This window comes from Oryza sativa, chromosome 12 (genome assembly GCF_034140825.1).
Source record: "Oryza sativa Japonica Group chromosome 12, ASM3414082v1".
NCBI classification, from domain to species: Eukaryota; Viridiplantae; Streptophyta; class Magnoliopsida; order Poales; family Poaceae; genus Oryza; species Oryza sativa.
The window spans coordinates 9,179,501-9,321,643 of NC_089046.1; the positions used below are offsets into that span (position 1 = coordinate 9,179,501).

At 42.1% G+C, this 142,143-nt stretch overlaps 4 protein-coding genes, 2 long non-coding RNA genes and 1 other non-coding gene across 9 annotated transcripts; 5 read left to right on the forward strand and 2 right to left on the reverse strand.

Moving 5' to 3' along the window:
• Positions 1 to 4,791: 4,791 nt before the first annotated feature.
• Positions 4,792 to 6,149, reverse strand: LOC4351918 ((+)-borneol dehydrogenase 1). Its single transcript, XM_015763245.3, has 3 exons — positions 6,017 to 6,149; positions 5,847 to 5,936; positions 4,792 to 5,751 (listed from the first exon to the last, which is right to left on the reverse strand). Exons 1-3 carry the CDS (start codon positions 6,040 to 6,042, stop codon positions 4,950 to 4,952), a joined length of 918 nt encoding a protein of 305 aa, XP_015618731.1. The 5' UTR covers positions 6,043 to 6,149; the 3' UTR covers positions 4,792 to 4,949.
• A 40,105-nt stretch (positions 6,150 to 46,254) lies between these two features.
• LOC107279722 (uncharacterized) lies at positions 46,255 to 48,265 on the forward strand. The gene is made up of 3 exons (XR_001542010.3): positions 46,255 to 46,863; positions 46,996 to 47,431; positions 47,843 to 48,265. It is a non-coding gene; the product is annotated as an uncharacterized lncRNA (long non-coding RNA).
• A 4,090-nt stretch (positions 48,266 to 52,355) lies between these two features.
• On the forward strand, positions 52,356 to 63,214 carry LOC4351919 (uncharacterized). The gene is made up of 3 exons (XM_015763149.3): positions 52,356 to 52,629; positions 60,353 to 61,988; positions 62,132 to 63,214. The coding sequence occupies exons 1-3, from the start codon at positions 52,418 to 52,420 to the stop codon at positions 62,819 to 62,821; spliced, it is 2,538 nt and encodes an 845-aa protein (XP_015618635.1). The 5' UTR covers positions 52,356 to 52,417; the 3' UTR covers positions 62,822 to 63,214.
• A 5,623-nt stretch (positions 63,215 to 68,837) lies between these two features.
• Positions 68,838 to 71,125, forward strand: LOC107279753 (uncharacterized). The gene is made up of 3 exons (XR_010738581.1): positions 68,838 to 68,959; positions 69,213 to 69,320; positions 70,638 to 71,125. It is a non-coding gene; the product is annotated as an uncharacterized lncRNA (long non-coding RNA).
• Positions 71,126 to 74,353: 3,228 nt separating this feature from the next.
• On the forward strand, positions 74,354 to 76,189 carry LOC136354523 (uncharacterized). Its single transcript, XM_066306030.1, has one exon. The coding sequence runs from the start codon at positions 74,354 to 74,356 to the stop codon at positions 76,187 to 76,189; it is 1,836 nt and encodes a 611-aa protein (XP_066162127.1).
• A 34,486-nt stretch (positions 76,190 to 110,675) lies between these two features.
• LOC107275598 (uncharacterized) lies at positions 110,676 to 111,997 on the reverse strand. The gene is made up of 2 exons (XR_010738631.1): positions 111,674 to 111,997; positions 110,676 to 111,148 (listed from the first exon to the last, which is right to left on the reverse strand). It is a non-coding gene; the product is annotated as an uncharacterized protein (transcript).
• A 15,204-nt stretch (positions 111,998 to 127,201) lies between these two features.
• Positions 127,202 to 134,860, forward strand: LOC4351922 (caffeoylshikimate esterase). 3 transcript variants are annotated; one of them, XM_066306008.1, is made up of 9 exons: positions 127,301 to 127,471; positions 127,637 to 127,730; positions 127,853 to 127,885; positions 128,058 to 128,204; positions 129,667 to 129,797; positions 129,954 to 130,091; positions 130,235 to 130,333; positions 130,685 to 130,826; positions 134,311 to 134,860. In XM_066306008.1, exons 1-9 carry the CDS (start codon positions 127,442 to 127,444, stop codon positions 134,373 to 134,375), a joined length of 879 nt encoding a protein of 292 aa, XP_066162105.1. In that variant the 5' UTR covers positions 127,301 to 127,441; the 3' UTR covers positions 134,376 to 134,860. The 3 variants fall into 3 exon arrangements, with proteins under 3 accessions (XP_015619542.1, XP_066162105.1, XP_066162106.1); XM_066306009.1 differs by lacking the exon at positions 134,311 to 134,860 and adding an exon at positions 131,515 to 131,814; XM_015764056.2 differs by lacking the exon at positions 134,311 to 134,860 and having other exon boundaries at positions 127,202 to 127,471; positions 130,685 to 131,047.
• Positions 134,861 to 142,143: the final 7,283 nt, after the last annotated feature.

Sequence of the window (142,143 nt, forward strand, 5' to 3'; positions counted from 1 at the left end):
CCCTGTCATTCCCTCTTAATTTCATGGAGACTTTTGTGGATTCATATGCACAGGGGGCACGCTTGGCTCCACGCCGATGGGACGGGGCATACCTGCCCCCACTTCGCTTGACATAGGGCGGGACGTGGGTGCGCTGCCACCCGTCCCATCCACCTGTGACCGGCCATAGGCCGGTCAAGGCCGATTGACACACGCCAATTGGTCGGCGCCACATGCCTGCCCACGCCGCATTAAACGCGGCGAGGGACGGTTGGGGCGCCGCTCATTAAAGCGCTTGGCAGCGTCCCATCCTCCGCCCACTCGACCGCCACGTGGCAGCCGAGTGAGGGCCTCGGCGCGGCGCGCTCCAAGGGCCCGAGGGGTGCGACGGGGCACCCCGAGGCCCCTTGGCCACTTGATGACTACCCGACCTCCCCCGAGGGGAGGGGGAAGCAGGCCGCACGGCCACGTGGCTAGATGAAAGGATTCTTTCCCTCTATTGTGCGTACCCCCGTGCCCAAATCACCGACAATGGCAATAAAGGACGCGTTGTAATATTTTCAGCATAAATAATTTTCTAACCAATGAATGATAAATAAAAGTACAAATAGATTAAATATGTATGTTGATCGGCTCGTAAAATTGATTATTATGAAAGTAGGTAAACTGTACATAATTGCATGTCAGCACCCGGTGACATGAATTTCTGCATAGCTAGGGCATATAATATGTCCCATGATCAGTGACTAGTACATGCATGCACAATATTATTATCACATCCATACAACATACAGGTCATACAAATAGGTAAGTGATTATCATGACATACATGATAGTTGGGCCAATCGGTCAAATAAAAGAGTATAAATGCAGCAAAAATAGATGTAAGATACATAAGTTTTTTGGTATGCTCATCTACCAAACAAAACAGGCAACCGACTAAAGTCACCCTAGAAAGAATCATCCCTGAAAGCTCCAACATTCACTGCAAAGTAAATGTCGCTAGGCACTTCACCTCCAGCGTCCATGTCTAAAAACAACAACAAGATGACCAAGAGTGAGAGTGTGTGGTCGGGGCTCCCTATACTGATACCGAATGCACACCGATTTATTCTGATCCCTTAATTGGTTGCATGAAATATAGCTACATTAGCACTTGATCGATCTATAGGATGATGATGGGAGAACAATTTGAACTCGGTTAGTAGTATGGCCACACCATATCTATCTAATATAACCTATATCTATTCCTACTTAAAAAATACCAATTTTTCCCATTGTCACAATCGTTTTTCGTCCGCTGTTGTGTCACTCTTGTCAACGTTGTGCGTCATCCGCCTCCACATCTTGCATACTCAGTTTGGTGGCATCCGGTCACATTTATGTGATTGCCTCTTCAACGACTCTAACACTAGATCCTACCTCAAATTAGAATGTAATGCCGTTGGGTCAATCACAAACGCATACACGCGATCACCTGAAAAGTCAATAGGAACAACTTGCTCGTATTTTTTTTCCTGTTCCAACGCAAGTGCATTATTTCTAGTACATCTCAACTTGCTCATATTTTTTTTCCTGTTGCAACGCAAGTGCATTATTTCTAGTACATCTCAATTTGTTAAAAAAAAACTTGATGTTCGTTTTGTTTATCATTTGTCTTTTTCCCTCTTTGTTCTTATCCTTTATTACCTCTCTATTTTTCATGGAAAAAAAGTGAGATTTTTCTTTTCCACGGGCTGAACGGCGCACGACGCTGTTCCCGTGTACACCATGTTTAGATTACGATTCCAATCCAATTAATTTGCTAATGGCTCTGATAATACTAGGGTGATGGGGAATTGGGGATGAAGAACATGTCTCATGTGAAAAACGTAAAAAAAAGCAAGAACATTGAGGGTCATTAATTATTCGGGTGATTAACTTGGGTAATTATCCTTCATTCACGCTGAGGCTTAAGAACAGCGCCGCACTTTTCAGTTCCAAAACGATAGTGGCCACTGAGATACATATGTCTATCAATGATCACCTTGGCTTGCACCATAAAGTCTATCATTTTAAATATATATATTGTCATTCAAGCTTATAGTTAAGTTTTAACAACAATAAGACCTACGTAGTAGAAACGCCTATAAATCCAGGAATAAGTACAAATCTATCATAGGATTTGCATGAATAACACTTGGTTAGTCACTCAGTCGCCAATCGGATTCTCTATGTGCAGATCTGTTATCCTTGTTATCTGATTGCCACATGCTGTTAAAATATACTAGCACTATTATCTCTCAAAGAACAGATGCTACATTGACTGTATTTAGCTTATTTTGGATTCTATGTACTACTTCAGTGATATTTAGAAGCAAGAAGTAAAACACTTGTTTCTCCTAGCTAGAAGAACATCTTTGATTTAATCTAAAACATTAGAATGATCTTCATTGAGAGAAAAAAATATTGCAAAATGCTAGAAAATTTATTAATAATGTTCCAAGAAACATGTCATTAGGTTTGACATAATTTTCTACATAAACATGGCCAGTTGTAATCCTTTACCCTTATCATTCTATGAAACAACAAATGAATACATTATTTCCCTTGCTCCACTGCCTATTGGAAAATATTCCATTTTTGACAAAGAAGTATTTGCATTTGTACTTATATTTGTATTTGTGTATTGTTATTGTTTCTAGTCATCTGATAAAACAAGTCTTATATTGTATTTGTATACTAATTTTTTATGACTTTGGCAATGAATCCTAACAAAGGAATAAACCATGTCCGTTCTGTGCCCCCACATAGTTATAAGCATCATCTTTACATCCTCTAGCTATCTTGAACAGTAAAATATTGAAATAAGATGGAAATATTTCCTGATAAGACAAAATAGTGAAATTATTATCACATGAAAACTACATGTGACATGAAGAGGGATAAAGACATTATCCAAATTATTATTTTAAATTTACGTGACAACCGCTTATACCAATGGCAACTGCAATCTATATTCTTAGATTTCTGTTGTTGGTAGGATTTGCCTCATGATTATCTATAGAATTATGGGGTTTGACTTATGTAGACAAAAACTACATATCATTATATCAAACAACATATACAGAAAAATCATGGACCTTTTATTGAGGACACTAACACTGAAATTGTCAGCAAGTGACACTTTGTTTGCCAAGGTTATGACCAACTCAACCAAGGACCAGGTGTATGCAATTGGGCCGTGCTTTGGCTTCACAAATATTAGTATCTGCATGAGGTGTATCACCAAGGCATTGCGGGAAATGTAACAAGCACGTGCTTAAAAGATGGATGCTATGACATTTTACAACTTATGTAACGTTAGAATTTTTGGTGATCTTAGGTTCAATATTAGACATGACACGACTACTATAGATGTATATGGTGACCCTTGTTATGTCGATCATAATAGGTTGTTTAGTAGGGGTTGACGGTTGTTAAGTACAAATTTTTACTGTCAACTACTGCATAAAAGAAATAAAATATATTATCAAAACATTATTGGATTTCAGGGTGTTCAAGCACGAGGATTTCGTGCTGCAGCAACGTGCTATAAACAACTATTCGGTGCGGTCACACAGCTTGTACATACAATTATATTAGTCGCATCATATCGTCGGTGATGCTGACTGAACTGATCATGGTTTTGACCCTAACTACTACCAGTACGCCAGCTGCAGGTTTGCCGATGGCCATATTGATTTTGTAATATATAGGTGTGACGTAAAAATTAATAAGTTTCCGAACAGTTATGTTGCCAAATACGTTGTCGACCATGCTCTGACATACAACAGTGTTGAACTGCCTCCGTTTAAAAAAAATAGTTTTACACTATTTATGTTCAACGCTTGACTATTCGTCTTATTTAAAAAAAATTATGATTAGTATTTTTACTGTTATTAGATGATAAAACATAAAAAATACTTCCTTCGTCCCAAAATATAGGGATTTTTGGATTTTGACAGTCTTCAAAATAGTACTTTGATTAATAATATTTATAAAAGTAAGATATTTTAAATAAAAAAGTTAGTAAATTTAGTAACACCAATTTTACATTATTGATCTTAAATTTAAATTTAGTAACACCAATTTTACATTATTGATCTTTTTTATTTTTTTTCTATTAATAGTCAATATTAAAAATGTTTGACCTGGCACTATTCTAAAATTGCTTATATTTTGTGATGGAGGGAGTATTTTATGTGTGACTATTTTTTTTTACTTTTTTATAAATTTTTCAAATAAAATATATGGTAAAACGTTCGACATGAAAATGCACACCTGCATTTAAATTGGGTCGGAGGGAGTATTCAATAGCACTGTCAGACATGCTAGTTGGTGCCCTTTCAGTCAACCTAACATAATTGAAGTGTGAATTGGATAGTAATCGTACTATTTATTTGCTGGATTTTTCTTTTCTATACCTCGATGTGGTACTTGAGTATAGACTTTTAATGTTTCATGAAGTGGTATATATATGCTGCTGAATGTTGTCAAATTTTTCGATAATTTTACATAACAGTTTGGATAGTATTTTAAAGCTCAACATACATGTGAGTATAGTATTTATAAGCACTCATAAAACCTAAATACAAGCATATCACATCAATCTATTAAGCACAAAACTCAACATGCAAACATATAGTAATTACATCTATAATTTATTTTTTTCTAAAAGTAAACATACACATGTTAAATTATTATTCTCAAATCATTTTTATAATATTTTAATCCAAATTATTTTATCATTTCTCTATTATGTGGCATATATCCGCTGGCAAGCACGGGGAGTACTACGAATAGTCGAGTTACAGCATTTTATTTCAACTGTTGTCGCGTCACTGCACAGCCACATCATCTTTATTTCAAGAACGTCAATAACAGAATTATTACGGCGCTGACAAAGGCACATGCATGCATACATGCATGGCACCAGCTACTAGCCATGTTCAACGCGCCGGCGAGTTCTCCGCTCCTTTGTGCACCGAGTAGCCGGCGTCGACGACGATGTTGTGCCCGTTCACGTACCTGGCCTCGTCGGAGGCCAGGTACACCGCCGCCCTCGCGATATCCTCCGGCTCGAGCACCTTGACGGCGTCGCTGGCGCCCTCCTCCACCATCCTCCTCAGCTCCCCGCTCAGGCCCGGGGACACCACGGCGAGGCGCGGGATCTCGTTCAGCATCATCGGCGTCCTCGTCGCCCCCGGCGAGATGGCGTTCACCCGCAGGCCGTGGCGCGCCAGCGGCTCCGCCATGGCGCGCACCACAGCGATGACGGTGGCCTTGGAGACGGAGTACATGGCGAGCGCCGGCATGGGGACGACGCCCGCGCCGCTCGCCGTGCAGATGACGCAGCCGGTGCGGCGAGGCGCCATTACGCGCGCGGCGTGCTTGATGGCCGCGAGCGCCGGGCGGGCGTTCACCGCCATCACGCGGTCGAAGCCGGCGAGGTCGACGGACAGCGCGTCGTCCTGCGGTATCCTCCCCGGGATGCCGGCGTTGCTGTGGAACACGTCGAGGCGGCCGTGCAGCCTCACGGCGAGGTCCACGGCCGCGGCGACCTGCGCCTCGTCGGCGACGTCGCAGCGCGTGTACGCGGCGTCCGGGCCGAGCTCGGAGGCCACCGAGCGGGCGAGGTCGTCCTGGATGTCGGCGAGGATGACCTTGGCGCCATTCTTGATGAACTCCGCTGCCGTCGCCTTGCCGATGCCGCTCGCCGCGCCGGTGATGACAGCCACCTTACCAGCCAACCTGTGCATACATCTCAATCTCATCACGAAACAACGTACATATGATTGAAACAGGAGATCATCCAAGAACTAAAATGGAAGGCAGATGAAATTAACCTCTGTAAATTGGACACCGTGGAGAAGCAACTTAGTGTTAAATCTGCACGGGAAGTTGTTTTTGTTCCAATAACTCTCTTGGTAGTCTCTCTGCAACACAACCGGATCACAACAAAATCTTTCCAGTTTCAGCTATAGTGTGTATAATTCGGCTATATTGTATACAATACCTGAGAAGTTGTGTTACTCTGAACATCCTGCTGGAAAAAAAAAATAAATGGCTACAACGAGATATTGCTACAACGAGCTAGAGCTGGTCGTCGTTGTTGGCTCAGGTGTGGTAACACAGGCAGTGGGAGCTTCCTTAAGAAGGCAAGCGCGCAGCCAGAAAAAAAAATTCTCAAAATAAAACTGGTCCACAAAATTATGAAAAACTATTCTGTTCTATCAATATTTGAGGCAATCTTCTTGCCTTCCTTTCAAAAGGAGAGAGAGAACTTTGAAAATTCGATGAAAGTACGATGCGAATTGTTCTAAATAAGGTAAATTATTGTACGTTCTTTAAATTGGCAACGTCACGGCGATGAAGTCAAAGTAAACCTTTAATATTCTATACCACAAAGTTGTACATCAAGGTTATTATAGCCAACTTGTTATTATTGTTTACTTAAGAGAGTATACGATGTGTACGTACCAACACACGCCACGAAGTAAACAATAATAACAATAATAACGAAGTTGTACATCAAGGAATTCACGAAGTCACAAGTGCATGCATCCTCTACACACGCTGGAAACTGTTAAAAAAATTTGGGATTGGCCCATAAAAGCCTGGCCCAAATATATTTATTGGGCCATCACAGAACTTTCTATATAGTGGATTGCACTATATAAAAAGAGAAATGAGCTACTCATTGTACAGTTGATTGGAGGATTGAATAGTAAAGAGAGTCTCACCCCAAAATCTTGTATACGTCATCAGACACGAAGCTCTACCGGAGACCAATGTAGGAGAAAGGTAAGAAACTCGATAATCCTCTTTGCATCTTGTAGATTGAATTGCAAAAATGAATTCCTTGCATCTTCCTCGTTCCGTTTTTTGACTCCCAACTAAAACCGCCATCACCGACTTGGAGTCGCCGGCATGTAAACGATTGGGGTTTTCTCGGCATCCTCCATCGTGGCAGAGACGAAACTCACCAATGCAAGCACGGATCGGAGACACGCCGCCGCACGGCATCGCACCACCGGTCACCGGCCACGCCACCGCACGGCGTCGCGCCGACGGCCACGCCACGGCATGGCGTCGCACCGCGCCGCCGGCAACACTCCGCACGGTGCCGCCGCCTGCAGTCGCGGCCGTCGTGTGCACTGCTGTGAGCCGCCGCCGGCAGTGCCCTGCACGGCACCACCGCCCGCCGCCGTGGCAGCCGCGTGCACTGCCGCAAGTCGCCGCCGCGCCGCCATCCCCACACCCAGCACCGCGAGTCACAGCCGGGCGAGCCCCGTACGGCGCCGTTGCGAGCCACCGCACCCCCGCCCTGTGCCGCCGCGAGCTGACCAACGGCCGCGCCCCGCACAGCGCCGCCGCCCGATTCCGCGACCACCGCACAGCGCCGCCGCGCACCGCCACGCAGCGATGTCATTCGCACCCCGCATGGCGCTGCTGCGCGCGCCACCACGCACCGCCACCGGACGCATCGACGCGCACTGTCGCCGGCCGCACCCCGCATGGCGCCGCCGCACGCCGCCGCGACAGCCGCGTGCCACCGCCGACAGCCACGCGAAATCTCCGGAGAGAAGAAAAAGAAAGAAGAAATAAGGAAAGAGATTAGCGATTTTGCGGAAAGCCTCCTAGATTTTCTGAAAATTAGACGCATATCTCCCAGCATGGAACTTTTTTGCGCATAGGACCCTAGAATTTCGGAAACGTTCATTTCTAACCATTCCCTGCATGGAAAACTTAGAAATAGGCCCTTGAATTTTGCAAATGTCGCTTATATTCCATATTTAAGCATTTTATGTCTTATAAAATTTCAATTTAAATTTATTAAGGCATTAATTACTGTTAATGAATATTTTGAATATTTTGTTTTTAGTATTTATATGAATATATGCAACTTTTGCACCTTTTTTCTACGAATATTTGTTTGCATTTCTACAAAGTATTTATTTATTGAATATTTTGCACTTCTTATTCGCATTCCCTATGAATATAAATATTGGAAAAATCATGAAATACTTGCATTCATATTTGCAACTATGTCACTGGCAGTAACATATGAATATTTTGTCAGTTTTGCAACAGAATGTCAGAATCACGAACAAGGAGTTCGCTGAACTGGCCCAGCATGGCCAGAGCTACCTGACCTAGGCATCTGACGTCCAGATCGTTCTTGGAGCCAAGAAGCTCTGCCAGAGGATCGGGATGGGCACCCCGCAGGAACGTGCGCCTACCCCTGATGAGAACGATTAGGCGCTGCACTTCCTGCGACACCACCTCTGTGCCACGCTCAAGAATGAGTATATGGGATTACGGAGCGCACTCACTCTTTGGACCGCACTCAAGAAGCGGTTCGAGAAGTTGAAGTACACCATCCTACCCCAAGCAGGACTGGGCTCGCCAGAGGTTCACGAACTTCAAGAGCGTCTCCGAGTACAGATCCGGTGCCATCTCCGCGCTGCACCGGATCTGTACTAACCTCTCCCTCTGCGGCAAGGTTGTCACGGATTACGGATACGACAACGCTCTCCATCTTCCACCCTAGCGCTGTGCAGAGTGCTCGTAACTACAGGCAGGCATCATACAAGGAGTATGACGAGATGATCGACATCATGCAGTTGTCTGAGTCCCATGACGAGGTTCTCCGCAAGAATTTTGTCTCCCAGCCGCCTGGCATGAGTGTTGGCCTTGATGTCAATGTTATCAGTTATAAGGTCTACAAGCCCGTCCAGAGGAAGAGGGGCAAGCGTGGTGGGAAGAAGGCAGTCGAGAAGTCAGAGAGAAAAGCTCCAGCTGCCCAGGGAGCACAGGGAGGCAAGGGCAAGAAGGAAGCCAAGCCACCCGCAATGACAAGCCGTATGGCCAGCAGGATCAGACATGCTACAAGTGTGGCATTTGGGGCCACTAGGGCCGTATTTGCGAGGAGCCCCAACACGTCATCGACGCATACCAGGCCAGTAGGAAGGCCAAGGCGTCCATAGAAGCACACATGGTTGAGGCTATCACTGTGGCTACTCTCTCCATCACCACTCCACCTGACGCCCCTACAGTTGCAGCAGACAAAGCAAATGAAGAGGCCGTCACACAGGAGCAGAGCTTGATACTCTAGCTGATTCCATTTGAGTATTTGATGCTCCTATTTTTTTTCGTGAACTAAGTTGCATTATGAACAATTTTGAATAATGGTTTTGTAAGCTCTATGAGAACATAATATTTATTTCGTGATTTGCCTTGCATGGCTAGACTTTATTTCCAATATTATGTTGCATTCTGCTATATGATAAAGTTTTACTTATTGCCTTGAAGTAGTGATATTTTACTTTATTCACATAGACAATATGCATAGCCTAAGGTAAAGAGGAACATTGTGGAAGAAAAGCACCACAAAGTGTAATCTTGAGAGAGATGAGACAAGTTCAGTTTATGCAAAGACGTGAACTACCTTCACAACTACACGTTATGATTGTAAAAGATATTGTTTTTCCCGTAGATAAGCTATTACACCTCAAATCTCTTGAGAATGGAAAACTCTCGCAGAAAAGTTCCCTTGTAGGAACTAGAAGATGAGAGAAGCATACACATCACCTAAGCATGCGAGATCAATGTCCTCACTAAGAAATGTAGGCTAAAGTAGACTATTTCATAGTCAGTTTTTCTTAGAATTTAGTATCTTGCAAATGAACATAGCACAAACAATGTCACATCATCTGTCGTATCGCAATGGTGAGATATTTGTCACGTGCACTGCCTGAGCGCCTCGCGCCAGGCTTGTGCCAGACATTGGCGTGCATCATACAACATTATACTAGTGCCGCGCACTAAATATTGTACAATGCACCAACTAGCAACCCCGCTGTACTGGGGGACTGAACGAATCAAGCCGCGTTAGCACGCGCCATGCAACTCCTACCATGCGCCATAGCTGCACCCGCTGCATACCCTGTGGTCACTCTGGATACGCATGACATCGAACATCGGATGCGTGCCAAACGTCGATCACCACATGAATTCTAGAACGAATTCGCGCATACCATGTGAATTCGCATACATATTTTGCCCTTTAATGGATCGTCTGATACATATTGGGCTTACGAAAAAGCTGCAATTGTGTCTAATTGATACTACGCTCTTGCCAAATCGATCCTACAAGATCACACATGTTGGCATCAGCACATTAAGAAAAGCACTAAGTACCGGACGTCCACAAGAATAAGACTAAAAAATTGTCCATTGCACCACTATTGAAATTCCCGCCACTTGAATGGACTCTTAGCTCCAAAGGCAGCGAATTATCAATAACCGGACTATTCGAAATGTGTTGTCAACTTAAAGGAACACTAGTGTTGACTCAACACATGTGCATAACCCAGAACCATAAGGGCTCCCTCCAAAAAACTGAAAATTTTTAACAGAGGTACGAACGTAGCCTAAATTCCTTGACAATAAGAAGGATTATTTCCAGTCATTTAGAGGGAGAGAAATAACCCTTAAAATGATAAATGTCAAGAAAAATGGTCAAGGAAAGGATGGATGCACCTTTAATCAAGCACCAGCGAATGAAAGTATGAAAGCACACATAAGAATTGGATAACTGCCTATCACTTTTGTGATTCGGAGAGCATGACTAAGTTGCATTATCCAAATGTAATGCACCGGAGGAGGGTGAAGTACCGAAGAATGCAAAGGTATACCTCATCTTGTCTAGAGGCCTCGAGAAAAATAATGGGACTAGAACTCCGGCCCCTTAAATCCCTAAAGTAACCAGAGACGTGTGGTGAAAACGGGACAAAAAGGAACTCTCAAGGTCATAGTCACTAAAAGTAACCCCAGAATTTGAGGAGGAGCCAGTTCAGAGCTGGCAAATGGTATGGAACCTTAGAACAGGCATACCACATCTTCCTATCAAGGAAGAAAACCAGCAGTTGGAGTGCACACCAACGCCGGTAAAATGAAAGGATCATGCCCATGTCAAAGAATAGAAGCATAAATTGCATATCCCCATATATCCATGGATACTCGCATAAGTGTCACATACAACCAATAGGAATTGGTAATGAGACCTGCTATGGGCAATATTCTCTTCGTACAGCAAATCATTTGGAGTCAACCTGGAGTTGAAAATCAACTAAAATATCAACCCGCAAAGCTGACCTATAGTTGACAATGAATGTTTAAAGAAATTTTGGATTGGGCACTCGCATACAAGCATTAAAAGTCCCAAACCAAGTTGATGATCCGAATATCATCGCATAAAGAAAGAAAGCTCACTCTTTCCGAACGAGTTTGAGATAAAAAAAGGTAGAAACCTATGTTGCTTAGGCCTGTAAACCTACAACACATGGTAAAAATACATAGGTTCCTTGGATATAGTTCACCATTTCTAGCAAGTAACATGGTTCGAGCTTTGTCCAAACCCCAAAATCATTATCAAGAAGATAATCATATGTGCGTCGCACCAGCACTAATAGACTATATGAACTCTATAAGTTATGGAAAAATCATGCAAGATTTGACCATTGAAGCATCACTTGAACTATCTTTTGAAAAGATATGAGCAACGAGTTTTGATGGTTCACACTTAAAAGAGATGCAAAATTCAGGGGGAGAATTCTGCCAGTCTATTAACAAAGGCTTGAACTGAAGAATCAAGTACCCAAAACTGATTAAGAAAATCGGTACAAGAATTTTGGTAGATTGTACTCCTTTTCCCTTCGATAAGTTTTCCTGTAGTTTCTTATCAAGGTTTTTAATGAGACAATCTATGTGATATACATGCGTATGCTATGTACTCTTTATGGAGTTTTAACGAGGCATGGACATCACGCGGTGAGTGCCTAAGGGGGAGTGTTAAGAAACTTTTGGGCTTGGCCCATGAAGGCCTGACCCAAATACACTTATTGGGCCCATCACCGAACATTCCATATATTGGATTGCACTATATAAAGAGAGGAGGGGGTTACTCATTGTACGGTTGATTGGAGGATTGAATAGTAAAGAGAGTCTCACCCCTAAACTTTGTGTCTCCACTTTCTGTAGAAATTACGAGACCCTCTTGGACTACTTCATGTAGCAGGAAGATTGTGTAATAGAAACATCGGGGCAGGCCATCAAACGCCTTCAGCTCATAGCATGAGAACACACATATCGATGGAAAAAAGCGCACATGCATGTTATAATTGTGCTCGCAAGTACTTAAAAAAATTGAAAGACATTAATTAACGTTAAATCAAGGATTTAAACTCAGTGCTCCCTTTATTTTTTTAGTTTTAATAGAGATAGTTGTTCGCAACTTTTTGTGACAAGTAGACAAGCACGATCGCAACACCCAAACGCCTTCGGTGATTGTAGAGTTGCCAACCATCCTAATCCAGCAAAAGCTAGATCAAGATGGGTTTTGATAGAACAAACCGGCTAGTCAAGCCGATTTAGATAGATTGATGGATAACTACCCGTCTCGTGGGCAAAACGGAAGGTTTCAGGACAAACCTACAAAAGATTTTGCACTCTCGCAGCGAAGGTGGACGATTTACGGTGCAAATCGACAAAGATGGACGAACTAAACTAGGGCGAATTGAAAAGTAGAAAGCAGTATTGAAAAAAACGATTTGATTGATTGATTGTTGGATGTTACCTTGTTTGAACCGGCCTTGTCCCTTATATAGGGGTTGGTCTTGCTATGTACAGGCCCTCCTCCACGTCCAACTTAGGGTAGAAACCAATGGAAACCCGAGCAAGGAAACTTGAGACCCAACAAAAACAGACTCGGGCTCGGACTCTGCCGGTCAGACGGGCCACACATCGGCCCCCAAGGAGGAAAACCGGCAGGAATTCTATATTTGGCAATTCTTCCTATTTCAACTCTAGGTGCCAAATTTGGGTGTAAACACATGCCCCCTGCCTTTTTTGTGAACATCGTGAATCTAAAGGCATAGAACATGTTGTCTTAGGGTGATAATCTAATTACCGGCCATAGGACTTCCTAAGCATCTTGCCAAACACTCGAGAAGTATTTCCCATTGATTGCTCTCTGAAAATGCTCTCCTTGAAGTGTCTCCAAAAAATACACATTTCCTCGAACTATCCCGCATACTCGATAAGGACCTTCCCAACTAGGAGACCACTTACCGAACTCCTTAGATCGAGAACCCAAAGGCAAAATTGTCTTCCAAACCAAGTCTCCCACTTGAAACAACTTTGCTTTTACCCTTTTGTTGTACGCCTTAGCCACCCTCTTCTTTTCTTTTTCTATTTCTTCCAAAGCCTTCAAACGCTTGTCGATGACGTCGTCAAGATTAACTCCCATCAAGGTCTTGTAGTCTTCAACCGACAAATCGCCTTGCTTGATATACCGAAGAGAGCCAAGATTTACCTCAACCGGCAAAATAGCTTCTTGTCCATAAACAAACATAAAAGGAGTGACTTTAGTAGCACCATGTTTAGATATCCTATGTGCCCATAATGCCTCAGAAAGCACCTCATGCCACTTCTTTGGGTGTTCCTCAATCTTCTTTTTGACTAATTTCAACAATGTCTTATTACTCGACTCGGCTTGTCCATTAATTAGCCTGAGCGTAGTAAGGAGAAGAACTCAACAATTTAATACCATAAGATTCGGTAAAATTCTTCACTTCCTTAGACATAAAAGAAGCTCCTTGATCCATAGTCAATGTTTGCGGAATACCGAATCTATGAACAATATGCTTCAAAATAAAATCAATTACATGTGTATGAGTCATATTCTTGAGCGGCACAGCTTCGGCCCACTTGGTGAAGTAATCTGTTGCAACTAGCACGGACCGATGCCCTTTTGATGACGAAGGATAAACTTGACCAATGAAATACAAAGCCCAACCTCGGAACGGCCACGATTTGATGATGGGATTCAACATGGCGGCGGCGCCAATTGAACATTGCCGAACCGTTGACAAGCTTCGCATCCCCTATAATACTTGAAGCAATCATCAATCATCTTCGGCCAATAGAACCCCGCTCTCCTAAGCAACCAATTCATCTTATGGGCCGATTGATGAGTTCCACAAATTCCCTCATGAAATTCTCCTGTAGCAACTTTAGATTGATATCGTCTAAGCACTTCAACAATACACCATCTATATTTTGGCGATATAGCTCTCCAGCAAGAAAATTGCTTGCCGCCGAATGTTCCGATCAACCTTAAGGATAGGATCTTTCAAATATCCAATCAAAGGAATTATCAAAACTTCTTCTATTTCCTGGGTACAAACGTCTGAATTTACAATTAATTCGGCCTCTAAATCCATCAAGATGTGCCCCCCAGCATCCTGCCCAGAGCCGGTCAGACCGCACATGCAAGGCCGCTCAGACCGCATAGGCAGGCTGGTCAGACCGGCGGTACTGAGTCGGTCAGACCGCAAGTTGTCACCGGTCAGACAGACCGCCCCTGGTCTGAAACTTTGCCAATTTCGTCCAATGATTTACAACCAAGCACCGGCTTTTCCAATATCAGAAACACTCCTTTCTTTACATTATAGCCAGACGCTTGTTGAGCTAGACCATTTCCTCTAAAATTCTCACCTCTAGCAATATGTCTGATAGCAAAATCATCAAAATTGGTAATAATATCCAAGCATTGATCAAGATACCTATTTAGTGACCCATCAAAGCACTTGTAAACTCCGGCACCTTGTTGCACCACCAATTCTGAGTCACAGTCACGCTCGGAATTTCTATCCAAAATTCCAAACGCTTACATGTGTGTAAACCCTCGTCCAGGAATCAGCCGAGGCACACAATAACAAATCGATAATAGAGTGCAATTATTACTCTAATTAATAAGCGAATATAAAGTCATTACAGAGGTAGATAGTTACTCTCAAACAATAAAGTTCTAAGCAGCGGAAAATAAGATAAACGGCGCAGGCGACTCCATTCCACAAGCAGCTTGACCAGGACTACACCTAATTCTCCACACCTTCAGCATCACTGTTGAACTCCTCCTCTGATGAATGATTGCAAGGTGAGTATATGACATACTCAGCAAGCCACGCAGCAAATATGCAAGTGCAAGGGATAACAAAGGATGGCATAATATAGTCTCATTTGCATAAATGGCATTTAATGAATACTTCAGAATTTAATCAAACAGTAAAGTATTTAATTAATCAATATTAATCCATCGCAATACAACATACCCGTTGCATAGGCCCAACCATCCTGAACAACCAATCCCGGCTGCACAGTTCTATCTCCAAACAAGGAATATACCATTCCAAACCAGGAGCTAAACAAGTTATTACCAATTACAGCATCATTTATTACGGTGAGATGTGTGAAACTAATGACGAAAGACATTGTTAGACCCGCCCATAACTGCTGGCATGACTATTCGAATAGTTTTACTCTGGCCAGAGGTGTAACACTGTACCCACAAGACACAACCTCAACATCATGTCAACCATGCGTCGCGATACTTAACAAGTACCCAAAAAGAGATTGTGACAATACCCTCTGTATAACACAATTCAAAGCAGTGCACCGTTCCTGGATCATAATCACCCCCTTAAAAATAAGGCATGGACTCCCCAGCGACCCCCGTGGGCTTATCTCCGCCACTTCATAGTCTGGCGCTCTACAATGAACCATACTATACAAAAAGTAAAGCCATTGCCCATGCTGGCTTGTGGTTGGCACAGTTAATGTTTCACAACCGAAAATCGTGAACCGGTCCTTAATTGTCATGAGCACGACCATTAAAACCATGTGCTCACAAACCACCATTATCAATTTTAGTTGACTAATTAATTAATTAACCAATCACGATGAACCATCGTGAGCTATCATTAAGCCATCATTAAATAATAGTGAATCATAAATTATCCCATGTATATGAGCTAGTGTCTCTAAGCATGTGTAACACCCTGAAAATTCGACCGACAAAATCAAAACTCTAAAAATACGGATTTTCAAAAAACTTTTTAAATTAATTGCATCATGCCGATCTTATTCGTCTATTTTATCTGGATTTGATCTCGAAGATTATTAATCGTGAGTAAAGAATAGTTAATTATGAATAAATCGTAAAAACAAAATTGGTAAAATACATACAAATTAAAATAAATATTAGGTGGGGATAGAAATAAATAAAATATTATCGCGACCATATTTGGATCAATTAAATTTAAATACGATGGAATAAGAATTAACCCTAATTAAAACTCAAATAAATTATATAAAAATAAAATATGAGTAATATTAATCTAGGGTGAATTCATTAGTTAAGATAACACAAATATTGAGTAAAATGCATATATGCAAAATTAGGAATTGTGGAATCAAATTTATATGGAAAATACACTAAAATCGGGTTAATTAGAAAATGGCACTGTTCATTGCACCTCAGGTGTTCAACGCGGTCCCCTAACCCAGCTCCTCCTCTTTCCCCTCTCTCTGTCGCCACCGTCACCGCGCCGTCGCCGTCGCGTCCTGCCCCGCGCCGCGCTTGCATCCCATCGCCGCCTCGCGCCGCGCGCCACCACTGCCGCGCCGTCGCCGTCTCCATCCCGTCGCCGCGTGCGCGTTCCATCGCCGCCTCGAGCCGTGCCGCTGCCGCTGCCACGCCGTGAGCCCGCGTCGCGCCGCGCCGTCCCATCGTTGCGGTCACGCCGTGCCGCCGTGTCGCCGCCCATCGCATCCCGCCCCGAGCCGCGCGCCATCGCTGTCGCCGTTGCCATCGACGTCCCGTCGCCGCGCGCGTCCCATCGCCACTGCCGCGCCGCGCGCCGTCTCGTCGCCTCGCGCCGCGAGCCCGCCGCCTCGCGCCCCGTGCCGCGCTGCTCCCCGGGCCCCGTGCCGCCGTTGCTACCGCGCCGCGCCGCCCGTTCCATCGCCTCGCCGCCTGTCACCGTCGCCATGCGCCCCGCGCCGCGCCGCGCGCCGCCGCTGCCGCTCACCCGTCGCGTCGCCTCGCTCCGCGCGCCCCCACCTCGCGCCCCGCGCCGCCGTCGCGTCTCCCCTCTCCCCTCTTCCCCTTATCTCTGCCCCTCTCCTATATAAACCCCACTATTCCCACTCTTTCCCTCCATCCTCACCTCCTCTCCTCTACCCACTCCACCACGCCGCCGCCTCCACGCCGCCGCGTCGTCGCATAGAGCCGCTGCGACGCCGCCACGACGCCGCCGCGCCGCGCCGCGCCTTGGCCGTGCCGCGTTTCCCGCCGCCGTCGCAGTCGCCGTGCGCCGCCGCCGTCGCCGCCACCGTGCGCCGCCGCCATTGCCGTTGCCGCCGGTAAGCCGTGCCACCGCCGTCTTTTTCCTTTCCTCAGCCGGTCGCGGTAGGCAGGACGAGAGAGAGGAGGAGAAGGAGCCGAAAGAGAATACAGGAAGAGAAGGGAAGAAAGAAAGGAGCCGGGAGGAGAGAAGAGAAGGAAAAAAAGGAAAGAAAAGAGAGGCCGGCAGAGAAGAGAAAGAGAGGGAGAGAAAAAGGAGAGAAAAAGAAAGAGAGGGAGAGAAAAAGGGGAGAAAAAGAAAGAGAGGGAGAGAAAAGAGAGAAAAAGAAAAAAGAGGAGAGAAAAAGAGGGAAAATAGAAAAGAAGAAAAGGAGAAAAAAAGAAGGGAAATTGGGGGAGAAATTAGGAGGAATTATGTCACACCCTGAAAATCATAAATATATAAATTGTTGTTTAAATGGAATTTTTTTTGAAATAATTTTAAAAGCCTTGAAGAGAAGATCTAATTTTAATTAATAAATTCCAATATAAAATAGGGCCAGATAAAATTTTATTAAATACTTTGCTTAATTCTATAATTCCTAGATTTTTCTGGGATTTATTTGAGCTAAGGAAGTATTTTTAATAAATGGAATTGCATTTAAGAAATAATTTAAATTGAAAAATGTTTTAAAAAGTCTTCTTTTGGCTTTGGGCCGAAAGTCGGCCCAAAACCTCTCTTCTCTCTCTCCACGGCCCAGTCCGGCCCAGTCCGCCGCCGCGCGCGCGCCCTTGCTCGCTGACAGGTGGGGTCCACCTGTCAGGTTCGTCATCCCCGAGCCGCCGTCGCCTGGCCGAAACCCTAGCGCGCCGCCGCCGCCGTTCCCTTCCAAATCCGGCCGTTCCTTTCCTTCTCCGGCCGAATCAAAAGAGGGGAAATGATCTCCGGGATCTCCTCTACCTTTTCTCCGTTGGAATCTTCGGCTAAAACGTTTTGGAAGTTCGTGGAATCGAGTTCGATTCGGATCGGCCTCTTTCCTTCAAGCCACGAAGTTTCCTTCTCGTCGCCGGCCGCCGTGGGCCTTCGCCGCCGCCTCCTAGCCCATTTAAAAGGCTCCCCGGTGTCTCCTCTACTCGCCGCCACCCTCGCCTTCGCCTCTCGTCGCCCGTAGAGCTCTAGCGCCGTGTGCCCTAACGCCGCCGTCGCCGCCGTCGCTCCAGCCGTGCGCCGCCGCCGTTCCAGACGTCGCCGTCACTCGGGAAGGTCGTCGTCATGGTCGCCAAGTCGTCGCCGTCCTCGTCCGCCGCTTCGTCACCGTCGGAAACCGCCGGAGCATCGTCGCCGTCGTCAAGCCGCAGTCCGCCGCCGTTCCTTCGTCGTCGCCGTCGCCGTCCGTTGGTCTTCCGCCGCTCCCTTGGTCGCCGGTGAGTTCGCCGTGCCGTCCGCTACCTGTTGGTGCCCTCCGTTCGTGCCGTAGTGCCGCCGTTTGCCGGCGAGCTTGCGCCGTCCGAGCTGTCGAGCCGCCGAGCCGCCGCCGCCGGTGGTGACGTCATCGCTGACGTCATCGTCCCCGTTTCCCGTGAGCCGCCATGGACCCGATCGATCTCGGCCGTCCGTTTTGGATCAAGTCGATCTCGGCCGTCCGTTCCCGTGAATCGCCGCCGTGCGCCCGGTCCACCGCGAAACCCTAGCCCGCTGACGCAATAAATCCCTTTTCCTTTTCAAAAATAATTCATTATTGCGTCATAATTCAATTAAAATCAATTTAAGTGTTTTAATCCGATTTAATCTTCAAAAATTCATAACTAATTCATCTTAGCTCCGATTTAGTTGGTTCAAGTCTCTAAATTTTTCTAAAATTGAGATCTACATGTTAAAAATATCCACATGTACTGTTCATGCTTGTTTATGTGCTGTTTTGGTGATTTTGCTCTTTTCTGCTTAGATTTCGTCGTTTCCGAAGAGTCCGTTTTCGCCGGAGAAGAGTTTGAAGAGTTCCAAGGCCAGCAAGGCAAGTCACACAGATCCCAAACAACCCTTTGAGCATGTTGATCCTATTTAAAGCTATTGTTTTTATTCAAATATTGCATTTATTTTCGAATGTCATTGGGTGGAATTAACCTATTGTTTGTTATAGCCCTTTTGTTCTTGATTACTTTATTCCTTGATACCTTGGGTTATTATAATTTGACTAGTTGAGCTTTGTTTATATTGGTTCAACTAGATGTATTAGATATAATTGCTTAGCCCTGCTTAGAAACATTAGCACACTATTGGGATAACTTATGACTCACTATTATTTAAAGATGGCTTAATGATAGTTCACGATGGTCAATCGTGATTGGTTAATTAATTAATGTGCCAACTAAAACCTGATAATGGTGGGTTGTGAGCACATGGTTTTGAGAGTCGTGCTCATGACAATTAAGGACCGGTTCACGAGTTTCGGTTGTGAAACATTAACCGTGCCAACCACAAGCCAGCGTGGGCAACGGCTTTATCTTTTGTATAGCATGGTTCATTGCGGGGCACCAGACTGAGAAGTGGCGGAGATAAGCCCACGGGGGTCGCTGGGGAGTCCATGCCTTGTTTATAAGGGGGTGATTATGATCCAGGAAAGGTGCGCTGTAATGGATTGTGTTGTGCGAGGGGTATTGTCACAGCTCCTTTCCGAGGTACCGTGGTGGTATTGAGGCACATGGTGACATGATGTGGGGCTGTTTCTTGTGGGTACAGTGGTACACCTCTGATCAGAGTAAAACTATTCGAATAGCCGTGCCCGCGGTTATGGGCGGGTCTAACAATGTCTTTCGTGATTAGTCTCACACTTCTCACCATAGTAAATGATGCTATAATTGGTAATAATTTGATTAGCTCCTGGTTTGGAATGGTATATTCCTGGTTTGGAGATAGAACTGTGCAGCCGGGGCGGTTGTTCAGAATGGTTGGGCCTATACAACAGGGTACGTTGTATAGTGTTGGATTAATATTGTTTAATTATTACTTAACAGTTTTATTAAATTCTCAAATGTTTGCTAAATGCTGCTTTTGCAAATGGAACCCTATTATGCCATCCTTTGTTATCCTGTGCACTTGCATATTTGCTGCGTGGCTTGCTGAGTATGTCATATACTCACCTTGCAATCATTCATCAGAGGAAGAGTTCTACAGTGAAGCTGATGGTGTGGAGGATTAGGTGTAGCCCTGGTCAAGCTGCTTGTGGAGTGGAGCCGTCTGCACCGTTTATCTTATTTTCCGCTGCTTAGATCTTTATTGATTGAGAGGAACTATCTACCTCTGTAATGACATTTTATTCGCTTATTAATTAGAGTAATAATTGTACTCTATTATCAATTTGTTATTGTGTGCCTCGGCTGATTCCTGGACGAGGGCTCACACACATGTAAGCGTTTGGAATTTTGGATAGAAATTCCATGCGTGACAAGTTGGTATCAGAGCCTCCTTGACCCTAGGTTATGCCAAATGGTTACCCATAGAAGCCCTCTAAAAATATTGGAAAAGTAGAACTGTTCTCTTCCCCTTCTCTTTTAATTAAACCAAACTAATGGCACATGCACTTCATAATCCCTTTTAATGGTTTTCATTCAAAAATTTATTCCAGTGTTATTAGTACTGTACATCTATTACTGTACTAATGGCTCATTTACCAGCAAAAGTTTTACAATATTGTTTTATTTAATCTTGCTACAATAAAATAAATTTAGCAAGTTGATTTTATAACTTTCTTTTATTTCTTTTGGAACCTGTTATTCAAAAGTATAAAATTTGTAACCTTGTTTCCAACTGTTTTCAATTTATGTTGCAAGCTTGGTTTACTTGATCTACTTACCTTTTTACTTTGATTTTCTAACTTTATTCAAATTAATCCAAAAACTTGTGCTATTAATTGGATAAATGTCTTAACTCCCTCCTTTCACTTGTCTTTAGATGCCGCGCTACAAGCCTGAGTACTTGTTTGGTGTTGAGGGATTTGTCCAGGAGTTGCGTACGATGTCCTTTGTCATTGGATTTGGGACTGCCCCTTTTTATGCTCAGATTCCTCATGATCGTCATGAAGAGAAGTGCCGAGTCAAAGTCACCTTGAACAGTAATAGTGAAGATATCCCCTCAGTGATGTTCGAAGCTGGAGGAAGAAACTACATCCATGCATGTCAGGAGGTGGCAAGGATCGCCATAGGAGAGCTTCGCGATCGCTACAGTGATCAGTTGGCCGACGCTGAGTATCGCTACCATCCTCGCCAACCCCAGGGAAGTGACCGTGGCAGTTACCTTGAGACTGAAGGAATTGAGAATGATGCTACCACAAGGCATTTGGTTGAGATGCTGTGGGCTATGGATAAAAGTCGTGCGGAGACTGTGTTAGCAGCTCAAGATCGTGAAGACCGGAATCGTGGTAAGATTTGCAAGCTAGAAGACAAGGTGGATCGTTTGGAGAAGGAACTAGCTGCATTAAAAGGAGAAGCACCGCCGCAGAAGGCCAGGATTCGTCTCACCGCAAGGAAGAGAGCTCTATTTGTCCCTCGCTACCAATTGGCGCCAAAGGTCCGTGTGGTGGAGAAAGAAGTTGCCCCAGCCCTAGCGGATCCTCCGGTCATTATCATAAGTGATGATGAAGGAGAAGAATCAAAGCGCACCCATTCCAAGATTGAGTGGGTAGCAACTCAAGATGATGAAGACGAGCCGAACGAGCCTTCAATCGACCTCCGATGCTCGGAAGAACTAGAGTGACTTGTTAAGTCGTTGTCTTAGATCGTTGTGTTAGTTTGCTTGCTTTAAGTTTGGTTGTGTGTGTCTCGCATGTGATTTACATCAGTGGTGGAATGTAAGTGCATGCGTTTGTTTGCTTTCGAGTGTTAGGGAGTTGGTGAGTTTAGTGGTGTGAGAGTCTTCAGTTCTGTAATAATGAAACTCAGTTAAGATCAATAAAAGTTAAAGTAATTCTCTGTCCTAAGTAGTTTCCCCCGGTTTCTCTTCTTGTGCCCTGTCCATGCCAGATGGTGATCACTCGCAGCAATGGGAATGGCCCCAACAACCCCAATAACAACAATGAAGGGAACCCAACACTTGCTCAAGTTCTTGCTCAACAGACTCAGTTAATGAACATGATGATGCAGCAACTTCAGAACCAGCAGAACCAGGGAAATAACCATGCACCTCCCCAGAACAAGTTAGCAGAATTTCTTCGTGTGAGGCCGCCTATTTTCTCTAGTACCACTAATCCTGTTGAAGCTGGTGATTGGCTGCATGCCATAGAGAAGAAGTTGGATTTGCTTCAATGCACTGATCAGGAAAAGGTCTCATTTGCATCACATCAGTTGCATGGCCCTGCCTCTGAATGGTGGGATCACTTCCGCCTTAATAGGACTACTGCTGAACCTATTACTTGGCTTGAATTCACCGCTGCTTTCCGGAAGACGCATATACCATCGGGAGTGGTGTCTCTCAAGAAGAAGGAATTCAGGTCGCTCACTCAGGGGTCTCGCTCTGTCACGGAGTATCTGCACGAGTTCAATCGTCTGGCTCGTTATGCTCCGGAAGATGTGCGCAATGATGAAGAGCGCCAGGAGAAGTTCTTGGAAGGACTTAATGATGAGCTTTCTTATCCACTCATGGCTGGAGATTATCCTGATTTCCAGAAGTTAGTGGATAAGGCTATTCGTCAGGAGGACAAATACAATCGCATGGAACAGAAGAAACGCCGGATTGCTCAATTCAAGACACAACCGGGAAATAATCAAAGGCCGCGTCTTACTTTAGGACCCCAGTCCATGCCACATGGAGGTTCTTCGTCTGTTGTTCGTCCGCGGCGTCAGTTCTTCAACAACAATGCTGGCAACAACATCCGCAATCAAGCTCCACGCCCTGTTGCAGTTTCGACACAGCAACAGCCTGCCAAGAGGGAGCAAGGCAGCAAGCCCGTAGTGTGCTTCAACTGTGGAGACCCAGGACATTATGCTGACAAGTGTCCGAAGCCCCGACGCGTGAAGGTTGTCCCTGCCCAGAGCAACTCTACCGCATCAGCATCAAAGGCCCGTGTCAATCATGTTGCTGCTGCAGAAGCTCAAGATGCTCCAGATGTGATTTTGGGTACGTTCCTTGTTAACTCAGTTCCTGCAACAGTGCTTTTCGATTCTGGTGCTACACATTAATTTTTATCTATGAGTTTTGCGGGAAATCATGGGATGGAAGTAGAAGATCTTAGACGTCCTTTGATGGTTAGTACCCCAAGTAATCAAGCACTCTCTTTGCAACGTAGCCCCTCTGTCAGAATAGAAATTAAAGGAGTACCATTTCTGGCCAATCTTATCTTGTTAGAATCCAAAGACCTTGATGTCATCCTAGGGATGGACTGGTTAGCCAGACATAAAGGTGTGATAGACTGTGCTAACAGAAAAGTAACTCTCACTAGCAATGATGGTCGAGTTGTAACTGTTCATGCATTGTCTTCTGAGTCTTTAAGGTCAAGACTGAACCAGATAACTTTGGAAGAGATTCCTATAGTCCGGGAGTATCCCGATGTGTTCCCAGATGATTTACCTGGTATGCCGCCTAAAAGGGATATAGAGTTCAGAATAGATTTGGTACCTGGAACAACTCCGATCCATAAGAGACCTTATAGAATGGCAGCCAACGAGTTGGCAGAAGTCAAAAGGCAAGTAGATGATTTGCTTCAGAAAGGATACATCAGACCGAGTTCATCACCATGGGGAGCTCCGGTTATTTTTGTGAAAAAGAAAGATCATACCCAGAGGATGTGTGTGGACTATCGTGCACTAAACGATGTGACTATCAAGAATAAGTATCCACTACCCAGAATTGATGATTTGTTTGATCAGCTTAAAGGTGCCACTGTTTTCTCCAAGATAGATCTTCGATCAGGGTATCACCAGTTAAGAATCAAAGAGGAAGATATACCTAAGACAGCTTTTACCACTAGGTATGGATTGTTTGAATGTACTGTTATGTCTTTTGGACTTACCAATGCCCCTGCTTTCTTCATGAACTTGATGAATAAGGTATTTATGGAATACCTAGACAAGTTCGTGGTGGTCTTTATTGATGACATTCTTATCTGCTCCCGAACCAAAGAAGAGCATGAAGAACATCTTCGCCTTGTACTAGAGAAGCTACGAGAACATCAACTGTATGCTAAGTTTAGCAAGTGTGAATTTTGGTTGTCTGAAGTGAAGTTCCTTGGTCACGTCATCTCAGCAGGAGGAGTTGCCGTTGATCCTAGCAATGTGGAATCCGTAACCAACTGGAAACAACCAAAGACAGTTTCAGAGATTCGCAGTTTCCTAGGCCTCGCAGGATATTACCGGAGGTTTATAGAGAATTTTTCCAAGATTGCTAAGCCCATGACACGACTGCTTCAGAAAGATGTGAAGTACAAGTGGTCGGAAGAATGTGAGCAGAGTTTTCAAGAGTTGAAGAATCGCTTGATATCAGCTCCTATTTTGATTTTACCTGATCCAAAGAAGGGTTTCCAAGTGTATTGCGATGCATCCAAACTTGGGTTAGGTTGCGTTCTGATGCAAGATGGGAAGGTGGTTGCCTATGCATCTCGTCAGTTACGTCCGCATGAGAAGAACTACCCTACTCATGATATTGAGTTAGCTGCAGTGGTTCATGCGTTGAAGATTTGGCGTCATTATCTTTTTGGTACTCGTACAGAGGTGTACACTGATCACAAGAGTTTAAAGTATATCTTTACTCAGCCAGATCTGAACATGAGACAAAGGAGATGGTTGGAATTAATTAAGGATTATGACATGTGAATTCATTATCACCCGGGAAAGGCTAATGTTGTAGCAGACGCTCTTAGCAGGAAAGGCTATTGCAATGCTACAGAAGGACGACAGTTGCCATTGGAATTATGCAAGGAATTTGAAAGATTAAATTTGGGAATTGTCAGTAGAGGTTTTGTTGCAGCCTTAGAAGCGAAGCCCACACTAATTGATCAAGTTAGAGAAGCCCAAATTAATGATCCTGATATTCAAGAGATCAAGAAGAATATGAGAAGAGGAAAAGCTATCGGTTTCTTGGAAGATGAGCAAGGAACTGTATGGTTAGGTGAGAGAATTTGCGTCCCCGACAACAAAGATTTAAAAGATGCAATTCTGAAAGAAGCTCATGATACTTTATACTCCATTCATCCTGGTAGTACCAAAATGTACCAGGATCTCAAGGAACGATTTTGGTGGGCAAGTATGAAGCGTGAAATCGCAGAATACGTAGCAGTATGTGATGTTTGTCAGCGCGTCAAGGCAGAACATCAGAAACCCGCCGGTTTATTGCAGCCTTTGAAGATTCCTGAATGGAAATGGGAAGAAATAGGTATGGATTTTATCACTAGTTTACCCAGAACGTCATCAGGCCATGACTCTATTTGGGTGATAGTCGACAGACTTACCAAAGTGGCTCATTTCATTCCGGTAAAGACAACTTATTCTGGAAGTCGGTTGGCGGAATTGTATATGGCCAGGATTGTGTGTTTGCATGGCGTCCCTAAGAAGATAGTGTCTGATCGAGGCAGTCAGTTTACTTCAAATTTTTGGAAGAAGCTTCAGGAAGAGATGGGTTCTAAGCTGAACTTTAGTACTGCTTATCATCCGCAGACAGACGGACAAACCGAAAGGGTGAATCAGATTTTGGAAGATATGTTGAGAGCTTGTGCTTTAGATTTCGGTGGAAGTTGGGATAAGAATCTACCTTATGCAGAATTTTCGTACAACAACAGTTATCAAGCTAGTCTTCAGATGGCCCCTTACGAAGCACTGTATGGTCAGAAGTGCCGCACTCCACTTTTGTGGGATCAAACGGGAGAACGTCAGGTTTTCGGGACTGATATCCTGAGGGAAGCAGAAGAAAAGGTAAAAATCATTCAAGAAAGATTGCGTGTGGCCCAGTCCCGACATAAGAGTTATGCCGACAATCGCCGCAGAGATTTGAGTTTTGAAGAAGGAGATTATGTGTATCTTCGTGTCACGCCTCTTCGAGGGGTTCATTGTTTTCACACCAAAGGAAAATTGTCACCGCGTTTTGTGGGACCTTATAAGATCGTCAGTAGAAGAGGAGAGGTTGCTTATCAGTTGGAGTTACCTCAATCTTTGGCAGGAGTCCATAATGTGTTCCATGTGTCGCAATTGAAAAAGTGTTTAAGGGTACCTACCGAAGAAGCTAATCTTGAACAGATAGAAGTCCAAGAGGATCTGACCTATGTTGAGAAACCAATCCGTATCTTGGAAACAGATGAGAGAAGAACCAGGAATCAAGTTATCCGTTTTTGTAAAGTTCAATGGAGTAATCACTCGGAAGAATAATCAACTTGGGAACGAGAAGATGAATTGAAGTCAGCTCATCCGCATCTGTTCGCCAGTTCTTCCGAATCTCGAGGACGAGATTCTGTTTAAGGGGGGTAGGTTTGTCACACCCTGAAAATCATAAATATATAAATTGTTGTTTAAATGGAATTTTTTTTGAAATAATTTTAAAAGCCTTGAAGAGAAGATCTAATTTTAATTAATAAATTCCAATATAAAATGGGGCCAGATAAAATTTTATTAAATACTTTGCTTAATTCTATAATTCCTAGATTTTTCTGGGATTTATTTGAGCTAAGGAAGTATTTTTAATAAATGGATTTGCATTTAAGAAATAATTTAAATTGAAAAATGTTTTAAAAAGTCTTCTTTTGGCTTTGGGCCGAAAGTCGGCCCAAAACCTCTCTTCTCTCTCTCCACGGCCCAGTCCGGCCCAGTCCGCCGCCGCGCGCGCGCTCCCTCGCTCACTGACAGGTAGGGTCCACCTGTCAGGTTCGTCTTCCCCGAGCCGCCGTCGCCCGGCCGAAACCCTAGCGCGCCGCCGCCGCCGTTCCCTTCCAAATCCGGCCGTTCCTTTCCTTCTCCGGCCGAATCAAAAGAGGGGAAATGATCTCCGGAATCTCCTCTACCTTTTCTCCGTTGGAATCATCGGCTAAAACGTTTTGGAAGTTCGTGGAATCGAGTTCGATTCGGATCGGCCTCTTTCCTTCAAGCCACGAAGTTTCCTTCTCGTCGCCGGCCGCCGTGGGCCTTCGCCGCCGCCTCCTAGCCCCTTTAAAAGGCTCCCCGGTGTCTCCTCTACCCGCAGCCACCCTCGCCTTCGCCTCTCGTCGCCCGTAGAGCTCTAGCGCCGTGTGCCCTAGCGCCGCCGTCGCCGCCGTCGCTCCAGCCGTGCGCCGCCGCCGTTCCAGACGTCGCCGTCACTCGGGAAGGTCGTCGTCGTGGTCGCCAAGTCGTCGCCGTCCTCGTCCGCCGCTTCATCACCGTCGGAAACCGCCGGAGCATCGTCGCCGTCGTCAAGCCGCAGTCTGCCGCCGTTCCTTCGTCATCTCCGTCGCCGTCCGTTGGTCTTCCGCCGCTCCCTTGGTCGCCGGTGAGTTCGCCGTGCCGTCCGCTACCTGTTGGTGCCCTCCGTTTGTGCCGTAGTGCCGCCGTTCGCCGGCGAGCTTGCGCCGTCCGAGCTGTCGAGCCGCCGAGCCACCGCCGCCGGTTGTGAACCGCCGCCGTGCGCCCGGTCCACCGCGAAACCCTAGCCCGCTGACGTAATAAATCCCTTTTCCTTTTCAAAAATAATTCATTATTGCGTCATAATTCAATTAAAATCAATTTAAGTGTTTTAATCCGATTTAATCTTCAAAAATTCATAACTAATTCATCTTAGCTCCGATTTAGTTGGTTCAAGTCTCTAAATTTTTCTAAAATTGAGATCTACATGTTAAAAATATCCACATGTACTGTTCATGCTTGTTTATGTGCTGTTTTGGTGATTTTGCTCTTTTCTGCTTAGATTCCGTCGTTTCCGAAGAGTCCGTTTTCGCCGGAGAAGAGTTTGAAGAGTTCCAAGGCCAGCAAGGCAAGTCACACAGATCCCAAACAACCCTTTGAGCATGTTGATCCTATTTAAAGCTATTGTTTTTATTCAAATATTGCATTTATTTTCGAATGTCATTGGGTGGAATTAACCTATTGTTTGTTATAGCCCTTTTGTTCTTGATTACTTTATTCCTTGATACCTTGGGTTATTATAATTTGACTAGTTGAGCTTTGTTTATATTGGTTCAACTAGATGTATTAGATATAATTGCTTAGCCCTGCTTAGAAACATTAGCACACTATTGGGATAACTTATGACTCACTATTATTTAAAGATGGCTTAATGATAGTTCACGATGGTCAATCGTGATTGGTTAATTAATTAATGTGCCAACTAAAACCTGATAATGGTGGGTTGTGAGCACATGGTTTTGAGAGTCGTGCTCATGACAATTAAGGACCGGTTCACGAGTTTCGGTTGTGAAACATTAACCGTGCCAACCACAAGCCAGCGTGGGCAACGGCTTTATCTTTTGTATAGCATGGTTCATTGCGGGGCACCAGACTGAGAAGTGGCGGAGATAAGCCCACGAGGGTCGCTGGGGAGTCCATGCCTTGTTTATAAGGGGGTGATTAAGATCCAGGAAAGGTGCGCTGTAATGGATTGTGTTGTGCGAGGGGTATTGTCACAGCTCCTTTCCGAGGTACCGTGGTGGTATTGAGGCACATGGTGACATGATGTGGGGCTGTGTCTTGTGGGTACAGTGGTACACCTCTGATCAGAGTAAAACTATTCGAATAGCCGTGCCCGCGGTTATGGGCGGGTCTAACAATGTCTTTCGTGATTAGTCTCACACTTCTCACCATAGTAAATGATGCTATAATTGGTAATAATTTGATTAGCTCCTGGTTTGGAATGGTATATTCCTGGTTTGGAGATAGAACTGTGCAGCCGGGGTGGTTGTTCAGAATGGTTGGGCCTATACAACAGGGTACGTTGTATAGTGTTGGATTAATATTGTTTAATTATTACTTAACAGTTTTATTAAATTCTCAAATGTTTGCTAAATGCTGCTTTTGCAAATGGAACCCTATTATGCCATCCTTTGTTATCCTGTGCACTTGCATATTTGCTGCGTGGCTTGCTGAGTATGTCATATACTCACCTTGCAATCATTCATCAGAGGAAGAGTTCTACAGTGAAGCTGATGGTGTGGAGGATTAGGTGTAGCCCTGGTCAAGCAGCTTGTGGAGTGGAGCCGTCTGCGCCGTTTATCTTATTTTCCGCTGCTTAGATCTTTATTGATTGAGAGGAACTATCTACCTCTGTAATGACATTTTATTCGCTTATTAATTAGAGTAATAATTGTACTCTATTATCAATTTGTTATTGTGTGCCTCGGCTGATTCCTGGACGAGGGCTCACACACATGTAAGCGTTTTGAATTTTGGATAGAAATTCCGGGCGTGACAAGTTAGGAAATAAAATGGTCAGGGTTAATCATAGATTATTTTTGGAAATTCCTCGAGCGTAATAGTATTTCGGTCGAAATTCCGAGTTAATTATAAAAATATGTTTCTTGAACAGATTAGATTAAAATTGGTAGTAATTTAGATATAATTAGTAGCTAAACAATTAGATGAATTCTTATAGATTATTATAGATTATTTTTGGTAATCTCTATAAGTCATCGGTTCACGGTAGAAATTCGGATTTAATTACTAGGAATCTTAGCCGTGTATCATATTTAATCGTTTAGTCATAGACTAAATTAAGTTGTATAATATTTCTAGGATTTCGTTCGATATTTAGCTCGTAATAGAAATTTCTAACCTATTATATGGATACAATGCTCGGGGAGAGTAAATTAAAAACTTATGACAACGAAATAATTATACCCGCAAAATAGTTTAAATCAAAATTGGGTTTGCCGTAGTTCGCAGATAGTAAAGTTAATAAAAAGGAATCGACTTTCGCATTCGACTTTCATTTGGATTTATTTGGATTTTTATTTGAATTCTAACCGAATTCAAATCAATTTTTGCACGTAACTATAGAGCCCGAGGGAGTTGCGGATCCAAGCGAAGGCCAAGACCCGCAAGACTTTGAGCAAGGCAAGTCATCACTATTCCTTGAACATGTTGATCCTAATTGCGAAATTGTTTTGTTTACAAACAAAGTTGCATGCAATGATGAACATCCTACTTGTGATTATGCCATGCCTTGATTATTGTTTACCCTTAAATCTTTGTAACCATGTTTACGTATGAGTCCCTAGTCAACTATGACAATTGCTTAGAAATGCTATTCTAGAATCATGCATACTCATATTTATCAAATGCTATATGCTTGGGTAATTACCTTTGGGAAGGTAATTGAGATGCGGCATGTGGAGACATGAGCGCCACATTGCCATGATGTTGATGACATGATTTGTGAAAGGAGAAATAAAATTAAACAATTGTTTTCGACTGGGGCGGACGGAGAATTTGGGTTGTATCTGGAAAAGGCTAGTACCGTCCCCAGTCAATTAAGGACCGAGCCATGAAGTTAAGCATGAAACGACCCCCGTACAACCGTACTTCTCGAATGGGTATAGACCTAGCGGATTAGATAGCCGAGCGGAGGCAGTATCCCTGCATAGATGGTTCACCCCTGAGTGAGGCAGGTGCGCTACGATGGGACAGCCGTTGAGGTAGGGCCGAGAAGCGTGCCCTACATCGGTGTCGCCATTGGTAGGACTGCCATGAGTGTGTGAGAGAGAGAACTTAACTTGAACCATAATTTAATATGCGTGTGAGACTTCTCTTTCCCCGGGAGCGCCAGAACTCCTCTCACTGCTAGAAACATGGACGCCTAGAGTGCATGAGGATTTAAGTTCATGGAGCGGGTACTGGCAATGCGAGGTTATCGAAAAGCTTTGCCGTGACGCGTCTCATGTGTTGGGACGAGGCTCATGTGTTGGGCAGTCGCGGAGTGCGGGTAAAATGTACATCCACTGTAGTGTGAGTAAACCAAATCTATTCGAACAGCCGTGCTCGCGGTTATTGAGCACCGGGACATGTATTACACTTGGCTAGACTCTAAATTCTTTAACTTGTGTGGGATGGGATATTACATGATGATTTTTATGCTGATGGAGCCACTTCCTGAGAGGCGGGAATGTGGATGTCCTCAGAAAACCATAACGACTCAATGGCGGGAAGCTATCCTTGGGATCACAATGGATGGTGGACAGAACCGTCATTGTTAAATATGAACACTGGTAATAAAACTTGATCAGTCTATGCTAGGTCTTAGGCTTGTGAAAATAATTACAAAACTTGCTTGCGCAAAAGAACCATAGCCATCCTTTGAATTCCTCTGTCATGTGCATCATTGCTGTGGTGGCTTGCTGAGTACGGTTGGTACTCACCCTTGCAAATATAAAATTAATCAGAAGCGGGAGATGAAGCCTCGGAGGATCCCTATACCTACTACCAGGAGGGAGATGAAGACGATGGCACTCAGTAGGTCTTAGTACGGTCGTTGCCTGTGGCAATGGCATGCCGCTGCCTGAATTCCGCTGCCTTATCTATTTCTGCTTTTGGATGTATTCCGGACCGCTCGGTCCGATGATTTAAGACTATGCCTGCGGGCTTATGATGTAATAATTCGAATTAGACACTCGTGTATGTGCACTTGGTATTCCAGCTATGAATTCGTGCGTACCAGATCTGATCCAGGGAAATGGTACTGTTTACACGATTGACTCCTGTTATAAAAACGGGGGTCCACAGCATGGCTAAGCATCCTAAGCACTTTAGCTAAAACCATATAATGTTCTAGCTAATCCAATTATTAACCAAGTGACAAAGTATAGGTAAGCAATAACAAAGGCAATAGGTTCCACCCAATGACATTCAAAAATAAATGCAATAGTTGAATAGAAACAATAGCTTTAAACAGGATCAACATGCTCAAAGGGTCTTTTGGGATCTGTGTGACTTGCCTTGCTGGCCTTGGAACTCTTCAAAGTCTTCTCCTGCAAATTCGGACTCTCCGGGAATGTCGGAATCTAAGCAAAAAAGAGCAAAATCACCAAAAAAGCACATAAACAATCATGAACAGTACATGTGGATATTTTTAACATGTAGATCTCAATTTTATAAAAATTTAGAGACTTGAACCAACTAAATCTGAGCTAAGATGACTTAGTTATGAATTTTTAAAGATTAAACCGGATTAAATCATTTATATAGATTTTAATTGAATTATGACGCAATAAAGAATTATTTTTGAAAAGGAAAAGATATTTATTGCATCAGCGGTCTTGGGTTTACAGTGGACCGGGTGCACGGGGATGGTCTACGGAACGAACGGCCGTGATCTAATCTTATCCAAAACAAACGGCCGAGATCGAATCGGTCTACCGCGGGTCTACGGCTGACGCGGTGCTGACGTTGGCGATGACGTCATCACCGGCGGTGGCTTGGCAACTCACGCTCGCCGGAGAACGACGGCGCGGCGACGCAAACGGAGGGCACCAACAGGTAGCGGGCGACGCGGCGAACTCACCGAGGGCTTAGACGATGGCGAACGACAACGGACGGCGACGGCGGTGAGGTTGAAGCTGCGGCGGCGTTCGGGTCAACGATGATGGCGGTGCTCCGGCGGTCTTCGGCGGAAACAGAGGGCGGGACGAGGACGGCGACGACTTGGCGATCCCGACGGCGGCCTTCCCGACCGACGACGACGACCGGAGTGGCGGCGGCGCACGGCTGGACTCCCTTCGGCGGCGGCGGAGCACGGGCTCTAGTGCCTAGGGCGCTACGAGCGACGGCGAGCTAAAGCGAGGGTGGCGGCGGATAGAGGAGGTCCCGGGAGTCCTTATATAGGGGCTAGGAGCGGTGACGGAGGCCCACGGCGACCGGCGACGGCGATGGAAAGTTTAGGGTTCGGGAGGAAAAACGAATCCGAATCGAGCTCGAATCCCACGATTTCCAAACGAAACTAGATGATGTTTCTATAGGAGAAAAGATAGAGGAGATCAACGGGATCATTTCCCCTCTACCAATTTGATCGGATCGGGAACGACGCGGCCGAATTTGGAAGGAGGCGGCGGTGGCTTGCGTGCGGCGGGCTAGGGTGCGGCTGGCCCGAGGAGGACGACGACCCTGACAGGTGGGACCCCCACCTGTCAGGGGGAGAGAGAGAGGGAGAGCGGCGGCTCGGCTCGGCGGGCTAACTACACCGGGGCGCTAGCAGGCCGAGGAGAGAGAGAGGGGTTTTGGGCCGACTTTCGGCCCAAAGCCAAAAGAGGACTTTTAAAACCTTTTTCATTTTAAATTATTCATGAAATGCAATTCCATTTATTAAAAATACTTTCTTGGCTCAAATAAATCCTAGAATTATCTAGGAACTATAGAATCAAATGAAGTATTTAATAAAATTTTATCTGGCCCACTTTTATATTGGAATTTATTATTTAATAATTAGATCTTTTCTTCTAGACTTTTAAAATCATTTCTAATAATTCCAATTAAACAACAATTTATACATTTGGGATTTTTAGGGTGTGAAAAACCTACCCCCTTCAACATAATCTCGTCCTCGAGATTCGGAAGAGCTGGCGAAAAGATGCGGATGGGCTGACTTTAATTCATCTTCTTGTTCCCAGGTAGCTTCTTCTTCCGAGTGATTACTCCATTGGACCTTACAGAAACGGATAACTCAGTTCCTGGTTCTTCTTTCATCTATCTCCAAGATACGGATTAGTTGATCGCACCAGCTCGACCTTCTCCTCCTCGTGCGTTCACCTCGCTGTACTCCCACGCCGATAAGCACCGCAAACTAGCGGCGCCTCTACCGGTATCCACACGTACAGGGACGGAACGCCACGCGCAGATGTGCTAGCACCCGCGCGCAGCTAGGGTTTTGCTTGGGGAGGGATGTGACGGCTAGGGTTTCTCACGTGATGCAATGCCTCTGCCGGTCACACCCCTCACGAATATAAAGGATTCATCACTCGGGCCTCCAAGGTCCGTAGGACTCCTATTCGGATCCCTATCCGAATTAAGCTCATTTTGGATCTCTATCCAATCCCCTTATTCCGACCCATTAAGCATGCGACCCTGTAGGTTCATATATACTCGGCTGTAACCCGAAAACTCCTTTTCGGTCCACGCATCAATAGCGGCCCCTAGCAGAATATATTGACCCACCGGGCATACATAAAAATCATATTTTCTGAACCTCTAGTGTATACTTGTATGAACCCCTTTGCATCACGATTATCGATTAAGCTCAAGGCTAGATATGTGCCATCCTCTAATAGCTCAATCATTCACTCGAATCTGTTGATGGATTATATAACTTGTGATTGACTCCTCATTCACCTTTGGCATGGCCATGCACTTCCATAATCTACAACATTGAGGGGCCCAGAGATATCTCTCCATAGGAGGGGCAAATCCCATCTTGATTATTCATATCCCACTACATGTTTCATAGCATACCCGAAAACTACTTTTATAACTACCCAATTATGGAGTAGCGTTTAGCAGTCCCTAAGTAAGCTACTACACATGTTGAGAACCATGATAATCTCAGGTCTAAGGATTCAACATCAACACTCAATGAGATCACTGATGACACAATACATATGGCTCTTGCAGTGTCTCATGTTGGGTCTATCCAACAACATATTCACCAACATGTGTCCACATTATTAATTTGGTATCTTTATACCATGATCCATGAGACATGATCATCAATTAATACATGTGCTGATCATATAAACACATTTGTTCCACATATGATATTTGATTTGGGATCCTTTAGAAATAGTAACAAACAACATAAAGAGTCTCATGAAAGAATCACATATTCATTAACCAATAAGGAGTTATCTATTTCAAGGAACAATGTCGGATAAATATGTAAACATAGTATGTGATACAATCATCTCTATGATTGCAACTAGGGCATATCACTAACAGTCTCCCACTTGCACTAGAGTCAATCATGAATGTATCTTACGCCCATTGCCCTAGTGTGTGCCTGATGCTTAGGTTGAGGGAGTGGCTTTGTCAACGGATCTGCAACATTGAAATCCGTATGTATTTTGCATATCTTCACAACTCCTCTTCCCACTATCTCGCGAATGAGGTGATACCGCCATAAAATGTTGGACTTTTGATGCGATCTAGGCTCCTTGGCTTGCGCAATAGCACCACTATTATCGCAATAGAGGTCCATAGGGCTAGAAGCACTAGTCATCACACCTAGTTGAGAAACGAATTTCTTTATCCAAACAGCCTCCTTTGCTGCTTCAGAAGCGGCAATGTATTCGGCTTCTGTTATAGAATCAACCACTGTATCTTGCTTGGAACTCTTCCAACTCACAGCGCCTCCATTCAGGCAGAACACAAATCCAGACTGCGATCTAAAATCATCTTTGTCGGTTTGGAAGCTTGCGTCAGTGTAACCTTTTACAACGAGCTCTTCCTGTCCTCCATAGACTAGGAACATATCCTTAGTTCTTCTCAAGTACTTCAGGATATTCTTTACAGCTATCCAGTGACTCTCACCTGGATCTGATTGGTATCGGCTTGTTGCACTAAGTGCATATGAAACATCTGGATGTGTACATAGCATAGCATACATAATGGATCCGATTGCCGAGGCATATGGAATCACACTCATCTTGTTTCGCTCATCAGTCGTTTGAGGACACTGATTCTTGCCAAGATTAATGCCATGTGACATCGGTAAGAAACCTTTCTTAGAATCTTGCATATTGAACCTCTTCAACACCTTGTCAATATATGTACTCTGGCTTAATCCAATTAGCCTCTTTGATCTATCTCTATAGATCCTTATGCCCAGAATATATGCTGCTTCCCCTAAGTCCTTCATTGAAAAACTATTTTTCAACGATGTCTTAACGGATTCAAGCATAGGAATATCATTCCCAATCAATAATATGTCATCTACATATAGGACAAGGCTTTTCTTCGTTTTTGACAAAGCCCACGCCTTGACTACTTCGTCAAAACGAATATTCCAACTCCGAGATGCTTGCTTTAACCCATAAATGGATTTTTGCAATTTGCATATCTTTTTAGCTGATTGTGGATCAACAAATCCCTTGAGTTGTGTCATGTACACATCCTCATCGATATTTCCATTGACGAAAGCTGTTTTGACATCCATTTGCCATATCTCATAATCGAAATAGGCAGTTATCGCTAAAACAATCTGAATAGATTTTAGCATGGCGACTAGCGAGAAAGTTTCATCATAATCAACACCTTGAATTTGTCTGAAACCTTTCGCCACCAATCGTGCCTTGTAGATGTGAACATTTCCATCTACATCTGTCTTTTTCTTAAAGACCCATTTCCACTCAATGGCTTTTACACCATCAGGTGGATCAACCAAGTTCCAAACTTGATTGACATGCATGGATTCTATTTCGGATTTCATGGCTCCAAGTCCCACCATTGCTTCCTCATAGGTAGTTGGTTCATCGTTTTCTAACAACAATATATCACGTTGTCCTGTAGTTAATAACGCATACCTCGCAGGTGTACACCGTATCCTTTCGGACCTTCGTGAAGCTGGTGCTTCCACAACTGGTTCAACAACAACTTGTTCAACCTGTTGAACAACATCTTGCTCAGCTTGTGGTTGTGTGGACGTTGAAGCGTTTTCCAGTGTTTCCTAAATTTCTTCAAGTCGCACCATGCTCCCACTATTCTTTCTTAAAATAAACTCTTTTTCCAAGAAAACACCATGTCGGGCGACAAACACTTTGCCCTCTTCCCGATTATAAAAATAATATCCTTTCGTTTCCTTAGGATACCCCACAAAGAAGCATTTATCTGATTTAGGTGTGAGTTTGTCCGATTGCAAACGTTTTACATAGACCTCACAGCCCCAAATCTTTAGGAAAGACAAACTGGGACGCTTCCCTGTCCATATCTCATATGGTGTCTTATTCACTGATTTTGATGGAACCTTGTTTAGTGTGAACGCAGCTTTCTCTAGAGCGTAAGCCCAAAAGCTTAGCGGCAGATCAGTTTGGCTCATCATTGATCGCACTATGTCTAACAATGTACGATTCCTCCGTTCAGACACCCCATTCCACTGAGGCGTTCCTGGTGGAGTGAGTTGTGGAACAATTCCACACTCCTTTAGATGATTGCCAAATTCAAGGCTCAAGTACTCTCCACCACGATCAGATCGTAGATACTTGATTGTCTTGCCCAAATGATTTTGTACTCAGACTTATGCTTCATTAAGTAGACATAACCATATCTACTAAAGTCATCGGTAAAGGTAATAAAGTACCCAAAACCACCTCTGGCAGTTGAGCTCATTGGTCCACATACATCAGTATGTACTAGTCCCAATAGTTCACTTGCCCTTTCACTTTGACCCGTGAAAGGTGCCTTTGTCATTTTGTCAAGTAAACAAGATTAACATGTCTCAAATGATTCAAAATCAAACGAGTGTAGAAGTCCATCTCTATGAAGCTTCTCCATGCGTTTCTCATTTATATGACCCAGGCGACAATGCCAAATAAAAGTGGGATTCAAATCATTAGGACGTCGCCGTTTTGCATTAATGTTATAGACCGAACATCCATCAAGATTCACAATGTATAAGCCATTCATCATGGGTGCATGGAAATAGAAAATGTCATTATAATAGACTGAACAACCATTGTCCACAGATCTAAAACCATAACCCTCTGCTTGCAAACAAGAAGCAGAGATAACGTTCTTACACAAAGCTGGAATGCAATAACAATTATTTAACTCCAAAACTAATCCTGACGGTAAAGATAATGGCATAGTGCCGACCGCAACAGCAGCAACTCTTGCTCCATTGCCCACGCGAATATCCACTTCGCCTCTTGCTAAGCTCCTACTTCTTTTTAGCCCCTGCAACGATTTGCATATGTGAGCAACTGATCCGGTATCAAATACCCAAGAATCAGTAGAGGAAGTAGCAAGATTAATTTCTATAACATTAATACCTGAGGTGAAACTCTTTCCATCCTGCTGCTTCTGCTTGAGCTACTCTAGGTATTTCTTACAGTTTCTCTTCCAATGACCTGTCTCCTTGCAAAAGAAGCACTCTGCATCCTTAGCGGGCCCTGTCTTTTGAACCTTGGTCTTAGAGTTGCTAGTACTCGTGATCTCATCAGAGTTTAGCTTTCTCTTTTGACCACTCTTCTTGTTGTTGGGCTTGCTCTTATGCATAACCATCACATGGTTGGAGTTTTTCTTAATGCTTTCCTTCGCAGTCTTTAGCATCCCATGCAATTCTGCCAAGGTCTTATTCAGGTTGTTCATGTTGAAATTCATTATGAACGGCTCAAAGCTGGGAGGGAGCGACTGGAGAATCAAATCAGTAGCCAACTCTTGGCTAAGGGGAAAGCCAAGCTTATCCAGACTCTCGGTATAACCAATCATTTTGATCATATGTGGGCTCACTGGATTACCTTCTGCAAGCCTGCACGCAAACAAGGACTTTTAGGTATTAAACCTCTCAGCTCTTGCTTGGTCCTCAAACATGTTACATAGTCCCGTGATTATCGTATGAGCATCCAATGCCTCATATTGCCTTTGAAGCTCAGGGGACATAGTAGCAAGCATGAGACAGCTTATATCAAAGTATTCATTGCATCGCATTTCATGCTCCCTACGTTGAGCAGCACGAGCATTGTTGGGCAAGTCAGCTAGAAAAGGTTGTGTAAGCACAAACTCTTTGTGCTCTTGCCTGAGAACAATTCTCAGGTTGCGATACCAATCCATGAAGTTTATTCCAGTCAACTTCTCTTTCTCAAGAATAGACCGCAAGTTAAAATTGGATGGTGCAGGAGCTGCCATGATCTACAATAGAAATATATGTATGCAAAGTCAGCACCATGTTTACATTTAACCTTTCATTAAACAATTTAACAAAAGATACTCCCACTATGTATTGTGAAACAAAATTCCCTCTAGTAACATAGTGAGTCAAGATCCTCATTTTATTAGTGTCTAGTGAGCTTTGGCATCACAGCTATACAACTATCAAAATAGGTAAGCAACACCTTACTAATCACATCATATGTGACTCTTGTGTTGTTGGGTGACATCTCCATGTCCAACCCAACCTATGCCCCAAGGTCCAAAACTGTTTTGATAACCTTGTCAAGTAAACTAATAATCTCCGCATATAGATGTCCGACATCTATCCTATTTTATCATGATAAAAAGTGACACTTTGCTATGGCAAACCCATCACTTATGATCACAACCGTAATAGGTGCAATTATTGGAAGAGCATAAACTACACTTAATTTTTCTGAGGGAATCTATCCTACCATGTCATATCAAATATACAAACAACAATAAAGTAAGATAGATATAAAAACCCCAAGCGAAATCTAAGGGGCAACGCACACGGCGGTCCCACGGGTTTCAGGGCAGCGCCCTGAAAAGGTCACGGGGTACATAGATCTCATCTACGATTCGCCATGTGAAAACCTTAACAGCGTAATCAAATTATGCCAAAACCGAGTCAATCTCACTGGCTCGTTTTTCTCATTGGCGTGCAGTTCCAGTGGACATCGGACTATCCGATGAACACAATTGCACTCGGCCTTGGTGAGTACTAGACATTCCAGTGAAGTCACCAACACACATACCGATTGATCTTATCAACCCATGCGGCTACCAGTTCATCTCATGTTCCGATCACCTAAGAACACATATACAACATAATAGATCTCATCTACTACATCCGCATATCAATTATATGCAATGATCTAGATCATAAACTATACAAGGCGGCTCTGATACCACTGTTGGGATACGCGTAGGCTATGATAGCATAGATCAAAATTTTCTATCGCGTAAACCAGGAACCATGAAGTGTTAGATCATAGATCGTTACCACTCGACGTGCTGCGCAGCGGAAGAAGACACTGAGAAGTTGAAGGAACTCTCGCGAAGTAGCGCGCGTCGATGTAGAGGAAGTAGTCGATCGCACCGGCTCGACCTTCTCCTCCTCGTGCGTTCTCCTCGCCGTACTCCCACGCCGATCAGCACCGCAAACCAGCGGCGCCTCTACCGGTATCCACACATACAGGGACGGAACGCCACGCGCAGATGTGCTAGCACCCGCGCGTGGCTAGGGTTTTTCTCGGGGAGGGAAGTGATGGCTAGGGTTTCTCACGTGATGCAATGTATCCGCCGGTCACACCCCTCACGAATATATAGGATCCATCACTCGGGCCTCCAAGGCCCGTAGGACTCCTATTCGGATCCCTATCCGAATTAAGCTCATATTGGATCTCTATCCAATCCCCTTATTCCGGCCCATTAAGCATGCGACCCTGTAGGTTCATATATACTCGGCTGTAACCCGAAAACTCCTTTTTGGTCCACGCGTCAACAGCAGCCCCTAGCATAACGTATTGACCCACCGGGCATACATAAAGATCATATCGGCTGAACCTCTAGTGTATACTTGTATGAACCCCTTTGCCTCACGATTATCGATTAAGCTCAAGGCCAGATATGTGCCATCCTCTAATAGCTCAATCATTCACTCGAACCTGTTGATGGATTATATAACTTGTGATTGACTCCTCAATCACCTTTGGCATGGCCATGCACTTCCATAATCGACAACATCGAGGGGCCCAGAGATATCTCTCCATAGGAGGGGCAAATCCCATATTGATTATTTATATTCCACTACATGTTTCATAGCATACCTGAAAACTACTTTTATAACTATCTAATTATGGAGTAGCGTTTAGCAGTCCCTAAGTAAGCTACTACACATGTTGAGAACCACGATAATCTCAGGTCTAAGGATTCAACACCAATACTCAATAAGATCACTGATGACACAACACATATGGCTCTTGCAGTGTCTCATATTGGGTCTATCCAACAACATGTTTACCAACATGTGTCCACATTATTAATTTGGTATCTTTATACCATGATCCATGAGACATGATCATCAATTAATACATGTGCTGATCATATAAACATATTTGTTCCACATATGATATTTGATCTGGGATCCTTTAGAAATAGTAACAAACAACATAAAGAGTCTCGTGAAAGAATCACATATTCATTAACCAATAAGGAGTTATCTATTTCAAGGAACAATGTCGGATAAATATGTAAACATAGTATGTGATACAATTATCTCTATGATTGCCTCTAGGGCATATCATTAACAGCCACCGCCAGCTTCTCATTCCATGAAGCTAGCTAGCAGACAATGGAAGCCACTGGGATGCAGCTGACGCACTCATCTTCCTTTTCTCCCCACCTCCGCCGCTCCCGGACTTGCATTAGAGCGTCGCCGTGCATGTCGCCTCGCTTTGACGCCAACCTCGCCAAATCTGCCCCGCTGCCGCGGCATCGCTTCCTTCCATGGCAGCCTCGATGAGCCATCGGGCTGTAATTTGCGGATGCCGAGGAACCCATCCGCCCACCCATTTTGGCCCACACGAAGAGCTGCTCCACCATTGCTGTGGGGAGGTCCACCCCGTCACATGCAGGCCATGGCAACTAGCCGACGCAGAGCGAGAGAGCACACCAGTGGCAAGCAGTTGGTGGTGACCATGGCACGCGGTGGCCGCCAGCGCACAGGATGAGGAGATCGAGCGTCGATGTCGACAGCATGGCTAGACCATGACATGGTGGCTGGCGCAAGGTTCTTCCGTCATCGAAGCTCTACAGTGGCATCCTAGGGAACCCCTGTTTAACCTTGGCAATTTATCGAATCCTATTTGAATGACGGCATGTTAGCGAAGCTAGTTTTTTTTTCAATTACATAGATGCAAATTTTTTTGACTATATGTTCATCAAGTAATGAGAAACCATAAAACACTAGTACAGATCCTCCCATCAATGAAGGCCTCTCACATAACTGGGTTTTGTGTTCCGTCACTCCAGATTTGCCCGAGACATGCACCTAAGGAGAAAATCGCAATCGGGCCGAAATAAACACCGACGTAGATCAACTCGTACAGATATAATTGAGTTGCATATATCAAGTGCCCATCACCGATGAGACTCATCTGTGACGGGCCTACGTTTAGGCCCGATTGAGATTATCTCTACAATCTTTGTCGGGCCCAACACTTAAGCCTGCAATGGATGAGTATCATCGGTGACGGGCGACAAACACATCCCGATTAACATAAATTTAAGGCCTATCACCAATGAGCAGTTATCGATGACGGGCTTATTGGTATGCCCGTTTGAGATAACTGAACGCCCGTGACCGATGTTCTTTCATTGGCCGTTACTGATATCTATTGTACACTACAAATACTCCACCCCATTGTTCTCTGAAGTTATCCCACTGTTCACTATTTTGGTGAGAGGTTGAAGGGGGTGAATTTTTGTGTATTTTTCCAAGAAAAACAGAAAATTCATAAAGTCAGTGAAGAATACTAATCAATTCTCATTAATTTAGTAATACTTATCCTATAAGATGTTTCTCTAATATTTTTTCATTTTTGCAATGATGAATCGAAGTTGGATATATGGGAAGACTGTGAAACGTCATAGCAAGGAGTATAGAAATGATGTATTAAATTTTATAAATGCAGCGGAGGAGGATAAGAAAAGAAGAAACAACGATTACATGTGTTGTCCATGTGTGGATTGCAAGAATGAGAATATGTTTGATAGCAGAGTGGACATACATGGTCATATGATACAACGAGGATTCATGGAGGGCTACGCATGTTGGGTGAAGCGTGGAGAGCAAGAAGTTACTTCTGCAGATAGAAGTGGTGCAAAAAATCAGGAAGAAGAAGATGAGCATGATATGTTTGTACCTTCTCCATTGGGCAGTGAAATGGTTGATGTGGATCACGATCTGCTGCAGGACATGTTACGTGACGTTGAGGACCCAGCTTACAACAAGAGAGATTCTATGAAGTTCAGAAGGTTGGTCAGTGACTCGGAGACACCTCTATACGCTGGATGCAGGGCAAAACACACCAAATTGTCAGCTACCTTGGACCTAATGAAGCTGAAGGCAAGTAGTGGATGGACAGACAAGAGTTTCACACAAATTTTGGGAATATTGAAGGCCATGCTTCCTGATGATATCCTAACCAACCGGACAAGGAATTGGGCAAGGGCAAGGGTGAAGAAGAATAGCGACGGAACACTTACGTTCCCAAATGCCGAAGATCAAGCAGTGTATCAGAAAATTGTAAGTTCAACACATCGCATATGTTCAATTTGTGTTTGTGTCTATCGTAGTGTCGATTTAACCTGGCCTTAATTGTGCGGCAAGTCGACCTTACTGCCTAGAGACAGTTCTCGCAAGAGGTCTCCTCACAAAGATGGGATGATGACATCCTCACGGTAGCGTTGGGAAACGAAGAACACCGTGGATGGATAAGCGGCATTGGCTCCGATATTCCATGGAAGCATGGGTTTCCCCAATACGCGTGGCAGTACAAGAAGAACAAACTGACAAAGGCGGAGAAAGATGCACGCCTCAAGGAACAACTTATGGAGGACATCAGAGCTGAGCTAAGCTCTGAATTCGATGAGAAGTTGTCACGGGTGGAGGCACGCATCAGGGGTGAGCACCAGCAAGGGAACGTCGACCCCGCCGACGCTCCCAGAGTAGAAGTGAGCCCCACGGAAAGGCGTAGCAGCTGCGCATCAACTGAAGCGGCGGAAGAACAACCACCAGTCCCTACCGCAGTGGACCACACAATGGTAAAACCAACAAATAAAGCATATGTTGTCTTAGCTCATCAATATGTTATGACATATTCTAAGAACATGTATGAATCTATCACAGGGTCCCATAGAGTGCACCCTAGTCGTTAGGGTGACACAAGCATTTACACTTCCTACCGCCAAGGGTCTTGCGTTCAAGCCTACACCGAAAACCCGAGTTCATCGGGCGTAGTTGATGGCCAGGCATGCTAAAGTACAAGTGGACTTAGTCAAGCCCGAATGGGTAGGCTCCACTCTGATGCATCCACCAAATGACGAGGTTTTGACCCTAGGAGTTGCACATGGGACCTTTATCCAATGGCCCAAGCATAACATTCAGATAAAATATAAGTCCTAGGCCAACACCAAGTACTAGACCCACTACAACTCTTATATCTGCCCCTCCTGCCATTGAAGAAGGAGATGAAGATCTCCAATTGTAATATGATACAGATTTTGGGGATGAGGGTTTGGAAGTCGACAGCATGGCGTACTTTCCCCCTCCTGCCAAAAAGAGCAAGAAGGCCCAATCTTCTCCACCACAGCATGAAACAAAAAAGAAAGCTGTTGGGAGGGGGAGAGGAAGAGGAAAGGTAGAAGCCTCGCTTCTAGTTCCCAATAAGCCAAATCTTGGCAAGGCACCATCAGCTCGTCCCACGGCTCCGACCGACTTCACATTAGGCATGCCACTGGTTGGAGACGACATGTTAGCGAAGATGGGCCCTGCTTGCAAGGAGTTGCACGGGTACTACATGGAGATGTCCAACACAAGGAGGAAGCATAGAGAGACCTGCATGACGGGCCATCACGATAGACAGCCATTCCTTGGGCCTCCAAGCTTTATTGCTGTTGGTATTTCTTAATGTCACAGATAAAATCCGCAAGCGCACGGAAGATACCGATGTAGCACTTCACCTGGGAGTATTCCAAGGTATAGATTTCCACAGGAACTTGTGTGTCATCTCTTCACTAGGTTCATCCAAGGACACAAAGCTAAGGTAGGCTAAGGGTAGAGAGGATTTACTAGTGAGAGACAGTGTCTATAGAAAGCTCAGTTTAATCCTAACGCGGTACTTCGGGCGCTGGCCAGTCCGCTGCTCCCAGATATGGCTCTTCAAAGTACCCAGATAGGGATGACTTTAGTGTTTTGAGGGCTATCACCACCTCTACACCTACCTCAAACATACTGTGGGATATGAAGCAAATACCGAAAATTAACTACCCAGATACCACGTCTACGAAGTTTAATAACTACTTTAATGTTAGCTAAACACTAAAGCAACCACTATATTTTATTGGATTATAGTGATCAGTGACCCCATAAGTTGATTAGGAACTAACCAAGAGGTAACTCTCACAGAATAAATATTAATTACTCCCAATGATATTTCGATTAAAGCAGAGTACTTAACAGAGTGAAAGAAATAAGAAAAGGATTACCGACAACTCCGGAATTCCTCCGACTTCCTCTACTCTACTCTCTCCCTAATTCTAGTATATAATATAGTACAATAGCGCCTCTTATAATTTAGCTCAAGCTTTAAGTTGTGTTGAAAGTGAAGTGAAAAACTCCTTTTATAGGGCAAGTATGATGATTATAACGATGCAAAATGTCTTAATTGCCCCGCGGTTGACGGTCGTTATCGACCAGTTTCGACCATCAAACCATGTGAAGAATGGTTGCACGTTGTTGCGAGAAATCGGTACAAGTAAGAGAGGACCTCGAGTTAAGTACCGTGAACTACAGGGTTTGAAATACAGGGTTAAACTCTATTGTTTCCTATGCAAGAGACTATAAAATGTAATCGCCTAGAACCAAAAGAGTTGGAATGGAATGCATCAAGAATACTAAGAGTACGGAAAAGCTGTTTCTGGCCCTCCTAGAAGATAGTACCCCATATGCATATGGTTTTCTTCTAGCATGACTTTCTCTTTATGGAGACAACTCTTCCCGTTAAGATATAACAGAAAAATAGTTTTGTTGCTGCTGACTTGCTAAAGTATATACATAGAGTTCTCTACATTGGTGTTTACCCTATCATGCAATAGGAAACGGCTGGTTAATTTCCATTATTTTTCCTAAATAAGAAAAGATCATGCCGCTATTTTTTTCATTCCAAGGTGTTTTGAGTATCGTAAATGGGCTATACATGTTAGACTGTTAGCAAAAATGTACTTTGTTTCAAATTAGTACTTAGAATTGTAATAGGTGTATGATAGACTTAGAGTCATAGTCTACTCTAGGTTATCCCTTCTTTCTATAAAGTTAAGACCCAAAGCTAATATTTAGTTAAGCCACGTCATCATTTAATTGTCAGCCGTTGGATTACATCTGAGCGGTCCTCATTGCGTTTTCGTAGCACGTCCTCGGTCCCTTCGCTCGCCCCCCACCGCATCGCCTTCCACACCGGACCCCACGGCTATTTGCCTCCCCCCAGCCTCATCGCCTATTCGCCTCCTCCCTGGCCCTGGCAACAATGACGACGGCGGCGACGGACTCTGTCGATGACGACAGTGACAGCGGCGGTCGCGGACGAGTGTGGCGACAAGGGCAGCAGCGGCGGCGGAGGTCACGGACGAGGACGACGGCGATCGAGGGCAGCGGCGGACACGGAAGAGGGAGGCAGCAGCATTTGAGGGCGGCAGTGGACGCGGACGAGGGCAGCAGCGTTGGTCACGGCGAACGAGGGCTACAGCGCCGGTCTTAGGCATATTTGGTACTAATATGTTCTGTGATTTATCTGTTTTGCAGCTCTGATGTGTAGATGAGTAGCATATGACTCTCCGTCGCAAATCGATAATGCCTATTGCCTGTGATTCTCCCGCATGTCTAGCCGAATAATTGCATCCTTCCTCACAAGCATGGTGCAGCGCCACCAAGTCTCTCTCTCCAAATCCAGGAAACTGCAAGGCATCAACTGTGGCAATTAAATCAATTATCAATTCCATCAGCACACTTGAGTTTTCTCAGAAATCGATTTCTTCAACCTGCATCCGGTTCCTGGCCACAGATGTCTTCTCACAGTGTTTGGGTATGACTTGAGGACTTTATCTTCATGTTTCCTTTTTCTCATGTTTTTTTCTTCTACTTTTATCTAAGCCCCTTTCAGCTTATTGCATCGAGGTTTGGTATTGCTTGAGCTAAATCATATTTATATGTGCAGAGCATCCGCAGATTTGGTTCATTGGTTTCGTTCAAGCTTCACTCTTTCATTGTACTGTTAGGTGATGTTTGATGTTCTCTTTCATGCTATATCTTGCATTCCTACTTTCCCGTGGATTTTATAGCACTTACCTCTAAATTTCGCCTTCAATTTTCAGTTTTATTTTTTTCTCGAAAACACTGGAGAGCTGCATTTCATTTCATTTCAGTTTTATTTTCTGTGATGAGGTTTTTTTTTTCTTTAATGCAAAGGTGATTTATCAAACTTTCAGAACTGCAATATGCTATTCTCTGTTTAATTCTTATTATCGGAATATACCATATTATGCCAGTGTCAATCATATCAAGCACTTTTAATATTATGCCAGGGGCAATCATATCAAGCACTTTTAATCAAAGAACAAATGAACGCAATTCTCAGCAGCGTACAGTACCAGGTATATTCTGCTATTCTATAATTGTATCCCATTAACCTGCATTTAATTTTTTTTCTATCTTGCAATAACAATTTGCATGGGCCTTTTACTAACCATACAAAACACTTCTACATTTTGCAAATGAAATTTCCTATTTCATCACACTTCTACATTTTGATGGTGTTTTGCCTATTTTCATCAAGTAGTGTTATTACCACCCTACAGGGTGACTTTCCTAGATCATGTCATCAATTATGATGTATTCTTTAGTTGTTGTTTACCCACAAACAAGCTCTGATGCCCAATATTCAGCTACATGTTCAGCTAATGAGAATGTGTCCAATCATAGGCTAAGTGACGTTTCAGTGTTTTAAGATAATTTCACATTCTTATGTTGGACACTCAATTAATTGTACATGTTTTTAATTTCAGGCTTGAATATGATCTGCTAATTACACAATATCCATTGCCTCCACGGTTTGAAACTATCTGCTCACACTTCTATGAACCCCGCAATGCTCCTTTACTAATCAAGTAATCACTCCAGTTGGTAGCTAGATTAGGGTTTGTACGATACTTAAAAGGAGTTCAGAAGCAGCACACCACTTAAACAGGTAAATATACAGCAGTTTTTTTATTAGAGATTCATTAATTGTTGGAAATTAAGATGTTCAGGAAATCACACATTCACACTTGACAAGTTGATAGCTACTTCTAGCTATACAAATGCACTATCGCTGAATTGAGATCTGCTATTTTCAATGAAGAACTCCCATTATTCGCACCAGACTACATGTATATATTTGTACAACATTCATATTGCCCTTCTTCAGAGTTATTTGCACTGTTCCTACCCTAGTTGATTACTTTGTTGTGTAATGCTTGGGCATTTGTCAGCACTTAAAATATCATGATCACTTCTTACAAATCCCGCAGCAACGCGCGGGGTATCACCTAGTTTGTTAAATAGAGAAGCACATATAACCGTATGGTAACTATAGCACATTTTTTTAATTAGATAATAGATTAAAAACCCAGTCACTACATCCAAAAGCTGTACACAACCAGGTGACTGTAGCACATGCGAGGGATGATTGGGCGGCAGCCTAGTCGGTTGATGGATACCTTGATGCGCTGTAACCATGCTATATCAGGGAGGAGCGTTCATAATCAGAACTTTCAGAGATGTGGGCTATGGCTAGACTCCATTTCTAAATATTGTGCATCCATATCGTTATTACTTTGGATCTTGTATGGTGTTGTTCCGCGCTTGACTACCTATGTTGATTTCGGTGCATGTTTTATAACAATGCATTTGCAACATTATACCCATATGAATATTAATGAGCTATGTTAGGACTATTAGAATACGCGTAGACTACGATAGCATAAATCAAAATTTTCTACCACGTAAACCAGGAACCGTGCAAGTAGTAGATCATAGATCGTTACCACACGACGCGCTGCGCAGCGCAAGAAAGCGCTAAGAAGGCGAAGGAACCCTCGCGATGTAGCGCATCGATGTAGAGGAAGTAATTGATCGCACCGGCTCGACCTTCTCCTCCTCGTGCGTTCTCCTCGCCGTACTCCCACACCGATCAGCACCGCAAGGCAACGACGACTCTACCGGTATCTACACATACAGGGACAGAACGCCACGCGCAGATGTGCTAGCACTCGCACGCGGCTAGGGTTTTTTGCTCGGGAAGGAGAGTGGCGGCTAGGGTTTCTCACGTGATGCAATGCCTCCACCGGTCACATCTCTCACGAATATATAGGATCCATCTCCAAGGCCCATAGGACTCCTATTCGGATCCCTACCCGAATTAAGCACATATTGGATCTCCATCCAATCCCCTTATTTCGGCCCATTAAGCGTGCGACTCTGTAGGTTCATGCACACTCGGCTGTAACCCGAAAACTCCTTTTCAGTCCACATGTCAACAGTGGCCCCTAGCAGAACGTATTGACTGACCGGGCATACACAAAGATCATAACGGTTGAACCTCTAGTGTATACTTGTATAAACCCCTTTGCCTCACGATATCGATTAAGCTCAAGGCTACATATGTGACATTCTTTAATAGCTCAATCATTCACTCAAACTTGTGATAGATTACATAACTTGTGATTGACTCCTCAACCACCTTTGGCATGGCTATGCACTTCTATAATCTATAACATCAAGGGGCCCAGAGATATCTCTCCATAGGAGGGGCAAATCTCATCTTGATTATTCATATCCCACTACATGTTTTATAGCATACTCGAAAACTACTTTTATAACTACCCAATTACGGAGTAGTGTTTAGCAGTCCCTATATAAGTTACTACACATGTTGGGAACCATGATAATCTTAGGTCTAAGGATTCAACACCAACACTAAATGAAATCACTGATGACACAACACATATGGCTCTTGCAGTATCTATCTAACAACATGTTCCCCAAGATGTGTCCATATTATTAATTTAGTATCTCTATACCATGATCCATAAGACATGATCATCAATTAATACATGTGCTTATCATTAAAATATATTTGTTCTACATATTATATTTGATCAGGGATCCTTTAAAAATAGCAACATACAACGCAAAGAGTCTCATGAAAGAATCACATATTCATTAACCAATAATGAGTTATCTATTTCAAACAACAATATTAGATAAATATATAAACATAGTATATAATACAACCGTCTTTATGATTTCCTTTAGGGCATATCACCAACAAGGACATGAAGTAACAAATGAGTAGAATTTTGCCTTTGCCAAGAAGATGTATGCACGTATTCATTATAAAATTTATAATGGCAGATCTTGTATGAACACGGCTAGAAGGCTAGAAATTGGAAACTAATTAAGGTTGAGGTGGAGGATTATGTTACTTCCATTAAGCACAAGCATATTAATTGTTTTGCTACTAGTCAGTACCACACATATGGCTAGAAGCTTTATCTAACGCAATTTTTTTTGTTAGGACGTGTGAAATCATATGACAACACATGGGAAACAAAATAGAATAAGGCCCTGTTTGATTCAGATTAGGATTATTATAATTTAGATTATTAGGAATAAAGTGAAACAAACAGATAGCCTATTATGATGGATTATTATAATCTATAAGCCAGATTACTTTAATCTAGTAATCTACTCTAAATGTTCTTTTTTTAGTTTATTGGGTTGCTAACAGCTAACAAACAGCTTATAATCCAGAGAAACAAACAGCTTATAGCTTATTCTATATATGTTGGCTTATTATAATTCAGCTTACAGTAATCTAACTCAACAATCTACGTTACAATAATATTAAGCCGAAACAAACAGGTCCTAATTCAGTGTAGAGTCATTTTTGTACGTGCACGAAACTGCTTTTCCAAATCTTGTTTCATCTTCAGGTCCATGGATCGTCACAGGTTGTGCATGTATGAAATCAATACTGTAACAATATCACCACAGGAGAGTAATACCTATGTTTTGCGCAGAAATTTCATCGTTGAACAGTGGTTTCATCCTATTTAACTGAGAATTCACTACATCTATTGTGTCACACATTTGGTCTGCAGTCTGCACCTAGTACATTTATATGAAATAGTGGGTCACCTTCTGCGATCTGCCAATTGCTCCGAGTCAAGATCTTGCCAATATACATTAAGAGCCTATTCGCTTTTGATGTCATTTTTAACCATATTATTTTTGGTAAAGTTGCTAAAAAAATGTCTACGTTTAGCTTGTTGCCAAAATTGGTAAATACATAAGAAATCCTACCAAAATTTTGATACTATTATCATCTTACCAAAATTTTGTTACTGCTAAAATTTGGTACTCCCTCCATCCCATAATATAAGAGATTTTGAGTTTTTGCTTGCAATATTTGACCATTCGTCTTATTAAAAAAAATTTAAAATTATTATTTATTTTATTTGTGACTTGCTTTATTATCTACAGTATTTTAAGCATAACTTTTCGTTTTTTATATTTGCAAAAAAAATTGAATAAGACGAGTGGTCAAAAACTCAAAATCTCTTATATTGTGGGACGGAGGGAGTAAGATTTATTTTAGATATAATCTAAATATGCCCTAAAACAGAAACTATAAATTAGAGATCAGTAGAATTGAAAACTTCACATGATGGACCAGATGTTTCTGGAGTCCATCAAAGATCTACCGACTTCTTCATCGTCGGCTAGCCAGTGGGCGGACTAGTACATTTCCTGTGCATCGACAATTAACGTCTACCTACTTTTGGATCATAGCGAAAAAAGTCGGATCGGGGATTAACCTTGTGCAGGGTTAGCGATCTCGAAATTATGTTTTTTCGGGGGAGGGTAGAACTGAAATTTCTGAAACATCGGAAAATTGATGGCCGAATTTATTTTAAAATATAACGAATTTAAATAAACTTTTATCAAATTCACAGGAAATTGGAAAAAGATGAAAATTTTGGATGAGATTTTTGCTTGCCGGTGGGGAAATTTCTGAAATTTCGAACCGAAATTTCAATCACTAACCTAGTGAGGTCGTCGGTTCACGGTCCACCAGTTCACCAGTTAGATGACATAATTATTCTTTCACTTTAATTAATTTTAACAGTGCGAAATATAATACTTTACCCTTTGATATCTAGTAAATTTCACTTGCACAGCTGGTTACGTGGAAACGCGCGGTACGCTTACCGTATGTCATCATGCCATGCACGAGGTCATGGGTTCAACTCCCCACTTTTGCAACATTTCGCTAGAGAACCATCCGGTTTGATGGTTTTCCACTGGTTCACATGCATGAACGGAATTTCCTACAAACCGTACTGCGCCAGGCTTTGGTTCTAGTTTAACTGTCGGTTCGGTCTGGTTTTTTCTACTATATTAGTTTAACCGCGTGCTCGGTCCGTTTTTTTCTACTATATTAGGACAGCAGTAGCTTATATATCAGCCGGCATACTGTTTGTGTTGCAAAAGGAGACCTCACTGATCTCCTGGGAAAGACAAAGAAGTGATACACAATGGCTGACAATGTCGATGATGACTCTCAATGGGTGGAAGTGGTGATGATCAATAGTTATGCCCTATTTATGGGGTACTTGTCCATGGCCATCAGAGGGATGGGCTTCCTGGTGGTTTTGTGGACTACCTTCATCCTCCTCGGTGGCTTCGTCTCCATGCTCGAGAAGGACTTCTGGAGTCTCACCGTCATCACCCTCGCACAAACAACTGGGTTAGTGATCTATATTTAACTTGCTCCTCAAGCTTCATTTGCTGCTTATTAATTCGTTGTCTCCTTTTTTTTTTTTGTTTCTGGTAATAAATTTGAGAAAGGAGAAAAGGCTTTTGGAGCTTGGAACTTCGAAAAAAAGCTCCTTGACTCACTCCTCCGCATCATTTCTGATGTTCATGTAGTTTTATCCGGAATATATAAGAATTTGTGATGCAAAGGAATTACATAGGAATTAACACTAGCAGTCCTATAGAAACACGTTGTCAGTAATTAGAAAGAGCACAGGTTAATTGCTTGACGGGAGTCAATAATAAAATCAGCGCGAAAATAGTGCTGATTGAGGAAAATGTACACCGTTGGCGAATGGCGATAGATGTTTTGCTCCTCCTTGTCCAGATAGCTGATCAATGATCTGCTCCAATAATTTCCATGATGACAGCACTGATGTCAGAGATTCCAGGACAGCTGTGACGTCAAAGAGCGACAGGGAGGGACAGAATAATAAAGATGAAGTAATGGGCGTGGTTGACTGGCTAACCACGACTGTGTTTAGGTCACACTGAAGTTTAAAAGCTTGGTTGAAATTAGTATGATGTGATAGAAAAGTTGTGTGTGTATAAAAGGTTTAATGTGATAGAAAGTTGGAAGTTTGGAAAAAAACTTTAGAACTAAACAGGGCCCAAAATTCTTTGGGATCTATTCTTTCTTCCTCTCTTCTAAATTTTACTCTCATGTTTTTCATGCGCACGCCTTCTAAATTATGTGTTTTTACGCATATTTTTAGAAAAGTTGCTTTAAAAATTATATTAATATATTTTCAAATAAAATGTAGGTAATACTTAATTAATCATCACTACTGGATAGCTTTACTCCCGGTTGGTAACCCCCTATAGTCCTGGTTATGCAACCGGGACTACGAATCCAGGATTAAAGATGCTCATCTTTAGTCCTGGGTAAAATAACTAGAGTAAAAATTCATTTTCTAGTCCCGGCACTAACCAGGACTAAAGATGGAGCCAGGCCAGGTCCATTTGCTCTCTTTTTCCTTTTTCATTGTTTTTAACATTAAATATTGATTTCACTCTGTCGGTGACATGGAACCGGGAGTATCATGACTAGAGGCTTGAGGCAGACACAATCGCCCACGTAGCCTGGCACCCTCGGGGGGCGTCGGGCCCGAGGGTGATGCGTTCGCCCTCCTCTTAGTCCCCCCGAGGGGGTCGGGCCACACCCCCCTCGGCCCCGAGGGCCGAGGCGCCCCGACCCCTCGTGGGTTTTTGCTCCGCGTGTATGGGTTAGGTGAGCACATTGGGGCTCACCTAACCACATTTATTGCGGTTTGGTTGAGCGTGTCACGCCGCATGTAACGCAGTGCAGTGCACTCGTTTATCCGGTCTGTGACCAGTCACAGACCGGTCAGATCGCGGGTTAGGTGGCGACAGGCGATCTGACACACGCCTCGCCCCATCCCGTCAGGACGAGGGCTTCTAGGCACTCGTCCCCAGCTGGAGCTAGCGTGTTACCTCCCAGAGATGGCACGTTAGTCCTGGTCAGATATATGCCAGGCTTCATCCTAACCATTACAGGCAAGATGTTGTGTGAAGAAGGGCGAGCATGTAGATTGCTAAGCTGACACGTGGTGGACAAGAATGACCGACGTGACTGGACTAATACCGGTCATGTCGTCAGCAGACAGCCACGATTCCACGTCGCGCCTGCTTCCGGCGGAAGTGGAGGTAGGTATGGGCCGTCCCATCAGAAGGTCATTCGGACGGCAACCATACAAGTCTCCGTCTGTTTATGAAAAGGTGGGGTAAGTCCCCACAAAAAAGAGAGAAATGGTGCATGTGGTATCCCCTTAAGATATAAAAGGAGGACCTTGCCCACGGAGAGACGAGACTGGACTTTTCCAGATTAGAAACCCAGAACAAGGGAGAGGCTGGCTGATACTTTGTAGCTCCTTCATACACAGATGTCCCAAAACACAGGAGTAGGGTATTACGCTTCTCAGCGGCCCGAACCTGTATACATCGCCCGTGTCTTGCGTGTTTCCTGTCTCGCGAGCCTTCCACATACAGAGAGCTTAGAATCTCTCCCTGAGTCCCCGGCCGAACCGGCAAAGGGGGGCCTGCGCGGTCTCCCGGTGAGGAGCCCCACGCTCCGTCACACTCCATCCTCGAATCATCCCTAAATCCTGAAATCCCAAATCCTCAAATCGATCATCTCCAAGTACATCCTAAGTCATCACAGATCACAGATCAAAAGGATCATCTCCAAATCCTCAAATCGATCATCTCCAAATACATCACAAATTCCTAAAAAAATTACATCATAAGTTCTAAAAAATTCATCATAAATACATCACATATTCACATCACACACAAATAAAATACATCGCAGGATCATGCAATGAATCACAAATTCTTTAAAAAAAATTGTTGCTGCAGCCTCCCGCCTCCTCTCCGGCAGAGGCGCCGGCCGGCCGCTACCGCCTCCCCTCCTCCCGTCCACGCCGGCCATTGCCACCTCCCGCCTCCCCTCCGCACTGCCCTCCATGTCGTCACGCAGGCTGCTGCCCGTCGCCCGGACGACCGGCCCTCTACCGCGCCCTGCGCCGCCCGGTCTTCCCGCTCCAGCACTCCTTCTCCAGCGCTCGTTCCTAGCCAATAAGGCTCAGCTCTCAGCGAAGGAAAGAGATAAGGAAAAAAGAAATAGAGAGAGGAGTTTGTGTGGACGGGAGAAGAGGATAAGTGCTATGGAGGATTATATACTGCATTTTGATTTTTATTCCTGGTTAGTAATTGGTGTTACTAACCGGGACTAAAGATCCCGATCGCCCTGACACGGCTTGACATGGAATCAACTGGGACTAAAGATCACATAGTCCCATTGTGCTTTTAAACCAAGACTAAAAATATTCTTTAGTCTTGGATTTTTAAGCAATCGGGACTATTGTGGTTTTTGGCAACCGACCAAGGATGGTTTCTCCAGTAGTGCATGCGTTAATCCATCGCTCTGTTTCGTGTGTCGGGGAGGATGAGTTCCCAACCCCTCCTCCTGAACAGAGATCACTGAACTACACACGACGTTGACCTTCCATCTTCACTTGTCACATCTACAACCCTAATGTAGTTTACCGCTTGCAACCCAAAAATGTTTTCCCGCTGCTCTCGCTGTTGTCAAGCCTTGCACAGCTCAAAACACTGGCACCATCACAAAAGAGCACATTAGTACCCTCTTATCAGTGCTGGTTTGACAAAACCCGATACTGATGATGGTTGATGGTTTTGAACCCCAAAAAATAAGTTCTTGCTACATACATGCTTCATCTGGCATTGATGAGGAGACATCACCATGGTCACCGGCACACCTCACTTTCCCTGTCCCAACCTTTGCCTCTCAAGTTTATCCAACTGCCACCTTGTCTTAGCGCATCTGTATCACCACAACTCTGTCACTCCTTGCTCTAGCACCATCTACAGTGACACCAAAGGAAGTATGCAGCAGAAAATGAACGTGAACCGATTCCTAGGAAACTGTGCGATGCTGGTACTAGTCCCAGGAAGAACATGCTAGTACCTGTGGTTAATTGAGGTACATCATATAATATAAATAGTTGATATCATATAGGAGGTCACACCTTCAGAATAACTTCGAAAAAGTAAACAGTAAGTAGAGAAGTAGCAACGGAACTTAGTGTAGCTAGAACCCAGTTACAAGCAACTGGTTGGGATTAGATATGAAACCCAACTCTTCAACTTCACTTCTTTCTAGGGAGAGGAAAAATAAGGTTGAGTTCGTATGTACTCAGCAAGTCATGAAAAATGTGAGTATGCAAGCTTCGAAGGAGGGCTGGGTTTATTTCATAAATCTTTCTTCAAAATACATTTTTTTAAAACACTAAGCGTGGGTTGTTTTTATAACATGACTGTAAAGAGGCTTTCGCTTCAACCCTATTCATGAATTGATTTGCAACAACTAAAGCAGACGAAGCAAGTTTTAGTTGATTGAAATTACTAGTGAAGTCTATTGCTCTGCCATTTGTCTAACCAAAGAAAATGGCTCATAGTCTACCATCAGGCAACTCTTATCTCTTCTCTCCTCTGGCTGATTCTAGTAAATGGTTCTCATTCCCACAATCCATTTTTACAAAGCATAGGCAAAGAAATCTACACAAGAGGAACCATTGCACATACACCCATGACCATGGGCGCAATTGTCCGAACAGTTTCATCCTGCAGAGGTGCACGCTTTACCCACATGACTCGAACTTACTTCCCACACCTGTAGATAGGGAAGGTTCATGTCAAGGCCTTCCCAAAACAATTCTAGTGATACCTCATGCACGATAGTCAATCCACTCTCAAACAAGTAGTATGCGAACCTTCTGCATCCTCACCCTTCTCCAGAATTCGGGGATGTCACCTCACTGCACATCCCGACATTTCTCACCTATTGGCAAATGAGGTATATTGTTCTGGCTAATTACATAGCCAGCCATGTCCTATACCACTCATGTGATCGTACTGTATTTATGATCAGTGTAATTCCACAAGGAATCGATCCTTATATGCAAATATAGAGGATTGCCTCCAATAAGGCCGCTTTGCATCGTGTGTTTTCGAAAATAACTTCTATTTTCACAAACATTGCAACACCACGTGTTGGGATTTTAAAGGTTTTGCAATCTAGTTTTACATGTCGACAAGCAATGCTTTTGTGAGTGGGACCATCGGCAATATGACCAAGAGCACAGTTACCGAGGTACCATGGGGTGGAGTGACAAGGCGTACTGGTATCAATCAACCTATAGGATTGATGCAACTATCAGGTAGGTCCATCGGTTTGTCACACAAACCAAGGCCAGTCAATTTAGTGTGCACACTAGTAATGTAATTTGCAAATAAAACATTTTGTAAAATGGGGACCATATATGGTCAAGGGTGACTTGCCTCTGTCTTCATCTTCAAAATCTCGAGAACCCGCTCCAAAAATAATTTCCATCATCGAAGACTGCATGCAAGATGGAGAAAATAACACAAAATCTTACAAAGAAAATACTATACTTAGCAACTAATAGTGCCATTGGTAGATCTCATTTTTTACAAAAATTTGGAGACTTGAACGGGGTCAAGCGGAGATATGGATAAAAAGATATTGATTTTCTGGAATTTTTGGAAAAGATTAATGAATTTTGGAAAAGAGTATTCTCAAGAATATTCTTTTTGTCAGACTGGCATGTGGGGTCCACATGTCAGTGATAGGGTGAGAGGGAGGGAGGTAATGTGGACTTACGTATACGGAAGGGGGTAATGGGCTCGGCCCAAAGAGGAGGGAGGCATAATGGACTTTGCAATGTGGATCGGGCTTAGTGGGTCGGCCTCACCAGCTCAAGCGGAGAGATGCTGCAGCATGGGGGAGGGAGGTTAAGGAGGTGGGGCCTAGTGTCATCAACACTTTATTTGAAATCACCTTTAAATGGTCTCTAGCCCACATGTCAATGAGGTACGAGGAGGGATTAGCATGGATGAGCGGTGTCAGTGGGATCTGACGATGGGGTGGCGGTCCAAATTTTGCCGACGAATGACGGCGGTCCGCGAGCAGTGGCGACCACCATGAGAATAAGTGGGAGTATGGGAGTCCTTATGCGGGCTCAGATGTGGATGGGGGTGGACAACGGTGACAAATGGCAGGTTCAGACATCAGTGACGGACTACTCCAGCCGTGCGACGTAATGTCACTGGTGGCAACCAAAGAGGTGGCAGAGGTGGGTGGGCTATGGTTCGGGTGGAGGCGGTGCACGGAGAGAGAGAGAGGAAAAGGAAGAAAAGAGGCTAAATGGGGCTCATCGAATGAGAGGGAGCATAAGAGAAGGCGGCACCACTCTTGTTGACTTAAGCTTGAGCTCTTCCAGCTAGCATGGGGAGGCCAGCTAGTGAGCACACTGGGGGAAGAGAAGAGGAGAGGGTCCACAGGTTCATAGCCATAAGGTGGTGCTAGGCGACAAGTAAGAATGGAGGGGTGCGCGGCGTGGATTAGTGCGGCTGGCTAGTGGGCCCGTGGGATTGGCTGTGCGGCGGACGTTCATGCTGACATGGGTGAGCGGGTGTGTGCGGGGGTACGATGTGCGCTCCTGGGCTGGCCTGTGGCCGTGGGGCGGTGGCGGTGCGAGGGATCAAGTTGGGCCGAAGAAGGAAAGGAGGGGACGTCTCTATAGGGAACATTAGCACTTCATAATTTCAAGAGAATATATATGAAGGGTAGTTGAAGGATTTGAATTGTGGTTTGAATCAAAATTTGATATTTGAGCTCACAAAAAGTTTTGGATTTCATTCAAGAGGCTTTTGACTGGGATTTAGAATATTTTTGAGAAAAGGTCTTGATCTTCAGTATAAATTGAAGAACAAAAGGATAGAAAAAAATGGAAAATTCAAGGAGGTTTGGATTTGAAAATTTGAAATTTGAATAGGAGATATTTGGTGGGGGGGGGCATTGATCAGGAAGAGGCTTCAGGGACAAACTTGATGAGACCTTGGCATTTGGGTTTTTATTAGAGTAAGTTTCATAATGGATCAGTTTTTATTACCTTCATTGCATGATGGACTAGGTGGTAGCATAACTTTTCACTTTGGGCTAGGTATTATTACCATAAATTCACTTAACACTAGTGGCCCATATGTCAGTCAATGTCCGTAACCCTTATCTCTCTCGAACACTGGTGGCCAACAATTAACAGATACTCAACCTAATCATAGCTACCCATCATCAACTTCTCTCCTGAAGCAGCTTGTTGGATGGAGGTTTAGCTTGAGAGATTGCAGGACTAGGAGGGTTGAGCTTGATGCAGTGACGGGTGTGGGCGAGATCGACCGAGTGGCCTGAGCTGACAAAGGTCGAGCTCAAACTTGAGCTCCAATGCACAAGCAGGGATTGGAGGAGGTCAAGCTAGATTGGTGGCACGATCTTGATGGTCTGCTCACCGCCGATGGTGAGCTCAAGTGCGGAGCAACGCTCAATGCAGCTCCAGTGCAAGGTCGAGCTTGATGCAGTGTAGGGCAGGGGCTTGATCACCGGCCAGCGGCAGCTCACTCAAGGTCCTGGTCTCCCAGAGCCTTGCTCATCTATGGTAGCGACCTTCAGCTAGATGGCAGGTACACCTTTACAGATTGGGTACAATACAACTCAATGGAGAAGAGAGTTGGAGAAGAACACCGGTTCAATGTGCAACTATTGTACAGTTAACAGGCCCAATGTGAAAATATAGGTTTACCTCTAGTTCACTGTGCAACCAATGTAAATATTAGTGGTCCAATATGTAATTCACTTCTTTTATTAAAATAGTTTTTAACAGACCATAAAATAGGGCATGCTTAATAGTTTACAAATAGTTTACAAAGGGTGATTTAATTGAGATCTTTGGCACGCAAACGTAGCTACGCTCAGAGAATCTAGATTTTTGACATAGCAGGGTTCGTGTTAAAATAGTTTTGTCAATTGCATGGAATTCGAGGTGTTATAGTCTGCGGGGGTCAGCGTCAAGGAGATTGGCATGGACCCGTATGACATCAGCACCAACAGGGCTGGTGCTAAGCTCGCGGTCCCTTTTTATTGAAGTTTTCTAACGCAGTGTTTCGAAATAAGTTTTCAAAGTGAAACAATTTGTCAAATTTTCGGCCTCCTTATTACATTCGTCTGCAATATACTACGGAGTATATGTCCACAGGGTGTTCGATGTTTTCCTGAACGAAAAGCTGACCTACTTTCGGAAATCCTTCTTCGGCCTGGTGGGTACCATATCAGCGATGCTAGTGAAGGTGGAGAAAGGCTCCTTCTGCAGGATGGAAGGGGTACGGCTAATGCTGGCGCGCGTTTTGCTGGTTCTCCAGCTGGTGGTGCTGGTGGTGATCCTCTCCCCTCTCGCGGTGTTCTACCTGTTCGGCCTCCTCATCACCGCCGGCCTCTCGCTGTGGCGCTTGCTGCAGCGCGACTACGGCGCCGGCGAGGAGGCGGCCAACCTCGCGCCGGCGCTCAACGTGCTCTACTCGCTGGCGCTCGTCCAGGGCGCCCTCTTCTTCTACTACTTCACCTCGCGCCTCCTCGGGAGGCGGCTGGCGAACTTGGTCGCCGGAGTTTACAGCTTCGGCGGCGAGGGGGAGGAGGAGGATGACGGCGGGCGCACGTCGGTGGTGGAGTACATGCGGCAGACGAGGAACGGATGCGAGAAGGACCCGTCGTCGGTGAGAGGGAGGAACCTCGTCACGTTCGCCGTGACGATGATGAAGGAGTCGTCGTCGTCGTCGCTGTCGTCCGGCGACTACTCCTCCGGGGCTAGGATCCTCGACAAGCTCCTGTCACAGGCCTGGCTGCGGGAGCAGCACGAGCTCATCAGGCAGCTCGTCGGGTCGTCCACCGACCTGATGGACAAGCTGCTGCAGACGCTCCGGTGCACGGGGACCCGCGACCGCGGCGTTCGGGAGCACGCCGCGAGGATCGTGGCGCACCTCGCCGGCGAGATCACGCTCGCCAGGTTCCCGCAAGGGATCCGGTGCATATACTCGCTGCTCACCACCCCGAGAAACCAGCAGCAAGACGACGACAACGACGACGACGACGACGACAGCGCCCAGTCCTCCGATCACTACAAGAAGCTCATGGTGCAGGGCCTCGTCATCCTCCACAAGCTAGCCGCCGCGGAGCACAACCGGCGGATCATCATCAACAGCACCCAGGGACGGCAGCTGCTCTCCATGGCCATGGCGCCCGTCAGCGCCGACCTGCTCCACCGCATCGACCACGAAGCGTGGAACGACATCGTCGCCTGCTCGCTGCAGCTCATGTGCCGGCTCGTCACCGCCCCCGGCGAGACCGGCGACAAGCTGCGTTCCCAGGTGCTGAACGACAAGGACGCCATCGGCACCATGGAGAGGATCCTCAACTGCGACGGATGCAACGAGAAGAGGCTCTATATTCTCGCCATTAACATCCTCACGCAGCTTCCCATGGCGGCGAAGAACAAGGTGGTGGACGAGGCTTCGAGCATGAGCGTCGAGAGCAGAAGGAAATTCACCAAGCTACTTCTACTCATCTATACCGACGAAGAGAAGGACGCCTTTATGAGACAAATGGCAGGTGAAGCATTGGCAATGCTGTCCGAACGAAGCAAGAGCGACGCCACAATCATCTTGAAAGCAAGTGACAGCACTCTCAAGGACCTCACCGCAATGCTCTTGGATGTAAATAGCAACAGAGGATACAGAATATGTGCAGCTGAAATCCTGGAGCATCTGTACATTCGATACACCAAGCAAGATGGCTATCTCAACAATCTGACGGAAGCCATGAAAGATGTGTTGCCAAAGGTGATCAATATCGAATAAATGAATATATTATTTAGTTTGTTTCATGTTGATTAACTAATAAGAGCAATGTCTGTAACAATATATATATATATATATATATATATATATATATATATATATATATATCTTGCTGTTCGTTTCAGGTGCTCGGAGAAATTTTTCTTGTGTCATGGACGCATAAAGAAAAGCAACCAGGAATGACAGAACAAGGAACAGAGGGAGTTAATTTCTCGGCACAAAAAGCTGACATTGAAAGTCAAGATCCCGTTGCTTGTCAACATGAAAAGGTTAAAGAGGAAAACGAAAAGGTTAAAGAGGAAAATGAAAAAGTTAAAGAGCAAGATGAAAAGGTTAAAGAGCAAACTGTGGATATGAAACTTTATGCAGCTTTACTGTCACTTAGTGAGGCAATATTTCAAAGATTGGTCAATGATGATAAAGATTTGGCTGAACTGACTGATAAAATTGCCCCAGGAGGAGGCACTGCATTTAGCTTCGCCGGAAAGCTCAAGGAGATGGTAGAAGGAAACAGTGAACAAGCAACAGCCAATTGCCTGAGAATGCTGAAGATTACTACCAGGATGATCATATCATTGATAAATCTCAATGGAGCCAAAGTCGGAGCAGACCTGGAGAGCTTGATGCATTCTCTGTTAAAAGCTTCAGAAAAGATGTTGGAACTGGAGGGCTTCATGATTTTCTCTAGCAGCGATCGTACCGAAAGCACGAATCCTGCCAACATTCTCGCTTCCCTCGTGAAAGAAGCACAGGAGCTTCTGGAGAAGAAGAGGCAGGCACAAACTACACCCGCTCCATCAATGGAGACCAGCTGATTGAGTAAACAGACTATCAACACGATCGTATGCTGATCTGCAGACTGTTGGCAGTAATACCTGGAAACTGACACCGTACAATCCCTGAAAACTGTCTCTGTAATCTGTATGTGTGCTGAAACTTATCTATCTTGTCAATTGTCCCATCTATTTCAAAAACTTTCAAGTTGAACTTTACAACAAACTGTTGAGCTTTATTGGCAGTTCGTATAATATCCTCTTGGAACAGTAGATAAAACCTATCTGAAGAGGTGAAGAGGCCAAGGATCTGCATCAACCTACTGCACATTCAGTACTTGCTCACCTATGTTAGGGGTGAAACAACTATTACATAATTCGGGTATTTTGTATGCATTTTAAAACAAGTTGGATAATCAGAGACACCAATTCTGATGTACTCGTCTAATAAATTTATCCAGGACTTCGGACGGAACTCAGCCCATCTGAAGTATTCAGTTAGTTTGTTAGGCTTTGTTAGATAGGGTTGTTAGTCAATTAGAATCAATCAATCAAGAAAGTTAAATCTATATCTAGTCCTCCCTTCTATGTCCATCCTCATTCAAGCTCTGGGACAGGGAGGCTGCAGGCCTCGCCCTTCGCCCTCCCGTCGAGCACCCCAATTCAATCTACGCACACAATATCTTGGTATCAGATTCAAGCGATCCTTTCCTAGCTTTCACCGTGGCTGCCATCATGACGACCTCCATGGCCTTCGTCATTCATCCATGGCCATGCAGAACGCCATCACAGAGATCAAGGATGGGCTCGACAAAGTGACAAAATCGGTATTGGCCCTCCGCGCGGGGTTTGAGGCAAAGAAGGTGCGGGGAGAAACAACGACGATGACGACGACGCCGTCTCTGTCGGCCACGTGGTCGGAGGTGGAATTGCTGCAAGCCACTCGCTGATGTGGCGCCACTTTCTCAGCCGTTGTCCTTATCCAAGGCTGTGGTAGTGGTGCCATGCCTCGTCATAGTCCAGTCTATTATTCAACCCCTGTGCTACATCCGTAGTCTAGAGAGGTTGTGTAATATCTATAAAAGTGAAGATACAAGATATAGGATGGGACTCTCTTCTCATTCTTCATTCTATCATCCTCAAGCACAAGTCCAACAATGAGCAGCCCCCCTCCTCTTTATGTAGCTATAATGCACATATGGACGGTTTAGATGTGGGCCCAATTAGTGTATATATAGAAGGTTTCCATGTTGCATATATGGAAGGTTTCTTGACACTCCTCCCTTGGGTACTCACCGTGTGATGTCTATGCCTCATCAAAACTCCAGAAAACCCAGTGGGAAAAAATTGAAGAAAGAGTACATAGCGTACGCTTGCAATGTCGCACGGATTGCCTCTTTAAAAACCTGGATAAGAAACTTTTGGGAAAACTTATCTAAGGAAAAAAGAGTACAATGCACCCAATTCTTTGTTCAATCATTCTAGATTGATTTTGGGTACTTGATTTCTATATCAAGATTCTGTAATGAGTCGGCGAAATTCTCCCCCTAAATTTTGCATTTCTCTAAGTCTCATTATTCCGATTTCTTGGACACACCTATTCAAAAGATGTCAATAATGAGTTAGTGGACAAATCTGCAGGACTTATGCATTACTTAGTTCGTTGCTTCTATGCAATTGATGCACATAGAAGAGCTTGGGGTTCATGTGCTTAGTGAGTTTGCTCCTCAAGTAACTCATTTGCATATATGCGACATATACTGCTTTAGTTTCATAAATGGTGGGGGGTTGAGATAGTTTTCAAACTGCGATTGCTGTTGCAGGTAACCATCTCTCAAAACCATACCTAGACTTTGAATAATTCAACGATGCTTAGTTCGGTTTAGTTCAACTGGCCAAGTATTCTTGTGCTGCTACGACACACTCGTGTTTGGGAATTTTGTCCCAATTTGGCGGTAATTAATTATTCTAAAGCCATGCACCATGAACATTTCTATATGTGGTTGGACTGATGTACTAGACTTCCATCTGTCGTATGCCTTTAGCTGCAAGCGTAAGTATGATTTGGATTTGGCCAAATATTTCAAATTAAACATAAATTCAAAACGAACGAGTTTGTTTCTTCAATTATTTTCTAGTTTATTCTATTCTTTATGTGTTGGTTCGGGACCTAGTACTTCTTCATGTACTATTATGCAAGTGTTCGATCCAAGCTCCTGAAATGCATTCATTAATTCTATCGTCAATGCTTACCAACATTCAGGTTGATTTCTTCTTTTCAACTTCTAGTTCATTAATTCCATTCAAATCCTGGTTGACTGCTAATGAGTTTTGTTGTCTAAAAGAGACATTACCCATAATAGGTCTCATTGCCAACTTCTACTGGTTGCATGAGGCTCTATGCGAGTATCCATGGACATACAAGGAGATGATTTTCATATGCTTCTTCTTCTTCTTCTTATTGCTTAATGCCTCTTGATGTGGGCATGTACCAATGTTAGTGTGCACTCCAGCAGTTGGTTTTCTTCCTTGATGGGAAGGTGCGGTACACCTATTTTGAGGTTTCGTGCCGTTTGCTAGATCTCAACTAGCCCCCCTTCTATTCGATGGGGTACTTTTTGTGACTTTGAGTATGATAGTCCCTCTTGCCCTGTTTTCACCAGACGTCTCCAGTTACTTTAGGGGCATGAGGAGCCGGAGTTTCTTGTCCAATTGTTTCTTTTGTTCGAGGCCTCTAGACATGATGAGGGATACCTTTGCTTTCTTCGGTATTTCACCCTCCTCCGGTGCATTAATTCATGCAACTTAGTCAAACTCTTCGAAATCATAAAAGTATTTACAAAGTGATTTTGGCAGTTTCAATTCTTTCTGCATACTACATTCACTACTAGTGCGGTGTAACATGTATTAGTCCCTTTCTACTATCATATTTGCTGACATATCCTATTTAGGGGTTCATTCTCTCCAAGCCTCGAACAAGGATACTTTGCTGACTGAATTTCAGTACATTGACTTCAAGCCTCTCGTGACATTGATGGTACAAGGTTTACCATATCATTGATTTCTTGCTTGCTCAACGGCCCTCATGTCACATTTTTGAAGGGGCATTTCTATTCAGCACTTATGTACCTGCTACTTCCCAACTACAGCAGCATATTTTGGTTCAAAAAACAGAACAAAAAGTTGAGCCCAGTGAGTACAGCTACACATAGAAGAACAAATTTTTGTGTAATAATACATTGGAAGATGGCCTATATCATGATAGTCAATAAAACATGCATGTATTTGTTCTGAATTCACAATTAAAACAAATTGGATTGGATGAATTTCTAATGTTCTGTTACCTTCTCAAGCATATAAGCTTACTACAGAAGCCTTAAAAGCCATGTTTTAGGTGGGGCTTTCCTTTGCTGTGGGAAAGAATGTGCAACCTCTTTGTACAAACTGTAGTTAATGCTGGCCAATAAAAATAGATGGGGGTAGAGTGCTGGCTTATGCTACTTGTAGCTTTTCATTTTTCTCATGCATGATTTTCATGGACGACTATCCATTTTGTATTGTTTTTCCGTTGTTGCATTCGACCTTAGGTATAGGAGGCATCCAGGAGTCCCTCATCTATACAGCAGTATATTAAAAAGTTCCATGGAAATTTAAAAGCAGGAACTTGCACTTCTTCAGTATGCAATCATGATTTCCACTAATTTAGTTGTCTATTCAGATTTCAGAAGATGACAGATGGATCTACTGCCTGGTTGGAGGATTAAACCATCTTTGCTATCCTAATCGATGTTAAAGAGAGCTTCTTCAATCCTATAAACTCATAATCTCTCGCTAAGGCATGTGAAGTTGTAACAAGACCAATGGACGACGATTAGCCCAAGCAGAAGTGTCCCACCCTTTTCTTCCGCCTTTCTCTACTGCAAAAATAGATTGAAAGATGCTAGAAAAGAAGCGTTCTTGGTAATACAGGAACATGAGGAAAATAAATAGACTATAAGCTGCTTTGACATGGGTGAGTACACCTGTTATTTTTATGCAGGTCCTATTTTTTTTATCAAATAAACTTTGCCTCATATTCATATCATTAACGGTTTGGACCATCATCAAAATGCATGTAATTGGACAGTTTTACTCTATGTGGTGCTAATATGAGCTATCACAGTTATTTTATGCCAAAGTATTGCACAATGAACAAGTTAATGGTTAAATACGATAAGGAAAAATAATTTCGGCTATGAGAACATGTTCCAGCAACAAAATAATTATGAAGAGTCTATGACCCAAGCTTGGGAATATGTTATTGCTGAAACAAATATGATATCTTGTTTGGTCAAATCATTACAAGGTTCCCTCCCTTCCTCTATTATCTTAACCTCCAGCCTAACCGGTCCCTCTCTTTCTATTCCACCGTTGGGCCCAGCAGTCATCCAGGTGAGCTGGTGTCTTGAGGCCCTCTCACCCATGCTGCTGCTTAGGTATGAGCCGAACCAGTTGTGCCACGTCCAACCATTTAATGCGTTGTGCCTGCCTATCTTCTCCCTCCAGCTACAAAACCATTACTTTTCAGTTCATTACATGAATAAGCAAAAAAAGAACATTATTAGAGTTGTCGAATTAGACTTATGACTGAATTGAAGGTTGATTAAGCCTGAAGACTAAAACAAACCATTTTAAGAGTAAACCTTCAACAACAACAACATTTATGTTAGCATACTTAGAACAGGATAAATATTATGTGCCTTCCATCACATTTCAAATATCTATATATAAACTAATAATATAAAGATACAATTCTATTATTGACAATGGTTTTGACTTTTGATAATGCCCTTCTGATAGGATATGTGTAATTTTTCCAAATTTACTAATTTAAACAAATAAAGAAATTGTATACAAAATAACCTCATGCCAGTAAAGAGACCCATGCTGGGCTCCCATATGGCAACCAAGCAATTAAGGCAAATCGATTACACTTTCAATATTTGAGCTTCTACACATGAGGCATCAGAATGTCTGGTATCATGCTTCAGATTCCTCGTGCTAGTTCTTTCCACCGAACTAGAGATTTCTCATGCCAATTCACAATTGAATTCCCATCTGGTTGTCTGTTCAGGCAGTTAACAAGACATTCCCCACTTTTATGCTACAACAAGGGCCTCATCCTATATACCTATACAAATCATCCTCACTAATATGAATTTGCTGCCATGAGGTGCAGCCACGTCACTTAAATTGTTTCAGCCGTTAGATGAGCATCTATCAACAATAGCAACCGTCAGATCAAAAGATCAAAAGCTCAGATAGCATACTGGTACATGTCCATTTATTTGGCCCATCCCAACCGCCGCTTCCATTACGGCCCATTGCATTTGCACCAGCCGCCTCTCCCAAAATTTTCTCCGATCACCACAGCCATCGCTTCGCCTCCGTCTTCCGCTCTGGCGCCCTCCCATCTCCTCCCAACCCTAGCGCGCGCGTTCAGAGTTCCACACCGCGCACACGCCGCCACCTGCATTTCTCTCGTGTCGTCTGCGCTCCGCTCGCACCACCTAGCAATCCCCGATCCCCTGCGGCGCATCCAAGGGAAACGCCCCGCGTCTCATCCCTTTCCCCTCCCCGGCGACAGGCAGGGGAATCGACGGCCACCGCCTCAGTCCGCTTCGTCTTTGGGTCTTCCCTGCCTACCGCCGACAACCACCAACGAGCAGCTTTTCATGTTTTCCATGAAAACAATTACTTCCTGTAGCTGTAGCGTAACAGCCAAATCACCGTTGCCCTTCATTGAAATATGAATATTAGTCGATGGTAACGCCCGTCTACAAAAGTTGATTGCCTTGCATTTTTCATAGTCACACGCCGGAATCAGCAGTCTCTTTTCCGTTGCATTGGCGACCTGCAGCAAGGTGCCATTTTTGTTCCACCCATCCTCCTTCCTTGCTATACACTTTCTTATTTGTTTGTCTCCTTCACCTGTCCTTCCTGCAGAATTGCCTCTTGCTTTCTCTAAACTTTCCTTCACAATGTGCTGTACGCCTTTACATGTGCAATTTTCTTAACATTTTCTCTCTTTTTTCTGTGTATGTACATTCTGATTCGGCTACCTATCGGGGTTGTGGGGGAGGTAAAGGTAAATCCTGATGCCCAATTTTACTGCAGGTGAGAGAATCATACCAATTAAAGGTATTTTGCTGTTCTGGAGCAATCGATCAAGTAATTCGTTACTTTTAGGGGTGTCAACCTTATGTATGTATGATTTGCAAAGCTGTCCATCATTGTTTTATTATATATACTCATATAGCTAGAGATTTTGTAGGCGAATTTCTTATGTCTTTGATACTTGACATATTTTGTAACGTGAACCTTCCATCGCCACAAACTACTATGTGCACGGTTGTTTTTTCCTGGTAAAACACTAAAACATGAATGGTCTCAGCTCATCACCAGACAATTGGATGGAAGGAATAAACCGAATCCGGTCTCTTCCTCTTCAAGCTTACATTGGTGGAAATATTGAAGGGCTTCATCTTACATGATCTCACTGGTACGTAAACTTGAGTTCAGCATATAAATATAGTAGTATGTGTTTTCTCAATGTTTACAACCACTGCATAGCACAGCACCATTTGGTTTCATGAAGCTCACTCACTGTATCGATTAGCATCTGGTTATCCAAGAACAATTCAAGTTATTATGGCTTTACCTAGCCATGTGTTGTCTACACATTTTTTTGTTTAATCTATGATTACAATCAACTGCACAATTTTCCTTTTTTTCCCTTCCTGCACATGTCGTTTAGTCTGTAAACAATAGAAATCCCCTGTCAACTTATAGGTGAGTCTGTTAGATTGCTATGTCGCATATTATATCCCCATCAACATATATGATTATGTCAGTTCATTGGCTTCTCTTTTTTTCTTTAAAAAAAAGCTATTTCATAATCCTACAATATGCTATTCCACAATGTTCCGCAGCAACGCGCAGGGTACCATCTAGTTTACTAGGAAAATAGTCCCTATTTTGTTTCTTTGGATACACAGTGTGTACTTATCTTGCTATCGAACTACTTGCTCTCTCTAAACCTTAATTTGTAAACTAAGGCCTCTGAGTGTTTTCAGTCATATGCCTATGTTGAAAACAAATAGTTGGCTTAAGCGTGCACATTTGAAAATTGGTTTTCATAGGCGAGCCACGAGCAGCTTAAGCCACTTTCTTGTGAAAATAAAATTTTAATAAATAACACATATCTATACATAACTTTTCCATATAAAATTGGATGAAGATTAACTTTATAATAAAATTTTAGATCTTGACGAGACCTACAACTTTGTAGTTGATAACCTTTTCATTTGAGAATTTGTTAGAGGCCGAAACATTCATTACAAGATCTCATATATATTTTTATAAAATATCATATATATCTTTCAAACATCAAAGTTATAGGGCTCGATCAGATCTACAACTTTGGTACTAATGACCTTTTTATTTAAGATCATTTAGAGGACCAAATAAGCGTTTCAAGTCTTGTAGATGTAATGTTTTAGAAAATAGTGTGATGGTAAGAATAGATGTGTGTGGACTATGGGTCTTGAGTTCGAGTCCTTAACACCACACATGTGCGTACATAGAGAAATAAAGAAAATGATGTGGCTTGTGACTTGGTGTATAAATGTGTATAGACGCCTACTCAAATTCAAAATGTGTATAGAAATTATCATAGTTGGGCAGTCCAGCTATGATAATCTCTAGTTCCATAGACACCAAGAGGGGGGCGGGTCACTCAACCACTTATCAAAATGGGTTTTGACCATCTGCAAAGATCGATCATTTATGTAGCACTGGCTTTCACTCATTTTTTAAGCATGGGCAAGGGAGGCATCTGGAAATTGGTTTTCATGGCTGCTATGAAGGAGACTTGAGAGTTGAATCTCCTGTTCAGCAATTGCGCTCATCATCGATCACCTCCAACTGCGATGAAGTCATTCCCATTAAAGCGGAAGCGCCCAGCATGTGTCGCTCTCTTTGATCATGAAATCCACCAATACCAGTTAGGTGATCTTTCTCTTGCTTTATTCCTTCATCTTGCCTTCCATGTCATCCAAGGATTTTGTTTCAAGAGTTGTGCGTGAGAGGAGCACATACCACTATTACTATGTGGGAACTATATACAAATGTTAACTTAGACGAACTTTGGAAGGATACTAACACAGCACAAGAGCAATTAGCTGATTTTTGGAAAAGGTTAGCTATGGAGCTTTAAACTGGTATGGATGGAAAATTTCCATTTGGCATTGTGCAGCTTGAACACATTTCAATTATGTTATATAGGTTTGATGCATCTTAATTTTTTAGTCCCCTCCAGAAACTTTGCATTAAAATTGTGCATATTTTCATTTCAATATCAGAGACCAAGAGTTGATTCTTCCACTATGGTCTCACTTTTTATATGACAGAACCACCATAACTACTAGAACCGTCAAACCAAAACCATATATACCACGAATTTTAATTTGCACTTGGCTTCTTGATGTACTACACTACTGAAAAAGAATGTTTTCACAGGTGGCCAAAATGGCTCTATATATGCAGGTGGCCACAGGTTCTGCCTGCAACTAAAAGTCTGCGAAGATAGATTGATATAGTTGTGATATGGGCCTCGTTTCTAGTAGTGCAACATGCACATGGGCTCGTTTTTATTGTGCCTGTAATTATGTAAGGCAAGTGAAAAATTGAATTCACATAACAATAATGTTGGCAAAGAAGAGGTTCATCTTGCTTCGCTACAGATATAAAAAAGGAGTGTGTTGTAGACCCAATAAAACAATAGTACAATGCTAGCTGACATGAAGGTTTTTCCCCAAGCAACTTTTTTTACATGCCCTCGCTCCATTTTGAAATTATCAGAAAACCGATGTTTGAGTACTGGATTGGATGGCCTCGGGGACATCAGTTTCTATTTCAGATACAGGCATACAGCTACAGTTTTTGTGATAGCTGAGTGCACACAAACCTCACCGAGTCGACACCGCACACTGACATCAACCTGAGAAGAACAAACAATCGTTGATGCCACTGTGATCTTAAGTGTGGGTTGTGGTGGTGACTCTACGCGAGCATCATCTCTGAATCTCTGTACACACAAACATTTGCTTGTGAAATGCTTACCCTTGCACCTGATATTACAACGGCCACCAACGACAGGAAAATGTTTTACCGACAGACAACAACCTACTGCAAGATGTGATGGTGTAACAATATGGCCTAGCCGTATTGTTTTGCTCCATGGGAAAAAATGTACTACAGCCTTTCTTTGAACCAACACGACACAAGTGATCAAGCATTGGGCCGGGTTCACCTGATATCACTCACGGCGTAACATGAGTAATGTGTTAATCCAACTTGGCCTAGTGACAAATCGATCCTGGGCAGTAGTTTCTGGTGTGACTGTCACTACTACAAAAATCGTTTTTCTGTACAAGGGGGTCGGTAGGTTCCATGGCCGCTTGTGGCGGCGCCTGCAAAAACCGCCCCCCCGGGGGCGGGTTGATTAGCCACATGCGAAGATCCATTATCGCATGCGGCTGCTTAAGACAGCCGCATGCGATAATAGGTCTATTTTCGCATGCGGCTGGCTTAAGGGACCGCATGCGATGATCGGCCATATATGCTCCTCCAGGCCCGAGCTTGACCATTTGAAAACGAAGCTTTCTCTCTCCTAAAGCAAGCACCAATTAGGGGGGGAGGTTTTCAACTCGAAATTTTTACTTGAACTCTATACGAAAGGTGAAGAACTCTCTATCCTGCTTCATTTGGCTCCATTTTTGTTATATTTCGTTGGTGGAAAGTGGAGTTTTTTTAATATTTTGACAAGGTTTGTTCTAACTATTTTTTGCAAAATCTAGCTTCAAAATATATGTTTTGATGGGCAAATTTTGCATGTAATCAATTGTACATACTAGTTACATGTATTGTTGTATTTTTTTTGGGAGACAAATGCATTTAAACTTTTGTATGAAATACCTGCGGTCTATTTTTTTATCTGTAACTTTTTTGCCTTTATATAATTAGATGGATCGGTCGTCATGGATGTATGAGATGTGGAGAACGCAGCCGATATTTATTAAGGAAGTATCTAAATTTATTGATCAGGCTAAGGCGCATGCTTTGAGGGAGAATATGACAAAGATCTTTTGTCCGTGCCGTCATTGCAAGAATCAGAAATTGTTGGTAGATCCTGGTGAAATATTGGGTCACATAATGGAGTACGGATTCACCACCAACTACAAGGTTTGGACCTATCACGGGGAATTCGCCAATCCGGAAGATGACGATGAAGAGTTAAGTTTCGAGATGAATGAGGCAGAGAATTTTATAATCGAAGACATGTCGCGTGAAAGAATGGTTGTCGATGTTTCCACCGATAGTGATGATTTCGATGGTGGTTTTGATTTAGAGGATATGCTACGCCATGTTGAACCAGATGTGCTAGCGGGCAGGTCACGAGGATTGGAGAATTGGCAGGCATTAGAGAAGGCATCGAAGGATCGTCTTTTCGATGAAACGAAGGGATGTGATAAGGATTTCACAGTCTTGCGTTCAGTGCTTGAACTTCTGAGATTGAAGGCTAAACATGGATGGTCGGACACAAGTTTTAATGATCTGATGAGTTTGTTGCGTGTGTTGCTTCCTAAGCCTAACTTTGTACCATCGAACACGTATGAAGCGAAGAAACTCATATGTCCTTTATCTCTTGGTGTAGAAAAGATTCATGCTTGTAAGAATCACTGCATATTATACCGTAAAGAATATGCGGAATTGAAATGTTGCCCAACGTGTGGCACAAGTCGGTATAAAACGGGGAATGGGCCCGTAGATTCAGAGTGTACCGATCCAGATTCTGATAAGGGTAAGCGCGGGAAGATTCCTTCAATGGTGATGTGGTACCTACCAATTAAGGACCGCCTGAAGCGTCTGTACTCAAACCCGACTGATGCTGAGTTGATGAGATGGCATCAAGAGAGCCGGAAAATAGATGGTATGATTCGACATCCCGCCGACGCTCGCCAGTGGAAGACATTTGATGCAAAACACCCAGAATTTGCTAAGGATCCTAGGAATGTAAGGTTTGCGTTGAGCACTGATGGAATGAACCCGTTTGGTGACTTAAGCAGCTCGCACAGCACATGGCCAGTCCTTCTCACAATGTATAATCTTCCAACATGGATATGTCAGAAACGAAAGTACATTCTACTCACTATCCTCATACAAGGTCCAAACCAACCTGGAATCGACATAGATGTTTTCCTTGAGCCTTTGATGGAGGACATGGAGGAGCTTTGGAAAGAGGGGTTACGACTATGGGATGAGTTTAAGCGGGAGCACTTCAATCTACGTGCGATCATATTCGTTACCATCAATGACCTACCTGTAAACTTTTCATTATCTGGGCAGATTAAAGGGAAGACTGGATGTCTGATATGTCTGGAAAAAACTTCATACAAATACCTGACGTCGTCTTTGAAGACAGTGTACATGCGACATCGACGGTTCCTACCACAAAGACATAGGTACCGTAAGATGGCTAGATTGTTCGATAATACAGTGGAGAATGACAATGCCCCAGTAGCAAGAGGTGGTACATACATGTATGAGATAACAAAGAAGATTAAGGTTGTATATGGAAAAGGAAAGAAGAAGACAGTAAAGAGGAAGAAAGCTGATGGTGACAACGGTACTGCGTCGCCTTTCAAGAAGCACTCAATTTTCTTCAAATACTTAGATTACTGGAAGAACCTAGAGATTCGACATGCAATTGATGTTATGCACCTCGAGAAGAACGTGTTTGATAGCACCGTTGGCACATTGCTGGACATCCCGAGTAAAACGAAGGATGGATTGAAGTCACGTAACGACCTTGTAGATTTGTCCATACGGCATAACCTTCACCCAGTAGTGCTGCCAAATGGGAAGACCGAGATTCCTCCTGCTTGTTACTCGTTGACACTTGAAGAGAAAAAAGCCTTCTGTAAATGTTTACAAGGGGTTAGAGTGCCTACTGGTTTCGCATCGAACATCAGGAAGCTAGTATCAATGAAGGATTTGTCCATTTCGGGATACAATGCGCATGACTGTCATAGGTTGCTAACGGTGTTCCTACCAATTGCTATAAGGGCAGTCAAACCAGTCCATACAAAGGTGGTTATAACAAAGTTGTGCTACTTTTTCAATCGAATTTCGCAGAAGGTATTTGATCCTTTGGAATTAGGTCCGCTTCAGACATTTGCCGTCGAGACTGTATGCCAGCTTGAGATGTATTTCCCACCATCATTTTTAGATATGATGGAGCATTTGATCATTCACATCGTCCCTCAGATTATTGAACTTGGTCCATTATACTTACATCAGATGTGGGCCTATGAGCGTTACATGTCGATCCTCAAAGGCTATGTACGCAATCGCACTCACCCGGAAGGATCAATGATAGAGGGATACACAACTGAAGAGGCAGTCGAGTGTTGTATGGACTACATAAAGGATGCTAATGCCATTGGCATTCCTGTTCATCGACATGAAGGTAGATTGTCTGGAAGGGGTACTGTTGGTAGGAAGCAGTTCTTCAATAATGATTACAAAAAGGTGTCCGCGGCACACAACAGCGTTCTTCAACAGCTCGCTATCGTTGAGCCATTCATTGAGCGACACCTAGAAGAAATCAAAGCCTGCTTCCCAGGGCGGTCCAATGATTGGATATCAAGAGAGCACAAGCGTCGCTTTCCTCTATGGTTGAAAGATCTAAACCTGCCAGTTGGTGATTCTGTGGAGGAACTTACTTTACAAAGACTGGCATGTGGGCCTTCAAGTATTGTCAATTCATGGCAAGGTTACGACATCAATGGATTTACCTTGAGTACGACTACGAAGGACATGAAAAGCACCGCACAAAACAGTGGGATCCGTGTCGAAGCGATTGACACGAGTGGAGAAAAGAGGTCGTATTATGGGACCATTCAAGAAATATGGGAACTGGACTATGGCCTAAACATCCAGATCCCTGTGCTCTATTGTGAATGGGTTAAAGACACAATAGGGGTTTCCGTTGATGACTACGGGCTAACGATAGTCGATCACAGTAAAACAGGCCACAAGGATGATCCATGGGTTTTAGCAGAGCGTGTGGCTCAAGTGTTTTATGTGAAGGACCCTTCAGATGAAAGAAAAACTATTGTCATATCCGGAAAGCAACAGATCGTCGGCATCGACAACATCGAAGACCCCAATGATTACAACCAGTTCGACGATGTACCATTGTTTACTGATCTTCCTATGCGAATTAAGAAGGTTGAGAGAACAATCGATGAAGCAAATATATCGTACGTTCGAGCAGATGGTGTTGCCAAGGTTATTAAGTCATAGTTATTTCGTAACCTTTAGTTCTCATTGTATTCCAAATGTACGTGCATGAATTTAGGTCCCCCTTATGTAGTAATCATTAGCATGTAACATTTGATTACGAGTTTTGAGCAATTTTCATGAGTTTTCTTAGTGCCAAAAACATTTGGAATGTATAATTGTGGCGAAATATTGGGAAAAAAATATATATGGACAGTTTACTTAGAGAAAAAAAAATATGAGTTTTTTTGGTAAAAAGATCTTTCTATGCGGACGACTTAAGCCAGCCGGATGGAAAGATCTTTTTCCCATGCGGCCGGCTTTATGGCCCGCACGGAAAGATCTTTTTCGCATGCGGCTGGCTTAACAGCCCGCATGGAAATATCTTTTTCGCATGCGGCCGGCTTAACAGCCCGCATGGAAAGATCTTTTTCGCATGCGGCCGGCTTATGTCGACCGCATGGAAAGATATTTTTTTCATGCGGTCCCTTAAGCCGCCCGCATGCGATGATCTGCGCCTATATATAGGGAGAGCGGGGAGCCAAAATTTTCTAAGTCCCGGCTCCCGCGAAACCCTAGCCGCCAGGCTGCCAAAATTTCCCAAGTCGCCGTCGCCGTCGTCCCCGCCACCGCCGGCTCCTCCCCAAAGTCGCCCTGCCCCACGCCGTCGCCGCCGCCGCCGTCAGGACCTCTCCCCCTCGCCGTTGCCGTCGCCGCCGCCAGGACCTCTCCCCCCTCGCCGTCGCCGTCGCCGTCGCCGCCGCCAGGTCACCGTCGCCACCGCACGAAACGCTCCCCCCTCGCCGTTGCCATCGCCGCCGCCAGGTCGTCCCCGCCGCCAAGTCGTCCCCGCTACCGCCGGCTCCTCCCCGAAGTCGCCCCGCCCCTCGCCGTCGCCGAGGCCACTGCCAGGACCTCTCCCCCCTCGCCGTCGCCGTCGCCGCCGCTAGGTCGCCGTCGCCGCCGCACGGACCTCTCCCCCCTCGCCGTTGCCATCGCCGCCGCCAGGTCGTCCCCGCCGCCAGGTCGTCCCCGCTGTCGCTCGGTAACATTTACTTTTAAAAAAAGAAATGTGAAATGTGCAATTGTGGATTGTGGATTGTTTAATTGTGCATCGTGGATTGTGATATGTGCAATTGTGGATTGTTTAATTTTGAGAAGGTTTAATTGTGGATTGTTAAATGGAGATTTATGTTTAAATTGGGACTTATGTTTAAATTGGGACTTATGTTAAATTGGGATTTATGTATAATTGGGACTTTTGTTAAATTGAGATTTATGTATAATTGGGACTTTTGTTAAATTGGCACCTATGTTAAATTGTGACTTATGTTTAAATTGAGACTTATGTTATATTGGGATTTATGTATAATTGTGATTTTTGTTAAACTGAGATTTATGTATAATTGGGACTTTTGTTAAATTGGGACCTATGTCAAATGGAGATTTCTGTTTAATTGTGACTGATGCTAAATTGGGACCTATGTTAAATTGGGACTTATGTGAAATTAAGTTATTGGGACTTATGTGAAAATAAGTTAAATTGTGACCTATGTTAAATTGAGATTTATGTATAATTGGGACTTATGTTAAATTGAGATTTATGTATAATTGGGACTTATGTTAAATTAGGACTTATGTCAAATTGAGACTTATGTGAAATTGCGTTAAATTGGGACTTACGTAAAATTGGGACTTATGTCAAATTTTTTTACGTCAAGTTGGAAGATGTCGAACGAAAAGGTTCCATCGAACGCACCAATAGTGCCTCAAGAAGGTAACGCTCCTCAAAATTCCGGTAGCAATAAGCAGCCAGACGCTTCTAGTGAAGAAACGTGGCGCACACCAAGTGACCCGTTTCCAATGGAAATAACACAAGTCGCCCCCCGCGATGATGATCCGGACTACATACCTATCGAACAGGCCGTAAGTGCTGAAAATCGTTAGCCATGTATTATTCCCTAACTATGATGTGACATGAACCTAATGGTGTATAGAGTTACCTATTCTGTGCAGATGGTAGTCCGACGCCGCTCGAAACGTGGAAGTCCGATCTAAATCGGGATTATGTTCAGAAGAATCTCCCACCGTTTACGGATTATGGACATATATCGCAGGCTGACTGGGACACGTTTGTTGCGGATCATACAACAGCTGAAGCATTGGCTTTGAGGAAAAAAATGTCCGAGCTCGCGAAGAAGAACAAATATCCCCATAGATTGGGGTCGAGCGGATACGCTGGTCACGTCGATCAATGGCAGGAGATCGAGCAAAGATTTGCCGCGGCCGGTAAGCCCCTGCTGGTAGACCCCATGGTTGAACGTAGCAAGAACTGGGTTTGGGCGCGCAGCACAGGTCAAGTCTCGGATGAGGGAGACATACTATTCGAGACTCCAGACATAGAAGAAGTGACTACTAATTTGCAGCAGATAGTCGAGAAAGAAAGATCAGGACAGTTCGTCCCACGGAGGGAGCGAGATCAGCTTACTGCGGCGTTGGGGACGGCTGAACACTCTGGACGTGTAAGGGGTTTGTCCTCAAAGACAAGTTGGAAGGTCGGGTTTCCACAAGACGCACCAAGTTATAAGAAGAGAGACAAATACAAAGAACAACTATCGGACAAGATCTATGCGCAAGTGAAGGAACACTTCTACTCGTTGGCAGCTGAAAACCCGACAGCCTTTCCAAGGTTATTCCCTGATAGCCAGTAACCCACACAATCCGCACAGCAAACAACTAATGTACCCAGCAGTGTAGGCTCAGTGCAGACAACTACCTTCCCTGTGGATAGTATAACTGGACCAACTCCGTGCAGTCTCGTCGTACCAATCGGCCGTGCTGGAAAGACTAAGAAGGTTGCAACGGGTTTAGCGATACCCGGACGTCAATTCCACAACACGGCAATCCCTGAGGATTACGCAAGGGTACAGGTCGCCAAGGTCCATAGCGACCACGTTTCCTTGGAACTAGACATACCTGCACCTGAGGGGATTGAACTTCTCGGTGATGCAGTGAATCAGTTTATCTTGTGGCACCGCAGAGACATAATCCTGAGCGCGGCCGTTCCTGCAGCAGGATCTTCAACCCCATCTTCATCGCAGGCAATGACTGCTGCCGCTCCTGCACCACCGTCGCCTCCTGAACCACCGTCACCTCGACATCCGCCGTCACCACCACCGCTTAGGTCACCGCCTCGCCAACCTACACCACCACCCTCCCCTTCTCAACAACCGCCTCTCCCGGCCCCGCAACCAGTTCAAGCCTCTCCCACCTCCCTAGCTAAACAGCATGCTCCCCCGGCTCCGCCCTCAGTTCAAACCTCTCCACCTACGCCCCAATCTGCTCTGGTAGAACAAGTGCACATACCAGATGGTACTACATCCGAACCAAAGTCTAATACTTTGGAACTGAGTCGTATAATTCCAAAGTTGATATCGACATACGACCCAAAGGAGATTGACAAGGATAAGGAGAAGTTCATGTTTTCAGCTTTCAGGAATTCTGAGAAGAGAAAAGAACTTGCTCACGTCTTGTCAGACTCCCAGAAGTCAGTACTAGCGGCCCAAGATGAAGTGCAATCCTGGTTATCTGCCGATGTGCCTGAAACTTATGAGTATGGCAAGCCATTCTTGCCAACTTATCTTATGAACAAGCTACCATGGGAAATGAGGGTAATGCACGAATGGTATATGAAGGCATCTAGGAAAGGTCTCGGTTTCATAAGCGTCGCCGTCCCGGAAGGCGCTTTCATGAGTGGTCCTAATGGGATATTTTTTATCTCTTTCCAAGACCATTACGCCCTCTACAAGCTAGATAAAATGGACGTTAATCTCGTTGCGGCTTTCTGTCTGTAAGTCTGAACTCTTTATTACATGTTGCACGTTTCATTCGAAACAAATAAACCAAATCTCATTTCTTCTTTATTCATTGTACAGTATGCAATTCCACGAAGCTGATAGAACTGGAGCAAAGGTTGGATACGTCGATCCAACAAGAATATGCAAAACACAACACACCGTAGAGCTGAGAGAGGACTGCGAGCAATTGGTTGGCAAGACCCCGGAAGAAAAGGAAGAATATGTGAAGACATTGCACAAGAGGAAGAAGCTAGAAGTAGCAACATACTTGGCAATAGCAATGTTGGCGCACGCCGACAAAGATGTCTTAATGGTCCCCTACCAGTTCACGTAAGCTCTCTCTTCTTTTTGTTTAATTAATTTATCTTCTTCGGAATTTTCTGTCTCGAATAAGCCTATCTTATATGTAGAGACCACTACATATTATTCCTTGTATATCCGAAAGACCAATTGATCATATCATTGGACCCCGCACACTATGACAAGGAGACATTTATGGAATTTCTCACTATTTTGAATTTGTAAGTGATAAACATTTCATTACTATAAATTGTTTAGGTCGATCACCGGTCTTCTAACTACTAATAAAACAATTGTTTCCTTCAAACAGAGCACACAAGTACTACCGCAAAAGAGGTGGACCAGTACATATTCCATCCCAGAAGAAGTTATCTGTCAGGACTGGCTGGCCGGTACTATCAAATTTATACCAATACAACTAATTATCGAACAGTACATATATACTAAATATATCTACTGAGATCGGTCCCCATAATTATATCGCAGTGCTACAAACAACCACCAGGAACCAACTTGTGTGGTTATTACGTGTGCGAGATGCTCAGAGTAAATGGGAGGTACAAAACAACCAGTAACCGAGTAGGTCATCGAACTCTTCTCTACAAAGAAACCCATCTCGCACACACTTCTCACTGAGTACCATTTTATTTTCCTTTCTGTGTGCAGATCCCCGAAATCCCATATATTGCACAACGATTCAACGACACTACTATCTTGAACGTGGCCGCTGACCTCTGCCGATTCATCCGTCGCGATGTCTACAACGCAAGAGGTCTCTTCTACGACAACCAGAGTGAACTCGCAATGGACGACAAATTTAAACCTCTCAGAGAGTGGGAGAAAGAACATATGCAATAACATGTACACTACTTATACATATGCAATAACATGAAAAAACTGTGCCACTTGCTATTATATATTTGTATGTAAATTACGATTGAATTAATGGTTATGTATTACATGTTTGTTACTGCGGCACTTGTCTTATCTTATATGCTTACTACTCCGAAATACGATAATAAATCCCTCAATAATTTAATATTAATTACGAATCACCAAAATGCTAGAATAAATATTATTTTAGCTATTCGGAAATTGAATTTCGCATGCGGTCTACTTAAGACGCCCGCATGCGAAAATAGAACTTCGCATGCGGTCTTCTTAGGTCGACCGCATGGGAAAATATATCTTCGCATGCGGCTTCTTATATGGACCGCATGCGAAGATCTATTTTCGCATGCGGCCGTCTTAAGGGACCGCATGCGAAGATCGATCTTCGCATGCGGCTGCGACGGCCGCATGCGCAAATGGTGATCTTTGCAGACCATTTCGCGCATGCGGGCTGGCCAACCGCATGTGAAGATCGATTCCGCCCGTATGCAAAAACGCTTTCTGTAGTAGTGTGTTAATTTCACCACGAACAAGCAATAAGTCCAGTGCAATATCTTTGAGTGGAGTTCCCAGAATATTTGTCCCATGTGTCCCCGTGGTACGGTAGGGGTGGTTGATAATTTTGGAAGATTATTGGGAATAGAAAGTTCATTTTTTAGGCAAATAATTAAATGTGCAACACATATGGTTCTATGACAAATAATTAAATAGAATATTGTCACAGCTCTAACTCCAGCTCCACTTCTCCTGGATCTGAAGCTCAACCAAACAGTTTCAGCTCCACCTAAAATAAGAGTGAAGCTGGGTGGAGCTCTCTCACGAAATGATCTAGAGAGGTGGAGCTGGATTTAGGCAGCTCCACAATTCCACTCCAGACCCAACTCCTTTAGCTAAATTTAGGAGTTGGACCCTACTAAACAGGCCCTGCATAAGAAATCCTTATCTCTCCAATAGGTTTGAGTTTAACTATTCTACTAGCAGTTTCATCCTCATGGTCTATAAAAAACACTCGCTAGATTAAAACTTGGATAAATATTAATAAGAGAAGGGCAGGTCTATAGCTAGAAACAAGGGTTTTTATGGGTGGTGGAAGTAGTAAAAAGCATGGTGGACGTTTTCTGACGAGTTAAGATAGCGAGTTATTAACTACTCCCTCCATCTAAAAAAAAGTTAGCTTCTAACTATAAATTTGAATTTTGTTGAGGTTCATAACCATAAATTCTTTTTTTTAATGGAGAGAGTACTTAATTTGAAGCATCAAGTATAAAATACAAGTACATGAAGACGTCATGTCACACTTAAATCCGGTACCAAAATTTGTTTCAGAGAGGTATAAAGCATTGCATTTCTTGTTGAGTCATCCAATGAAGTTGAACGATTAGCAATGTAGTACTATAAATCGAGACATGCATGTCCAGATTGATATTCATATCATCAGAAAGTGTTCCCTCCGGTTCTATGTTGCTGTATTATGGGATGGAAAGAGTAATTTCGTTAGTTTGCACATACATAATATTATAGGAAGTAGAGGCATCATGAGTGAAATGTGTTCAAAACATGTACGTTTCTTCTCCCAATTTCGATCCAAGGGCACTTCATGTTCATGAAGTTTGATCCCCTCGAAAAAAAAATGTTCATGAAGTTTGTGGGAATTCTGCGGCATCCTGTCACACCGAGTTGGGTACAGAAATTATGTGGATTTCCAATGATTATCCTAAACTTGTACACGTGGATCATGCATAGGTTCCGACTTCCGAGCCGAGACGAGGAGATCAGTCATAATCAGGAATTAGGCAGAATTTATGCTCCAAAGGAAACAACAGCCAACTATTACATATTTTTGGCTTAAACCCTAAAAAAGTAGCTACCATAAAGTGAAACAGAATATAAGTAATCACTCCACAAGCAAAAGAAGTGATACATCTTATTCATACAAAAATGCTATTAGAAAATCTCCATTGAAAGTTGGCAAAAATTTGTTTGTATAACCGTAATCTCTACAGTACAACAAGCAAGATCAATGGATTCTTCCTCCTCATTACACCTTTGTAGGTTTGCTCAAAACCGAAGCCAATATGTTGCTATGAAGAGTATATGCATATAAGATTTAGTTATAGTTTTGATATTGAGTCTATGCCAACAAGCCAATTACCAAACATATGGGCAAAATTATGAGAAAATTTTAAACCAAAGGATACAAGAACTGTTCTCCAAAGAAATTTAGCAATATAACAATCAAAGAATACATGTTGGATATTCTCATCATGCATAAAAAACAATATTTTGTATTACCATTTCAATTCATTTTTGCTAAATTTTCCAGGGTTAAAACCACCCCTTTATGCAAGTAGTACATAAAGGTCTTAATTTTAATTTTACGAGACATCTTCAATCTTTATAAAACTTGTTTACTCTCTGCGTAACCATTAGCAATTAGAGCTACATAGAGTGAACATAAAACAATCCATTCTGGTGAAAATTCCATATAAACATATCCTTATCACCATTAAGTTGAATATGCACAATTTTCGCAACCACATTATTCCAATTTTCAAAATTTGTCCCACTAAATTCCTTCTAAAGTAAACATTAAGTGAAACTGTACTCATAACAGTTATAATTGATGCATTTTTTCTACAAACAATGTTGTATAGAGATGGAAGTGTTTCTTAAAGGAGGAATTCTCATTGCATCCATCTTCCCATAATCTAATTTGTTTTCCACTGTTTACTATGAAAAATCCAAGGCTCAAAATTTATCTTTATCTTTCATTAAGCCCGACAAAAAAGGGAGTCACCCGGTTATCTGACTACCTCAGTGATCGTTTGATTCTTAAATATTTTTTTCTCCTTAGTAAATCTTGCAAAACACCATCCTCATTAATCAACTTAAATAACCATTTACTTAGTAGATATTGATTTTGCACATCTATCTTAAGAATTCCTAGTCCACCCTGTCCTTTTATTTGACAAATAATATTCCATCTCATTGGTATATTCTTTTTCTTATATTCATCGCTTTGTCAAAATAATCTAATAAACAATTTTTTGAAGTACTCTTCTTGGAATCTAAAAAACGACATCGTAGATATATGTACCAATGAATGATTTTTTTTTGCTGGTACCGCAAGCAGCTAGCAGGTTGAAACTTCATACCGGTAAAGAATGTTGCTCAATAATGCTATGATCTGCATTGTTATTCATCAAGAAGCAGAGTAATTTATGAATGCTCAATTTCTACCGTTGGATTTTTCTTTTTTTTTAAAAAAAATGAATAGTTTATGGTGATCCGTTCTGTTTCGCATCGATCTTATTCTTCAAAAAGGAAAAATGAAATGCACAGATAATGCCTTTTTAACATAGACAAGTACACTCACACTCACTGGTGGAGAAACTATCTTTAGTCGGTCGACCAAATTCCACAATAGTCCCGGTTTCATTAAAAACCGGGATTAAAAACGACTTTTAGTTCCGGTTAAAAAAATTTTGATCTTTAGTCCCGGTTAAAAGATGTTTTTTAGTCCCGGTTCATCCTCTGTCAGAGGCATGTCAGGGGGCCGAGGATCTTTACTCCCGGTTGATACTACCAACCGAACTAAAGATCTAAATGATCTACCAACCGGGACTAAAGTGGTAATCTTTACTCCTGGTTGGTAGTATCAACCGGGACTAAAATTCAACATAGTATATAATCCCTATTCCTTATCCTCTCCTCCACAATCACAACCACTTCCTCACCTACGGATCGATCCTCCTCTCTTCTCCCCCTTCCCCTCTCCTCCCCTTCCTCCTTCCTTCCCCCTCCCTTCCTCCTCCCTCCCCTGGAGACGGATGAGGCTGCTCCTCCTTCCTTCCCCTTCCTCCTCCCTCCCCTGGAGATGGATGAGGCCGCTGATGAGGCCACGCCGCGCGGACACGGTGGACGAACGGACGTGCCGCGTCTGCGCAGGCGTGCGGCGCAGACGACCGTCTCTTTTTTTTTTTGATATTTTGTGATTCACTTAGATGTAATTTTGTGATTCATTGTATGGATTTGAGATGTATAATCTGTGATGTATTTGATTTGTGCGTAATTTTTTTAGGATTTGTGATGTTTTAGATTTGTGTGTATAAGTAACTTTAAGATTTGTGATGTGGATTTGGGATTTGTGATGTGGATTTGAGATGTTACTTTATTTGGGATTTGTGGTTTGATTTGGGATGTGCATGCCATCTGATTCGGAAAAAAATAAAAAAGTAACAAAAAAAAAGGACCATCCGGGATTGTCCCTATCCTCTCTTTAGTCCTGGTTGGTAACACCAACCGGGACTAAAGATCCCTCTCTTTAGTCCCGGTTGGTGTTATCAACTGGGACTAAAGATAGATCTTTACTCCCGGTTATTTCGCCCGGGACTAAAGATAGCTATCTTTAGTCCTAGATTCGTAGTCCCGGTTAGGAAACCGGGACTATAGGGGGGTTATAAACCGGGAGTAAAGATAGTTTCTCCACCAGTGACTCATTGTTTCCATCGTATGGTCAGGGTATAGTGCTCATTTTGGAAGATTATTTGGAATAGATTGCGTTTTAAGGCAAATAATTCAATGTGCAATGCATATGCTTATATGAGAAAGAAATAACTGGGATATTATTAGAAATTACTGCATATAAGAAATCCTTATCCCTTGAATAGGTTTGAGTTTAACTTAATTGTACTAGTAGTTTCATGCTCACGGTCTACACAAAATAAAAAGAACTCACTAACCGTCGGGGCCAGGGTTACACGCCCCGACGGTAAGCACGGTAACCATGGTAACCGTGGCAAACTGTACGAAACCATGTAAAATTTATCAAATTTTCAAATTATCTTTTAAATTTATTTGAATTTAAGGAGGTTGCCGTGGTTTTCCTTTTACCGTACCCCGTCGTAAGCACGGTAACCGCACGGTTGCTGACGGTTTTGCAAACCCTGCTCACTAGTGGTGAAACCTCAAATAGATATTACAAAGGGAGAGAACTCACTAGTGATAAAACCTCGAATAAATATTGAAATGGGAGGAGCAGGTGCATAGCTAGAATTAGAAATAAGGCATTTTAAGGGATGGAGAGAGTAGTAAATAAGCATGGTGACATCCCTTCTTTCTATAAAGTTACGACTCAAAGCTAAAACCTCAGCGTGCCACGTCATCACTAATTCTCAGTCGTTCAATCGGTGGATGAGATCGCGTATAAACCATTGGATGAGAAGGTCCCTAGTGAGATGTCGAGTTATCCTGATGAGCATAGCCAAATCATTGCAAAAAGCCCAACTGATGAGCAAGGCCCATCCCATTGCCCTGCCCCAACTGTTCGCTCTCCTTCCCCGCTTGCCGTCCTTCCTCACGCAGCAAGCCAGCACCATAATCTCACCCCCCCCCCCTATGCCTCTTCTGCTTCCGTCGCACCTGTTTTGCTCATCTTCCCTGGGTGCTTAGAAAAACGGAAACCCTGGGCGCCAAACTCTCACCCTTCACCTCCCTGGTGAGTAATGGCCACTTATTTGGTATTTCATTGCAATAATCTTTCTTTTTAAATAGTGTAACTGATGATAAGCCAAACTTCCTGGATTTATACGCCTATGACCATGTAATCACTACTCAGAAATAAGCAGTACCCTCCCTCTCCTCCATTGCGGCAGCAATTCTTTCCTCTTTTCCAGGTCCCATTTCCCCTTTCTCTCTCGCATGTGTTGCTTTGTTACCTTATACTGGAGACAACCAAGAAGTATTTCATTGATTTTAAGAGTACGTGAGTGGCGAGCTACATTTTTGCACATTGCATTCATTTTGGCAAGCAACAAAGCAAGCAAGCATGTGGTTGCTGTTCGTCTGTTGATTTATTTATTGAGTATTTTCCCTTTCTACCTCTGGCAATGTTTTATTTGTTGCTACCATGTCTTATAACAGAAGCCTTCTTACGGTGTTCAATGATGCTCATACAGCCATTATTTTATTCCCAATTCTTAATAACTGTACAATTTGGATATTTTTCTATGATATAAAATTTTGCTTTCTAGCAAAATGGATTGTTTATGTCACAGTTTATTTTGTCCATATTTCTGTATTGCGCATCAAAAGAATACAAGATACTGTGATGTGTGTATACCTATCTTCCCTTTTTTTTCTCTTCCATGGTTATAGTTCATTGAATTGCAAAACGTTTGAAGTTTTTTTGATTGAATCCTTTGAAATCCCACAGCAATGCACAGGGTATCATCTAGTTATCACACAAGTTAAAGACACAGAGATTTATTACACTACTCCTGCTTACTTTGGAGCATCAAGTACTCCCTCCGTCCCATTTTAAGCGTAGCCATCGAGTACTCCCTCGGTCTTATTTGAATTTTTTTTTAAAAAAAAAGCTAAAAAAAACAGAAGTTATACATAAATACTATTCATATTTTATAATCTAACAACAACAAAAATTTTAATCATAAAATTTAAAATAAGCTGAACAATCAAAGTTGGACACGAATACTTATGACTGCGTTTAAAATGGGACGGATGGAGTATCAAATACTAGTAGGTCAAGACGTCAAGTCACTTAAATCGGTAGAGGTACCAAAAGTTTCAGATAAGTATAAAACATTACACTACATGTTAAGTCGAGACCATGAAATGAAGTTGAATGGTACCACCATTACCACATAGAAATTCACATATCCAGTTGGTCCATATATATAATAGGATTGAGAGGCATCAGGATAACACATTACAATGAAATGTGTTCGATATGTGCGTTTCTTCCTCATGTTTGTTTGAATAAAATGCTGTGGCGAGCTGCTGCTTCCAGTATGGGTAGAAATGATGTACGGGTATGTAGAAATGATGTGAAGCCCATGAATTTGGAGCCAAGAATAGGATGAATAGTCACGTATTCCCTCCGTCCAAAAAAAGACAAACCCTGGGTTTCTGTGCCAACATTTGACTGTCCGTTTTATATGAAATTTTTTTATAATTAGTATTTTCATTATTGTTAGATGATAAAACATGATTAATACTTTATATGTGACTTATCTTTTTAATTTTTTTCATAATTTTTTCAAATAAGACAGACGGTCAAAACGTTGGACATGAAAACCAGGGTTTGTCTTTTTTTTTAGGACGGAGGGAGTAGGAATTAGGCACAATGCTCCAAAGGAATCAACCGTGAATTCAGTTGGCACTAGTATCTACTACTAATGAATGATTTTCTTTTCTCGCTGGGCCTGGAGTTATATGCTGGTAGTCAATATTGTTCAACAATTTACAATTCTGTGATCTTTTTTTATCAACAAGCTTAGTAATTTATTAATGCTCAATTCTCATTGCCATATTTTTTAAAATGAAGAATAGTTTATGACGCCCAGTTTTATATTTTTCATCTTTTTCTTCATAGAAGAAAATAAAATGTATGGATAATGGCTTGTTTTGATCCTACAATATAATACTCATTGATGACATCTCATCTAAGTTTTGTGCTTCTATACAATATAGTCTGATTGTACAAATTAAAATTGATTTTTATGAAGCAAAATGCAGCAAAATAATCAAGCGCCAGCCCATTAAACGATGCCCGTTTGCCGAGCTGATATATACTTGGACCATAACAAAACTTAAATACTCGCAATTGTACTTCTGATGGTACTCCAATGATACTTAATGATACTAGCCATGTAATAGGCTAAAACTTTTAGTAAACTTTTAACAAATTCTAAGAGTTTGGCTAAATTATAAAAGACTTTAAGTGGACGTGTTTGAGCAAAGTTAGGCAGAAAGGGCCAGCGGATTATGACTCATTACTTAGATGATAGCACAATATACTTATATGTAGAACAACAATCCTTGTGATACTCAGTTCAGTTTAATGGGGACGGGAGGGGATCCAGAAAAAATAATTTCATACCTATGGAATAAATTTCTTTCAATCCCTTTCACCTGGAGATTAGCTGAAAATATTATGGAACCCTGTACATCACTACAGGGTGTGTGGCGGTATGTAACTACAATTAGGCAGTATGTAGTTACTTGATGTCTTATATGGCTACTAAAACATTCTGTATTGCAAGATATATCACACCCCAAATGATATAGTAGGACATACTCCCTTCGTCCCACCAAAAATCGATTTCTAGTGGAGAGAGTTTATCCCTAAAAAATCGATCCCTGCACAAAACACTAGAAGCAATAAATGACATTGTCCTCTCTCTTCTATCACTCACGCTTTAACACCAGGAATCTTATCTCTATCTCATCTCTCTCCTCTGCCTTATCTCCTACTCTACCCATTTCTTTCCTCTACGAGCAGGCAAGCAGCTAGCCTTCAACCCTTCACCACTCTGCTTCTCCCTCTCCCGCTCCAACTTCTTGCACTCTTTTCCGCACCTCCCTCCCCCTCTCTCCTGCAGGCCCTGCTCCACATCCCTCTCCCTACCCACAACCTTCCGCATCCACCTTGATGTGGTGGCGAGGAAGAAGATCCCATGGAGTCTGATGGATGCAGCTCGATGCACCGGGGCGCGTTGTAGGCAGGGGTGGCGTTGCGATGCAGTCGGCGATGGAGCTTGTGTGTCTTCAATCTGCGGTAGATCTAATCTTGGCGCTTGATGCATGAGCCGCCATATTTCTTTTTTTTCTCTATATTCCTTTTCTATCTTTCTTTTTTCTCTATTCTGGGTTCTTCCTATTGCAGTAGTAGTCTGATATAGGTGAACGAACAATAATTCTTTCCTCATATTGTAGAGATCAGTGAATTTTTTTTGGCGTTGTTTATTCTATTCCAGATGCCTCTTGCGTGTAATTAATTACTGCAGAGAAACGACAGTGCTGATAACCGGATGTAGTTAATGGGGGGCATTTTCGCCTTTTCACCTTAGTACTAAACTTGTCTTGGAAACTCACGATGTCCCAAGCCCGTAAACGCCAATTCCCCTTGCTGATAGGCCCACCCAAGCCCAAACCGAGACCCAAACCCAAGCCCAAAGTGCCCAACGGTCATCACGCCCATCTCCAAACCCTCGCCGCCGCCACATCGCCATTCCCAGAAAAAAAAACAAGAAGAAGAAATTCCCCAACTCTCTCCTCCTCCCACGGATGGATCCCCACGCCGGCGCAGTTGCCAGCGGCGAATCCGCCGGCGACGAGGACGACGGCAGCGGCGAGCACGAGACCCACCCGACGTCTCCCGCGCCCTCCGCCAACAGCAGGCCCCGGAAGCGCTCGCGCCTGACCGCCGCCGCAGACGAATCCACGACCGTCGACGACTGCTCCGCCGGCGGCAGCGGCAGCGGCAGCGGCGACGGCGGCGGCGGCGGCGGCGAGTCGGTGGGCGCCTGGCCCTACGACGAGAGCGCAGCCAGGGACGAGCTCGTGACGCTCATCGTCTCCCAGGATCTGCCCGTCGGGATCGCGGGCAGTGCGTCCTTCGAGGCCATGGTGCTGCAAGCGTTCTGCCCCCAGTTCGAGCGAATCGACAATGCTGTCACCATCAGAGACATCTTGGTGTTCCACGAAGACCATGTGGCGGGATTGAAGGAGGAGTTCACCGGTGGTGATCTCTCCTTCGCGTTGTCATGTGAAATCTGGGGGACTTCGTATCATAGGATGAGCTATCTCTGCGTGGCCGCTCACTATGTCGATGGGGATCACATTCTGAACAAGAGGGTGATTAGCTTCAAGCTTATCGACGGCGCGCCGACCGCGGAGGCGATGGCGCGGCGCATTCTTGATGTTGCCATGGAATACGGCATTGAGAATCGGATTGTTTCTGTTACTCTTGGGGATGGTTTAGCAGATGCTGAAACCATGGATGCATTGGCTCCTCTTCTTGGGTGGTACACCGGCGGATTTGTGTTCCTGCAGAGGTGCATTTTCAGCATCCTCAATGACATCGTTCGAGCTGGTTTGACTGAGATGGCTGAGCCTTTGGATGCTATTCGTTCCGCGATTGCGTACGTTTCCAGTTCGGAGGCGAATTTCGCCGAGTTTGAGAAGTGCTGCGTCGAGCGAGGCCAGAAGGCTAGGAAGCTATGGCCTGATTCCAAAGTAAGGTGGGATTCCACATATGACATGCTCAAGGAAGTGCTTCCCTACAAAGAAGTTCTGACTGACTTTGTCAATGGCAGTATGCAGCAAGAGTTTCTTTCCGAGCACAATTGGTCGCTCCTCAGTATATTTCACAAGTTCCTCGCGAAGTTTTATAAGGCTGCTACCAAGTTGTCTGTTGTTTACAGTCAGACATCTTCCTTAACTTTGATTTACATCTGTGACATGGCAGTATTGTTTCGGTCTTATAGGACAGACCCTGTTTTCTCTGCCATTCTGAAACCAATGGAAGCAGTGTTTGTCAAATATTTTCAAAGAATTCCACGCCTCTATTGCTATGCTTTGATTTTAGATCCTCGGCTAAAATTACATGGCCTGGAAGTGGCCTTGAAGATGTTAGGTGAAGCCTTAAACATTGATTATTCAAGCACTTTCACACAAATTGCTGATGAATTTCTTGAAGTCCTTTCCATGTATGAAGAGAAGTTTGGCAGCACACTCCGTCCACCACCATCACCGCCCTCTTCACTGGTCTTTAGATTATTCGCTGCTAGACTGAAGGAGTTGGAGCTGAAGGAGTTGGAGCTTCAAAAGGATTCCTCGCCCTCTTCATCAGTACACCAACGAAAAGCCAAAAACGAGTTCAACAAGAAATACATCGAGACTCCATGCTCGTTGCGTCTTAATTCTCGTGGACCTGATCCCAATATTATCATGTGGTGGAAGGACAACAAACTGTTTCATGTTGTGTTAGCTCAACTAGCAAGGGATGTCCTTGCGTCTCCTGTGTCGACAGTCTCTTCTGCAGATGCATTCAACATCAACGGAAGAGTAGTTGAAGATCAAAGATCATGTCTAGCACCGGACATTTTAGAGGCAATCATGTGCCTGAAAGATTTTGGAAATGCTGCTACTCGAGAACAGGATAGAATGGTGAATGCTGAGTTTGCTAGTGTGGTATGCCTTGATATGTAATCAAGCAATCCAATGTGTTTTACCTCCTATGGTTCCAGTGTTCAGCTCATCTTTGTTTCTATCTATCTGATTAGTTAAATGAAGACATCGTTATGGGCTTTAGTTACTTGAGAACTGCATGGTAAATGCTGAGTCTTCTACTGATCTTCGAGGTGATAGTAAATGCATTCTCTGCATATAACTCAAGTTTTCTAGCTTCAGTGACTTCAGTTCCAATTTTAGGGGCAGTCCAAGTATCATTGAGGTTAATTTAGTCCCCACAAAATCGGAGCAGTTTATCACATTGAAAGCCATAGATTTCCATGGAAATCCATCTGGTTCCATCACTGGTGCTAGGTAATACGAGACTGTTAGTTGGTTTAACACAGTGGCATGCATTACAGAACAAGGGAGCATGCATTTCATGACAGAAAATTAGATGGCTTTTTGTGAAGTGCATGTACACCGTTGAAAAACGCATAGAACGTTTGGTAAGTGAATTGTTGTGAATGCATTGCTGCGAATCTACAGAGTACATACTGGTATGTATTTGACAAACTTGAATGAACCAAGTACGTTGATCAAAATCTTGCCACATTAATTAAAAGATTGCAATTATTCATGTCATGGAAGATTCTGGGAACCAAATAAATAGGAGACCGGGTTTCATGTTGGTAGAAGCTAGAAGCCTAGAACATGTACCATTTCCTTTTTGTTTTGCAATGCTGTTTCCCTTACTACTGACATCTTTCCATGTCCTACTTTAGGTTACGGAGACATTAGCAATTTAGACATACCACATAACCTGTGTCTGTCTTATCCTACAAGGCCAGATGGATAGTACCTTTTCCACCTCAGTTTCGAGGTTTAAGTTCTAGTTTTGCCACTGAACATTTGTTGAACGTTTGGTACAATATCAAGAATTACTCGTGGTGGACATAAAAAATCATGAAATAAATTTCGAAACTACTATCTATAACATCAGATCCATCACCACTGATTGGACACTTCTTAAGAATGAGGCAATTGATTTTTGCGATCTTACAATCTAGTGATCTCTAGACTCTAGTATAGAAATGCAAAAGCTTCTGAGTTTTCCATCGAGGAACGAACGATCCCTTATACGAATTGTCATCGAAGTTCTTCAAAATATCAGTACAAGTGTCCTTGTCCTTTTCTGCCACAAACCATATATTTTTCCTCCCTTTCTCAAATCATATAGATTTAATATTGTCAAGTTATAGATTTAATATTATCAAGTTTGTGGGAATGGTGTTGCATGCTGTCGCCTGAGTTTTTGTAGAAATTGTGTGAAGCTCCAATGATTATCTTACAGCCTTCAACATGTAGATCATGGGTTCCGAGATCAGATCAGGAGGCAAGAGAGTCATAACCAGGAATTAGGCATAATTCTCCAGAGGAATCAACAATTAACTCAGTAGGTACTTATCTACTAAATGAACGATGTTTTCGCTGGTAATGGCAGTAGATACTGGTAATGGATATTGCTCAAGAATGCATGATCTGTTTTTTTTGTCAAGAAGCAGAGAAATTTGTAATGATTATTTTCTACTGCTAAATTTTGTTAAAATGAATAATAGGTTATGGCACTTGATTTGTACCTAGAAAATGCCATCTTAAGTGTTTCCCCCTTTCTTTTGTCCATTGCCGTTTGGTTACTCACTAGCCCTTAATTTTCATTTAAAAATTTTCATTTAAATTGGTGGGTCTAATATTATACATAGTTAAATAAAATTGATCATAAAACAAACAAAATACTATGGGTCCCACCTCTCATCTTTCTCCCGTGGTCACGTACGTACATGTGGGTATGTAGTACGTACGGCTCCCTCCATTTTTTTTCTTTTTTTTTCTTTTTTCCATTTATACAATTGATATATATATATATATATATATATATATTAAATAATCATAATTTTACAAACAAAGAATATACCATCATATAACTCTTTATAAACATAGGTAACTAAATTAGCTCTACAATCTTTGAAAATAAAATTTACACCATTATATGTTTACCCATTAAATCAATAATATAAGATAGTTTTCACTTAAAACAGTGTACTCATTACTTTGTATTATTATTCTCAAATAATGCACTGTTTTAAAATAAAGTCTACACCATTATAGTGTGCACCCATTAAATTAACAATTTAAAATCTATATTAACTAATTTACATTTATACTAGAACTGGTGGACCCATTATTTAAATCATCGGATCTATTGTTAATAAATAAAGTGTCCAAAGTTTTCTTTTTTTTGGCATGCTGCACAATGCACGTTTGCACTTTTGCCTTTCGCACTTTGTGACAAAGCATCGTGTCTGAGGCATCTAAGGTGATCATGACTGCTGCAGCGCTACCGCTTTGCCACATATCAAATCGTATATGGAGATGATTAATTTTGTTAATAACATGAAAAGAAAATTAAAGGTGTGATGCAGTGAGAGAAGAATTAAGCACCGTGGGTTGAGTTTTTCTAGCACTTAACTCTATTTAACCTGAAACCAAGAGTTGATTACATAATTATTATAATGTATTGTGTTATATCGTATTTGGATTTTCTATTATTTGATCTTACAGTTGAAATAAATCATTATGTTATAAATATAAGCACAATATTAGTGAATATCAATAGAACTCTTACTAGGAAAAGAGTGTTATAAGGGAGTTTAAGGCCGTATTTTTTTCCTATTCCATCTTTTGGATTTTTGTTTGCACGCTCCACGCTCCACGCTTTCCAGTATAAGGGAGTTTAAGGGTTTTTTGTTTGCACGCTACACGCTTTCCAAGATCCTAAACTTTTTAACTTTTTAGAAGTTAATTGATTAGTTTATAATCTCAAATAGCTATCACATAAATCAGATAATTCATCAATTTTAGTTGTCCTAAATCCTAAGTAGTACATATTTCTTTCATGCAAGTCTTGGTGATCAGTAAATTGGTGATCAACACTTAATCAAGATCGTAAGATATCAAGATCGTAAGATGAATCTGTGAGAGCTACTATGAACAATTGTAAATAGGTGTCAAAATATGTACTACTTCTAATGGCTATCACATAAATCAGATAATTCATCAATGTCAGTTGTCCTAAACCCTAAGTTGTATTTTTTTTTTCATGTGAGTCTTGGTGATCAGTAAATTGGTGATCAACGCATAATCAAGAGCCTAAGATGAATCTGTAAGAGCTACTATGAATAATTGTAAATAGGTGTCAAAATATGTACTACTATTAATTAGACTTCTAATGGCTTGCTAGCATTGTATATAAACATGGACGAAGCTAGAACGAATATTAACATATATCCCATACATATATATTACATGGTTAATATTCTAATCACATGTGGTAAGTCCATTAAATTTTTTTAAAATGCCCCCAAGCTACCACGTGTTGCTATAATAAATTAGAGAAAATATTAGAAATTCTAATGAGAAAAAAAAGCAAAGTATCTATTACTTGATCTTCACTTAAATCGGTGGGTCCAATATTATAAACCTGTTGACAGAAAACACGAGGCCTGGTAGATCTGCTTAACTCCTGCAGGTCCAAAGCTCGCCTTCGGGTGTGTTAGCGTGCTAGTTGATTTGATCCTGCAATCAACAAGAAATAGAAACAAAGAGACCGCGGTTAAATCTATAAATGATAGCCGATCGGCTAGGTGCCGATGACATATCATTTATCTTTGAGCCGATGTCATATGTGAATCGATCGGCGGTTGTAAATAGACAATAAAGAACTAAATCTATTCGATCGGCTGTAGATATTAACAATGTATAGTTCTTATATCGATATATATTTAAATCAAGTGACTGGGATAGATCTGTCGCCATGCCGAGACAGTATAAATCACTTAGATCGAAATATATATTAATAACAACATTATATATGTTTATAGCATAGCCGATCAGATAGATCTAGCATGTATCGGCTAATACTCCGATACTACTCTATATCAAGATATCAAAACAAGTATAATATATCAAATAAAAGCCTAATATACTTAAATGCAATAAGATCTTGACGTAAAGGGCGGATTTAACATGTCAATGAAGCATATAGAACAAATATGGTTAAATCAGATAAGATCGGCTGAAACTCCGATACTACTCTAATCGGCAACCAGAAGGCAGGCTAGAGATTGAAATTCTAAGCACGACTTAATAGATCAAACTCAACTGATGCAGCATTAAGTATGAAAAGAAGAACAATATCTAGACAATCAAGCCGCTGGATGTTTCATAAAGTGGTAGATATCTTATATAATCTAGGTCAACATCGCTATTTAACCTAATCGGCTGCCTTCTGTCGACAGATGTTAGCCGATTGTAGGTTAGATGACGATATTGTCGAAGATATATGATAACTTGACGAATTACATAGACAAGATTAGAGTGTCGTAAAGATGAAAGCACTAATCCCGAGAACACAATCCATCATAACAAGTTTTACCTCTTGTTGAAGATCGAAACCGGTGCAGCTCAACCCGAAAGCAAGAACTCGTCGAAATAAAACTAAAGCAAAAAGGTGGCGATGCGCCGAGATTGTATTGAACGTGTGTAGATTCCAAATTACATAGGGCTCGGGTCTATTTATACTCGAGAATTACAAGATATGTCCATACCGGACACGACTATTATCTCTAACAAACTCTAAGATACCATAAGTCTTTGCGGCAGACTTTTGCCCAAGCATATCTCTAAGGAAATTACATAAAATATCATAATTAATAGATACAATTGCCTTCTCTGGACTCTATGCATGTGCGGCAATCATCTTGAAGCACCTCAATTCAACCCGATGTCATACACCAAGTTGTATTGTCGGAATCGGCCGCATCGGCTTACCTAGTCCGACTCAGACCCAGCCAATCCTAATCGTAGCCGATCTGGACTCCAGCCGATTCCTGCTCTATTCTTGAATTCGATCTCCGCCTTTGACTTCACTTCGATCTAATCTTCTTTCCCGATGCCGATATTACCAAATTTGGTTGTTAACACATGCCCCCCAAGTCCGGAATATTTTGTAATGTTTCGGATTTGCTGTAAATCGACTCCGAGCAAGTTTCGCACTTTGCCATTTTCTGACCGTTACTGTCGTGCTTTAAATACTAACCGTTACCCTCGAGAAGTCTCACACCGTCCTCCTCCGTTTTCACCGCTGAAACCAACTTTGTTCTCACTCTCTCCGGCGATCCCCCCGACGCACAAGGCTATCCCCAGGCGATTTTGTTTCTGATCAGATCTCCGCCTGCGGCGATGTCGTCTTCCACCAGCCCGTCTACTGCGCCATCGGCTGAGTACGCTGAGGTAAGTTCTCACCGGCTAGATCCCTTTTCCTCGCATGACATCGATTTCTCCTTTTCTTATCATGTTTTCTGCTTCCCGGTTCCTTTGGATTTGCAGCACCTTTCCAACCTAGTCGCGATTCCCAGCCTATCGCACAAAAACCACTATTTTCTTGGCCCAATCGGCAATCTTGACCCCACTGATTTCATCATCGGTGAAACCAACAGAATCCCCTTTAGACTAGCCAACCCTAACCTGGGTCACTGGAAGAATACCTTCAAGTCTTGGCCATCTCTCGAAAAACTTACCCCCTGATAAGAGCTGGACCACCTGGTACCTACGCGTATCGGCTAGTAAGAAAGTTCACTGGGATGAGATTGGGATCGGCCAAGCGCTTGCTCTCACCATAGCCAATTCTGCTAAGGATGAACCTCTGATGGCTGCCGCCACCTATTTCTGGTCCAACACCATCAATGCCTTCTTATTCAACCAAGGGCCGATGACTCCAACTTTGATCGACATCATCATGATTACTGGATTAGATGTAACTTCATCGGCTAACCCTATGAGTATGAACACCAAGAACCTATTTGACTTCAAGACCAAAAGCATAGGAGGGTGGTCTGGTTATGTAGCGGCATACATGGGCAAAGGGCCTGTCACTCCTCGGGAGCACGTAGCTTTCTTGCTAATGTGGCTAGAAAAGTTTCTCTTCTGTGGATCCAGCTGTGGTCCCACAACCAATTGGCAATTTGTAGCCGAAGCCTTAGAATCAAAGAAATAATTCCCCTTGGGAAAAATCCTTCTCGGCTATCTATACCAAATGTTGAACAATGCATCGGCTAAAATAGCCGTAGGCTCAATAGTTGGAGCAGGTGGATCATGGTGGCTGCTGCAGACTTGGTTAAACCTGATAGTCATGAAGGTTGTCAATCGACCCTCTGTGACAGAAGCTGAATTACCATTGCCAGAGCCGATTGTAGGAGACGATGGAGAAGAACGCACTCATCGCAGATGCACATCATACGGAGAATATGCATCCACACCAACCGATGCTGGAGCGAAGCTATCGGCTGAGCTGCTCAAGGACTGGTTCTGCAGCTTCTACGAAGGTTTTAAGAAAGATGCACGGATCTGGTTTCCTTATGAAGACTTAGTAAATCTTGAACTTCCATCAGACTTTAGATTTGAAGACATTAATCATGAAAAATTCCAAAAATCCAGAGAAGTTCTTATAGCTGCAATCAGCCCATGCATCCTTCCTATCGGTATTCACCAAGGGAGAAACATCCAAGTCTCCTACGAGTTTTATCACCCAATGAGCTCGGCCAGACAACTTGGATTGGGCCAACTCCCAATCGGCTTATTATTTGCCGACAAGATTCAGTGCCGAGGAAAAATCACATCCACTCTAATGATGGATCGGCTACTTAACCTACCAGGACCACCTCTGAGCAGCATTGATAATATTGAGTTGGCAGGATTTAGAAGCAAAAACTTTGACAGATGGTGGGGTGTATGGAAGCTGCATCTATTTCATCAATCGGCCTCAATGTACATGACAGATCTATTCCCTGATGTCATACCCTAGGTAAACTTTGTCATTACTAAATTGCATAATGGTTAACCGATTCATTCCTTGACTAATCTTTTGCTCCTATTCTGCAGACAACAGAGTCCTCCCCTCCACATCAAAGTAATAGTGGCAGGAACATTGAATATGCTACAGGTCTAATTCCGAATGGAGGTGGACTATCTCCCTGCGTTATCGGCTACCATGCCCCCAAGACTTCAACTCTCCTTCACGACCTAACCAGGGAACCAGCCGATGCAGGCAAGAAAAGGAAAACCAGATCATCGGCCGTGAGTACCTTGGCCTTAGCTCCAAACAAAAAGGCCAAATTCAAGAAAACTAAACCGACTGATAAGCCGACTAATGATCTGCCCGCCTTGGATCCATCTATTGAACAAGCTCTAGATGAAGAGGAAATTGGTGAAGATGTTGACCAGGCTGTAGCCGAAATGAGTGACACAGAAAGAACACCATCGGCTTCACCCAAGCAAACGCCTCCAACTCCTTCTGCCCCCGTTCATTTTACAAGAGTAAGTATCTCTCTTTGACTTCTTCTGAAATTACCTCCCTCTTCGGCTAAATACTCATAGACTTTGTGGTTGTAGAAGAAGAAAACTGCTGTGAAGAAAAAACCAGCAGCAACAATTGTCAACTCGGCTCCACCAGTAAGATGTCTTTAATTCTTTTGCTTAATCAATCTCAACTGGCTCTATATAACACTTGTCTATTCTACAGCCTCCTTATCCTGTACAACAACCGTCAAGTGACCAGACTCCATCGGTTGTGGGGAGTCATCACATCGAGGAAGAAGAACAACCAACTGCTCCTGCTATCCCAGTAAGTTTTCCTTTGTCTCAACAATTAGATCGGCTACATTTTACCCAGCTCTTACTCTTTCCGAAATTGTCTCTACAGGTTCTAGCCGATCTTTTCTCTTTTGACATCAGAAATTATCTCGATGAGGCAGAAGAAGACACTTCAAGCAAAGCTCTAGCTCCCCTATCTGACGATGTGAGAAGAACACTTGAAGATATCTCTCATCGGCTAGAAGCCTCTTCTTTAGATAGTTTGGTAGTTGACTGTGGATCAATTAGGACACGGCTGCATGAAGTTCAAGCTCTGATTCCCGAAGATTTGGCCGATGTCCTAACTCCAGCCGCTTATCTCGAGCAACATCAGTTCAAGCTGGAAAAAGCCAAGCTAAGACTAGTCGAACACCGTGAGCGCAAAGAGATTGAGGCCGCAATCCAAGCTAATCGGCAGCTTGTGCATGAAGAGAAGACCAAACTTGATCAGCTATCTGAAGGTCCGATCAAATCCAATATTGATCGGCTCGAAGCTCGCAAGATCGATCTCTTGGCACAGCTTGAAGAATGCAATGCTGAACTAGATATGGAGCACAAAAAGCTAGCCGATCTCTCAAAATCTATCGAAGAACAAAAGGTAAGGCTCAAATCGGCTATCAAGAATGTTGCTGACCTAAGCAAGTCCCTGAAGGTCATCTTTGGAACTGATGCTCAAGATGCCCAAGCTATTGAAGAAGTAGAACAAATTAGGCAAAGGGCTATTTTGGCTATCCAGCGATACTTGTCTCAATAACTTTTGTGTAATAGGACTTAGAAATCTTTGTAATCGGCTAAGATACTCTAGTACTTTACTGTCTTGACAATCCTTTGTGCCGATTAATATGACTTTGAAATTCGCTCAAAAATTTTTTGCATTTTGATATATATGTGCCCCCCTAATTTTACAATGTCAAAAGCATTGATAAAATTATAAAAACAACTAAGGGAGATATAACAATATCGGCCATTGTACATCGGCAAACCACAACCGATTACAACATGAAAAAACAACTAAGGGCGATATAACCATATTGGCCATCTCAAGGCGATGTAAACACATCGGCTGTCATGCATCGGCAACACTAGCCGATCATGCGTTAACCCAAACACTTGGGTAATATTTCTTCAAGTACTTGCCATTGAGCGCTCGTCCATAGACTTCACCATCAAGCCCTTGCAACATATATGCTCCCTTAGACACAACCTTATAAATTTGGAACGGTCCTTCCCAATTCGGCGACCACTTGCCGAATTTACTATCACGAGTCCCAATCGGCAAAATCAATTTCCATACAAGTTCACCTTCCGAAAAATCTTTGGGTACCACTTTCTTATTGTAATACCGAGCAACACGTTCCTTATCCTTGGTAACCTTTGCAAGGGCTCGCAATCGTGACTGAACCAGATCCTCCCTCTCATCGGCCATAAGGTTGTAATACTCATCAGCTGTTAAATCATTTTGTAATTCCGTTCTTCGAGAGCCGATTCTAACTTCCCATGGCAAAATAGCCTCATGCCCATAAACAAGTTTGTAAGGAGGGACTTGGATCGATCCATGACAAGCCATCCTATAAGACCACAACGCTTCAGCCAACCGAGTATGCCATTGCCGAGGATAATCAGAAATTTTCTGCTTAATCAATTTGGTCAAAGTTTTATTAGATGCCTCGGCTTGCCTATTAGCTTGTGCATAATAAGGTGAAGAATTCAATAATTTGATACCTATACTATCGGCAAACTAAACAAACTCGTCGGACACGAAAATTGAACCCCGATCAGTTGTAATAGTTTGAGGAATACCAAATCGGTAGATTATATGTTCTTGAACAAATTGAATTGCATCCCCAGAATCAACTTTCTTCAAAGGAATCGCCTATACCCACTTGGTGAAATAATCAGTCGCCACTAATATAAACTTGTGTCCTTTACTTGATGGTGGGTTTATCATACCGATCATATCAATTCCCCAACCTCTGAATGGCCATAGCTTAATAATAGGATTCATAGCCGACGCCGGCGCTCGCTGAATTGCCCCAAACTTCTGACAATCTTGACACCCCTTATAATATCTGAAACAATCCTCCAGCATTGTCGGCCAAAAATACCCTGCATGCCGAAGTAACCACTTCATCTTATGAGCTGATTGATGAGTGCCACAAATTCCTTCATGAACTTCGCCGATTGCAACTTTAGCCTGATCGGTACTCAAACACTTAAGTAACACTCCAACAATCGTCTAATAATAAAGCTCATCATCCCACAGTGTATACTTTAATGCCTTATATCTTAATTTCCTAGAAGCCGATTGAGATGGATTATGCAAATATTGATGCACATCATACCTCCAATCATCGGCTGTCATTGCTGCAATTTCAACCTTAACATCTTTGATCATCAACTTATACCCCGATGCCCCTTGGGCCAAATCATTAGCTTCAATATTTTGTTCTTGAGACACATGCTTCAAAGTAACCAGCCGAAATTCATTCATCAATTCTTAGCATTTCTCATTATAAACCATTAACGTATCATTCTTACATTCATATTCTCCTGCCAATTGATTGATTACCAGCAAAGAATCCCCCATGATTTCAATAGCATCGGCTTCAACTTCCTTGAGTAATTGCAACCCTTTGAGCACTGCCTCATACTCAGCTTGATTATTAGTTGCATACGGTTTAATAGTATAAGCCAACTCGAAACATGCCCCCCTAGGGGAAATTATAACTAGGCCGATACCACAACCATGAGTACACACCGATCCATCAAAGAATAAAGTCCATGGCACTATTTCAACCGAGCCGATTGAATCATCACGATGTTCCACAATAAAATCGGCTATAGCTTGTCCCTTAATCGCCTTCGGTGACTCATACCGAAGATCAAACTCGGTTAAGGAAAATATCCACTTTCCAACCCTTCCTTTCAATATTGGAGCCGATAACATGTATTTGACAACGTCGGCCTTGCATATAACAGTACACTCGTTGGATAGTAGATAATGCCTCAACCTTGTACACGAAAAATATAGACACAAGCATAACTTCTCCACAGGGGAATATCTAGTTTCAGCATCCAAGAGCCGACGACTGAGATAAAATACAACTCGTTCTTTTCCATCCAACTCCTGAATCAAGACTGAGCCAATTGACTTCTCACCGGCCGACAGATACAATCTAAAAGATATCCCTTTCTGTGGAGGAATCAAAATAGGAGGAGAGCTAAGATATTCTTTGATATTATCTAAAGCTTTTTGTTGCTCTGCCCCCCAAGTAAATTGCTGATCGGCCTTCAATCTCAACAATGGTGTAAAAGGTTCTAACTTTCTAGACAAATTAGAAATAAACCTTCGAACAAAATTAATCTTGTCGATCATCTCCTGCAATTCGGTCTTGTTTTCCGGGGGCTGAATCTTCTTGATCGCATTAACACTCCTTTGAGTCACCTCAATCCCCCTCTCATGAACAAGAAATCCCAAAAGCTAGCCAGCCGATACACCAAAAGCATATTTTGTCGGATTCATCTTCAGGCCATATTATCTGGTTCTCTCGAAAACCTTCCTCAAATCGGCTATATGGTCCTCTATTTCCTTAGACATAACAACCACATCATCGATGTAGACTTCAACCAACCAGCCGATTAGATCATGATATATGTAATTCATGGCTCTTTGATATGTAGCTCCAGCACTCTTCAAGCCGAAAGTCATGACAACCCATTCAAATAAGCCGATTGCACCAGGGCCTCTAAAAGCTGTCTTATGGATATCTTCTTTAGCCATAAAGATTTGATTATATCCTGCGTTTCCATCCATAAAACTCAAAATTTTGTTCCCTGACGCAGCATCAACCAGCTGATCGGCTACTGGCATTGGGTATTCATCCTTCGGTGTGGCTTTATTCAGATCTCGGAAATCAATACACACCCTGACCTTGCCATTCTTCTTGATAACTGGAACTATACTAGAAACCCATTCAGCGTATCGGCAAGGACGAATAAAACCAGCATCATACAATCGTTTAATTTTAGCTTTGACAGGTTCAAGCATATCGGCTTTACATCTCCTCGGAGGTTGCTGGTGTGGCCTAACCTCTGGTTTGATAGGTAGCCGATGTTCTACAATCGATCGGTTGAGTCCTGGTATCTCGTAATACTCCCAAGCGAATCAATCTCTAAACTCTTTCAAGAGCTCTATCAGCTTGGTTCTAAATTCTGGAGATAAGTTCTTACTAATAAATGTCGGCCTTGGCCGATCGCCTGGACCTATATCTATTTCTTCCAAATCATCAGCCGACATGAAACCTTGACCTTGCTTGTCATCGAGATCATATACCGTGTCCTAAGTGTAGACATTTGAACCCTCCACGACGCCCTCAAAATAATAGCTTGGGTTCTCCATCTTCAATTGGCTGTATATCAGAATCGAACAATTTTAGAAAATCTCCATCCCAAACTTTTCCAGATAAACAATCAAGGCCATCCATCTCCCAAAGAGCTAAATCGGCACTGACAACATTAACTGACCTGTCGGCTGGCACGATCTCTATCTTGTCGCCTTGCCACTGAATCAAACATTGATGCATAGTTGAAGGAATGCAACAATTGGCGTGAATCCAATCCCTTCCAAGCAACAAGCTGTAAGAACCCTTCCCATCGATGACAAAAAAACGTGGTAGGAATAGTCTTACTGCCGACTGTCAGCTCCACATTTAGAACACCTTTGGTTTCCGATGGATTACCACCAAAGTCTATGAGCACCATATTTGTCTTGATGAGATCCTCGGCATTTCTACCCAACTTCTTGAACGTAGCAAAAGGCATCAAATTTACCGCGGCCCCACTATCAACCATCATTTTAGACATCGGCTTCCCATTGACATAGCCGTTTATATACAATGGTTTAAGATGCCGATTCTCTGTCCCCTCAGGTTTCTCGAACACTGCCTGTTCTGGTGATAGAACCAACTTAGCTGATTCCTCTTCCACCTCGTCGATATCGGCTTGATCGATCCCGAATTCGGCTGGCAAGGTAAAGACCATGTTAACCGGTGCCGTCACAACACTCTTCCCCTTTGCCAACCTCTTTGCCTCATCGGCTGCAACATCATCGGCTATAGGAACCTGATTCTTAACACGCCACTCCTGCCTCGGCTTTGCTTTCTTCAGCCGATGATTAATTTCTTGTTCGACCTCCTGAAGGCGCTCCCTGTTCCTCAATCTTTGAACCCTTCTCTTCTGATTCTTCGTGAAAATACCAGAAGGACACCATTGATTCTTTCTGATTACATTGTCCTCTTGGCCATGATCTTGATTCACTGGACCCAATCTTTGATGAACAAAAACTCTTGTCTGCCATAGCCGATTGCCCTTATTATATGATCAGCTTGAGCTCTCGATGATGTCACTGCACCCAGGGCAGTTTTTAATAGATGGCAGCCTCATACCTTCATTCCAGCAGAATCTAAAGAACTCACAACCCCAATGAGGATCAAAACCACCATCGTATTCTTCATGATGCTTCTCCTGCTGCTTGTCATACTTCCTCTGATATTTGTTAATAACCTTAGCTGAATTCACCTGAAAACCTCTTGCACGGACCCTATCGGCTGTTTGGCCAGCTGTATGCACCATATTAACAGGAAAATGGTTACCATTGACCTTCATTGGCTTTTTGGAATCATCAAACCTAATCTTGCCTCCCTCAATGGCCACCTGAATCTGCTGTCTAAAAACCTTGCAATCGTTAGTAGAGTGGGATCCAGAATTATGCCATTTGCAATACCTCTTTTTGCCTAATTCCTCAGCCGATGGAATTGTATGACCAGCAGGGAGTTGAATTTGCTTCTCTCGGAGTAGTAGATCAAAGATCTTGTCAACTTTAGTAATATCAAAATTATACTTCTCTTCTTTTCTAGAACTCTTTACCCATTAGCACGGTATGACCTTTTTACTCCTCACCCATTCGGCTGCAGCTATTTCAGAATTGTCCTCATCGTCATCCAACCCATACATGTAACGACAAACATGATTAACCTTCTTAGAGTTTTTCCTAACTTCCGCAGACCTATGCTCATGCAAGGTTACCTTCTGTATCAGATATGACAAGCTATCAAAGTCTTCAGACGAGAATTTCTCCCTAATCGGAGCAATCATACCCTGAAAGGCCAGATCGGCTAACTGGGCATCAGTTAAACTCAAGCTGAAGCATTTGTTCCTCATCTTCCTGAATCTCTGAATATACTCGTGCACAGGTTCATCATGCCACTGCTTAATCGCCGTCAAGTCAGATAATTTCATCTCATGAACCCCACTGTAGAAATAGCTGTGGAATTGCTTCTCCAAATCGGCCCAACTATTGATTGACCCATACGGCAAAGAGGAAAACCAAGTAAAAGCCGATCCAGACAAAGATAACCGGAATAACCAAACCTTCAAAGTGTCTACAGCCGATGCTTCACCACACTGAGCTAAAAATCGGCTAATGTGCTCATAAGTTGACACACCATCTTGTCCCGAAAATTTGGAGAAGTCTGGAACTTTGAATTGATTGGGAAGAGGAACTCTCTCAAACCACTCAGGGTAAGGCTGCCGATACAAGCTTCCAGTCTCTTTTGGTTTAAGCCCAAACTGTTCCCTTATTACGTCAGCAATCACATCGGCCCACGGTCGTTGCTGAGCTGCTCCCTGTGCCTGTTGTTGCATGGGCTCGAACTGACCATATTGAGACGCAAACTGGGGTTGAGCCAGTCCCCCTAGTTGATATTGGGCTTGCGGGGAAGGAGGCTGATATTGATAATTCAAGTTGCCCTCTTAGTAATTATGAAGGTTCGGCTAGATATTACGTGCTAAGTGCTCAGGAACAACTTGAGGCATTACTGTGCCATCCGGCTGTATGTGGTGAACCAAGTGTTCTGGGACAACTTGATTTAAAAATTGTTGTACAGGCTGACCACCAGGCGTTGCAAACCCGGCCAATGCGCTTATTGAACCTTGGTGCTGAATCGGCTGAACGATTTGCTGTCTTAACGGCGTCTACTGAATCGGCTCCATAGGCTGCTGCCTTGGTGGTGTTTGCTGAACTGGTTGCACAACCTGTTGCTGGATTGGTTGTACAACCTGTTGAACTGGGAGTGTCTGTTGAATCGGTTGCTGCTGTATTGGATCGACAGCAGGTTGAGGTTGCAGAAACGTGGCAACAACCTGATATTGGGTCAGCCGATTCGCAACCTGCCCACTATGCTATGGCTGCTCTCTCATTAACAACCGAGGGTTCACCAGCTGGCCTGGTGCCATCGCTGACGGAGCAGGCAAGGGAGTCGATGCCGGCGCCATCGGCTGAGCTGATGGTGCAATGGAGGGAACCGCCTGAATAGATGGCTGAACATCGGTGATCAAAGACCAATAATTTGGAAAGACACCTCCTTGCAAATAAACTGGGCCTGCAGCCTGATGCTCAGCTATTGAACCATCGGCTATTGACTTCATCATGTTTGATAAGGTATTGACTAACTCCCCAAACTGATTGATCAAAGCATGATGCACAGCGTTGTCAACCCAGTCTTGGAAATTATTGAAAAATCTTGTGCCACATCACTATTCTGATTAAGATTTCCTCCTTGCTACCCCTGAGCACTATCACCTTGAACTCCATGCACTCCGTCACCTTGAACTCCATGGACTCCTTGAGAATTGTCACCTTGATTTCCTATAGAACCATCGGTAGCACCTTTGTCACTCGGTTGAGCCGAGCCGTCTGGAGCTTGTTTCCCATCTCCATCCTTAGAAGAACTGGTCCCAGGATCATCAGCAACCACTTTTATTTTGTACTTCTAAACAAGTGTCCCCTTGCGGGTCTACATGAATGAGTTCAAGAACTGATCCCGTGCTTGCTGCAACATTGCTTCAAAATCTTTCTTCTGCTCAGGTGTGAATTTTTCCTGATCAATGGGCACGACGTTTCCTTCATTGACGTCAGTCAATCCCAACTTCTGGATCATTTCCTTAATAGTGCCTGGACTAGCCGAGGATGGCGACAGCGGTGGTTTCTCGGCCATGAGGAAGAATTGCTTGCTGACTTCTTATCGGTCCTACTGGACGTGCCAAAAGCGTGTTGACAGAAAACACGAGGCCTGGGAGATCTGCTAAACTCCAGTGCAGGTCCAAAGCTCGCCTTCGAGTGTGTTAGCGTGCCAGTTGATTTGATCCTGCAATCAACAAGAAATAGAAACAAAGAGACCGCGATTAAATCTATAAATGATAACCGATCGGCTAGGTGCCGATGACATATCATTTATCTTTGAGCCGATGTCATATGTGAATCGATCGGTGGTTGTAAATAGACAATAAAGAACTAAATCTATTCGATCGGCTGTAGATATTAACAATGTATAGTTCTTATATCGATATATATTTAAATCAAGTGACTGGGATAGATCGGTCGCCATGCCGAGACAGTATAAATCACTTAGATCGAAATATATATTAATAACAGCATTATATATGTTTATAGCATAGCCGATCAGATAGATCTAGCATGTATCGGCTAATACTCCGATACTACTCTATATCAAGATATCAAAACAAGTATAATGTATCAAACAAAAGACTAATATACTTAAATGCAATAAGATCTTGACGTAAAGGGCGGATTTAACATGTCAATGAAGCATATAGAACGAATATGGTTAAATCAGATAAGATCGGCTAAAACTCTGATACTACTCTAATCGGCAACCAGAAGGCAGGCTAGAGATTGAAATTCTAAGGACGACTTAATAGATCAAACTCAACTGATGCAGCATTAAGTATGAAAAGAAGAACAATATCTAGACAATCAAGCCGCTGGATGTTTCATAAAGTGGTAGATATCTTATATAATCTAGGTCAACATCGCTATTTAACCTAATCGGCTGCCTTCTGTCGACATATGTTAGCCGATTGTAGGTTAGATGACGATATTGTCGAAGATTATGTAAGATATATGATAACTTGACGAATTACATAGACAAGATTAGAGTGTCGTAAAGATGGAAGCACTAATCCCGAGAACACAATCCATCATAACAAGTTTTACCTCTTGTTGAAGATCGAAACCGATGCAGCTCAACCCGAAAGCAAGAACTCGTCGAAATAAAACTAAAGCAAAAAGGTGGCGATGCGCTGAGATTGTATTGAACGTGTGTAGATTCCAAATTACATAGGGCTCGGGTCTATTTTTACCTAAGAATTACAAGATATATCCATACCGGACACGACTACTATCTCTAACAAACTCTAAGATACCATAAGTCTTTGCGGCAGACTTTTGCCCAAGCATATCTCTAAGGAAATTACATAAAATATCCTAATTAATAGATACAATTGCCTTCTCAGGACTCTATCCATGTGCGGCAATCATCTTAAAGCACCTCAATTCAACCCGATGTCATACACCAAGTTGTATTGTCGGAATCGGCTGCATCGGCTTACCTAGTCCGACTCAGACCCAGCCAATCCTAATCGTAGCCGATCTGGACTCCAGCCGATTCCTGCTCTGTTCTCGAATTCGATCTCCGCCTTTGACTTCACTTCGATCTAATCTTCTTTCCCGATGTCGATATTACCAAATTTGGTTGTTAACAAAACCATTAGATTAAATTGATCTTAGAACAAACTAAATACTACGAGGTCCCACCTCTCACCTTCAGTACGCACCTACGTACGTGGGTACCTACTCTTCCCCTCCTCATTTTCATTTTTCCCTTTATTTTTTTCTCCATGTATATGCTTCCCTCCCTTTCTTATTATGTCATGCGTCTTCATGAGATGATTTAATCACAAGAATTTTGAGTATCTTGCTCCCGTATTTTTCATTTGTAACCATACTACAAGCAATAATTTATTATTTACTCGAGAAAGAAAACATGATTCAAAAGTCGTAAGTACTTAATCCATCTTCTATTCAAAAGTTTGTGAATGGATTTTTAAGATACCTTAAAAAAATAGAACCCTTAAATTATTAAAAAAATATTGCAAAATAACAGTATCCGAACTTTAGTTTAATATTGCAAAATAACAGTATCTGAACTTTAGTTTTCCCTTAATTTATGAGACAAAATTTTTGAACAAACAATAAAAATCTTACCTTTTAATAATATAAGTGCGCGCATGCGCGGACCACCTTCCTAGTTTTAGAAAAAATCCATATCTACTTCCTCCTCTCTAGTGGCCAGTCATTGTTGGGCTTGGCACTAGGCGCTGTTCATTGCCACCAACGGCCTGCAGTCCATTGCCATCGTGCCATGCTGCCATTGAGGAAAGTCAAGTTTGACCGATGAAAGGCCGCCACTGTCATGGATGATATAGGGGAGAGAGAGGAGATAATGACCGGGGAAAGAGAAAGCAAGGTAAGCTCTACAGAATAAGGCAGGAGGTAGTGTGGTGAAGAAATGTGTGGGATGATGCTTTTGATATTTTACCTTACTTTGAATGCTTGATTTGAAGCATCTCCGTCCTGAAATATTTTGGAGTAGTTATTCCCTTCATCCCATAATATAGGGAATTTTAGAGGGATGTGACAGATCCTAGCACGTACTACGAATCTATACAGAAAACCTATCCAGAGTCATAATACTAGGACATATGTTATATCCCTCTAAAATCTCTTATATTTTGAGACGGATGAAGTATTTATTATTCTGAATTTTAATTGTTTTTCGATCGCAATGCTAGACAAAAATGGTTTGGACAGACCATGTTAAATAGGCTAATCAAACTTTCACCTTGTTGAAATTAGGCAAAACATAATCTAAGTAACTTGTCGTAAAAGCCATAGAGTGAAACAAGAAAGCTGTAGTAAGTATAACACCCATGTATGTAATGAGTGTGTCGGGCTTGCGATGACGCAATTAATAATCTCATCTCATGATGAATGACCGCGCGGAGAGTAGAGGTTGATGGAGGAGACACCGAGGTAGGCGGCGAGTAGGTCCTCGTCATCGTCCTCCTGCCTCGCCAGCGCCTCCTTCATTGCTGGCCACCACTCGGGTAAGTCACCGCTGCCACCGTCGTCGTCGTCATTGCACATTGCATTGGTCGTTGCCAGCGGTGAGGACACTACTTCTGCTAATCCCGTCGATTGACTGCCGTCGGCAGCATCGCCGGTGGTGGAGTTGCGGGCGAAACGGCCCTTCACCCTAGGCCGGCTGTCGGCGAGCGTCTTCCGGCAAGCATACTGCATGCATATGCAATCCAATAATATCCAATATTAGTATATGTGTGTAGTAGTTAGATAGAGAGGTACTTAAAAAAAAGAAAATAGCAATGCAGACAATATGGGCTTGTGGGTTTTGAGACCCTCTTAGGGTTTTCATTATCGGTAGCAAAAAGTATTGGAGGGTAGTGGTAAACAAGATAATTGGAATTATCGGAATTCTACCGTGGATAGATAATTTTTTTTTGCAAAATTTGTTAAGAAAATCACACAGACTCTATCCAACCAATTTGGCATAAAAAATAACAAAAATATATATACTCCACACACCCAATACATGATTCAAAAAATTACATTTTTTTTACCGATACACAATACAAACTCTAAATCACGATTGTTGTTATATACTTTTGTATCTAACTTTTGTTGCGAAACACAATACAAACATAAATAAGTGTGTAAAAGATAAATTAATTAGCAAGTGGGCTTTTATGCGAGATTGTGTATTATATTCTTATAAGGAAACTGAATATGTAATCCACGTACGGTGATCTTCCTTTCGAAGTTGCGGTGGTTTCGCTTGCTCCGGTACTTCTCAATGCGCTCCTGCCGCTCCTCCGCACTGTACCTTCCCACCGCCGCCGTCGCCCTCGGAAGCTCCTCCTTCGTCGGTGAGTGGTCGCTGGACGGCGGCGGTTGACGAGACGAGACTGGTAAGACGGCACCATCCATCCTGACACTATTGAATGGACGAGATGAGGAAGACGAGGAGGTGCTACTGCCACTGCCACTGCTACTGCCATTGCTACCCCAGCTGTGATACATATTTTCTAGGTTCAAGCTACCGGCCTCCTTGTAAATGTATACCCTACATATGACTCTTGAGGATCTCTCCATAGCTGCCATTATATACGATATTGGATTTCATGTATGGACGTTCGTGTAGCTAGAGCCTCCACTTGAATTGTACATGGAGCATGCAAGGAGGAATTGCTGTTTGCTGATCTTGCTCCTGCAGGGAGTCAACTCTTGGCTCTACAATGATTTGACACGACTTACTAGCTTAGTGATTGTGTTGTGCCATCGTGGATCAATTGCCAATCATGATATATGCCACCAAATCTTGAGATTCTTCTCGTGCATGCTATGTCTTTCATGTCCCATGACATCCCCCTCTCTCTCTGTTTTCTTTTTCTTGTTGAGATCGTCTCATGACATGGTGGTGGATCTCAGACTCTCAGAGCCACATACATATGGCATTATTGTTATTTGTTAACCATGCGTATGTCATGCAGAAATCAAATGTGTTTGGCACATTTCTTAAATAAGGCCCTGCTTAGTTCCCATACAAAAATTTTACGCCCTCTCACATCGAATGTTTGAACACCCACAAGAAGTATTAAATATAGGCTACAAAAATAACTAATTACATAGATTGTGACTAATTTGCGAGATTAATATTTTAAGCCTAATTGCTCCATGATTTGACAATGTGGTGTTACAGTAATATGCTAATGACAGATTAATTAGGCTTAATAAATTCATCTCGCGGTTTACTGGCTGATTCTGTAATTAGTTTTTTTATTAGTGCTCGAACACCATATACGACACCCTATATAATACCCGATGTCGATGTGACACGCCAAAACTTTACACCCCTGGATCTAAATACCCCCTAAGAAACAAGGAAAAGGGTTCGTTTTCACTGACACAATCAAGTTTAGTCACGCGTTCAAGGATTATTTTCTTTTTCCCCGAAAGATGCATATCCATCATATATACTCCTTCCATTTCAGATTATAAGTTGTTTTGGCTTTGTCAAAGTCAAACTACTTGAAGTTTGACTACGTTTGTAGATAAATATAGTATTATTTACAACACGAAGTTAGCTTCATTAAATTGATAATTGAATATATTTTCCTAATATATTTATCTTGAATTTAAAATATTACTCTTTTTTTTTATAAACTTGGTTAATTTTAAAGTAATTTAACTTTGACCAAAGTCAAAACAACTTATAATCTGAAACAGAGGGATTATCAAACAATGCATGTATTGATGTGTATAAAACTCAGACACAGAGTGAGAGCTGCCACAGACACACATAGCACAAAGCATGTGGTAGACCAACGAAGGAGGCACCAATAGCAGTATATACAAGGCTGTTTAAGATAGCAAGTATCTCATTCGACTATGTAATAAACAGCACAAGTAGAAAAAGATGTGTAGCAACACGGGCTAATAGCAACGATAGTGCAGTGAGACGATTCAGGGAGGCATAAGCAAGTTGACCACAAAAGCATACGCACCGTAGGCTGGCTGTACCCTGCTATGCCTTTATTCTGCACCTCTACATCGCATTACGCCCACCTTGCAGTTGACCACAAAAGCAACAACAGGCTCTACCACTTTGCTCCATCATGTGTACACAGGATTCTAGGTCGGATTGAGATCCTCTAATATACTGTCCTCTATGTGGGTCATTGACATATGGGTTCAACGGGCCTATATAATGGTGACTCAAAGTTAGAGGAAAACAAGTCAGAGAATCTTCTTCCATGGGTCTAATAAACCAAGTGTTTGGCTGACTCCAAGGTATTCAATATTCCTAAGTTAAGCATTAATAACAGGATACTCGGTTGCAGCGATAAATGAAAAAGAAGGAGCTCCTGCAGTTCTTTTATTTATATCTAAAATGGGAAAACAAAAACAAAAAATGCACAAGAAACCCACCAAGTATGATGAATTGATGATCATGACCCATGATGAGACAGTCCCTCCAGAGTCCACCATGACCCTATGATTAGCTTCAAAAAATTGACATCTCCCAAGATTTTAGTGGGGAAGAATGTTGTCCCCTTTTAACACTTGCAGCCGAAAATGTATAGCTCCCAACAGGTATATCCATGTTGTTTCGAGCATCTATTGGACAGAGGTTAGAATTTTGTTCTAGCCGTAGATCCAAGGTGCTGCTTTTAGTTGGAAATTGGTTGTTGGCAAAATAACTTGAAGTGACCTAGCTAGACCAACCGCATTATTCCATTCTCCTGTTATGATAATTCAGCGTTTTCTGATAAATCCTTACCGTAGCCCACTTAAGAATGCGGTATATCATGAACTCACCGACCTTCAAGTGGGCTTAGCCAACCAACAGGATGAAATCAAAGGGCACCAAGCATTAACATTGTAGAAAATGCTTGGATTGCTTGCTCTAACAGTTGTTACAGTTTTCTTTTGGAAGCAACCTGCATAGATTTTAAGATGCCCCAGGCATGCCTATTTGTAAACTAGCACTGTCAGACAGTGAAAATAGGTGGGACTATTAGGATAGTGGTGTAGTTCTCTTAGATTTTCTTTTCCTTCTAGTAAGTCAACTATAAAAACAGTTCGACCACTATAGCACGATCGGAATGCAATAATTGCTAACAGAGTAACAGTTGAAGTATGCAAAGAATTTACAGAAATGAGGAACATATAAACTAGTCATGCGCGGTTGTACAAGAATTGGAAACGAAGAGACAAAAGTTGGCTATCTGTCTAATTTACAGCAAGAAGTCTATTATGGCAGGTCACAGTTTTATGTAGGGTGAAGTTTGATTAAGATTGGGACACATGTTAGTGTAGAATAAAGTGTGTTTGATTTTTAGGCCCCCTTTGAATAACAGGAATGAAAAAACGGAAGAATAGGAAAAACATAGGATTCTCATAGGAATACAAGTGTAAAACAGAGGATTACAAAACACAGGAAAAATATAGGAATGACCGTTTGATTGAGCTGTAGGAAAAACACAGGAATTTGAGGAGAGATAAAGACTCAAACGATTCTTAACATGAGGTTCTACCTCATGCTAAATTTCCTCCAAAACTTGCATGGGAAGAGGCATTCCATAGAAATTTTTGTGATGAACAATTGACATATAAGAGTATTGGTTTTGATATTTGGAGATTATTGGTGAAGTGGTTTTGGAGATAATTGGATTTGCAGGTGATGAACAGAGACTGCTGTATTATAGGAACCGGTTAGACCTGGCAAGTGCTGCTGGTCAAACCGAAGGTGTGCGAGCGGTCAGACAGGCTAGCCCGCGGTCTGACCGGTTCACTTTTTGTCGGTTTTGGTTTCGGGTTGTTTCGTTGGATATCCGTAGGTAATTTGTGTTTATGACTTCTAGATGGATACTATGCGTATGTAATACTGTTCTTTTTTTTTGCTAACAATGAGTCAAGTTGGAGATAGCTTGTCCTTGGAATATAGTTTCTTGGTTAATTCATGTGTAGGTAATCTTGACGTCGCGGGAGAGTATTGCCGGTGATAGATCGGGAGTCAACTTGGAGATAAGGTGACGTCCAAACGGTCAGATATCATGCGGGACACTTAGGCTAAAGATTGATGTGCGTGGTTGGAAAAGATTCCATATGGCATATGATGGAGATATTGTGTACGTATGGGATGCAGAGTTGAATTTGTAAGAAGTCCAAATTTGGTACAATTGGAGTTTGTAAAGTTGGTTTCTTGTACGGGAAGGTTTCCTAGAGAGATTTGGACTTCGTGTATGAGTTTGGTTCGTAGCTTTAGGATGCCTATCTCATGTATAAATAGAGAGGGAGGGTGTGGCCTCCCGGTATCGCTTTATAGAGCACTGAGTCGAGAGAATAGTTAGGGTTTCGAGTTTAGTCGAGATTTTTGTGAGGAGTGCTTTTGTTGCACTTTGTAACACACATAGAGAAGTAATAAAGTTATCGTCTACTTTGAGAGTTTTTCGATTTGTGTTTGCTCAGGTTCGGCGGTTCAACCGGTGGGACACCGGCGGTCAGACTGACGGCGTCGCACCGATCAGACCGGCGGCAACTACAGGCGACGACAGCAGATTTCGGCTGTCAGACCGGCGGCTTCCAGGCGCAACTTCTCCGATCATACCACGTTTCATCGATTCGAGGGTAACTTTTAATTCTGCTAAAAGTTTTGGTTTTTGGATATTACAACCATTCACCCCGCCTCTGGTTGACTTAGTTATTGTTGTTCGATCCTACAGTTAGCTTTGGTAAAATGACAACATAGTAACGACGAATGATAAGACTATACAATATCTAGTGACATGCATGAAATTTTGAAAACCAATTTCCATTAGCTCCCCACATCTTTCTTTTGTCTACGCTACTGGAGAACTGATCTTTCGTCGTGGTACCCAAAATCACAAATATCTCGGTTAGATTAAAAACCGATACTAAAGATGCTTTAGTATATTACTAGTTCTAAAAGTCCAAGTCACTGAAAACATTTTTAGTCAGTACTAAACCGATTGAAATAACCATTACTAAAGGAGGGTTTTCAACTGGTGTTAAAGATCGTTACTTCACTAGAGGTATGCCAAATCGTATGGATCACCTTTTCCACATCAAATCCATTGTAACTTGCACAGTAAATCTTGCTTCTATTTATTTGTGGCTCTCATTACAATTTATATTTCCTAAGCAAATCCTGATAAGAATTGTAGTGGCTTAAAATGTAGTAATGTTCTCTTACATGAGGTACTGATACGTGCATTTAATTTGACAATTTAACCCTTTCCGAAAACTAATCTCGCAAATGAATCATGGCCAAAACTTTTTTTAAAAATGACCCTTTTGTTCAGCGCCAAAATTGTATAGCGCTGAACTTAGACACCTCAGCGCCACGTCAACTGGTGCTGAATGCTGTGCCACCGCGAATGGGAGGCTAAGTCGGCGTGCCAATGTGCATTCAACGCCGTGCTATTTGATGCTGATATATCTAAGTTCAATACCATACTTGACATTGAACAAAAGGGTCATTTTTAAATAAGTTTTGGCTGCGGTTCATTTGCGAAATTAGTTTTCGGAAAGCGTCAAATTGTCAAATTAAATGCTGATATGTGGGCTGGCTGATTCTAGGGCCCACATGTCAGATCCGTCTCCGGTGGCTTGGTGGGTAAGAACCAGGTCGCTCGCAATGATTCAGGAGCACCACGGTCTCACTTGTTGGTAGGTAGGATAGGAAAGGAGGTGCAGAGAGTGGGATCACACTGGAAGAGAGAAAAGGAGGAACTTGTAGGAACCACACACGATATGGTATTTATTTAAACTCTCCACATAATATGTAAAAACTCTGATATGTCCAACTGTGTCACAATATATAGCTGATGATTTATTCCTTCTTGGTATATAGGGCTGTAAAAGAAAACGTAGGACTTGACAGGGATAGGAGCTGTTGGCTTAAGGTCATAAATATGAGCTCAACACTAAACGAGGGATCAGATCCTTATGAGCGAAGCTCATCCATGCTTTGATTAGGCCCTAAATCCCCAACACATCTATATCTATCTATCTATTTATCTATACCTAGCTAATTAAGATAACATGATGACCATGTTTTACTCTATATATATACATAATACATGGATCTAGTCTACCTCCTAATGAAATATATAGGTTGTATGGGTACTCGGTATCTATATCATCCACACAAGTGCACCCTACCGTCCATCCCAATCTCATCCACAGCAGCGCCATGGCAAGCTTCACTACCTCCACATCAATCTCCAGGGCTACCTGCCTCGCTGTGCAAGAGTTCCACTTCCAGGAAGCATGTTCTGGTGGTCTGACAACTAAGCAGGGGGAACGAGGGCAGCACGATGACAGAGGTGGTCGTCATGGGACGAAGATGGCTGATGAGGAGTTAGGTCCCGATCTTCCGATAGGTATTGATAAACAGTTGAGTTGGGCGGAGTCGTGACACAACTCGATCCGGCTTCTGAACAAACACGCTACTGAACCCCGCAATCACAGCACCACGTCTCCTCTGGTTATCAACCGTGCCGAAACCCGGTTGACCTCACCGAGAAGGCTAATCCCTGCATGCGAATCGAAGAACACAAGCGAGAATAAGATAGATTGCAACCAAATTGCATATGAATGATTAAGCACTCGAATTTGGGGTTCCACAAACCGATCTAGCGGCGAAACTGTTCTTGACAGAATAATCTAAGCAAAACCCGACTCTAAATGGTGACGGCTACTGAATAAATATGATTAAGGATGTCCTAGGGTTGCCCTAGGGCGCACACCCCCTTGAGCTAAGCCCACGACACAATTACAAGGCCCAAAACACAAATCAGATTCGGACTGGATGAGATACGTGGCTTGTTTTGCAGTTTCCCGGCAACTTAGTAGGAATTTTGATGTGGAACCAAATCCATCAGAAAGTAGACTCCATAAGCTTTCCAACAAGTACTCATGGGCCCTGAAATTCCTTCTAGAACAGCGGCTAGGTCCGTTTGAAGTTGATGCTATCAGGAGGCCTGAATCCGAATCCAAAACGTGTATAACTTGATCTCTTGTCTTCTATGGGCCAAAAGTGACATGGTGAGGTAGAAGTAGACTTGTAGAAGGTCTTGATTTGGTACCCAATCAACTTCTTTAATCATCTATGCATTAGTTATGCTCGGTCTCTTTTCCTTCGCCCAAGCAAGTACCTCTGTAAACAAAAACACACAAAACTCATTGTTTAGCAACGTTTGTTCAAATATATAACAAGTAAATCTAATGTAGAACACATACACCTTTATTTGATTAATATATAAGGTAGTCATGGTTATATCCGAGCTAGTTGTGTCCTCATCGATGGCTGTGTCGATGGTCGATGAGATGAGCATGGCGATTGAGAGGCCAGCTAAGCAGATCGAGATGCGATGGCACCGGGTAAGATCGATCTACCCGCTATGCACCTTCGTCACTTGATCCATTTGTGCTCTGTGCCATTCTCTTGGCGGAGTCATTACGCAACGCTTCCTTTTCTCTGACTCATCTGCAACTCCACCTTGACCACAAGTTACCTGGATGCTGCCTTGAGGTGGTCATCCCTGATGGCACCAAACAAAACTGCAGCCGCCACCAAGGACGACTGCTACTTCCCACATGTGAGGTTGATGAGAGATACACCAGATGAGACCACTGCCTCGCGCCAATGGCGGTGGTTGGAAACAAAGCTGAGGGTGAGATGGGGGAGAGAGCAGGGGTAGAGGAGGAAGAAGAGAGGTTGATGTCACTAACATGTTGGTCCTAGTTATTTTTATTTAACTAGGAAGGTAGCCCGCGCATTGCACGGGAATGTATTTTAGATTGTGTTTAAAAAACTTATATAGGCGGAATATCAACCGGATGACACCTGCCATGTTTCAAAAGTATTGTTACTCCGTAATTTTTCTTCATCGGTATTGCTTAGATAATTTTTCCAAGCTATTTGTTAGCTTCAAAATATATAATATTTAATTCATCGGTATAAACAATTATGTATGATACGCATGAACACATGCCATGTTTCAAAAGTATTTATTTAGTTTGTTTGGAAAATGTGCCTAACAAATTAAGCGTAAATTAAAAGTAAAATGGTTTGTCTTGTTTAATTGAATGTTTAGTGGCCTTTTTTAAGAAAATCCTAAAGAACTACTATTATTAGTAAATGTGGTTTATTTGTGTCATCAAGTTAGTCCTCTTTTTAGTTGGTTCAATATGCAAGTTGTTACATGCTTACATATAAATTAATGAAAACATATCATAGATCATCACTTCCTTTTAATTTGTGTAATCTATAGTGTGGTTTCTAAAAGAAAATATAGTCGACATGAGTCTATAAATTTAAATATAATAGTAACAAATATAACCAACTGTATAGTCTGGCTTAATATGCAAACAAACTCATAATACTATGGTATTGGATAGATGCAAGATGTGACATCCCGGCCTAGCGCTTAATAGGATTAATAGAATACTCATATCAACAAGTTGCAACTTCTTTTCTAGAAGCCGATCTCGAAAGAACTCTGAGGTTAAGCGTGCTTTGCCTGGAGCAATTTTGAGATGGGTGTCATAATTTCTATGGCCTATAAAAGCTGCCAAATATAAGCGGGCCTGGCCTGGGAGAGGCGGGATGTTACAAAATGGTATCAGAGTCGACTCTCGCGGTTTCACAGGCGCGTGTGTCGCAGTTGCGCAGTGTCACGCCCGAAAATTCACTAGTAATTTCTGAACTAATTTGTGCATAAAAATCCTCGTCCAGGAATCAGCCGAGATACACAAAATGACAATTTAATATACAAATCCATCATAAAAATAACGGTACATACTTACAAAAGAAAAGAAAACAGCAGCGGAAATAACGGTTTAGCGATGGCTTCAGCTCTACTCCCACAGGCAGCTCAACTGGGGTATAAGCCAAACGTCTTCTCCTTCTGGATCCTTTTACTTCAACTAAGGTTGATTGATTATTGCAAGAATGAGCATATGACATACTTAACAAGCCACACAGCAAATATGCAAGTGCACAAGGATACCAAAGGATGGCATAATATAGGCTCATTTGCAAAAGCAGCATTTAGCAAACATTTAAGAGTAATAAAACAGTAGAGTACTTTAATCATTAATTTTAATAAACACTGAACAACACGCCCATGCTGCTCAGGCCCAACCATACCTAAACAACCAACCCTGGCTATACAGATCTAACTCCAAACCAGGAGCTAAGCAAATTATTACCAATTATAGCATCAATAATTATTGTGAGAGGTGTGACTAATCACGAAAAATATTGCTTAACTCGCCCATAACCGCGGGCACGGCTATTCGAATAGTTTTACTCTGGCTAGAGGTGTACCACTGTACCCACAAGACACAGCCTCAACATCATGTCTACCATGCGTCGCGATACTGGAAAGTACCCGAATAGAGGCTGTGACAATACCCCCTGCACAACACAACTCACCACAGTGCACCATTCCTGGATCATAATCACCCCCTCTATAAATATAACCAGAGGCATGGACTACCCAGCGACCCCCACGGACTTCTCGCCGCTTCTCAGTCTGGCACCCCGTAATGAACCATGCTATACAAAAGGTAAAGCCGTTGCCCACGCTGGCTTGTGGTTGGCACGGTTAATGTTTCACAACAGTAGCTCGTGAACCGGTCCTTAATTGTCATGAGCACGACCTTCAAAACCATGTGCTCACAACCCACCATTGTCAAGTTTTAGTTATCAATTAATTATCATAACACGATTAACCATCGTGAGCTACCATTAAATATAACCATAATTAATAATATAGTATGATTCATCCCTTTAATGAGCTATTGTTTCTAAGCATGGCTAAGCAACTATAAATAACATCTAGCTGAACCAATCCAATATATAAGGTCCATGCTAGTCAAATTATAACCCATAGGAAAATAAAGTCATATTCGGCCATTAATTAATCGGGAAAGGCTCACCTCCCGATGACATTCGAAAATAATGCATAAGTTGAAATAAAACATTAGCTTTAAACGGGTTCAACATGCTCAAAGGGTTGTTTGAGATCTGTGTGACTTGCCTTGATCTTCCGCAAACACTTCTGAACCTTCCTCAACGAAAACGCTCTCCTCGGAACATCGGAAACTAAAGCGAAAGAACAAAATCAACAAAATAGTACAAAAACAAGCAAAAACAGTACATGTGGATATTTTTAACATGTAGATCTTGATTTTAGATGAATTTAGCAACTTGAACCACTCGAATCCGAGTTACGATGATTTAGTTATGAATTTCGGAAGTTTAATCGATTTTCATCTAATAGAGAAAACTAAGGAAAAGGGATTAATGACGTCATCGCTGACGTCATCGCCGGCAACGGCGGCGGCTAGAGCAAGGCGGCGGCGGCCCTACGGGCGATGGGGGAGCTCGGGAGTTGGAGCAAACGAAAGAGGACGACTAGGGGATGCTATTTATAGGCTTGGATTGAAGAGACCGGACTCGAACCGAGAGGAATTGAGCCGGAAAAACCGAGGGTTAGTTGGAGAGATAAACTTGAAAACGAATTCGATTCCGCGTTGATTTCTTCGGGATAAAGTCCGACTCTTGGGGGAAAGGATAGAGGAGGATAAGAGGAATATTTCCCCTCAACTAATTTTTCAAACGGAGCACGGGATGCGGCCGATTTGGTGGAGGAAGCGGCGTCGGCTAGAGCACAGGACGGCAGCTCGGGCTTCTGTCCAAGCTTGAAGATGAACAGTACACGGGGAGGCAAACTAGACTTTCGTCTTGAGCTGGCTGAAAAACAAAGGAAAGAAAGAAAGAAAAGAGGGAGCTCGGCTGGGCCGACTTGGGCTGCACAGCACTCGCGCGAGGGAGAGAGATGTTGGGCTGAAATCAGCCCAACGGCTTAGGAGAGGATTTAAAAACTTTTTCTAATTAAAATAATCACTGAAATGATCTTTGAATTGTTAAAAATACTTCCAATGCTCAAATAGTTTCAAGAAAAATCTTGAAAATACTTGGACACTCAAAGTAATTAAAAAAATTATAATCAGACCATTCAATGAATAATTTAATATGTGGATAATTACTGAAATGTTCTTTGTATGATTAAAATTAGGAATTGAGCTCCGAAAAATCTGAGAAAATTCCAGAGAGTATAATTAACCATGGAGAATTTAATAAAAATTAAATCCATCCATGCTTTATATTTAGGAAATTTTATTTCCCACATTTAACTTCACTTGTAAATTAATGAACATTTAATATAAATTCTAATAATAATTTATTAAATAATTTATAAATCCTGAAACGAAAATCAGGATGTGACACGCAGGCATGGTGTGCATGGCTGGTGTGGACCCGGAGTGGTCACACAGCATGGCACATGCGCTGGCACTAGACACATGGACGTGGCCAAGAGGGGACGTTCCTGGCCTGGGGTTGATCGACGGGGGCGTCGATCTCTCTTAATGGGGTGAGGATATGACATCCCGGCCTAAGGCTTAATAGGATTAATAGAATACTCATATCAATAAGTTGCAACTTCTTTTCCGGAAGCCGATCTCGAAAGAACTATGAGGTTAAGTGTGCTTGGCCTGGAGCAATTTCGAGATGGGTTACCGACAAGGAAATTCTTCCCGAGTGCACAAGAATGAGGATAAAGTGTGCAAAAAAGACTTGTGTTGGTCTGTGAGGGCAGTCTATGGCCTATAAAAGCATTCTTCCCGAGTGCACAAGAGTGAGGACAAAGTGTGCAAAAAAGACTTGTGTTGGTCTGTGAGGGCAGTCTATGGCCTATAAAAGCTACCAGGTGTAAGCGGGTCCGGCCTCTCCTCTTCCCGAGTGCACAAGAGTGAGGACAAAGTGTGCAAAAAAGACTTCGCGAGTGCACAATAGTGAGGACAAAGTGTGCAAAAAAGACTTGTGTTGGTCTGTGAGGGCAGTCTATGGCCTATAAAAGCTACCAGGTGTAAGCGGGTCCGGCCTGGGAGAGGCGAGACGTTACACAAGAACACCATTATTTGATTTTCTCCAAATAGTTCAATGCAGCTTAAAAAATATGCATGTTTTAATATTATTGATTATTTTTCGGTAAAAAAAAAGGGATAGGTAGAGGAGAGAGTGGAGAGTTCAAGCTGAGACGAGAGGGGACGGGTAGTGTTGTTGTGCACATGTGGGGGGATGGCGAAATGGATGGGGTGTTTTTTTGCTAAATGATTAAAGTGAAAACCGATGATTTTTTTGTCAAAATTTCTAATATCCTTTTTTTTCTAAATTTTAAGATGTAGCACATGGCAGCTTAAGATTTTATCTAAAGTTATATCTATTGGTAAAAATAATGGATCCACTTATTAAGTCAAAACGATGGTCGGATGTCTTTTCTAACCGTTTCTAAGATTTTATTTTTAATTAAGACGTAACACGTGACACCTACAGAGGATGTACAATGATTTGAGGTGATATAATACTTATTGTCATTTTTTATTTATAATACTCTATATTTTTTCTATTTGGTTACCATGCAAAGGATAGGTGTGTATGCTCAAATGGTTTTTTTTTTATACAGTAAAGTATGAGTAATGTGGATCTTGAATTATTTATTTAATTAGAAATAAAATAAAAATTCAAATAAAATAGAAATTATATATAACATAAGAATCATAATTATTTTGCTTTGTAATTATTGATCTTTTTATATCATGTTGTTAATTAGTTAGAAATTATAAGACGGAGTTGAGTGAGAGAGAAGAGAATAAGAGAAAGTCGAAGGGGACAAAGTACACACACATAGAATTCTATTTTTTTTTACATTTGTAGTGTTTTCAGGTATTCTTACTTTATTTACTAAAAATAGTATAAAAGTTTTATTGATTGATTAAGATCTATCTTTTTTACTCGTCTTTTCCTATATAGGAGGAACACTATAGATTAACTAATGTTATTTTGGATTTATTATAATATCAAAATGGGAGTTGTAATTTTTTGGAACAATACTCAGTACTTTTGTCATTACTGGTCTAATTGAATTATTGTGAACTTATATACGATGACGAAATATATATCATTATTTTTCATAATTTTATAGTTGCTTGAATGGCACACAAAAGCCAGAAAATATAGCCCCAAATATGGGTCTTTAAATGTATAATAATCAAAATACATAAGCAAAAGTATTACTAATTTGATTTAGGGAACCTATGATTTAGATGTTATAGTTGCTAATTTCTTTAGCATAACTCTTGCTTTCTAACTAATATATTTTGGGAACATTACTCATAATTATGCTTATTTTACCTTTATGACTGTAGGTATAATTTAATTATTATGAAGTTATGCAGAATGATGGATTCTATTATATTATTATTATTTCATATTTCTTATAATTGCTTGAATGGCACGCAAAAGTCTGAAAATATAATCCAAAATAACATTTTTTTCTCAAAGTTGAATTATAGTGAAAATTTGGTCTTTTAGCCGTAAATTTAGTCATAAAAAATTTTGAAGATATATCTGGATCAAAAATTAGTTGTATATATTTAGATGTTATAGTTGTTGAATTGTTTAACACCAAACTTTTGCTTTTCTAACTAATAAAGTATGAATAGGAGAAGAAATACGTGCATAAATATGAAGAGATTGAGAGAAGAAGGGGTGGAAGTACATTACAAAAGTACAAACTTACTACCTCTAGAAAGAAAATGTACGTACGTACTACTGTATGTCTGTCTGTATGTGTAGGCCCAGGTGGACCCTGGTTTGGGGTTAGAGTGGTTTTTTTCTTTCGATAAATCTAATGGTGGTAAATAATGGATCTATCTAATTTAATGAAAATCAATGGCTAGATGTTTTGTTTATTTCTTAGAACTTTTAGAATTTTCTGTAATTTAGGATGCTACGTGGCGGCTTAGGAGCATTTGAAGGAAGTTTAATGAATTTTTAGTATATAATAGAAGATATATTATATATTAAAAGTCTACTCCTAAGAACGCTCCTAAGCTGCCACGTGTCATCCTACAAACGCTCATAGGCCGTTACGTGGCATTCTACAATCCCATCGTCGATTTTCATTTAAACTGTTGCACCCATTAGATTATATCTATTTTAAAAGTTCATCATCGATATTTATTTAAATTGATGGACCTGTTATTTTAGAACGTAAGATTATATCGATTTTACAAAGTTATTTTTAATAAGATAACCGATGTTATCATCACAGGTTACATATTGTGTTAGAAAGATTATATATATAATTAAAATTATGCTCATCATATACTACATTAAAATCCATAAACTTTAGACTACATTAAAATTACTCATCAGATTATACATGTCACATTATGCCTGTTACAAAGATCTCATACAATTGACAGCTCATGCCATCGTCATATTTCAAATATGTTATTTGGTTGCCCATAAAATATGATACCCTTGAAAAGATTTTTTTATTTACAGTAGCATCGCTAAAACTCTATGGAAAAACAGATCTAATCATTAATCATTTATGGTAACAAATTATGGTGTGCATCTTTTGACTACCTTAATTAGGAAAGAAAAGAAGAGATTGATGGGGAGGAATTTGTACGTACATACACATGTGGGTCTGGCCAGGAGGAAAAAATGAAGGGGATTAAGTTTTGATCTAATGGTTAATAGTATCGAGTCCACCGTTTTAAATGAAAATTGACGGGTAGATGTTTTTCTTTTTTCATATTTTTCTGTAAATTATTAAAGCGTCACGTGGTGGATTAGGAGCGTTTGTAGGGTACCACATGGTGGTTTAGGAGCGTTTGTAGGAAGTTTAATAGACTTTTAGTATATAATAGATATATAGATTTTGCCTTAATGCCATGTAAGCGGTACTTAAGATAAAACCACCATGAAAACCGCTCGGGGTTTTGACAGTGGAGAGAATTATCTTTGTATCTGGTTTTGTGGTCGATACAGGTTATAGACTTTCTCCCTTGGTCAAACAAAATATAGACTCTTTCCTTATTGAAAAGGAATGCTTTGTATTACCCACATTATCACTTGCATTTTCTCCAATTATATCATAATAACCATTTAACTTAAACAAAACCATATCATTTCATAGCCATTTATTTTAACTTATATCCATACTTTAGAATCACCCATAGATACAACTCCAGTAACCAGGAGCACATTATATACAAATACTATCGGTATCCCCAAGGTATACCTAGGTTTACTGCACAACAACTCTAGTTGGCCAAGCTAAAAATGCTAAAACAAGTATCTCTCCCTTCTGCATAGTATAAAATGCATGCTCAGGTTATTGCTCGGAAGTATTTGGTTCAAGGTGTGCCCCAACCTACTTTTACATCCACATTGTAACATTGTTACTCAATGGGAAGTCTTGGGCCCATCGATGCCACAGGTGTAATTAGCTATCCTGTGAAAAGGTGTATTGGATCATGCTTGAAGAATGATGACTATAAGAACTTATTGTAACTAGGTCAATCCGAAACACTTTATTAGGACAATTATAGAATACTGGATCTGCCACTATATTTTCTATTAATTTAGAATTTGATACAAAATTAGTTAACGGTAATTATGCATACAACTTGCATTGTTTCTTTGATGTTCCATTTGGGATGCAACCATCAACTTCCTCTGTTGTTACTTAGAATTCCAACTATAAATTCTTGCGAAAATGCTAGTGATTGTATGACATGCCTTCAATATGGCCAATGCTTTCTTGTAAAAAAATGTATATGGCCAATGCTCCAAATTTAGTATGACCTTACTATGGAAGGTAATGTAAACTAAACTTAGGTTAATTTCATCCTCAACCACACATTCAAGATCTTGCACATGCACAAAAGGAACACCACGCAAAGATGACTTCTCATTATATTGAAAAACTATCCTTTTTATTCAGTAACTAATGATCTTCGATTGTTCTATTAAAAAAATATTGGTCCTTGGCCATTTCCTAATCTGAGTTGCATAAAACTACATATGTTCCCATGGTCTTCCATTGAGAGAAAATGGCAGATGATGGTTTCAAATATCATGAGGTTAGTTCGTTTCCAGTTGCCATTTTTTTCTTGTGATACATCTTGTGTGTTACAATTGATATCGATCTTGTATTATGCTGAATAAGAGAATTTTGAAAAACACCATCACCATTTTATTTTGTTTTTATCAAGGGATGTGAGATTCAAATTTTATGTTGGTTGTAGGAATATGTTACAAATAAACGAGGGATGAAGCTCTTTGCATGCCAATGGAGTCCTTTAGACCATGAACCGAAAGCTCTAATCTTCCTATGCCATGGTAACATTATCTATTGATACTCTTATACATTTGAACTTCAAATACAATTATTCCAACATATAAGCAATTTGTTTCCTTACACCATCTAATTTAATTACAATTTCATATCTTTCAATGTTTAGGATATGCCATGGAATGCAGCATTTCAATGAGAGGTAAATCACACAATGTTGTTAAACAACTTTAAATAAACAATCCACAAGAGTATGCCTATATGTCATGTTGAAAAATAATAATACCATGTCGTACTTGTTTAGCATTCAGTTTCTTTTAGCTACTTGAAAACACCATTTTAATGACAATATGTTGATGATTTGCTACTCTCAGGAACAGGTGTTCGGTTGGCAAAGGCTGGATTTACAGTGCACGGATTGGACTATCAGGGCCATGGGAAGTCCGAAGGACTTCAAGGCTATATCAATAGTTTTGATGATGTTGTTGTTGATTGCTCGAACTACTTTGCAAGTGTTTGTGGTATGTTCAGCATAATTTAATCAACTAGCTAGCTAGCTCATTATTTGATTTAGGAAACAAATAATTTTGCTATCCTGATGAAGTTTCATAAAGTTTGTAAAACTAGACATAACTAAACTTAAAAACAATGCACTATTTAACCATAAGCTATCAAAACCTTGCACTTTTTGTCAACCTCGGCTTAGATGCGGAATCATTTTCGGTGGTTCTCTCACTTATATGGTGATGGTGTCCAAGGTTGAAATTGTTTTTGAATTTTAAAATTTTGAAATGACTTCACAATTGCACATTGTGTCATTGTAAAAAAAATTAATTAGTCCTTGAGTGTATCGTTGTAAAAAAATTAATTAGTCCTTGAGTGCATCATTGTTTAGTCTCTATCACTCTGCGGTCATCCTGTAAGGCATAAAAAAGATCTATTACAATTTGTGTGCGCAAAAAAATGATATGGTTCTTTGTTCATGTAAATTGTAGAATTACAAGAGAACACTAAGTACTCCATCCATATCATATTGTGTTGTTTTGATTTTTTTTCTTAGTCAAATTTATTTAACTTTGTCCAAATTTGTGGGAAATTGTAGTAATATCTACAATACCAAATTAGTTTCATCAGAACTAACATTTAATATATTTTGAATATGTTTATGTTGGAATGGTTGATATATTTCTTTATAAACTTGGTCAAACTTAACAAAGTTTGATTAAGAAAAAAGTCAAAACGACTTATAATAAAAAATGGAGAGAGTATTTGATTTCTCAAATGCTTGGTCACTCAAAATATGTATTTTGAGAAAGAAAATCAACCATGCTACAATGCTCATGTATATTTTAATTAATGTATTTATAAAAGTGGATTTAATTAAATTTAGACATATGTTGTTTCAAAAAAAATGTAAACATATATATATAAATTAGCAACAAAATGTTATCTCAAATTACTTGTCAGTTGTCACTGCCAAATAGTATATATATTGAATAAAATTTTACTTGGTATCACCATATTTTGTTTCTTTTTTGTAACCACATGCTTTAACCACGTACACATAATATATTTGGTTCAAATATATATGAGTCACTGAAAACTATAAGCAATTCCATTATTATCCTCTATGATTTTTTGCCTCCTTTTCCAGAACGATGCTCCCATGTAAGATTGTTTTTTATGATATATCTTTAGAATTATCTAACAATTACAATTGCCCTTTAGCAGAAAAAAAACCCTAACATTTCTTTGTTCCTACTTTTAGTACTTGTAAAATGTACTCCATGTTTCCATATTTTTACTTCTTGAGGCCATTGGCATATTGCAATAATGAAGATGGTCCCTTAATTGTGCATTTGTGAAGCGTAAACACTTGCATATGACCTTTATAGAAATTGTTGTCTATATTAGTATATGTGATTGGTGGATGTTTACAAAGATTTCTATTGTAAATATTTCTATGTGTACACCTTATTCTAGAAAGAGGAGAGTGCAAAGGAAAAAAGAAGTTCCTTCTTGGTGAGTCAATGGGAGGCGCTATTGTGCTGATGCTACATAGGAAGGAACCTACAAATTGGGATGGGGCTATTTTGGTTGCCCCCATGTGCAAGGTTAAATGCTAAAGATTTCTTTTAATTATTCATATTTTGAAGATATATTTCACAGCTTGATATGTTCCCAAGAATTGACTGTTGGAAATATGTATTAGTACACGATATTAAGTTGATCATTATGTAATATAATTGTTGATGTTAACTTCGATTCAGATTGTAGAAGATATGAAGCCTCGTCCCATTGTGATAACAATCCTAAGCAAGCTTAGCAACGTGATACCTACATGGAAAATTATTCCTACTGAAGATGTCATTGATAAGGCAATTAAAAGCGAGGAGTGGCGTCAAGAGGTATAGGAAAAATACATGAAAGGTGTATTCAACTAATGAAAGATGGAACATAATGGAGACACCTTTTCTCTATGATAAGGAATCACCTGAACTGTATGCATATTTATTTTTTGTGTTTTCAGTAATTTTGTTATGTCTTTCAGGTAAGAAACAATCCATATTGCTATAAAGGAAGGCCTAGGTTAAAGACTGGTTATGAACTTTTTATGGCAAGCTTGGATATTGAAAGCACTCTTGACAAGGTACGGTGTGGTTCTACAATATATTGGTTCATGTTGATTTATCAGAATACCTAGGAACCATCCCATTAACTAAATTCAATTATATTCCTACATGTACACGTCCTGGATGAGTTACAATTTGGTCTGGTTTGCGTATAGTAGATTGTTGATACTGCTTGAAAGTCACCAATCACCATGAGCAAAATTCTTTTAGTAGGACATGAGTTTGTGAAAATAGCTTTGTCAGGTCCGTAAAAATATTGTTTTGAGTGTGTTTATTTGACATGAGTATGCCTAACATATAAGTCCGTACTTTCAAGTGTCAAAAGTACTTTTCAATAAAATATCTACAATATACAACAATGTATGCAGGTTACACTACCATTCATCATTGTCCATGGTGGTGATGATGCCGTCACAGATCCATCAGTAAGTGAAGAACTGTATACATCAGCTCAGAGCAAGGACAAAACACTGAAACTGTACCCAGGGATGTGTCACGCCCTGACATCTGGTGAGCCCGCAAGCAACATTGACATTGTATTTTTGGACATCATTAAGTGGCTTGATGAGAGGGTATCAGTTTCATAATATGAGATCAGTTAACAATTGTAACCATTTGGTACATATATAGTCTCAGCAGATTGATGTAGTGTGAGGCCTCACTTAGATGACGGAAATTGGATACAACTTCATTTTCATTATGTCAATTGACGCATAATTGTTCCAATGTCATTCAAATAATTTCAGCCATTAGATGCAAATGTAAGGTCTAGATTGCTTTATTCTCAAGTCGAGTGTGGATAGAGGTAGTAAAGTGACACCCTAGGTGAGGGTGGTAGTGGGTAGCAAAAATAGCAATTTAATATGATGGAGCTACAATATATAAAACATTGTCCCCGCGTTTAAGAAAGATTAACCCCTAGTACTAAAAACTTCACATATATGTAGATTTTATACAGGAAAAGGTCTACTTTTCACCCTCTAGTGTTGCTAAAGTATAGATTTCATTATTCAACTCCAAAAATGGGTTAGAAACACTTATCAAGTATCCAACCCAGATAGAAATTAAACAGCCCAAGAATGGTTTGAGGTGGTTTTGCACTGACGTAGCATGCATGCATGTATATTTTTCTAGTAAAAAAAATTAAGAATAAAATAACCATCATTCTTCTTCCTCCATTACTCCAATCCTCCTGCAGTGCATGGTCACTGATTCCCCACCGCCCGATGATTTTCATAGCCCCACCTCCAGTTACACCACCGTCGTAGCGCCATGGTCTCCAATAGATGGTTCAACACCTCAATCCTTGACTCTTCCTCCATCTTGAGTATGTGAACTCTAAGGGCCTCGAGTTCTAGGAATCAGACTATCGAAGTCCACCACCACCTTGCCAATTGTACCAATCTTTAGAGTGCAATTATAAAGATGAGTTGACATTACAAGTGGCAAATTTTATCATTGATCAGATCTCTTGTAGGTTTCCCAGTCTACTATAAAATGATCTGCATGCCATATAATTTTGTGCCTTTTTCAGATCAAGTAAAAATCAATCGAAGGCATGGAAATTATTAATTTATTGGTCTAGATAATAATGGGTTAGTTATTCTTGTTTCCAAACACAAAATCCAAGTTGACCACTCCTATTTGTATCATGGTTAGCCTTTTTTTTTGTTAAAGGAAGCTTTTAATGAAATCGTCTTATTTCAAGATAATACAACCATCCTGAAATCAGTCCTGGCGTAGCAAGGTTGCACACAGCCTGCGTAATATTTTATAAACAAAACATATACGCTAATGACTATCACTTTTTAGACTAGATTACTTTTTATAATCAAAACTCCCTGATCACTTGGTCCAAATGTTAATAATTAGCCACAACAACCAAATCCTATTAACTCAGCTTTTGGAGAATAGACCGTAAATGGAGCCAGCTAATCACAACTAAATAAATAACCTGCAAAGGAGACGAGACTTTCTTCTTTAAAAAAATCACATTGTTCCTGCTTAGCCATAAAGACCAACTGGTAGTAGCAACCGTCCCCAAGAGGACTAAAGGATTAAAATCATTATTAACTCTCCCCATATCCAACCATCGAACAAGTGTGACACAGTATGCAGTTACAAGATCTGAAGCTACATGTTTAATCGGCGATACAACATGAGCAAAACTACATTGAAAAAACACTGGTGGAGAAACCATCTTTGGTTGGTCACCCAAAATCCACAATAGTCTCGGTTCCACTAAAAACCGGGACTAAAAATGATCTTTAGTCCCGGTTGGTGGCTACAGCGGGCATATTTGATCTTTAGTCCCGGTTGGTGTTACCAACCGGGACTAAAAATGATCTTTAGTCCCGGTTCTAAATCTGTCAGGCCTTGTCAGGCCCCCCGAGATCTTTAGTCCCGGTTGGTGTTACCAACCAGGAAAAAAGATCAACATAAGCTTTACTCCCGGTTGGAGTTACCAACCGGGACTAAAGATGTATTTTTAGTCCGGAGTAAAGATTCCCATGCTATCCCTGCCTTTAAGTCCCCTTTTTTTTCTCTCCTCTTTAAGTCTCTCGGTATCCGCCTCCAGCGCCTCCTCGATATCCCCTTCCTCCCCAGGCCCTTCCCCTTCCTCCTTCCCCTCTCTGCTCCCCCTTTCTATCCCCGCCTCCTCCTCCTTCTTCCCCTCTCTACTGCGGCCGGGCGGCGGCGACGGAGCGAGGTGGCGGCGACGGAGCGAGGCGACTGCGCGGCGGCGGCTGGTGGGGCCGCGGCTGTGCGGCGGCGGTGGAGCGAGGCGGCCGCGCGGCGGCGGCGGAGCGAGGCGGCCGCGCGGCAGGCGGCCGTGCGGCGGCAGCGGAGCGAGGCGGCCGTGGGCGGCGGTAGGTGGGGCCGCGGCCGTGCGGCGGCCGCGCGGCAGGCGGCCGATGGGGACGCGGCCGGTGGCCGGCGACAGCGGCAGTCAACATTGTTTTTTTATTTGTGATTCACTGTGATGTACTTTTGTATGGACAATATTGTGATTCATTGTACATTTGTATGGATCTGTGATGTATAAGATTTGTGATGTTACTTTGGTTTGGGATTTGATTTGGGTATTTGGGGTTTGATTTGGGATATGTATCCCACTTGATTCGAGAGAAAATAAAAAAGAAAAAAAAAGAAAAGGACCATCTCACCGCCGCTACCTCTCTTTGGTCTCGGTTGGTGTTACCAACCGGGACTAAAGATCCCTTTTCTTTAGTCCCGGTTGGTAACACCATCTTTAGTCCCGGGTATTTGAACCTGGACTAAAGATAACGATCTTTAGTCCCGGATTGGTAGTCCCGGTTTGAAAACCGGGACTACAGGGGGGTTACGAACCGGGACTAAAAAGCACTTCTCCACCAGTGAAAGATATTCTTAGTTGTCTGATTTATATGATAAAACCAGCTTTTTCCTGCATCCTTGCAAATTACGTTCCGCTAAGTTGTCCTTCGTTTACGCTACACCCTGGTGTAATTACAAAAGTAAAAAATCTTAACTTTGAGGGCTGCCTTGAACTTCCACAGAGATTTGTTAATGTTTTGTGATATCAATACGAATCAAAGTAAGACACATTCCCTTGTTGCATGGGACAAATAATGCAAACCTAAGAATAAGGGAGGTCTAATTATCAATTTGGAGACACGGAACATGTGCCCATTGATGAAACATTTCGATAAGTTTTTAAACAAGAGGAGTCTACTATGGGTGCAACTGATCTGAAATAAATACTACGTAACCTCTGACATGCCTCCTCAAGCACAACGGATTAGTGGAAATTATGGCTACACAAACCGTTGAAGATAGTTCTAGACCTTGACCAAGACGAACTCGCGTAGGTAATTTATTGAAACTCTTGAATTCAGAATATGGGAATGTAGCTCTGGGTTGGGGGAGTACTCATTTTAGGGGGGGGTCGCAATGGCTTTATACGTGGTATTCCTATCTATTATTTTTGAAATTTATAGTTCTTCCATTTCAGAAATGCTCATTTTGGTGGAAAGACGGCTTTGTTCTACAAGGACCTATGGTATACCTCCACTCTAGGCATAGAATTTCCAACCTTTTCTCATATGCACAAAAAGAGGACATCTCATTCGAATCCTTCATGCAACATCAAGAGATAACCTCAAACTTTCACTTCCCTATCTCCACACAAGCTCTACGAGAACTGCAAGAACTCAATGAACTAATGGCCACAATACAAGTGAGTACTCTAGAAGATACATGGACTTATATTTGGGGCACAAATCTGTATCAATCCAAGAAGGTGAATTCTCTTTTCTTTGCACCGATACATCCATCTCCTTCTCTAACAGTGATTTGGAAGAGCAAATGTACAATAAAGATCAAAGTCTCTTTTTGGCTGCTTTTAGTGGACCATTTAAACATTAGAGGCATGATGCAAAGGAAGCCTTAAACCTGCAAACTGGAGTTAAATTTCCTGTATGTGATTCCCATGTTTTGGAAGATGTAACATGTTTTAGGAGTTCTCTCCCGCTCAATTCATGATGGGTGTGCTATTAGGATCATTCTTTTATTTCCATATTCACTAAATTGTTCACCTTAACTTATGTTCTACTACTCATTTTTCCTCTTCTTTCGTTGAGGAAAATGCAACAGGATAACTGCTCACGTTGATTTCATTATCAACTGTACTAGGTGGTTTGGAAAGATAATGCTCTTCTAGTGAATACTATCCTGAACAAAACTGCATCTTCCGTGCGATCAAAAGAATGTCAATGAACTCATTTATCTGGCGTACTCATTCATTAGAGTAACATCTAGATACTAAGGAGAGATTGAAATACTTGATCAATCTCATCAAGTCAATAAACAGAGCGTATTTGACTTAACGGTAGCTCAGAGCTTTCTTGTTCCAGCATAATTTTGACTTTTGTTGCATATGTCAGAGATATTCTAGATTCGGCAAACTTCTAGTTCACGGTGCCAGTCATCTTCCGTTATTAAAAGTATGCGCAAATTATATTAAGGTAAAATGCACAAATGCTACAATATAATGGTACACATAATTCCCACAAATAATTCTAATGTATTCTATGCAATTCTATATTTTATCACTTAAAATATTAATTAAAGGTAATAAATGCATTACAAATAATTAAGGCAAAATTTGCTATAAGACACCTTAAAAACATGATCTTTGCCAGAGTATACTGTAGGAATATGAATTTACAGTAACATGCTCTTAGTTTTCCAGAAATACAAAGGCCTTTATGCAAAATCAGAAGATTTTCCTTTCTTTTTTTCTTACCTTTCTTCCTCTTCCCTTTTCTTTCCCCACCCCACGATGGCACCGCCTGCCATGTGCGGCAGTTCGGTTGGGCAGCGGCAGCGAGGTGTGACCGGGCAGTGGCAGTGCGACATGCTGGGCTGCAAGGCCAGGATCACGCGTTGGCACCAAGGCGAGCACGCTACGCTAGCCCGACAGCCACCGCATCGCAGCGTGTTGCCTTGGTGCGTCCACAGTGCTTGGGAAGTGGCCATAGTGAGGGCACACTGCCATTCGATGGCGCAAGGGCGGAGGCCCGGTGCAGGCGTGGCGGCCGGCCGTGGGCGCGGTGGCCTGACGTGCATGTGGCAGTGCGGCGGCGTAGGCATGGCTCGGCGCGACGGCAACCTCAGCACGGGTGCGGGATGCGCGATTCGGCCCCGGCCTCGGTGCGGACCCCGGGCACGATCGGGCGTCGCGGCGCAGCAGTGGAGGCACGGACGCACGGTGGCCAGCGAGGGGCGGCAGAGCGTGGAGCTCATTGGAGCTCTTTTCTTTTATTTTGCTTTTCTTCCTCTTCTTCATCTTCTTCTCTCCTTCCCGTTAAGCGCGCTCATTGCAGCGAAACGTGCATGCTACCGTGTGCACGGGATGGCGACGGGCTACTGTCACGGCTGTAGGTGTCAACGATGCTCGTCGCGGCCATCGCGGGACCGGGACGGCGTGGCTTGGGCGCCGCTGCAGCACGCGGCTGGTGAGGCTCCGCCGATGCAACGGCGAGTGTGCCACACCGAATCGGCAAGGCGGAGGCAACTTCAAGTCGGTAATGGTAGTGTTGGTCGAAAGTCACGGAAACGGAACAAGAACAAAAGAGAGAAATTCATTTTTTTGCAATAATTTGGGATTCGGTTACTACTGTAGCAATAGGGGGTAAGTACAAAATTACCATCACATCGAGATGCAGAGGGGCTAGATGCAAAATGCTACATACGTGGAGCGGTCAACTCTGGCCAAATAGTGGTGTGGACCAGCTATGGTTGATTAAAACATGATCATGAAGTTCAATGTGCACTTTCAAGTTTATAGACATAAGTGACACCTTCGCTCAAGTTGAAGGACCAACCATAAATTTTACTCTTGATAGAGAATTAAATGATCTTCCACAAAATCTGTATGGAATTCGGAAGCTTAAAAAGGTATAGATCATGGATATGTATTTGGAAATTGAATGGTTTTAGATGCATTGCTCTAAACTTAACACAGATAAGATTGATAGGTATTGGCAACCTTGAATGAACCAAGTATCGTTGATTCAAATTTTACCACATTTATTGAAAGGTATAATTATTCTTGTGCTTCAAGGTACTGGTTGCCAAATAAACAGGAGGGGCTCGTGTTGCTAGAAGTGGAAGCCTCTAGCATATATCTGTTTGATTTGCAATGTTGCCTTCCATGTTTCAGTTTTGGAGGCATGGGAATGTTAACAAACCAACATAAGCCGTGTGACACTATTTTTTCCTATCTTGAGTAGAACATTATTTTATCTTGGACAATAGGGCCGAATGGTTAATACAGTTTCCACCTGAATTTCGATATTCAAGTTCGAGTTTTGCCGCCAAGCTTTCTAGTTGGACCCTTGACCAATATGAAATCATGTGTGTTTCCAGTAGAACACAGCCAGCACCGTAACCTAGTATGAAATTTTGATGATTGCAACGTGCAGGGTAATATAATCTCAGTAGAATTTTCAAAAAAAAAATGATTATGAGATGAAATTGTTAGTTACAGTATACTAGCATAATACCCGTGTGTTGCAACGGATTCTAAATAACATTCATCGACATAAATTAATATTCTGAACCACATATCAATATTGGACAGAAAGAAGTATGATTAAATTAAAATCCTAACCATATATCACAATTGGACTGAAGGAAATATAATCATGGAAATAACAACATGAAACTACAAATAACTTTCCAGAATCATAATTCAATATCAGGAAAATTATGTAACTAAATATGCCATTTTTTACATTTAGCTGTAAATAATTCAATATTATAAGTTACAACAATTTTTAATAGATCAAATAGTGCTAAAATTAATAATGTAAATGGAAAAACAACTAAAATTAGCAGAAACTAAAAATTTATTTTAGCACATAGATGAAAATTTGATCCATTAATTCTGAACAGGTACCCTTTTAATTGACATAAATTAGATTTTTTTCTATACATAATCCTATGGTCTCAATATTAAGTAAATGGTCTAGTAGCATGGTTAGGCTAAACCAGAAAAGAATAGTGCATTAGTTCATAGATGTTGGAGGTTGATAACAAAGAAAATCAGAACATCATGAACGCGGTTGGCAACGATGTGGTACCGATAGAGAGAGAAACAGTAACGGTAAGATCTGGCAGTGAACGCGACTGGATGAGTGCGTCAAAACACGTTCCAGGATAAGAAGGTTCCGTTTTCCTTGAACATGCAGGAGAACGAAAGATGGAGAAAAAATGACTAACAATATTCATCGTCTTCCCTAACCAAAACAAGAAATAGAAGAGGAGGGAAGATGGGCCCCGGTCCACTGGCGACCAAATGGTGCTAAGATGGCCAGACGTGTCCCAATGTGACTATGTCAATAGATGGTGGCGGTTGGCAATGAAGAAAACCAAAATAGTGGGAACAACAATGACGTGGTCCCAACAGAGAGAGAAATGGACAATTGCGAGCTCGGGTGAGTGCGTCAAAACGCATTTCCGGCCGACGGGGTTCCGTTTTCATTGAATGCGCAGGAGGGAGGAAATGCAGAGGAGAAAAGGGACGCTGGGAGGACAAGGCGACGGGGAGGAGGGGGCGACACCACGACGGGAAGGAGAGGGGCCCGCGGGGGAAGGGGGAGTGCGTGCAGTGGGGCTGGAGAGATGGATGTCGCCGGGAGGAAAGGAGGGAGGGGGATCAGGAGGAAGGAGGAATCACGCCGCCTTAGCCGACATGAGGGGGGACGGACGAAAATACACCCGGAAGCCTTACATCTTTTTTAATTAGATATAGAATTGATCAGCTACCACATACAAGGATCTGATGTTGAACTGGATTTTTTTTGTTAATGCAGAGACTTGAGAAAACTAGACTAGTGCCATTCCAAAGTGATGATGGGATTCAAATAAATGTAGATAGATGTTCAATTTGATAGTTTAGACTTTAGAATATTGTTGGATGGTCAGTCCAGACCATGTGTGCTTGATGTTGTAAAGCTGCTAACACTGGCGTTTAATTGATCTGTACCCAATTTTGTTTTACATTAAAGCAGCGCACAAAATAAATAGGAGTCTGTTTGGCTTGTGGTTGCTTCTCTTCATCATTCATGCTCCCTCTCTCTGAGAGCTCTATTAAAGTTTGGTTTGGGAGGCATATGGAATTTTACCACCCCTTCATTTTTCTTATCGTCCAAATGTTTTATTCTATTTAAATTTACAAGGATTATCAAAGGCTACAAAAACATTTGCAACTCATATATTTTCTATTGTGAGTAATGGACGTGAACCACTAGAAGGGCCTGAAAGCTTGGATTTTTCTTCATTAGGGATGACAGGATACATTCCGGTTTCATGACCAAACACTTGATTTGGACCCTTGCCATGCATAAGTTATCGAAATTAGAGACCTGCCGTAGAGAGATGAGATGCAGGTAGACATTGTTAAAGACTTAAAGTGAACCGTTATATATGTATCAAGCTGCATAATCTTGTAAGGTGACTGATGTTTTGAGGAAGAATATTCTTTAAATAAATAAGATAAGCATGTTCCCAAAAGCTTGATCTACCCACGGAAAACAACAATGCAATGGAACAGACTTATTATTATATTACAGTGGAGTTGTCCTTCTGTCAAAAAAAAATCCCGGGAAAGAATCTGGACAAACAGATTCATTGTCTGGTTTAGACTTGGATTTTTATGGTACATTGTACTGTAAGAATATACTATCAGTATATTTGATCATCGGGGCATTTGCAAATTTGCCACCGGTTATTTCAATATTGCAAGGATGCCACTCGAATGACAGTTCTAGTGGTATTTTTGTAATTTTCTAGTGGCAGTTTTGCAATAACGATTTAAAGTAGTGGTAAATTTGCAATTGCCCCTTGATCTAGGGGCTAATGGTGCAGATTCATTTGATCTTCCTCCCAATTATCATGCAGTATAAATTGAATAGGGTATATTTGTCTTTTCATCTTTTTGCGTGGGGATAATTTTGTAAATTCGAGTTTCTTCACTTAGTCAGATCCGTTCAAGCGAAATCCAGTAGGAGCCAATATTTTCTCGAAGCTGCGCGCATGGGCGACCGCCGTCGCTGACCACCTCTGCGAGCATCTCCCACCTTCCTAGCTTGAAGGACTCGGGATGGCGGCGCTAGGGCCGGAGGCAAGTATTCCGTGAGTCAAGGACGCCGGGGGATACGCGATTTATCCAGAAGAAGCACTATCATGAACGGATGACGTGATCCAGACAAACTACCACCTATGGAAATAAATCTCAATTTCAAATGACTAAACAGCTATTTTCAGATTTTTAATGAATACCAAATCTACCCTTGCTATCACGAACGGATGACGTGATCCAGACAAACTACCACCTATGGAAATAAATCTCAATTTCAAATAACTAAACAGCTATTTTCAGATTTTTAATGAATACCAAATCTACCCTTGCATATACTGCAAGTATATACTTCAAGTAGAATGTACCGTAAAAGTTCTCGACTTAGTATTTTTACGGACAGGATAGAACGAGTATGTTGCTGGTAATAATCTTACCACAAACTCCACCTTTGCATATATTTTTGTGTTTCAGCGAACAATGATTCGCCTCATCTAAACTCTGCATCAGATAATTACGTTGCTATTATTGTGGACTAAATACTGAAAAAAATTACCTCTAAATTATTAATGTAATAAATCTTGCATTCATATGGGTTTATGTATTCATCAAATAATACAAATTTTACTACATGACACCTAAATTTTATGTAATTTGACATCGAAAAAATATGTCACTGCTAAAAGACACATAAAAAACTGGTAAATTTGCTAGAAGGCACTTTCAGCTCAATTGGAGAGATAAACTCTTAAGAAAGACGAGAATGTCCCTATGACCACATGCTTCAAACATAGCATTAAAGTGAAAATTTAGCAATTATGCAACTATAAATTTACCATCACCTCAAATACATCACTAGGATACATTGAATTCCATCTTCACTCTAGTATTAGCTCAAAAGCTTTTGACCCTAGGGACATTCTCGTCTTTTTAAATAATTTCTCTCACGAGCCGAAAAAATCCACAACAAATTACCAATTTTTTTAGGATGTCTTTTATTTATGACACGTTTTTGCGATGTCTACTAGCAAATTACATAAATTTTAAGTGTCATGGAGCAAATTTTACCATCAAATAAAGATGCTTTTGATATCCCATTTATGGCAATAAGAAATGAGAATTCTTGCACTATGCCGTGAAAGGACTAATTTTTTTTCTCTGCAATTATAATGCCTTAAGGATAGCATGATTGCTGAAGAATGAGGCTATTGATTTTTACAATATTACAACTCCCCCTAGTTAATATTTATTCTTGATTAGCTGAGATGTTTTTGGCTGTCACTTTTGTAAGTCGTAACGCGTGACTGAAGCAACAAAAAGAATATTTTTATACTCCTATAATTTTTTAAGTGTTACGGAAGTACATTATTAAAACAAAGAAGCAATTCCAAATATTTTTTTAATAATGGTTTAAGAATCTGGCTTCTACACCAACGCAATTCCAAATCTATTATCATGGAAATGTTGGTAAGTGAATAGTAGTTGTGATGCATTACTGTGAACAGACAGTACATATATTGGTAGGTATTTGCAACCTTGAATGAAATAAGTATTGTTGATTCAAATCTTGCCATACTAATTAAAAGATTACAATTATTCATGTCATGGAAGATACTGGGTACCAAATAAATAGGAGGCCGGGGCTGATGTTGCTAGAAGCTAGAAGCCTGAACATATACCTTCGTTTTTGTTTTGCAATGTTAATGCCCTTGGTTCCGATATCTTCATGTCCCAGTTTAGGTTCGGGAGACATTGGCAATGAAAAAGTACAATTTAGTTGTGTGTATCTACCTTTTTCCTTTTTGTGGTAGACTAATGTTCTAAACCTTGAATTCATATGGGTTTATGTACACAATCAAAGAAAGATGCTTTATGATGACCCATTTGTAGAATCAATGAGTTGATTTATATTTTGTGATGAAAATATTGGTGGTTTGCTAATGTTTATTTGGAGATTTTATAAGACGGTTGATTTTGTGAAGTGGATGTTTTCGGTTGACCCTAGCGGTCAGACCAGCTGAATGACGCCGGTCAGACCGTAGGTGTTGCGGCGATCTGACCGGCCGGCCCGATAGTCTGACCGGCAGGATCCTGATCGATGTCGGTTTCGGGTTGTTTTGTTGTATTTGGATATTTCCTTCGGGGATTTGGCTTCTAGATGGTTTCTATGTGTATGGATACTGTTGTTATACTAATGTGAGT

Coding starts and splice junctions, on each gene's coding strand:
- LOC4351918 (XM_015763245.3), bottom strand. CDS start 6,042: ATGTTCAGAGTAACACAACTTCTCAG. Junction 5,937..6,016: donor AGAGTAACACAACTTCTCAG/GTATTGTATACA, acceptor GTTGTGTTGCAG/AGAGACTACCAAGAGAGTTA. Junction 5,752..5,846: donor ACGGTGTCCAATTTACAGAG/GTTAATTTCATC, acceptor ATGTATGCACAG/GTTGGCTGGTAAGGTGGCTG.
- LOC4351919 (XM_015763149.3), top strand. CDS start 52,418: ATGGCTGACAATGTCGATGATGACTCTCAATGGGTGGAAGTGGTGATG. Junction 52,630..60,352: donor ACCCTCGCACAAACAACTGG/GTTAGTGATCTA, acceptor ATATGTCCACAG/GGTGTTCGATGTTTTCCTGA. Junction 61,989..62,131: donor TGAAAGATGTGTTGCCAAAG/GTGATCAATATC, acceptor TGTTCGTTTCAG/GTGCTCGGAGAAATTTTTCT.
- LOC136354523 (XM_066306030.1), top strand. CDS start 74,354: ATGGCTAGATTGTTCGATAATACAGTGGAGAATGACAATGCCCCAGTA.
- LOC4351922 (XM_015764056.2), top strand. CDS start 127,442: ATGGCAGATGATGGTTTCAAATATCATGAG. Junction 127,731..127,852: donor TCTAATCTTCCTATGCCATG/GTAACATTATCT, acceptor TTCAATGTTTAG/GATATGCCATGGAATGCAGC. Junction 130,334..130,684: donor TTGAAAGCACTCTTGACAAG/GTACGGTGTGGT, acceptor CAATGTATGCAG/GTTACACTACCATTCATCAT.